At 50.6% G+C, this 138902-nt stretch overlaps 6 protein-coding genes and 1 pseudogene across 16 annotated transcripts; 2 read left to right on the top strand and 5 right to left on the bottom strand.

Moving 5' to 3' along the window:
* Positions 1–2184: 2184 nt before the first annotated feature.
* LOC123816824 lies at positions 2185–14720 on the bottom strand (annotated as a pseudogene).
* Positions 14721–30506: 15786 nt separating this feature from the next.
* SLC13A2 (solute carrier family 13 member 2) lies at positions 30507–51495 on the top strand. Its single transcript, XM_045836855.1, has 12 exons — positions 30507–30670; positions 42743–42871; positions 43629–43765; positions 43874–44079; positions 44644–44824; positions 44909–45031; positions 47338–47556; positions 47786–47874; positions 48128–48249; positions 49411–49572; positions 50162–50299; positions 50807–51495. Exons 1-12 carry the CDS (start codon positions 30569–30571, stop codon positions 50975–50977), a joined length of 1779 nt encoding a protein of 592 aa, XP_045692811.1. The 5' UTR covers positions 30507–30568; the 3' UTR covers positions 50978–51495.
* Positions 51496–59334: 7839 nt separating this feature from the next.
* On the top strand, positions 59335–87240 carry FOXN1 (forkhead box N1). Of its 7 annotated transcripts, none has more exons than XM_045837023.1 (9): positions 59335–59497; positions 73111–73247; positions 73653–74108; positions 76474–76584; positions 78355–78485; positions 79801–79897; positions 83326–83533; positions 83714–84205; positions 85755–87240. In XM_045837023.1, the coding sequence occupies exons 2-9, from the start codon at positions 73125–73127 to the stop codon at positions 86072–86074; spliced, it is 1938 nt and encodes a 645-aa protein (XP_045692979.1). In that variant the 5' UTR covers positions 59335–59497; positions 73111–73124; the 3' UTR covers positions 86075–87240. The 7 variants fall into 7 exon arrangements, with proteins under 7 accessions (XP_045692979.1, XP_045692980.1, XP_045692981.1 ...); XM_045837024.1 differs by having other exon boundaries at positions 73096–73247; XM_045837025.1 differs by lacking the exon at positions 59335–59497 and adding an exon at positions 59605–59656 and having other exon boundaries at positions 73096–73247.
* Positions 87241–92510: 5270 nt separating this feature from the next.
* UNC119 (unc-119 lipid binding chaperone) lies at positions 92511–98228 on the bottom strand. Of its 3 annotated transcripts, none has more exons than XM_045837472.1 (5): positions 97947–98228; positions 94399–94512; positions 93795–93897; positions 93461–93633; positions 92511–93197 (listed from the first exon to the last, which is right to left on the bottom strand). In XM_045837472.1, exons 1-5 carry the CDS (start codon positions 98170–98172, stop codon positions 93085–93087), a joined length of 729 nt encoding a protein of 242 aa, XP_045693428.1. In that variant the 5' UTR covers positions 98173–98228; the 3' UTR covers positions 92511–93084. The 3 variants fall into 3 exon arrangements, with proteins under 3 accessions (XP_045693428.1, XP_045693430.1, XP_045693429.1); XM_045837474.1 differs by having other exon boundaries at positions 94399–94463; positions 97947–98077; XM_045837473.1 differs by lacking the exon at positions 97947–98228 and adding an exon at positions 95867–96550.
* Positions 98229–99207: 979 nt separating this feature from the next.
* On the bottom strand, positions 99208–111085 carry PIGS (phosphatidylinositol glycan anchor biosynthesis class S). Its single transcript, XM_045837453.1, has 12 exons — positions 111017–111085; positions 110610–110749; positions 110413–110524; positions 106597–106686; positions 106231–106322; positions 104855–105062; positions 104431–104573; positions 103617–103731; positions 102362–102507; positions 101540–101640; positions 100555–100765; positions 99208–100200 (listed from the first exon to the last, which is right to left on the bottom strand). The coding sequence occupies exons 1-12, from the start codon at positions 111057–111059 to the stop codon at positions 99925–99927; spliced, it is 1677 nt and encodes a 558-aa protein (XP_045693409.1). The 5' UTR covers positions 111060–111085; the 3' UTR covers positions 99208–99924.
* Positions 111086–113103: 2018 nt separating this feature from the next.
* ALDOC (aldolase, fructose-bisphosphate C) lies at positions 113104–117186 on the bottom strand. The gene is made up of 9 exons (XM_045836466.1): positions 117049–117186; positions 115410–115531; positions 115112–115323; positions 114928–114982; positions 114674–114834; positions 114477–114560; positions 114054–114228; positions 113731–113930; positions 113104–113611 (listed from the first exon to the last, which is right to left on the bottom strand). Exons 2-9 carry the CDS (start codon positions 115519–115521, stop codon positions 113516–113518), a joined length of 1095 nt encoding a protein of 364 aa, XP_045692422.1. The 5' UTR covers positions 115522–115531; positions 117049–117186; the 3' UTR covers positions 113104–113515.
* A 697-nt stretch (positions 117187–117883) lies between these two features.
* SPAG5 (sperm associated antigen 5) lies at positions 117884–137166 on the bottom strand. Of its 3 annotated transcripts, none has more exons than XM_045836671.1 (24): positions 137026–137166; positions 136703–136831; positions 131133–132232; positions 130854–131037; positions 126402–126476; positions 126057–126149; positions 125832–125966; positions 125496–125615; positions 125281–125373; positions 125065–125178; positions 124601–124694; positions 124301–124448; positions 124124–124226; positions 123808–123941; positions 123470–123608; positions 120267–120378; positions 120017–120103; positions 119633–119753; positions 119428–119539; positions 118951–119031; positions 118632–118787; positions 118477–118551; positions 118266–118346; positions 117884–118047 (listed from the first exon to the last, which is right to left on the bottom strand). In XM_045836671.1, the coding sequence occupies exons 1-24, from the start codon at positions 137062–137064 to the stop codon at positions 117976–117978; spliced, it is 3597 nt and encodes a 1198-aa protein (XP_045692627.1). In that variant the 5' UTR covers positions 137065–137166; the 3' UTR covers positions 117884–117975. The 3 variants fall into 3 exon arrangements, with proteins under 3 accessions (XP_045692627.1, XP_045692629.1, XP_045692628.1); XM_045836673.1 differs by having other exon boundaries at positions 136917–137056; XM_045836672.1 differs by having other exon boundaries at positions 136956–137049.
* Positions 137167–138902: the final 1736 nt, after the last annotated feature.

Below are 138902 nucleotides of genomic sequence, written 5' to 3'. Positions count from 1 at the left end.
TGTTGTAATGTTTCCCCCAAAGCTGAATAAGACTACATTGTAGAAAAATACCCACAGGCATTTATCTAACAAGTGGTGCTTTCATAGCACGTGTAAGCTCTAGGACTCCACGCTAGGATGTGTAAATCATTGCTCAGCTTTTCTATATTTAACTGCCACATCATGTAAGAAATAAGATAGTGCTTGTAATGGGAAAATGCATCCGTTGAAAAGAGTGGTCCAAAGTAAGGCTGGGGAGATGCACGGAACACCGATATCCAAGGCAAAGATGCCATTCGGTCATTTCTTCACCCCGGTGGGAGGCGCTGAATCGGCACACAGGAGCATTGCTTCACAGGCAGCAGGGGCACGGCAGTGGGCCACAGTCCTCGCCAGAAATTGGCTCGCAGTCGTCATAAACGCCCTGCAGTCTCCGCACACCCCGCCCACGCACGCCCCTTCTTTCCCTTCCTCCTGCAGTTATTTCTGATGAGCCCTGCAGCCTGCAGAGCCCTTGCTGCCTGGGTAGAGGTGCCTGTTGACTGGCACGTGCAGTCTGGTCCCTCTGGGAAGATCTATCAGATTTTGGAAGTTCGATTCTCTGCTGGGAGTTAACACATTGGTATTTGGCACTTTGAGGCTGTTCTTTACGGGTGTGATTACCATGTGTCAGCCTCTGACCAGCGGGCAGTCTGGCTGTCCTGATGGGAGGCTTTCCGCAGCCCAAGGCTCTGTTGCCATGGCCATGATGGCTCTTTGGGAAGACCAGCCGCCACTCTCACCACCAATTGTGTTGCCTGGCAAATGAGGTCCTCTGTGACCTCTTGTTTTCCGCTCCTCTCCCTTCCTCTACCACCCCAATAACCCTCCCGTCGATCCCTTCCTTGACCCCACTGCCACTCCACCAGCCAGCCCCCTTCCCCTCTCGGACTAACCTAACTAACCTAGCTTCTCTTACATGTTCCAGCCTTGCTCTGCTACCAAATCTTTCCCCACAGTGATCTTTTTAACCTGCAAATCTCATTTTGCCACTTTCCTACTTAAAAACCTCCAGTGGTTTCCTTGGCATGACACCTGAGGCTCTTTCTCGCCGGGTACCAGATCCCTCCCACTCGGTCCCCACTCCCTGCAAGACTGTACGGCCACTCCCCATGCAGCACGGGCACCTCCTCCTGCCCTTGCCTAGAAGGTCCCGACCCCACGCCCACGCAACCTACCGATCTGCTAGAGTAACTCTTCCCTACACATCCTCTAGACTCACCTTAGACAGCCCCACCCCCACTGCCCACCTGGAGCACGCACTGCCGCAGAGCCCTGTGTTTCGCCCATCAGGGCACTGGGCTGTTAGTTCTCTGAAGGAGAATATATGTCTGGCCTTGTCCAGCAGTGCCTTTCATGCCAGGAATAATTGTCAGGTGACTGAGAAAGCAGTATTTTAAGATAGCAAGCCTTCTCTGCTCCAAGCTGAACAACTCTGTTTATTCAAGTTCCTCTTCTTTGGTGGGATTTCCAGATTCCTCCCCCAAGTGGCCTTCCTGAGCATTCTGTAGGACACCACGCGAGTGTAACCTGGCTTGTCCAAAAGGGGCATAGGCCCCATCAATGAAGCCAAAATTGGGGTAGAAAGGGCACTCTCATTGCCTTGCTGGCTCCTGCTGTGTTTTCCTGAAAGCCCCAAGGTCTCCCCTCCCATTCTGATCCTGCCTGGGTCCATTTCCACCATCTGGCCCATGTACAGGTGGTTTTGGCCCAATTTCTAAGTCCATACAGGTATCCCTTACATGTAATATCACCCTGTGAGATTCAGCCCATCTGTGTGACTTAGCATTCTCTATTTGCAAGGAAAAGAAGCAAATTCTAGCTGTCTGTTTTAAGTAGAATCTTTTTTATTCAGAAAAAAAAAAGTTTTCCAACCACCCACCGGAAGGGTACTGGGTAGGGGGAGGTGTCTGTCCATTCAGCCCTGACCCCCACGAAGCCCACGTGGTTTTGGCAGCAATAAGAGGTGCGTGGTGATGGCCCCCAAATAAAAATGGCGTGTGTGTGTGTGTGTGTGTGTGTGAAGGAGCGGGGCACAAAGCAGTGGGGAGTGGTGCAGTGAAGAGCAAGACGAGGTCAGTGCTGGGGATGCCACAGTGGGAGGTAGGTCCACAGTACTTCTTTTTGACCACATGCCCTGGATGCCTTCGTCGCCCATCAGCAGGACTACATCTTGGTCGTCATGGGGACAGTGACGTTGCAGGTGGGGGCTCCCCCGGTGCTCTCGGTACGAAGATCCACCGTAAGTTCCCCATCCTGCAGCAGTGAGTCCCAGACCGCAGATCATTGCTGGCCCCCAAGTATCAGCCTACTCACAAAAGAACTTGACCATTCTCTGCCAGCCAGAATAGCCTCAGTTGGCGTGACGTTGACAAAGGTTTTCCTGGAATGGCAGCCCAGAGGAGGGCGGGTCCTTATAGGACCCACGGGCAAGTCTTGACAGGTCCTGTCTGGCATGAGGTTGCTGAGGTAGGCGTTGCCCCGGGGCCATGGCGCTGCTGCCGGGGCTGCGGACTGACCGGCGGGGGTGGTGGAGAGCTTAGAACACATGCAAGACTCTGGATTGTGGCTCTGCTGGCCGTGCAGCAGCCCTTGCTCCGCCACTTCCTCTGGCTGTCTTTTTAACTAGAATGTGTTTGTAGACTCTGGAAGGGTAACTCTTGGAACACAAAGAAGTGCTGAACAGACAGGTCACAATTAGGACAAGAAGCAAAACTGCTCTGGAATCCAGGAAGCAGGAACCATCAGACACTTTACAGGACATTGCTGCCAGGAGAAATCAGCAGTAATCCTATTCTATCACTCCCAAGATTCTGTTTTCCAGGAGACAGAGGCTGGCTGGCCTGGCTGGGTTGCATGCCCACCCCTTGGCAAGGAGGGAGGCACCGTGATTCTTCCGAGGCCACACCCAGTGGGGCAGACAGAGCTAGATGTTGTTATCAGATGGTGAGTTGATTGCCAGTCAGGGGAAAACACTGACCTCCATTCTGTCGCCCTTTTGTTATAACTTGGGCAAATTCTAGAGATAAAGGAAGCCAGGAGGGGGAGACTCAGGGCAGTGCAGCATGCAGAGGGGAAACTCGGGGCAGGCTCCAGCAGTCCAGCCAAGGCTCTCTGCTGGGCAACACAGGCTGTGGCAGGCGGTCCTGAAGGCAGCCGGACAGCCAGTAGGCACTATGGCAGCGGTCTCTTCAGAGTTGAACCCACCAAAGGGCAGGCTAGGATTTAAGGAGCGTCCATAAGCTCAGTGCTCGCCACCCCGCAACTAACCCCAGGGACCAGGCTTCAGCAGAGACAATTCCAATCTCCCACGCCCTGGAAGGGTTTTCTGCTTTCTGGTAACTAGGAACCTCAGCTGCCTCCTTCTTTCTTCTTTCCTTGGGTCCTGTTCTTACTGGAATTTCTGTCTACCAGGGGTGTCCAACCCATGGCCTATGGGCCTGCATGTGGGCCTACATGTGGCCCAGGTTGGCTACAAATGCGGCCCAACACAAAGTTGTAAACTTACTTAAAACATTATAAGATTTTTTGTGTGATTACATGTCACAATGTATTTAATGTGTGGCCAGAGACAACTCTTCTTCCAGTGTGGCCCAGAGACACCAAAAGGTTGGACACCCCTGCAAATCTAGACACAGCCAGAGCTGCTCTTGCTTGCCTCCTGGTGGCTACGCCTGGTATGACAGTGCTTTCGGATCAGAAAAAGTCCCCAACCTGCAGGTAATGACCTAGTTCTGCATCCTGAAGTGAGCCCAGCAGACTAAGCAGGTATACTTCCCAAACAAAGAAGTGTTGACAGAAGTATTTTTCAATGAGTTTATTTAGGTAACGTAATGACAAGTCCTATAAAAGTATGAACCAACAACTATATCCTGAAAGCTATGTTCCAAGCCGTCTACATTGAAAAGAGTAGAGGGGTGTGACACAAGGACTCTGCTAGAACCCTGCAAACGGAAGACCACAGTGGCAGTGGCCCCCGAGAGAATGGCCCTCTTGGTTCTTGTGGGACTTTACACTGGGCAGAAAGTCATACACTGTTGGAATGTCAGCCTGTCGACACATTGAGTACCCTTCTACCAGGAACTTCCGTTATCAGCACACACACCCCATTTCCTGGTTCCCTTGGTCACGCAAGGCTTCTCACCCTCTTCAGACAGGACTGTTAGCCTTTCTCCTCCAGACCGCGTCAGCCCTCGGCCCACCACCTGCCCTTTTCAGCCCCATGTACTAGGCATTCCCAGAAGACAGGCTATTCTCATTCTCAAAAATAAGAAGAGAAGGGGGAGTGGGTAGAGAAGGGGAGAGTAATAGGGGAAAATGGGGACAACTGTAAATGAACAACAATACTTTTTTAAGAAAAGGAGAAGGAGGAGGGGAAGTTACTGTATTAAACACTTAACAATATTAGCTCAGACCTGTGGATGCCCCCATCTTACAGGGGCAGGCCCAGACGCCCCACAGCGAGCCAGCGGTAGGAGCACCATCAACACTGAGTTGGGCTTAGGGGCTGTGGGAGGCTCCCGAAGGAACGGCTGCACCCGCTGAACTAGTCTTGTGCAGGAAATCCTACCAGGAGAGTCATCCCTCTCAGACTTCAAGGCTTTCTTTGTTGGGAATCTCATTAAAAATGGTCATTGAGGAGAATTGATATTTTAACTACGGACCTAAAGACAACATGCTCCTTTGAGATAGCCACCATTGAAGTGGATGTCTTTTTGGAGTGGGTGCCTTGGCAACCAAAGCTTAATTTTGGATGATGTCACTGTGAGTCCTCTTCGTAGGTGGCCGATTTCCTTTCCAAGGTGTCCCAGGAGGCCGTGCTGGGATTGGGGTCTGTTTCAGCTGGTATGATGTGCACAGGATCTTTGGGAAACCCCTAGGCCCCAGAGTGCAACGCTGGAGTCCTGGCATGTTGGTATGTGTGGCACCTCTACGCCCAGGAGGCGTCCATGGAGTTTTCCATTTACCGAGGAGCTGGTGTGCCTACCTCTTCCACGTTCTTAGTAGACGCTGGCACCAGATGTTCAGAGCATTTATACTTGTCCATTGATTTTTTAGTATCATCACCCTGGGATCTGGACCCATAACAGCCCATCAGTCAGGGGATGAAGAGAGACAGCAGTGGGTGGAGTGGTGACAGAGATCATAGGCCTCTGTCGCACTTGCCCTCTGGTGGTGCCACTGGTTTCTGGTTGCCAGACGATTTCACTCGTGCAGACCAGGACACGTAGTCTGGGCACAGCCCATTTACTCAGTGGTCACAGCAGAGGTCTCCCGTCCTCCTCACCCCCTGGAACCTTTTCCTTGTGCCTTTAGCCCAGAGCCACTCCTTGGGCCTTGCCAGCCAATCCACCCTCCTTAGCTCTCCTTAGCTTTGAGGAGTGACCCTTACCCTCATGAATAGTCAATTAAGGCCTTTATCATTAGTAAGCTATTCTCATTAGGCCATAGGGCCTTGATTACACTACTCTGGGGAGGTGGTTGGGTTATTTTGAAAACCATGACTTTTTGGGTTGGATATCACAGGCAACACAGGACAGAGGCAATATACAAAAATGAAACAGATCTCCCCACCCCCAGCAAGCGGTGCCCCTTTCCCTGATGGTGTCATTCACGTGAGTTAGGCAGTTAGTAAACAAGTTGCAAGCAAAGGGCATTCCCGTCGGTTCATTGCAAGGGCAATCATGCAATCCTGCAGCTACGCCAGTTGCTCTGTGCTGGCCTCAGCCTACTAATGACTGAGGTTACTGGCCGGACCAGCCCCTGTAGTTCTTACTATGATTGCAAGATGTACCTCAGCAATAACCATCAGGAAACTTCTTTGAAAAAAATAAAGGTTTATTACTTACTGGACCTGGAAATTATATGGCACATCTTGGGGCACCCAGCAAGGTCACAGGTACTGAGAGAGTGGACAGGCCTGGGACCTGCTTTTGTTGTGGTCAAGGGTGAGGGTCTGGAGGTTTGGCAGGCTCACTCCTTATTGATGAGTTTATAAGTAAAAGCAGGAATTTAAAGTGAGAGTAGAGAAAAAAGAAAAAAACAAGTGGCCCAGAAGGTCAGTTGTTGAAATCAATGCGATCTCTAGAAGAAAGGAGCCACAGTGGCAGTTGGGAAGCGGCGGGCATCAGGGGCACCTGGCTCTCTATCTGCTAGACATAACCTTTCCTGAAGTGATGCCTCAGCAACCAAAGGCTAAGTCAGGTACTTGCATTCCAGCAACAACTGTCAGGGCTTCTGCTGCACTATTAAGATATGTTATTTTGATAAAATAAAAACTATGGAAATGCCATTCAGTCCCTAAATAAAAAGGCAGGGAAAAAATAAAAACAAAACATAAAAAAACACAAGAAAATGTAATTAGAAAATAATATGATAGGAATATTTCCAAGTATATAATAATCACAGTAAATATATACGGACTAAAATAATCAGTTAAAAGATAGAGTATGAGATAGATTTTTTAAAAACTAAAACTAAAGTCCAGTTATGTGCAATTTACAAAAGATAAGCCTATAACATAAAACACCTCAATGTTGAAATTAAATGATGGAAAAATATATATGTAACAGACAAACATCAATGAAAATAAAGCTGGTATGGTTATAAAATTATCAAATAAAATAAGCTTTAGCCCACAAAAGGCTTTCTGTGGATAAAGGGAATTACTATGTAATGACAAAAGGTTCCAACACCAGGAAGATCCAACTATGATCTCATATGTACCTAACGTAGCCTCACAATACGTAGGGCAAAAGTTAACAGAGCTACCAGGACAAGTGCACAAATTAGTATAGCCAACAAAGATAAAACTCCATCATTATAGTGTATTTTAGCAATATCTCTCAGTTAAGTTACAGATCAAGGAAACAAAAAAATTAACAGATATGGAAAATGCAAGAAATGCAATTAACAAGTTTGATCTAATAAACATTATATTTAGAACACTATACCCAAAATTCTAGAATAAATACTTTTCTCAGATACACCTGAGTAATATCTGAGAATTGACCATGTACAAGGAAACAAAGTTTTTTCAACAAATGTTTTTAAAAGCGACAACATACAGAGTATGTTCTCTGACTATAATGCAATTAGGTCAGAAATTAGTAACAAGAAAACTTTTAAAACATTCTATCTAGAGACTCCATGGAAGGGGTCAGCAAACATTTTCTGTAGAGAGCCAGTTATAAAGTACAGCATTGTTAAAAATTAAATTATATTTTAAATTAAATAAATTATACCAAAAACAAAAATAACAAACACTTAAAACTCAACACTTCTTATTAATGTTATGATATTTTACTATAATGAATGGCCTTGAGGTTATATCTGTTGTATCTGTATGAGGGAACTACTATATAATAGTGCACTATTGATCCTCTTCTCAATTGTGTGTTCAGTGGTGCCACATTGATAGTTTGAAATCAGACATCATAGGAATATTTACACAATGGAAATTGATAAATACCACAAATCAGAACATACTTTTTCAGACATTCAGTGGTTAAATATTTACCATCATACTACTGGATGCAGTATTTTTTATTATTTTTAAAATATATTTTATTGACTATGCTATTACAGTTGTCCCATTTTCCCCATTATTCCCCTCCACCCTCCACACCACCTCCCACCCACATTTTCTCCCTTTAGTTCATGTCCATGGGTCATACATATAAGTTCTTTGGTTTCTACATTTCCTATACTATTCTTGCCCTCCCCCTGTATATTTTCTGCCTACCATTTATGCTACTTATTCTCTGCACCTTTTCCTCCTCTCTCCCCCTCCATCTCTCCCACTGATAACCCTCCATGTGATCTCCATTTCTGTGATTCTGTTCCTGTTCTAGTTGTTTGCTTAGTTTGTTTTTGTTTTTGTTTTAGGTTCAGTTGTTAATAGCTGTGAGTTTGTTGTCTGGATGCAGTATTTTGATATGCACAACTTACTTTGAAATCCATCAAATAAGTAAAATAGATTGATGGATGGATAGAGGGATGGATAGGCAGATAAAATGCCAAAAACATATTCAGTTAATCCAATAGAAGTCAAGAGAGAAATTGAAAAACCAGTAGAAAACAAATAGCAAGATGGTAAATTTAAACTCAATCATATCAATAGTTACATTAAATATAAATGGACTAAGCACTCCACTTAAAAGGGAAGAGATTGTCTGGCTGGGCAAAAAGGCTAACCAAACTATTTGCTATCTACAAGAGAGATACTTCAAATAGAAAGAAAGTAAAAGGATGGCAAAGGATATACCATATTAACCATAAACATAAAGAAGTTGATATGACTATAATAATATCAGATAAAGTAGACTTCAAGACAGGAGTATTACCAGAAATAAAGGGGATTTTTCACAATAACAAAATGATCGATCCATCAGGAAGACACAACAATGTTAAATATATTTGCACCTAATAACAAATTCAAAACATATAAGGAAAATAATATATACCAAGAACTAAAGGTAGAGATAAACAAATCTACAACCATAGTTGAAGACTCTCCTCTCTCGGTAATTGTTTAGAACAAGCAATGATAAATCAGAAAGCATATAGGGGCCTCTGGCCAAGATGTGGTCTAGGTAAATGTGATCCTCACATCTTCCCACAACTAAACTACAGAACAACCATAATTCAGAACTGCCTGAAATCTAGCTGAATGGAAGTCCTATAACTAAGGATATAAAAATGAAGCTACAATGAAACTGGTAGGAAGGACAGAGATGCAGAAGGGGCTAGTCCCACACCCACGTGTGGCAGATAAAAATCAGGAGGAATATCTTAGCTCCAGAGCCCCACACCAGGCCCCCCAGCCCAGGATTCCAGTGCCAGGAAGAGAAGTTCCCACACTGCCGGCTGTAAAACAAGCAGGGATTGTGGCTGAGTAAGACAGAAAGCTGTTGGAGTCCCAGGAAGTTCCTTTTTAGTTTAATCCTCACCCAAAGATATGTTTATTGAATTAGAGAGAGAGGAAGAAAGAGAGAGAGAAACATTGATGTGAGAGAGAAACATTGATTGGTTGCCTCCCAAACACACCCCAACTGCAGATTGAACCATCAGCCTAGGTATATGCCCTAGCCAGGGATGAACCTTCAACCTTTTGGTGTACAGGACAATACTCCAACCAACCAAGCCACCTGTCCAGGGGTCAGGTACTTCCTCTTACAGGGCCCATGCATGAATTTACTCAGATTCACTCACTCTGAGATGCAGCACTGGGTCAGCAGCTCAAAAGTCACCAGGGACATTTGTGGAGGTACTAAACGGTCTGAAATTCAGAGTGAGAGCTGGAGGGGCAACTTTTTCCCAGACGGAAGTGCTGGCAAAGGCCATTACTACTTTTCTGAGCCCTTCCCCCAAAGAGCCAGCAGGTGGCCACATATCTGATCTCCATCAACCTGGCTATTACTGTTTGCCTTGCCCTGGTGATTCCCTGAGACCCTGCCCCACCCAAATTTCAGGCCCACCCAAGCTATATCCATTGGCTTTTTTTATATGAATGGCCTATCTTTGGCTCATGCTTTAGACTTTCCTAAAATCTCTCAAACAAGCAGCATCTGGCCTCAGTGTGTCCTGTACCTCTCCCTAAGTGGCTCCAGGCCTGGCACTAGTGGCAGCCAGCCTTGGTTCACAGCTTGGCCTTTCCCAGACAACTCCATGCCCAGCACGGTAACAGCCATCTGCTGATAACTTTGTAGCTCATGCTGGGTGGCTCCGGGCAAAACACAGGTGATGGCTGATCTTGACCTCCACCTCCAGCAAGGCCCCAGAGTCATCACACCTGTTAGATAGCTTCAGACCATGTCAAACCAACACCCAACCACCTTCACAAGTATAACACATTCGAGGGGCAGACTCAGAGGGCACCAGAACCCCATTGAAGTAAGTCCTGTTCCATGAGATTGGCCCTTCCACAGCTGATCATCCACAATGGTTGCAGCCAGTTGGCTTGGGGGTAAATCCCTCACACTGATGTATCAACAGCAATAGAGGCTCAACTACAACAGAAATGTGTACACAGCCCACATGGGGAGGTGGGACACCTGGAGAGCACAACTAGGGTGAGTAGTAAGGCTGTGCCACTGGACTCTACTGGACAGCTACTACATTAGACCACTCTAGTGAGCCCCCCGGAGATGTAGCAGCTGTATCTAACAAACATAGGAAGGTTGCCAAAACTAGGAGCCCCCCAGAGATGTAGCAGCTGTATCTAACAAACACAGGAAGGTTGCCAAAACTAGGAGACAAAGAGAGATGTCCTAAATGAAAGAACAGAACAAAACTCCAGAAAAAATACTAAACAGAATGAGACAAGCATCTACTAGATGCATAGTTCAAGACACTGGTTATAATAAAGATGCTCAATGAACTTAGAGGTAGAGTAGCTGAACTTAGAGCAGCAATTTGGTGTGTCACAAGAATTTTTAAAAAGTGAATAATTAATGGATTATTTAATCAAGGCCACTGATCTCTTTTCCCTCAAGCTGTCAACTTAAAAAAAAAAAAACTCAACAGCCAACACAACAATAGCCATACAGTGTGAATGAATCAAAATTATATCTATTTTTGTCAGATCAGCAAAAAATACATATTTTTGCTGTGTCACAGAGTGTTATTAGTTTATGTGTGCCATGAGGTGAAAAAGGTTGAAAATCACTGACTTGGAGAGAACTTCAACAGCATAAGAAAGGACATGGAAAACATAAAAAAGAACCAGTCAGAAATAAAATATACAGCCCTGGATGGAGTGGCTCAGTGGATTGAATGCTGGCCTGTGAACCAAAGAGTCACTGGTTTGATTCCCAGTCAGGACACATACCTGGGTTGCAGGCCAGATCCCCAGTAGGGGGAGCACAAGAAGTAACCACACATTGATATTTCTCTCGCTCTATACCTCCATCACTTCCCCTCTCTAAAAATAAATAAATAAAGTCTTTTTTTAAGAAAGAAAATATATACTAACCAAAATGAGGAATAATCTAAAGGGAATCAACAGTAGAGTAGATGAAGCCAAGAATTAAAACAGTGATTTGGAATATAAAGAAACAAAAACACCCAATCAGAACAGGAAAAAAATAAATTAAAAAATGAGTACAGTTTAAGGAACCTCTGGGACAACTTCAAATGGTCCAACATTCACATCATGGGAATGCCAGAAGGAGAAGAGAAAGAGCAAGAAATTGAAAACCTATTTGGAAAAAAAATGACAAAAATTTTTTTAACTTGGTGAAGGAAATAGACATCAAGTCCAGAAAGTACAGAATCCCGAACACCAAGACACAATATAACTAAAATGGAAAAGTTTAAAGACAGAAAGTGAATCTTAAAAGTAGCAAGAGAAAAGCAGTTAGTTACCTACAAGGGAGCTCCCATAAGACTGTCAGATGATTTCTCAACAGAAACTTTGCAGGCCAGAAGGGATTGTCATGAAATAATCCAAGTGTTGAAAAGCAAGGACCTACAACCATGATTACTCTACCCAGCAAAGCTATCATTTAGAATTGAAGAACATATAAAGAGCTTCCCAGACAAGAAAGAGTTAAAGGAGTTCATCACTACCAAACCGGTATTACACAAAATGCTACAAAGTCTTCTTTAAGAAGAAGACAAAAAAAAAAAGATTAAAACTAAGAACAATAAAATGGCAATAAATACATATCAACAATTGAATCTAAAAAACGAACAAGCAGAAGAGAAACAGACTCATAGATACAGAGAATATTTATTATATACATATATCTTTCTCCCCAGCTGGTCACTGTGTCAATTTTACTTATACAATATTCAGTCTTAGAGAATTTTAAGTATTTGCTATTAAGTACAGATTAAGTCCAGAGTTTGTTTATTTTATTATTTCAAAAAGAACCTGGAGGGCTTATAAGAATATGTCACAGGCTAAAAATGGAGAATAGGACCCTGCCAAGATGAACTAAAGGTGGAATACAGAGATGTGACCCCAAGAAAGCTTTGTAGTCACTAAGGCCTACAGCTGGGGCAGCACACATGGTCCGGAGAGAATTCACACCTTTGTTCAGGGAGTCCTGGCTGGGGCTGGCACGGTGGTGGTGGCAAGTGCCCCACCCCAGGGACTTCTCTCACGTGTTAGGTGGGGAGGCTGCCCTGGCCTCTCTACCACGCCCCACCCACCCCAGAGCTGCCCTAAGCAGGAATCTTCTGATGGGCATTGCCTCTGGGAAGTGACTCAGAGATATACGAGTTGACAGAATGTCCCAGGAATCTTATCTTATGGCGGGATTCTCCCTCCCTCCCTGCAGCGGGCCCTAGAGCACAGGAGAGCACAGCACCTGGGTGGAAGTGATCCCTGGGTCCTGCCCAGCCCAGCACGGGCAGCTTGCAGACACCCATCCCACCATAAGCTAACTTTGCATATTAAATTGAGTTGCCCTGATAATTTCCATTTAGGGAAAACATTTAATTAAGTTCTTCATTTTTATTTTGTAACTTGATTTTTTATTTTGGTGTCACTATAAGTTTATTTTCAGGTCTCAAGCATTTTCATAGTCTGTCAAGAAGTGCTTAGGTCCTAGGCACTCTGGATGACCTCCCCAACCCAGCAGGGTTTACCTTACCAGAGACTCATTTCCAGTCTCCAGCTGCTACCAGGACCTGGAACTCCTCTTAGGAGGCAATGCACTACATGGGCTCCAGTACACTAATTTTAGGGAGGAAACTTGAGAAGAGAAAGGAAATTTCTGGTTCTTTGTGCTTCCCATCCCAAGTAGATCTGGGGTTGCAGGTAAACTCTTAACAACCCAAGAGGCACTTTGGGGGGATGCAAGGCAAGGCCTAGGGAATCCAGATTTAAATAGGGTAATTCTTTACTGGAAGGGCTGAGTTAGGCACCGTTAAATACCCCATAACCCACTAAATATGAGTCATAGCTCTTAGCATGCTTTTTAATTGAGTATTTATTTTTGTCATTGTTCAACAGTCTGTCTCACTCACCTACTGCAAACTCCTTGAGGACAGGGCTGGGTTTGTCCCACTTCCCAGCACAGTGCCTGATCCCACTGCAAGATCTCAGCAGCTACTGTGGAGCAAATGGAAGTTGAATGTTCACATTCTCTCACATGAAATTCTACTAGACTCTCACTTAGTGATAAAGCTCAGGGCCTAACTACACCCAGGGACACAGCTGTCATCAGAATCGGGTCCATTTACTCACTGCAGCAGGAGCACACACACCAGGGAGAACAGTGTGACATCCTAGTAAGAGACAGGAGGGCCTTGTTGCAGGATTTGAGTTTGTGCGGGGCAATTCTGGAGAGTACTTAGGGAAGCAAAACTTTGTCCAGAGCTGAATGCTGTCAATAAGCAAAAGAAATCTGATGATTAGGCCTCTTAATTTTTGTGTCAGAGGCGAGAGGAACACAGCAAGGCTAGAGCTGTCATTGGTAATGAAGCAGTAGTCACTCCTGTCAGCTGAAGCTGAGAGAGAAAGATGTTTGGTCATTTTTTAATTGCATAGTGTCCCTATTTATTTATATATGTATTTTTAGCATAAACACATTTATTAACCTAAGGTTGATTCCATTTAACCAACACTCAGAAATAGTTGCATGTAAAATGTTTGTGATAAAGACAGTGGAACACAGTAATGAAACAAAAAAGCATGAAGAGATTTGTTCATTGAACTGAACTTGTTTATCCTCACAGCTAATTCCTGTTCAGAAGGATGATGGACTTTTTTCTCTACTTTTTTATAGACCCGAGTACAGGTGACCTTGTTTACAGCACAGCTCACCACTCATTTCCCGTCTTCCAATTTTCTTGTTAATTGTGCCTTTCTTCCCATCCCCTTCCTGATGTTGAATCAGTGCGCTGTTCATAAATTTGCAAATAGTCTGAGTTTTTCTGCCATCAGCTGTGGCTTCTTCAGACTTGTCTCCCCAGTTACATGAAAACTGTGTCATTTTCAATGTGCTCTCAGTTGTATGGTGATGATTTTGCCGTCAGAAGTGAGGACACTGTCTGGTGTGGCCACGGCACCCATTTTCCACACAGCCATTCCTCCTCCTCCTTCTTTCGTTCCTTTGACTTCCACTAAGCTCCATCTTCCTACCAGCCGCTGGGCGCGGGCAGCAGGCAGTGGGCAGTGAGGGGAGTGTGGCTGTCTTTACTCTTGTCTTGTTCTATCACGGTCACAGAGTGAACTTATCTGATGCTGATCTTCTGTGAAATTGTTTATGTTCAGCAGGGAAAACAGCGGGTTGGTGGCCAGGCCAGTAGGGTGATCAGCCATCCCAGTTTGCCTGGGACTGAGGACTTACTTACCCAGGATGCAGCACTTTCAGTGTTACAACTGAGACAATCCTGGGCAAACTAGACAATTGATTACCTTATTGGCCAGCTACCAGCTGCCAGGGTGTTTCCGTCTTTCTCACCAGGCATGATGGTATTTCATAGAATACTCGTCAAATCCTACCCCGTCACTGGAAAGTACATACGTAGACACGTGCATTTTACTATGCATGTGCATGCATCCACCACATAACACTAGCATTTATAAATGTGTTCACACGAACATGTTACAAATACAAATGCACTATACTCACTATACATACACATATATGTATGCTTATATATAAATCCCAAATCCCTATACATATAAATACAGGTCTCCAAACACTCACGCAAATGCGCGTACATCCAAACACAAGCACATACATCTAGGCCATTGGAGAGATGGGGAAGCAGAGAGGAGCCTAGTGAGTAGGGCTGGGCGGATGAAGCTGGCATTGGAAAGGGAAGTTCAGGCAGGTTCTGGAGGAAGGACTTTGAATAGCAAATAACAAGAGTGTCATGATGTCACGGAAAGAGCCCTGGATTTGAAATCAGATGATCCTGAGATTAAATCACAGCTCTGCCATTTACTAGCTGTGTGACCTTGGCAACTGATTGAACTTCTCTCTGCTTTAGTACTCTTATTTGCAAAATGGGATGCTGTAAAGATGTAAATAAGTTCCAGGATATTCTAGGTGCTTGATAACAAATCAAAACTGTTGTTGTTTTTTTATGAGCTACATGGGGATCAAAGGTATATGGATGGAGCCTTGACCTCCACAAAGTGATGTTTTGGGAAAATAACCTTCAAATGGACAATTATCATCATCACCCCATTTGAGACCAGGAAATCAAGGTCCAAAAGAGGTAAAGTATTAGCCTGAGGACTGGGTGCGGATGATGCTGCATCGCAGGAAGTGTCCAGCAGGAGACTTGACCACACCTGGGCTGAGGGTGTGGGACCCAGCTGCTGTCAGAGGTGGCCCCGCTTGACAGGGGCTCTGCCTGCTCTCGACTATTCTGAGCTGTCCCACAGCATTCCTGAGGACTCTGAGGCCCGAGTGCACGCTATGCAAACTAGGGTCATATCTTTCCAGGAGGTGGTTGTTCTGGCCCCTTGCCTTCATCTGTGCCCCGCAATGTCTCCGATGAACACTGGTCCTTACCCTTTCTTCTGGGTCTGCGTGGCAGCTCTCCTAGCATCCTTTCAGTCCTGCCAAGAAGGGACAGCAGGCTTGGTGGAAAGGGTGTGAGCTGACAGTCGAAAGATCTGGGTTCAAGTTCTGTCTTGGCCGCTTACTAGTTATGAGGCCCTAGGCCAGTCATTTCCTTTTTCTGAGGCCTGAGTTTGCCTCTCTGTTCAATTATGATAATAGCCACCTCAAGCAGAATTAAGTGTAAGAATGAATATGAAAGGGCCTAGCTAGGGCTTGACCCAAAGTGGAGACTCATTAATGTTGGCAGAACACTTAGAGTAAAATTAACAGAGAAAGAGACCTGCATTTTAGTACAGGAAGTGCTAAATGTGTGTGACCTTTGGAAAGTCTTTCAACTTCTCTGAGTCTCAGTTTCCTCAGCACGAAATGATAAAACTGACCTGGATAGTCTCCAGCCTCCTATCCAGTTCTGTTGTTCCAGAACCATGTGATCTGAACTGTCAGGATAGCTTCTTCTGATCCCTTAAGGAAACACATCTGTCCAGAGTGTGAAGAATGTCACAGTTGGGGACAGACACAGAGCAAGAACCTTGATACCTACTCTAGAGACCTGTATACTGTTTCGTTAAATCCTCACCCAAAGACATGCTTATTGATTTCAGAGAGAGGGACAGGGATGGAGAGAGACATTGATGTGAGAGAGAAATGTCAATCAGTTGCCTCTTGCATGTGCCCCAACCAGGGTCTGAATCCGCAACTTAAGCATGAGCCCTAACTGGGAATCGAACCTGTGACCCTTTGGTTTACAGGACAAAGCTCCAACCCACTGAACCTCAACGGCCAGGCTGAGACCTATATACTTTGCAAATTAAATAGTAAGGGGTTCTTCTTTGACAGCCTGTTGTAGGAGGGAGAAGAACACTGGGTCACACATTGAACTACCAGCCTAGATGGGCAAATCAGATCCCCACTCTGCTCCTTGGGCTCTCACAGTCCAGTGAGAACTTGTCAGGGATGATTGTTACCCTCAAAGGCACAATTTGTGCTAAATACACCAGGGTAACCAGTATGTTCTAAAAGTATCCTGGGTACAATGTGGCCCTAATGTCAGGCAAGAGTGGCCCGTGTGATCTGGTCCTGTGAGATGGGGAGAGTTTTCACCGAGTGGAGATGGAGGTGGGCAGCCCGCACAAGTGGAGGTCAGAGAGCTGAGTAGGAACCAGAAGCTGATGAGGGAAGAGAGAAGGAGGAAACCAACTTTTGCCCCAGAATCTCCTATGCGCCCTACATCCTCTGACACAACCCTCACACCAACGCTTCCTAGTAGGTTTTTCTCATGCTCATTTTGGAGATGAGGCACCTGAGACTCAGATAGACCAAGATCTGGTGGCACAGCCGGTGAAGGGCAGAGCTCAGGATGGAAGTTGGGACCAGAACCCCAGCCCCTCCTCCCTCCTTAGCCTCTTGGAAACCGCTTCTAGGCTTTGAGGAGTGGAGGATTCTTTGGCAGGAGGTCAAAGACCCGTCAGTCCCAGGAAGGACTGAGAGGGTGTCCCTCTTCTCCTGGGCAGCCTTCCAGTTGCTCTCTTGGTCAGAGAGTTCCATAATCCAAACACTGTGATCTCAGTTAGTCTTATCACCACTCCCATGCCCAACACAATCTGATTAGATTAGATCCTGCTGTCATCAGTGAAAGGTCTTTCACAAAAGGCTCTGCTCTCTATAAACACAGGCCTTCTTGCTTCCTTCCCAGGCAGCCAGCCTTTAAGGTCAGCACACATGACAGGAGGGGAACTTTGTCACCATCACCATGGGGAGAGGCTTGGGCAGGCAGAGTCCTGCTTAGATTTGTCAACAACTAATAATCTCTTGGGCAAATAAACTGAAGCTTAACCCCCAGAAAGCACATTGGTTTCTTGATCCCGAGACTAAAGGAATCCTGGAGAGGAGCTGTATCCACCCAGCTCTAGACATCAAGAAATAACGATGGCTACCATTTCTTGGGTGTCCACCCAGGATGGGTCCTTTACACTGTTTCTAGTTCTTCCAACATATATATAAAGTAGGTCCAAGTCCTCTCTTCCAGCTACATTTTCAGTTTCCCTTTTGCTTTACAGAGATAGAACTGAAGCTCAGAGAGGTTGTTTTGTCCAAGGACACATAGGTACTAAGCTTACAAACTCAGGATTCACACCCGGGTTTGTTTTTGATTCCGTTCAAAAACAAAACTTGCAGCAGAGTCGTAGTTACTGTGGTTCATTTTCAATAAGCCTAAGTTTGTTACATTGGTTCCCCAATAAAAATAAATAAATTTTAAGAAACAACAAAATTCAAATGAGCACTTTTGAAGATCTAATTTGTTAAGTGATTCATGAATTGGGCAGCACCCCATCTAGCAACTAGAAGGGAGCTCCAAGATTTCCACCAGGAGAAGATGGGTCAACAGGATAAAAGGATTATTTTTAGACCAGAACGGAGGGAAGACGATGGTAAGGGTTTTTATCACACCAAATGAGCCTAATTAGTTTAATAGCTCTCTTACATTTAGATTGTGTCCTGTTTTCCCACTTCTATTTTGCCTCTACTTAGAACAAAATTCTTTTCTTTTCCTTTAAAAAATTGTATTTCCATTTCTTTTTTTTTTAAAGATTTTATTTATTTATTTATTTTTAGAGAGGGAAAGGAGGGGGATAGAGAGAGAGAGATAGAAACATCAATGTGCGGTTGCTGGGGGTTATGGCCTGCAACCCAGGCATGTATCCTGGCTGGGAATCGAACCTGTGACACTTTGGTTCACAGCCCACGCTCTATCCACTGCGCTATGCCAGCCAGGTGTATTTCCATTTCTTAAACCTTCTTTTACTGAAAACACATCTTTACATTCAAAGTTTTTATCTTATTATTCTAGTAGTTTTTATTCCATATATTGTCATTTTTAATCCTTAAAAATCTTAATTTCTGAATTCTGGCCAAAATAAAGCATTGGTAAATACAGCTCACCTCTTTGCACAACCACAGCAAAAATTACAACTAAATTACAAAACAACTACCATCCAGAACTGTCAGAAATCGAGCTGTATGGAAGTCCTACAACCAAGGAACTAAAGAAGATACATTCAGACGGGTAGGAGGGGTGGAGATGCGGAGATGCAGAACAGGCGGTCAGGAGGGATATCTCGGGAGCAAGGAATCCCAGCCCCACACCAGGCCCCCCCATCCCAGAGTTCCAGTGCCAGGAAGATAATTCCCTGTATGTACTGGCTGTAAAAACCAGTGGCATTTGGGACAGTGGAAAAAACTGCAGGATTCTCAGGCATCTCCTCTTAAAGGGTCCATAATGAACTTAGAACTTACGAAGACTCATTCCCTCTGGGCTCTACCACCAGGGCAGCAGTTTGAAGGGTGCGAGTGGCATGCAGGGAGAAACTGAAGTGCCTGGCATCAGACAAGTGCCAGGCGGCAGCTCCCTCCTGGACAAAACTCCAGAGGCCAGGCAGTAGCAGTCCCCTTTCTGAGCCCTCCCCCACACAGAGCCACAGAGTGGGTGATACCATAGCAGAGGCTCCATCAGTCTTGTTTGCAAGGGTTGACCCGCCTGGAGATTACCTAAGGCTCTGCCCCATCCAACTCACAGGCATGCTTTTCCACAATAGGCCACATTACTAAGACAGTGAGTCAAAGCAGTTCTACCTGATACATAAAAACAAATACAGGGAGGGTGCCAAAATGAGAAGACAAAGAAATATAGCCCGAATGAAGGAATGGACCAAAACTCCAGAAAAAGAACTAAATAAAAAGGAGATAATAATCTATTAGGTGCAGAGTTTAAAACATCGGTTATGAGGATGCTAAAGGGGCTCATTTGGGTACTGCAACAGCATAAAAAAGACCCAGGCAGAAATGAAGGTTACACTAGGTGAAATAAAGAAAAATTTACATGCAATCAACAGTGGAATGAGTGAAGCTAAGAATCAAATCAATGAGTTGAAACACAAGGAAGAAAAAAATTCCATCAGAATAGCAAGAAGAAAACAAAAGAAAGTGAAAAAAAAAAGAAGAAGAAACAGGGATGGGATAAGGAACCTCTGGGACAACTTCACACATACCAACATTCAAATCAGAGGGGTGCCAGAAGGAGAAGAGAAAGAGCAAGAAATTGAAAACTTATTTGAAAAAATAATGAAAGAAAACTTCCCTAATTTGATGAAGGAAATAGCCATACAAGTCCAGGACACACAGAGAGTCCCAAACAAGAGGGATGCAAAGAGGCCCACTCCAAGACACATCATAATTAAAATGCCAAAGGTTAAAGATAAAGAGAATTTTACAAGCAGCAAAGGAAAAGGAGACATTTACCTGTAAAGGAGTTCCCATAAGACTGTCAGCTGATTTCTCAGAAACTTTGCAGGCTAGAAGGGACTGGCAAGAAGTATTCAAAGTAATGAAAAGTAAGAACCTACAACCTAGATTACTCTGTCCAGCAAAACTATCATGGAAGGGCAGATAAAGTGCTTCCCAGACAAGGTAAAGCTAAAGGAGTTCATCATCACCAAACCATTATTATGTGAAATGTTAAAGGGACTTATTTAAGAAAGAGAAGATTAAAATTATGAACATTAAAATGGCAATAAATTTACAACTGTCAACAATTGAATCTAAAAAAAAACTGAGCAAAGAAGCAGAACAAAAACAGAACCATAGATATGGAGTTCATTAGGATGGTTATCAGTTGAGAGGGGGAAAGGGAAGAATGGGAGGAAAAGTGCAGGGATTAAGAAGTACAAGTTGGGCCCTGGCTGGTGTGGTTCAGTGGACTGAGCACCAGCCTGCAAACCGAAAAGTAACTGGTTGGATTCCCAGTCAGGGCACATGCCTGGGTTGCAGACCAGGTCCCCAGGTGGGAGTGTGCAAGAGGCAACCGATTCTTGTGTCTCTTGCACATCAATGTTTCTCTCTCTCTCTTTCTCCCTCCCTTCTCCTCTCTCTAAAAATAAGTAATAAAATCTTTAAAAATTTTTTTTAAAAAGAAGTACAAATTGGTAGGTACAGAATAGGCAGGGGGATGTTAAGAACAGTATAGGAGCCCTGGCTGGTGTGGCTCAGTGGATTGAGTGCCAGCCTGCAAATGAAAGGGTCGCCGGTTCAATTCCCAATCAGGGCACATGCCTGGATTGCAGGTCAGGTCCCCGGTAGGGGGCACACAAGAGGTGAGCACACATTGATGTTTCTCTCCCTCTCTTCCTCCCCCTTCCCCACTCTCTAAAAATAAATAAACAAAATCTTTTTAAAAAGAAAGAACAGTATAGGAAATGGAGTAGCCAAAGAACTTATGTGCATGATCCATGGACATGAACTAAGGGGGGAATTGCCGGAAGGAATGGAGGGCACTGGGTGGAGTAGGGCAAAGGGGGGAAAATTGGAACAACTGTAATAGCATAATCGATAAAATGTATTTTTAAATATCTTAATTTCTAATAAAAACTAAGAGGTAAACAATTATTAACTATCTTTTATATTAGCATTCTGTGGCTTTGCAAACTTATAAATACTTTTTATAATTTATAGGAATGCGTTTTTTCATGGAGAATTTCTCAGTGTGACATAAAACATGTTCACTAGACCCAATTTTATCTTTAATTTTTCTGCACTAGGAAACCAAAAGTAGGTAAAAGTTCAATAATTCACATTCCAATTTTTTTTCTTTCTTGTTTGGAAACGATCTAGACATTTAATAGATTCATTAAAAAGCTTTTGGGGTTCTTACCTAGGTTTAGGAAATTCTTTAACTTTGTTTTTCACCATACAGACTTTAGTTTTTGACCAAAAGGTGAAGAACACCTGAAGGGGTTCATCTGCACCCTTGAGTAGTTTTATTTTAAATAGCAGCTGTCTAATAAATAGTCTCTTGAGAGAGGAAAAGTGGTTCAGGCAGAGAATTAGTGAAATGTGGGCACTCAGGTGAAAAAGGAAAGGGTAAGGAGTGTAGGAGTCACATCCGCCTATTATTTTTTGTCTGAGGTACCTTTTGTATATTTAACTTCCATTAGCATTTTAATGTCTTGTAATAAACTTATTTTGATATACTAAGCTTTTGTAAACTTCTGCATGCCAATTAAAATAAGCATGTCATTCTGTTTGCTCAGTTTAGGAAGCCTTACTTTCAAGTGCAGTTTTTAAATGATTTGTGTAACAAGAACACTCCTCACCTCACAGAAAGATTTTGCCTTGTTTGCAGATATCCGCAGCTTCCAGGACTATTGTTTTTAAACATACAACAAGCAGCCGTGCTAGAAGGTGGCACACTCAGTTCTTCAGATGTAAAGAATCCTGTTTCTTAATATTCACCTCAGACCTCCTGCTGGACCCAGTGCAGCTCAGATTAGACCCAGTCCAACCTTGAACCCAGTCTGGTTCTGAAATTGGACCCAGTTCCGTTCTTAAGTTGGACTGGTCTAACTCTGGCCAGTAACCACCATCAATTCCCATGGAATCTTGGATTGGGAAAAGGGTTGAACCAGAAAACCCCTATGAATGAGGAGTCTGGACTGATTTCAAAATAAATGGAGAACTGCAACTGCCACCAACAGTTCTTAACGTGGAATCTGGGGGCTGATTCCAAACAACTGGGGAATTGCAGACGAAACCGCCAGCGGGTCCCATTATGGAATCCAGGGACAGAGCTACGGGCTGGGGTTTTCCACCGGGAAATTGTCGTCTTTCCACGGGAAAGGGACTAGGATGGAGGTAGGTCTGCCCCTGGCACGGTCTGGACTCAGTAAACCATTTGTTCCTAAGTATCCTTGGTCAGGGTAGATACGATCTTGTTATTTGTAAGCTGGCTGTAATTGCTCAACCGTATTTAACTACCTGTCTCCATTTCCCCATTCCACTTGCCAAGGAATTGCCCTAGCTTCTTACTAACCTGCCTCAGTCTCAAAGGCTAGGGCCTTGCTCCAGGCAGAACCATCTGCCAGCTCGAGCTTACCTACCCTGTAAATGCAAGTCAATCAAACCGGGAGCCTGGACACAAGATAGAACAGAGCTCACACCTAGAGGGACTTGGCAGCAGCCCTCAGACAAAGCAGGAAACACAGTGAACTCAAAATGAGGTTTGCGGATGCCATGCCTGTGTTTCTTGTAGTCGCCAAATGCCATCAGAGGTCCCCTTTGGTCTTGACACTGCCACCAATTCTGTTAAAGAACAAAATTCAATGAAGTAAATTTAAACATTAATTGGCTTTATTAAGTAATTCATGAATTGGGCAGCATCCCACCCAGAAAACAGAAGGGTGCTCCAAGCCTGTGTACCACATGGAAGGTTTTTATAAGAAGAAGGACGGGGCAAGGGAGTATTACCAAAAGAAGAGAAAGGATTACTGTTAGACCAGAACATCCTTTGGAGAGAAGGCAACGGTAAGGGTTTTTATCACGTCGCTTTCTCCTTCCTCCTGGGTGGGAGTGCACATTGAGGGGGAAGACGTGTTGGAGAGGGTCCATGTGACAGATTACTTGGCGGTGTTGACCAGAAAATTCCAGACCAGTTGATTAAAATTACATTTCTGGGAGAGGTTAAAACAGCAATTAAGCCAGATAGTAAATCTAGGTTTGGTGTTAGGAACTTCAGCACAAGTGATGCCATTTTGGGCCGGCTTTCTCTTTAACAGTTCTAATACTCTGCCGTGCCCCCCTATAACTGTTTGGATGGATGGATGGATGGATGGATGGATGGATGGAAAATGAATGGATGGGATCAGGTTCAGTGACTCAAAGGTTGGAAGCTAGCATTAATCTCACCATCTCTTTCCATTTCTTTGGCCTTCCCACAATATTGATACAGATAAAATCAGGTTAAAATAAATGTCAAAGGAAAATTCAAATGAGAAAACAGAAAGGCCTCGAAAGAGCTTTCTGAATATATGTATCGAAGGATACAATCAACAGAGTGAAATGGCAACGTATGGAATGAGAGGGAAATATTGGTAAGTTATGTCTCATAAGGGGCTAATACCCAGAATCTGTGAAGAAAACCAGTTACTCAACAAAAGCAGCAGCAGCAACAACAAACAAATAACTTGATTTTAAAATGGTCAGAGGACTTCAACAGACATTTCTCCAAAGAAGATGGACAAATGGTCAAGAAGCATATGAAACGTTGCCCAACTAATCATTAGAGAAATGCACATTAAAACTGTTACAGAAAGGGGACCTGGCCCCAAGGGGGTCTGCCCAGGGGCGGCCAATAGTGTGTGGGTTCGTGACTACACGCAGGAAAGGTTTCACAACATGAGTCCAGGCGATTTTTAAAGGATGTTTATCAAAGCTGGGAGCCATGAAACAAGGAAAGGCCAAGGACGGCGGCAACAGGAGAGGGACTCTGTGGGGAAATGAACCCGGGCTGGGCTGCTCTGGCTCACTAAGAAGTCAGAGAAAAGGGACCTTGGGGACAGGATCGGGGGTTAGCCCGGGGCTAGCCACCACTGCCCACTGCTCCCTGGTTGCAAGCCTCATGGGGTCCCTTAGGGTTTCAGAGATGTGTGCCTGTGGGGGAAGAAGAGGAAGGGAAAGGCGCAGGGGTGCTCCTAGGAGGAAGAGTGTGTGTGTGAGGACCTTTGATTGGAAAGGTGTTAGAGGCTGGGGATTTAAGGGAGGTCTTGGGGAAGATCTCGATAGAATATTCATCAGCTTTTTGCTGATGTACCAAAATGAGATTCCTTTAACTTCATCTGTCCTTGGGTATAGGTGGCAAATGGCACTAATTGGATTTCTGCTCTCTGTCTCCCTGAGTAGGGTGATTGAAGCTATTTACTCTCTAAATGGTAGACCCGCAAGTGCAAACCATTTAGTCTTGCGTGTCTTTGGTTTAGGGAGGATAGGATTTACTAGATGGCTGCAAACTGCTTATTTAACCATCTGCCTCCGTTTCCCTATACCGCCTGTCCCAGGTCACTAGCCTGTCTCAACACCGCAATGAGCCCTGACTGCTGTGGCTCAGTTGGTTGGACATCATCCTGCAAGGCGAAGGGTCGCCAGCTGGGTCACATGCCTGTGTTGTGGGTTTAGTCCCCAGGCAGGACGCGTTCCAGAGGCGGCCAATCAATGTTTCTCTCTCACATCGATGTTTCTCTCCCTTTCTCCCTCCCTTCCCCACTCTCTAAAAACAAATAAATAAACTCTTCCAGGAAAAAAATACCCCACAAGGGTGACCACTATAAAAAACACACACAAAAATACAAAATAATAAGAGTTGGTGAGAATGTGAGGCCACTGGGACTCCTGTGCAGTGTTTGTGGGGGTGTAAGATGGTGTAGCCACCATGGAAAGCAGTGTGGAGTTTACACAGAAAAACTAAAAAAATTACCATCTGCTCCACCAATCCTACTTCCGGACATCTATGGAAAAGAATTGAAAGTAGGGCCTCGGAGAGGTATTGCACACCCAGGTTCATAACAGCATCATTCCCAATAGACAAAAGGTGGAAGCAAACCAAGCGTTCATCAACAAATGAATGGACAGGCAATATGTGGTATACACATACTGTGGAATATTATTCAGCCTTAGAAAGGAAGGTAATTCTGACACATACTATAACATGGATGAACCTTGAGGATACTTGCTAAGTGAAGTAAGCTGGTCACAAGGAGACAAATACTATACAACCCCACTGAGAAGAGGTGTCTAAAGCAGTCAGACATACGGAGTCGGAAAGTGGAATCATGGTCGCTAAGAGCTGGAGGGAGGGGGGAGATGGAGAGTTATTGTTTAACATATACAGAATTTCAGTTCTGCAAGATGAAAAAGTTCTAGAGATTGGCTGCAAAAGAACGAGATTATATTTAACTTTACTGGAATGTACACTTAAAATGGTAAAGATGGTAACTTTTATATTATGTGCATCTTATCGCAATTAAAAAAAAGAAGCTGGGCGTGGAGACTTGGAAGAAGGAAGGTGGGCCTGCTGCTGCTTGGCAGTGCGGGTAGGAGGGTTGGGGCTGGCCGCATCTAATTGAGCCTCAAGTCCCTTTCAGCAGGAAAGCGCTCCCTGGATCCCTGCGCAGCCTCGCGCAGCCAGAGCACACGTGTTACTGGGGAGACCCCGGTCAGGGCGTTCCCCATCCTCGGTTCTTCTCTCACAAGAGGTGAAGTCAGGCAATGAGATGGCAAGTTGATTTATGAAATACACTTGAGCACGAAGCTGCAAGCTGGCTGGCAGCTAGTCTGAGTGCCCTGTCTACTGGGGCTTTAGGGACTTTGTACTTGTAGCCAGTCTCTTGGTTCCCCCTCCCCCTCTCTTCTCCGGACCTTGCGATTAACGTGCAGTTTCAAAGGCTTCCTTTCCCAGGTAGTGGAAACAACACGCAGAATTCCAAAGGTTTCCCCCACCCCGCCTGCACTTATCATAGTTTCTCTTGTGATCTTCTGAACACCTAGCAATCTTTTTTTTTTTTAGATTTTATTTATTTATTCTTGGTGAAAGGGGAAGGGAGGGAGAAAGAGAGGGAGAGAAACATTGATCAGTTGCCTCTTGTATGCACTCTGACCTGGAATCAAACCTGCAACCCAGGCATGTGACCTGACTGGGAATTGAACCAGTGACCTTTCGCTTAGCAGGATGACGCTCAGCCAACTGAGCCACACCAGTCAGGATAGGAAAACCTATTTACTTTTTTGCCTTTGTGCCTGACTGATGACCCTCATCTAACCTATCTGAAGAACGAGGGACCAGCTCCAGAACATGCTGGAAGGAGGGCGTGGCTCTCCAACATGAACTTTATAAATCTTCATATAGGCATCCCATCCACCCACCCATCCATCCATCTGTTCTTTTAACACATATTCATGGGGTATCCACTCCAGAGGCTGAAGACGTGCACACAGACAATGATGCACACAGACCCTGTCCCTGTGGAGTTTAGTCTGGTGGGAGATAGAGACAGGTTATCAGGAGAAAAAAATGCAGTGTGACGTGTGCTGTGATTGGGGTCATATAGGGCACTGAGCAGGGGACCTGAGTTAGTCTGTGATGAGAGTCACGCAGAAAGTTCAGTCTTAGGATGACTTGAAAGATCAACAAGATTTAACTGGTCAAAAGGAGAGAGGCAGACAGGGAATGTATGTCAAGAAAAGCAAGAGCATGGGTACCTCCAAGGGACCTTAGACAACGCAGGGCCAGGTGCGGATCTGCAAACTGTTGAGTCAAGGCAGGAACAGTGAGCGCTGAGGCAAAAGAGGGAGGCAAGGATGGGATCTGGAAAGGTCGCTTAAGCACCTCCTGAGCACCTTTCAAGGTGCCGAGTGGCTATAAAATGTGTCAGACGGAATGAGGGGGCCCAGGTGGAGAGGCAGTGTGAGACGTGGGACAGTGAGGAGCCCGGAGTCAGGCTCTGCCTCCAGCACTCTCAGAACTCTGAGCAAGATGACTCAGAGCTTCCCACTCCGTGCGTGCGAGTCCTGTCCACTGCTCCCCACTGTCTCTGGGCAAGCTAGCCACTCCAGAGGGGCACTTTCGGTGCTGGGGAGTACATCACCTTTCACTGAGGAGTGGGGTGAAGCTGTCCTTGTCAACAGCTCCAGGGCACCTCCTCAGCCCTCCATCTTTGGCCCTCTCTCTGTGCCTGAGAGTATTCTTGTCCTCTTCTTCAGCCAGGATTTGATAGCCATCCCTACCCTGTCTTCTCTCCTCTAGGCTGGACAGCCTCAGGTTTCAGTCTCACAGATCACTCCTGGTGCTCCCTGCCAAGTACAGCCATCCTTGTCTTTTCAAGACCACTTGGGCCCTGGCCCTGTGGGCCCCAGGCCCAGCCTGCTCAACCCCGGTTGCCTCAGGGGTCTCTGCCTAGGCCTGCTCCATGTGTCCAGCTCTGAACTTTCTAAGAACTACCTTCAGGCCTCAGCCCCAGCTCTATCTCCAGTTTATCTGCCACCTGCTTCAGAAGATAAGCAGGTTCTTGTGAGCTGGGGACCACCTCTGCTCTCCCTAGGACTCCCTCAGCTGTTCTCGGGTAGCCCTCTCCTGGAGGATCAACGATCAAAGTGCAGGATAGGTGTTTTCTGAAAGGACTCCTCCCTGAGATAGTGCAGGCACCTGTCACAGGAGGGACCCCAAGAAAAATGAAAGGACAACCCCAGCACCTGCCACAGTTGTCCACTGTCCTTTACGAGCTGTGACTAAAAGGACAGTTACTTTCAGGGCTAATTGAAAAATAAGAAGGTGGGTCCGACTGGGAAACGGAGTAAAGTCTGGCAGAGACTGCCTGGCAAGGGAACAGCCCTGTGCTGCGAGTGACGGCGGGAGACTTCCCACCGGCCTCGGGACACTGCTTCTGATATGCATTCACCACCGATGGGGCCTGGCTGCTGGGATGCGATAGTGCCCCAACGCTGGTCCTCAAAAGAAGGTCAGCAAGGGTCCCAAGAGGATATGGGCTTGTAAATGCAAAGCCAGGATGGGGGTTGGTGTTTCAGGAAAAGAACAGCCATCTAATTTGGAAACACTGAGTTTTGCCATCACGGGGGGCCAGGGCATGGAAGGCGAGGCAAAGAATATAGACAGTCTTGGCTGTGAATCTGGGGTTTCTGTGTTGCCCACAAGCTGTGTGACCCTGAGCAAGTAACTTCACTGCTCTGAGCCTGCATCACAGTGCTGGTGTAGAGTGGCTCACCAGGGATGCCGATTACACATGTAGTGGATGTTGTTCCTCCAGGGGAGGCCCCGCCAAGTTTCCCCTGTCGCTTCTGCAGAGCCTGGGGCCAAGGGAGAGGCCTCCTCCAAGGTGAAACAGAGCTGGGGTATTGTCCTGGCTATGTGAAGCCCTTTGTTTATCCCTGTGCTCCCTGACTCTTCCTCTCCTGGCCCTGAGCAGGTGGCAAGTTGGCTTTGTGGGAGTGGAGTAAGCCACAGTCTGTGCAGAGGCGTGGCTGTGGCCAGTCTGTCCTGTCTTGCGGTAGCCTTCCACCCAGCTTGGTGCCAGGAGTCCTGCCACCAGGATCTAGCCACAGTTCTCTGCACACCCTGCAGAAGGCACTGTGTGTCTCCTTCACACAGCCCTCAGGGGCTCCCAGAGGATCTCACAGGCATGACAGCCCCGGTCATGCACGCCATTGTACACCCTGGAAATGTGGTTGTGGGCTCTCGGTCCTGCCCTGCATGGACCCGTGTTTCAACCACACAGAAGCTTCTGTTCTCTAAAGTTCACCCCGCTTCCACGTTTCCCCCCGGGCTGTGTCTACTTCCTGAAACATTCTCTCTGGTGGTGCTCTGTCTGCTTATCTTGGCACGTGCAGATAATCACACTCTAATAATCAACAGAAATATGGATTGAGTTTCTATTGGGTGCAGTATGGGGTGGGGAGGGGTGAGGGCACCAAGAGACAGAGGCTCTGGCTAGACAGACGGCGGGCAATTCCTTCCAGCCCACAACCGGCACCTCCAACACTTACACGCGTGTGCACACACACGCCATCCATTCTCCAGGCCTCGTTTCACTCTTCCACCTACTTGTGATCCTTCCTCCATTGCCTTGTGGCCAGATAAGGCTCAGTTTTCAAGTTTTAACTTAGACTGTCCGGAGCCCTGGCTCCGCATTCCTAGTACTCTCCTCTCACCTGGAGCTCCCGTGCTGGTTTGGACCTCCCCAGGGCATGCACAAAGCACACAGTCACATGCTGCTTAGTGATGTTCGCAGCCACGACAGACCACACACACAACAGTGATCCCGCAGATTACAATGGAGCTGAAAAATTCCCGTCTCCCAGCAATGCCGTAGCCATTCAGAGCACCGTCAGCGCACAAGCGCTACAATTGCCTACAGTAGTCGGTGCAGGAAGGTCCTGTCCAGGTTTGCAGCCTCGGCGTTACCAGTGGTCCATAGAACCTGGGCGTGTTAGGCTGGGCCACCCTGTTTTGTGTAAGTGCGCTGCACGATGTTCGCACAACGACAACATCGCCTAACAGTGCATTTCTCAGAACATGTCCCTAATGTTAAAGGTCACCCGACTGTGTTTAAATTCTGGGTCCTGTCTCTGTGTTCTGGGGCCTCAGTTTCCCCACTTATAAAATGGAATAGCAATAGCTAACTCATGGTATGGGTTGCACCAAGTAAATGCAATAGCACACTAAACAGCTTGTACCAAATGCTGAACAAATGTTAACTATTGTCAGCAGTATTTTAGCACTGAATGGGGCTCAATACATAATCAGTGCCAAATACTTGTTTGGTGGATGGATGGATGGATGGATGGATAATGAGTAAAAGGAGAGATTATTTCCAAAATATGAGACAACCTTTGCTGGTCCCCCATGGCAGTTCAGGAAAAAACCTAAAAATAAACCCTTAAATTTTATTGCATACCTACCACATATCAAAACTCAATTTACCATAAATTGTCTAATTTGAGCCTCACGATAGGAAGGTATTGCAGCAGAATGAGGAAGCGGCTGTTCTGAGAGGTTAAGTCCGTGGATGGACATCACGACTTTAGTAAGAGACAGTCGGGACTGGTAGCTTTGCAGTTTTCTAAGTTCCGGGAAGGGAGAGGAGGGCTCCGGGCCTTGGCTTCCCACAGTCTTAGACTGGAAACTACGAGCAGGCAAGGCTGCCCCACCCAGGGCCCTGTATAAACAGTTCAGGGAACCTGGTTGGGGGCATGACAGGAGGGAGTGAAGGCTGGGCTAGGGAGGTAGCTCAGGGAGTTGCCCTCTGGAGCCCAGCTGTGGGGATTCCCAGGTGCCCTTCCTTCTCCCGCTCCTCCAGCCAAAGCCCTTATACAGCCTTCATGGACAGAAGGAGTTAATTCTGTGTTTAACTTCTTGAAAGAGCCTGAAGCTTTTACTCCTTGATCTCACCCTCCTCCCTTTCTCTGCAAAGTCTTCCTGATCTTTATACTTCCTGCAAGTCCCTCCTCCTCCTTACTCTCACCCCCGGACTCCAAAAACACTAATTGCCAGGGTGGGTCAATGGTTAACGCTCCACCAGCTTTATATAAGCCTGCCCTGGCCACCTACCTGCTTTAGTCAGCCCTTAGTCCCCTGGAGTCCAGAAGAGACCATAGCTCCAGCTGCCCCCTTCTGGGTCCGCACCATGGCCACCTACTGTCAGCCCCTTTGGGCCTATCGCCTCTACCTGATTGTGGTGATCCTGCCCATTCTCCTGCTGCCTCTGCCCATCCTCATCCCCGATAAGGTAAGGACTTGGGGTTCTGGGCACAGAGAAGCTCTAGCGGGGCAGGAGACGGACTGTTTGGGCCAGGGTTGGGGGTCCTTAAGGCCAGCTTAACTTACTCATCTCTCCCAGCCTGGAAGTGAGGCTACAGTCTGCTGGCCTTCCCGAGGGATGAGGGTTAACAGAGCAAGGGGGGCATTTGCTTGTCGCCCAGGACTAAGAGCCCAGTGTGAGCTGTTCAGGTGCACTTGCAACCTACTGCTTTGGGAGTTAGGAAGCCAGTCACAGCAAAACAGGTGCAGGTGGAAGCAGACGGGGTTGTCTGCCTCCTCTGTGCCCAGCTGCCCCGGACTCGGCTCAGTGGCTGGTGAGCAGGGCTAGCCGCAGGAGGGGACAGAAGGGAATAGGGTGAACCTGGCCTCAGGCAGTCTGTGCCATTAAGAGTGTAAACAAATAGTGTCAACAATAAAAATAAAGAAAAAAATAAACGCGCTCAAAAGAAAAAAAGAGAGAGAGTATAAAGAGAAAGAGAAGGTACTCACCTGTGACCCTACAAGCTGTCTGCTGAGGAGGAGGTGGGACCTTGTCCGTGGGCATCGCAGACACCTGGATGGAGGGGGCGGGGCCACTGTCTCCGGCCCCCTGACCCCAGGTATTATACACTTTGGGGGTCCTCTTGAAAGTAAAAGAACACAAAATTACAAATCTAAAATTAGTGCAGGGCTTGGGGAAAGGTCTGTTCTGGACAAGGGCCTGGAAGCTCAAGCTTCACAGTAAATCTCCCTCGGGCAGGCCACAGGCTGAGAAAGCGGCGGAGCTGGGGGTGTGGTCCAGCTCCAAAGCCGGTGTTGTCTTCTGTCTGCACACTACCTCCACAAGGCTGGCAGAATCGTGACCGTGGCCCTGGCCCCACCCCACAGCCCCAGAACTGCCCACTGAGCCATTTCCTCCTTTTGTCACAGATAGGGAAATTGAGGCAAGCTTTTCATTCATGCTGTCCCAAGGGGGAGGGAGGCTGGAGGTGAAGGGGCACGGCCGCTCGGCCCCTGACATTTGCTAGGTGACAAGGCTTGGCAGACTTTTGAGATGGCCTTGGTCTCAGGCCAAAGCCAGCGGCAGGCTGGGCCAAGTGTGTTAGCCCCAAGAGAAGAGACCAGCAGGGACTGGGATTTTCATTTTACCCCCAGGAAGCACAGCCCAGAAAGAATCAGCAACTTGCCCAAGGTCACACAGGAAAACCTGGGTCAGTACTGGACGCCAGGCCTCCTGGTGGGGGTGCAGCACGTCAGGAGCCTCCGTCTTCCCTGTGCTGCACCCAGCTTCTGCCCACAGACACACCTCCCCTGCCCTGACTCAGATGGCCTGTCCCCAGCCCTACCTACGGAGGTCAGCCCCTCTGTCGGGCCCTCCGCTGGGACACTGGCTCCCAGCCCCTCTCCAGGGCTTTGACCCTGTAATTACCTTCTCTCTCTCCTACATCCAGTTCCCCTTCTCTGCCTGATCTCTCCCATAGCACACACACGTGTTGTAATATCTCCCGTCTTAAAACACAAGCAAACCCTCCTCTTGACCCCACATCCCCGCCACGTATGCCCCCATTCTCTCCCCTCTCACCGGAGGCCTCCCAGACCATCTGCACTGCACACGCCTCTCCTGAGACCACCCCAGTCTCCAGGACCCTACCCAGCCAGGGCCTCTTCTCTGAGTCCCATCAGCTTCCCAGTCACCAAACCTCTGGTCCACGCTCATGCACCTCAGACCCTCAGCAGCATCTGTCAGAGCTCATCACCCCTTCTTTGCAATCCTACCTCTTTTCGGCTTCGGTGACACCTTCTCCTGGTTTTCCTCCCCTCTCAACTTTTTCCTGGCTTCTCCTCCCTATTCATTTATTCTCCCCCTGGTGATCTTTTGCTGTCTCCTGCTTTAGAAAAAAAAAAACATCTCTCCCTGGTGGCTCAGTTGGCCGGAGCGTCCTCCCATATGTCAGAAAGGTTGCAGGTTCAATCCCCAGTTGGCGTGCATACCTAAGTTGCCATTTTGATCCCCAGTCTGGGCACATGTGGAAGGCAACTAATGATGTTTCTCTCTCACACCTCTCTCTCTCTCTCTCTCTCTCTCTCTCTCTCTCTCTCTCTCTCTCTGAAAAATCAATAGACATATCCTAGAGTGAGGATTAAAAGTAAATAAATAAGTGTCTCTGTGCTGATGAGTCCCCAAGCTGTAAGCCCAGCCCTAACCTCTAAACTTGCATTATCCAGCTAACACGAGACTCTTCCACCTGAGTGTCCTCTTTAGGCAGCACACACTTGTGCACGTCCAAAACACAGCCCTCGTTGCCCATCTTCTCCAGCTGGCTCCTCCCGCAGTCTTACTCGTCCACATGTGTCAGCCCTCTGCGTGGGAGCTATTCCTGACTCCTCTCTTTCTGTCATTTCCACATGCACCAGCAGGTCCTGTTGCCTCGACATCCCCAAAATACTCTGAATGGGATCACTTTCCACTGCCTCCGCTCTCGTCTGGGCCTCCATCATTTCTCGCTTATCCCCCATCCCTCCCCAGACCATCCTTCACCCCGCCACCTGGTCTTTTCAAAACGTAAGATCATGTCGCTACCCTGCTCAAAACCCCACACTGGCGTCCCACCAAACTTCAGGTAAAATCCAAACCTCTGAGGGCGGCCACGAGTCCACAGGGCTCCGCCCCCACAGACCCCTTGTCTCCACGCCCAGTGTCCTGTCTCCTGTCCACTCTGCTCCACTGTCCCCACCTTTCTCTCTGCTCCTCAAATTGCTCCTCTCCCTGCCTGGAATGTTCTTCTCCCAGATGCTTCCTTCTCCTCACTCCTTAGGTGTCAGCTTAAATTCACCTTAGAAAGGCCACCAGTCACTCTTTATTACAAAACCCCGTGATTTTATTTAGAGGGCTTTACTGTCTGAAATAATGTATCTGCTTATTTTCTATTTATTTGATGACTTTCTATGTTAGTATGCAGGCTCCATGAGGACAGGGACTTTGTCTTTTTCCACGCAGAATCCACAGTGCCTGGCACATAGTGGATGCTCAGCAAACACCTGTGGAAGGGAGGGAGGGAGGGGAGGGAAGGAAGGAGGGAGGGAAAAAGGACAGGAGGGAAGGAGGGAGGAAGGAATGTGGGCAAATAGAGCCTTGTTCTGAACTCCTGCTGAGTCCCTGCTGTCTGTGGTGAGTTCCTGAGCTGGCTTCCACGCCCCTGGTCCCTGGGAAGGAGACCATTAGTTCCAGGGTAGGCTCCAACCTGTGTCCATATGATAATGTTGACATTCATTTACTGAGTTTTTTCTATTTTTTAATTGATTTTAAAGAGAGAGAGGATGGGAGAGGTAAAGAGGGTGCAGAGAGAGAGAGGGAGGGAGGGAGACAGAGAGAGAAACATCAATTTCTCGTTCCACTTATTTATTTACTCACTGGTTCTAGTATGTGCCCTGACCAGGGATCAAACCCGTGACCTTGGGATATCAGTACAACTCTCTAACCAACTGAGCTTCCTGGCCAGGGCTTGAATTTTTTGATATGCTAGTCATGGTGCCAAGCACTTCAAAGCACTAAACCACTTTACAGACATGTAAATTTAGGCCCATAGTAGTAATTTGCCTGAAGTCCCAGCTAATAAAAGACAAAAGTCTGGACTGGAACCTCATGTGGGGGTCTCGGTCTGAGGCTGTCCCGGGGTGCAGGGTGGTGGCCCCGCTGAGAGTCAGGTCTTGAGCTACCCACCCCCGCGTTCACCCAGCTGTCAGCCAACCCTCCCACTGCCCATCAGCCTGGGATGTTGTTGAGCGCCTGCTCTATGCTGCAGGTTACCGAAACGGAGTGCAGACATCTTGCCCTCGAGTCATTCTCAGTGTAGAGGAACATGTGTGTACACAGACATACAGCCACAGGCCTGTGGGAGCTCAGGGGAGGGGAAAATTCTTCCCAGTGAGTCAAGGGAGAATCCGGGGCACGTGGCATTTGAGTTGAGCCTCGAAGGCTGAGTGAGATTCCAACAGTCAGAGGCATCCGCAGAGGGAAGGCCAGGTGAAGGGGCTGCAGGAGCAGAGGTGCAGGGGCTGGAGGAAGAGCTACAGAATCCTTAAAATGCCTGTCATCTTCTGGCGGTCCCAGCAGGTGGGGGAGAGTGGACCTGAGGCCTTCTCACTGCTCCCTGAGCCCTACAACCATACAGTGAAGAGATACCATCCGTCTGCCAGAAACCTCACATCCATTCACTCTCATTCACCCATCCATTCACTCACTTCTTAAGGGACATACAGTGTGTGATAGGCACTGTTTGGGAGCGTTGGTGGGGATGTGGTGGGAAAGCGGAAAGATACACAAAAAGCGTTACTGTCCATGCTATGAAAACCAAACAGCAAGCAGCGTCTGTGGCTTAGGGAGGGGCTGCTCTGGGTGAAGTGGTCAAGGAAGGCCTCCTGGGTGCTGATATTTGCCCGAGGACCAGCATGGCAAGTAAGAGCCAACCAAGCACAGCTCGGCAAAGAGAAGTTCAAGCAGAACACGCAATGCAAAGGCCTGAGGCCAGGGCTGAGCTCAGAAGGCGGAGGAATGAACACGGCTACAGTGGCACGGGGGCCGAAGTGAGGAGACCACGGCGTAAGTTTAGTTTAGCGAGCAGGCAGGAAGAGGTCAGCCAATGTCAGCCGTGTAAGCCCAGGGGGAGGAGTGAGGGTTTTGCGCTGAGGGCCCGTGTCGGGGTAAATACTTGCTCAGGTGTCAGTCAGCTAGTAAGTTAGAATCAAAACCACACATTTCTCCCAAGACCCAAGGGGACCTAAAAACAGTCTCTCAGTGGCACAATGTCTGCCAGGACAGAGCTTAGCCAAAATCTATATTGTATTTACAGTGAGAACAGAAGGTGGAATTCCTTAATCTGGATCACCTGTACTCCTAAGAAACGAACGTGTGCGTGCGCACACACTCAGAAATCTGTGTGACTAGAATACCCTTACTGCAAGCTGTCGCCGCACCCCAGAGATGGACTCAGGACTCAAGATGATTCACTGTGGGCGTGAAGACTGTCCATATGAGGAATTTGGACCTCAGTTCGGGGACCCACCTCTACCTTTAGGGATTTTCTGGCTCTTGGCTGAGAAGGCAGAGTCCAGGGAACAAAACAGGGATTTGGGAGCGAGAGAGATGTGGGTCAAAATCCACTCTGTGGCGTGTGCAGCTACGTGACCTTATCAAGCCTCTCACGCTTCAGGGGCTGTGGTCCAGATGGAATCAGATAACCTAAACATGTGCAGTATCCGGCACTCAGGGCTCAATAGGCAAGGACTCCTTCTGCCCTCGGCCTCTTGTCTGAAGTCCTTGCCCCTGGCAAATACGACTAGCCTCAGGCACTGTGGAGATGCCTGACTTCCATTCCACAGATGACTTTTGTTCAAATGAGCCATTGTAGGCCCCAGGGATTCCACCTATAAAACAGGAAGGCGAAGGGTATCTGGTCATCCCCACCAGAATGGTGAGGCGTGGTCCCTAAGTGTGACCCCGAGCAGCACTGGGACTAAGTGGAGGCAAACCTTCTGGCCTCTTGGGCACATGGGAGTAGGATTAGGAGAAGGAGCCAACCTCCAGGGCCAGGGGAATCCCTGGACTAGGGAAAGAAGGTTTCCCAACTTGAACTTTGTCCCAGGATTACCAAATTCTGTCCATGTTTCTTAGCACCTGCCAGGTGAAGGTCAGAAAGGGAAACCATAGTAGAATCTTCAAGAGCACAGTTTCCTGGATACAATCCAGCAGTGATGCCCAGGGCTGTTATGGGGCTCAAACGCACAGAGGAACGTGGGAATGCTTCACTCGTCGTCACAGCTGTTTTGCTCTTTAGTGGACACAGGCAGGCCTGGCTCCAGTTCAGACTGTGAGGTCAGGATTCTCTCTTCCACTATTGTTTTCTCTGACACTCAGAAACCCATTGTTTTCCTTTGGCCTCTTAGAGCAGAAGATGATGCAACAAATTCATAAACATTAAGGTGCAGAAATAAAACAAATAACACAAATGAGATCAGGCAAAGAATAGGAAGGGAGTCAGCCACCATGACTTGTTTTAGGCAGAGTCTCAAAGGCAGGCAGGCAGGCAGGCAGGCAGGGGCTGGAGACACTTCAGAGTGGAAAAGGGAAGGCTTCAGGTGCTCCCTGATGAGAGTCTGTTGGCAGGGGGACGCTGGAGGCATTGGGATGGGAGGTTGCTAACTAGAAGCAGAACATCCAGTGTAATTTGTTGAGGGAGCATATTTGACTTCCACTGGTTGGCGCTGAGCTGAAAGTGGGGATAGAGAGTAGGGGGTACCATGAGGGAAGCTGGTGGTCCTTGGGCCAGTCCTGACTGTTTGCGGCCAACCGTCAGAGAGGCTGCCCAGGCTGGTTGCTGCAGAATTAGTATTTTAATCCATGGACTGGCCATTGTTCCCTTTGTATATTCAGTCTCTCAAAGGTAGTGAGCATTTGCCATGAGCCTAATAGTACTAGAAAGGCTACCACACACCCCTACCCACCCTGTGCCTCCTTCCCCGAGTCTCTTCAGCCTGGCTTCTCCCCTCGTGGTCACTGCCATGCAGACACCCAGGACAGGCCCCTGGGAGTTTCCTTACCCCCATTCCTCCTACTCAGCTCATCAGCCACCACCCAGACCCTCTGTCTTCCAACTCCTGCCGTCTCTGGAGTCTGTCTTCTTTCCCCATCTCCACTGCCATGACCTGCTCTGAGCCTCTGCCACCTCCCCGCTGGACACCCAGCCCCTCCTCCTGGGGCCCCGCAACCTCTCGTCCTGTGTCTTCGGATCCAGCTGCCACTCGACAGCAGGTGTAACTCCTTATTTCCATCCTTATGTGATTTATTTTTTTAGGTGACACATGAATGTTATATAAACTTCAAAGCACAAAAAAGTGACATGGAGAGGTCCCCCCCCTCCTGCACTCTGCCCCAGTGCCCTGCCTAAGGGCAGTCTCAGTGACCAGCATGGTGTCTGTCCTCCAGAGCAGGGACTCCGCACCCTTGGGGATCTGTGGGGACAATTCAGGAGGGCGATGGACTTGGATGGAAAAAAATACATTTTATTGCAAATAACCTCTAGTGAAAATTTACCATTTCCTTCTGTTATGAATGTAGATTACAAATCACAATGGTATAACGATAGCTTTGACTTTGCCACCAATAAAAATCACAAATATTTTTATAACACGTTAGAGCTGTTGCTGGTACCTTGAAATATATTGTTTATGTTCCTTGTGACTTTGAAATTACAGTAGCTGGTAGCCGGTGAAAGTCTATTAATTAAGAGTTACATATATCACTTTCTTACCCATTTTTTCATATTTTAATCACTGTATTTCAATACAATTGGTTTCCTTTGTAATCCTATGTATTTTATTTAATGCATTTAAAAAATATATTTTCTAAGGGGTTGGAAGTCTTCATCAGGCTGCCAAGAGTATCCTGGTGCCAAAAAAGGATTGGAACCCCTGAATCAAACATTTAAAATATATATGTATATACAAGGTCTGTCCAGAAAAAGCCGAGCCATTGTTAATGTAATGAGAATGATTTGCGCAACATCGATGTAACCCGGCAGCCAAGGAGAATGGACTGGAATGTACAGGTGTGAACAATGACGACTTCACTGTACTAGTCAGTGGGGGCTGTAGATGCCATTGAATGAGTACGTGTGCCATTCTGTTGTTACATTCGAAATGACTGGGCTGGACTTTTATCAAACAGACCTGGTGTGTCTGTGTGTGTGTGTGTACTTGCAAATGTATTTTTAAAAATCACATATGATAGCATCAGTGTAATCTTTCAATAGAAACACCAACCTAACCATACCATTCTCTCTGCTTAAAACCCTTCAAGGGCCTCCCATCTCCATCCCTGTCTCTGGATAAAGTCCTAGATCCTTCTCGGGGCACACAGGGCTCTTTCCGAGCATCACACCCCTCCGAGAACGCACCTGAATTGTTTATGCCTCATTCTGTTCCTGCTGTGCTTATTCCCTCACCCAACACCTCTTCCCTCCTGCTGCACCCCATTCATCCTCCCTCATGCCCCCGCAGCGTGTCCTCTCTGCAAGCCTCCCTCAGCCCAGAAGGAGGGAGGCTCAGGGAAGGGGCCCCTTCTCCTTTGTGACCCCACTCTCTGTCTTTCCTTTGCAGTAGTGCTTGGCAGTCTGCCAACCAATGCCTGGCCTCACTCCTCGGACCCAGAAGTGCTTACTGCCAGCAGCATCCCTAGTTGCCAGGGGCTGAGGGACCAGTGGGAACAGCCCTCTATGTGCCAGCCCATCCCCACCCCTGGGTTAACCTTCAATGACCAGGGGAAATAAGTTGTGCCCCCCTCCAAGACTGTGGGCATATTTGCTGCTTCCCAACAGCCACAGGCTGCTCTGTACCCGTAACGGGTAAAGGCCGCAGTGCCCGCAGATCCCACACCTTGCCCACACCCAGGGTCCAGAGTCTTCCCTGAATTTCCTGGCACCTACATCTTCATTCCTACCTCTTGCATTCACCCTAGTTCTCCAGTGGCCCAGGACAACATTTCTGTCCCAACACTAGTGCTGCCACCTGCTGGCTGCCACCTGCAGTCCTTTATAGTTTTCAGCTACTTGTTCACATCCCTTATCCTTATTAACAACCCGGTAAAGTGGGTGTTTCTCTTATCTCATTTGTTGATAAAGAAACCTCATCAGGGAGATAAATACCTGTACAGCTGAAAATGCTCAGTGTTGCTTATCCAGAAAAACAGGCTGAGAGAGCCCAGGCTGGTGTGGCTCTGCGGATTGAATGCCCATTGCAGGAATCTCGGAGACAGATGCTGCGGCTTGGACCAGGCTAGTGGCCCCGAGCTGGGAGAAGTAAATGGGAGCATCTGAGGCAAAGGACTGGCAGGACTGGAGACCCGGAGCGGGAGCGTATTTGTTGAATGAGTGTCTGATGAACAGGTTTGATGACCAAGTTCCCACTTCTATGGATGCAGGTATTGATTGACATCAGACACATGTGAGGCCAAGGGAAAAGATTCCCCAGGGATCTCTCTTTGGGATGCCCAAGGGGCTGGCACCTGACTCAGAACACAAACAGCTCCCCAACCTCAAACCCAGGCCCTCTAAGGTTCAACCAATAAATGTCAGCAAGGCAATGCCAGCCTCCCTGAGTCTCAGTTTCCGCACCTCCCAATTCGAGTACTGAGACCCGCTGTGGCACAGAGATGAGATGCGGGGAATGAGCTGAGAGGGAACCTCTGCCTGACCCCGGAACTCTCCGTGCCAGCTCACCTCTGCGTTGCCCAGGGGCTTCTAGAGAGTTCCCTTCTCCCTCCCAGGTAGGGGCGGGCCTGGAAGTTTAGGAAATTCCCAGAGTGATTCAGGGAGGCCACAGCGGTTGGTGCCGGGTGAGCGTTTCCTTCCCTCCTCCCGGGAGCTCTGACCCACCTCTGAGCCGCAGCCACCTTCGGCTGTCTGGGGAAGGCTGTGGCCCTTCTCGGAACACTGCTTTGAAAGGCACAAGATAAAATGCATAGGATACCAAAGGAAACTGATTATTTTGAAATTCAGCTATAAAAACATGAAACAATGAATTGCTATTCAGACACAGGTGCTTCTTCAGGAATGCATTGAATAAGATCTGGTGTCGGTGTAGTGACCACCGTGATTTCCAAATGGTGATAAATGGAAACACTACTTCGAGATACATCCTTAGATAACTGTAGCAACTGACCTGTGTAGGCATCTAACAGCTAACAGCCGCAGTCAATCCCGCGAGGAAATCACCCACAGTACCATTAATAGTTTTGTTGTCTATGTTCATAACCTTAGGTAGATGTTAGCAAAAAAGTAAGAGTTTCCCCACTGGACTTCACAGATTTTTGGAATTCCATGCCCAGTTAAGAACCCCATGAACCAGGAAGAACAGGTCAGCAAGTTTTACCACAGCTGCACAGACTCCCAGGAAGGTGGGACAGGGACACGGGGCCTGAGCCACCAGGGCCAGGGAAGGCTCCTGGATGGAACTGTGAAACCAGTTTCGGGCTTTGACCCAGAGACAGGTAGACAGACACAGAGGGGCACAGAGAAGTTGTAATGCTGGTGAAGGAGCCTCAGACTGAACACGCCAGAGCTCGCAGGGGCCGGTTGAACGACTAACAGCCCCCTTTGGAGTGTGGAAATGGGGTCTGGGAAGTGAAAGGACTTGCGTAGAGTTGGGTAACAGGAAGTGCCAGGGCCCACGGTGGACAGTTCTCTTTGGATTCCGTGCCCTCTACACCCCAGTAGCTGCAGTGAGCCTAAAGCTGGGGGCCACCCCTCAAATGCAAGGGATCGAGCTCAGGGTAGAAGGTATGATCGAGAAGGCATGATCAAAGCTCAAAACCTGTGGCCTGTTTTCTCCACTTGCTTGTGTGACTTTGAGACATTTACTCAATGTATCTGCACACTGGTTTCGTGCCTGTGAAATGAGAACAACCGTCATCACCTCAGAGAGCAGCTACATGCGACTGAAACACCTCTGAAGCGCAGCACGGAGAGCACGCTGCTTGGCACGAGGCAGGCCTGGGGCCCTTCTGTGTGGTGATCAGCAGAGTTTTCTTCTTGGTTCAGCACAGTGACGGTCTCCCCGGCCCCCCTTCTTGGGGAGCCGCCAGGGTCCACAGGGGCCGGCCTGCCCTTAGCCCCAGGGGAGGATGAGTAACTGGTGGTTCAGTCTTTGCAGGTGAAAAAGTGGTTGAGGAAACAGCAGCCTCAGCAGAATCAGCCTCCTGCTGCGGGAGGAGTAGGGGTGGCTCTCTGGTCAAGGGTCAAGGTGGCCCCACCCCTGGAGCCCAGGAGTTCAAGTTTGGGGTGAGGAGAGGTGGTAGAGTTTGTTGGAAAGAGAGCCAGCCAGGGATCGGCCAGACCTGGCTCTCCGGCAGGGCTGTGCGCAGCACCGCCCCAGGACCTCCAGTCAGCACTACAGGGTGGGGAGAAACCTCCCGGGGCTGTGCAGTCAGACACCTTTCCCGGGTCCCTTGCTGCCTCCGCCGCTCCCTAGTTCTGTGGCCTCGAGCAAGCCACTTACCCTCTCAAGCTCATCTCCAAGGGGACCACCATGCCCACCTTAATGGCTGTTTGAGTTTCTGTAACAACGAAAAAACAAGCTCCTAAGAATTGCTCCAGAAACAGCAGCTTCTTCTTCCCCCAGGCCACCCCCGGGGACCCACCCCAAGCTTCAGGGTACTAAGGGGTTGCGATACTGAAGGGTGAGCCCAGCCTGTAGCAAGGGTGGGAGGGAAACAAAGAGGGCAGGGCAGCTGAGACAGGTAAGAGACGAGGGGCCCCCCAGGCCCACTGTCCCAGCGTGCAGTGCCTTCTTTTGGCAAAGAATTGGCAGGTGCTCCTGAGGAGGTGAGGATATAGGCACCAGTCTCCACCCCACCCAGGCTTCCTTTTGGCTGATAACCCTGGCACGGTTTTCCCGCCATTCCCAGCGGGGATTCCCAAAGGCTTTTCCGCCATTCCCAAAACGGAGTGATCCCTTCATGCAGGAAAGCTTTGCCCTGAAGCCTGCTGAGTCTTGAGCTCTGAGGATCCAGATGCCACAAAACTGACTGTCCTCACGGAGCTTACCTCATAGCAGAGGGACCAAACGCTAATTAAATCATTACACAAATAAATACATTCTACGGGCTCTCAGAAAGCCAGGGAAGCCAGAGTACCAGCCAGGGGCCACGTTGCCCAGGCACCAGCCTGGCAGCCCCCATCTCATCGAGGGCCCCTCCCCTCAGCCCTCTGCAGTCTCCTTGGGCTGGGTGGGGCCTAACAGCCAACTCCAGACTCTCTAGCCCCTTCTGTGGGGCTGGATCATAACATCTGGGCTCCCCAAAGTCAAAGACAAAGTGGGGGGTGCCTTGCTTTGTTTTTCATTTCCATTTTGAAATGGAACCAGGGACTCAAAGATCAGTGACTGTGGGATTCATAGGCTCTCTCCACACTGTCATCAATGGCCTGTTTTCTCTGGGGAAAGGAAGTGACAACTCTGGGATACAGGCCTGTCCCCTCCAAAAGCTCTGTTGCTCTCCTCCTGCCCTCAGAAAGTCTACTGTGGCTACTCCATCATCCTCATGGCACTCTTCTGGAGCACGGAGGCTCTGCCGCTGGCTGTCACTGCCCTCTTGCCCATCGTCCTGTTCCCCATGATGGGCATAATGGATGCTTCCGAGGTGAGCCACCCTCCCCCACCACCTGCCCACATGTGGAAAGGCTCTGGGGAAGGAGGGGTCTACTCCCACATGCTGGGAATCCAGGAAGACCCTCAGAAGCAGGCCACACAGAAGAGGGGTCCCTGCCCCTGCTTGGCAGGTCAGAGAGCACTGAGGGAGGAGTCAGCTAGAACACAAAGGGGGAGGACATGCTAGAAGCACCGAGTGCAAGGCTGGTGTCGCCAGCTGATTCAAAGTGGGAGTGATTAGAGTTGAGCCAGGGAGTTGGAAAGGCCCGGTCACAGGAAATCCCACCAAAGAGCTTGATTCCTCCAGGTCAGTGGCTCTTAAACTTGAGTGTTCTTAAACAGGACAGCCGGTTAAAACACAGATTGCTTGGCCCACCCCAGAGTTTCTGATTCAGCAGATCTGGGCCAGGTCCTAAGCATTTCATGTTTAGTCAGTTGGAAGAACCACGGCTCCAGTTTCTAGAAACAGCACTAAATTATCATCTCCCAGTCCATGGCTGTAAACAGGAGTGGGATCAGGCTGGATTCCCTCCCAGTCACTCCTGAGGAGAGGAAGGATGAGTTTGGCAGGAAGAGAGGAACCTGGTTAATGCTGAATAACGGGCAATCCAAAGATCGTTTCCATTTGGTTCCAAGAGCCCAGAGACCGACCTGAGTCTGTGGGAATGTCGGGGCTGTACCCCGTAAGCCCAGGGGCCCAGTAGGAGGCCCCAGGGTCTTCCTGCCTCTCAGCTGTCCCTGCCTACCAGGTCTGCCTCGTGTACCTTAAGGACACCAATATCCTATTCATCGGCGGGCTGATGGTGGCCATTGCGGTCGAGCATTGGAACCTGCACAAACGCATCGCCCTCCGAGTGCTCCTCATCGTCGGGGTGCGGCCCGCTCTGTGAGTTCCCACAAACCAGGACAGGAGAACCCAGGGCCGGTGGCATTCAGGGTATCCAATGCCTGAAGGGACACTTGAACACCAGTGAATCTGACTGTCCGTCCCTAGGCTGATGCTGGGCTTCATGCTGGTCACAGCCTTCCTGTCCATGTGGATCAGCAACACAGCCACCACGGCCATGATGGTGCCCATCGCACACGCCGTCCTGGAACAGCTGCACAAGAGCCCCGCGGGCCAGGACCTCGAGGAGGGCAAGGACAACCCCACCTTTGAACTTCAGGAAGCAGGTTTCCAGAAGGAAGCGACCAAACTTGGTGAGAAAGATGAGGCCAGACCTTGCCCCAGCCCTTCAGCTCTCGGGGAGGGTCTGAGGAGACATCCATTCCCAAGGGTGGTCATCTTGGACCCTTTAGGGAAAGAGGGAGGCGAGAAGAGCTGTGGCCAACTTGTTCTGGTTTCCCCGGGATTTTCCTGGTTTTAAACCGTAGAGTCCCATGTGCTGGGAACCCCCTCAGTCCTGGCAAAACCAAGATGCTGGGTCACCCGGCAAGCAGAGCTGGAGTCTGGGTGGATCATCAGGGCTCCAGGCTCTGTTCCTCCTGTGTGCTTTGGATGATCCTGTGCCCTTTTCTAGGCCTTGGTTTCCCTCTCTCAAGAGAGATTGGGCCAGATGGTGTCTGGGGCCATCCTAACCTGAGGCCCCAGGGAGTGCTGGGCCCTGCAGACCTGGAGGCAGCCTCTGCCCCCAGCAGCCCAGGTCTGGGCTGCTCGCTGACAAGGTGCCTTGCCTACACCCGAGCGGCCACGGAGCCTCAGCCACAATCCCCGGAGCTGACCCCCACACGCACTGCCCAACCTGAGCTCTCTCTTGGTCCCAGATAATGGGCAGGTCCACCCTGTCCCACCTGGTCCTTTGAAGTCAAAGTCTCAGAGGGACCAGGAACAGCTCCGCTTTTCCCAGGGCATGAGCCTGTGCGTGTGCTACTCGGCCAGCATCGGGGGCATCGCCACACTGACTGGCACCACACCCAACCTGGTGCTGCAAGGCCAGGTCAACGAGTGAGTGACTGAGGCACTCCCGCTGGGGGAGGTGGGGCCTGGTGGTCACCAGCAATGTCAATAGCAGCCTGCGTCCTCCTTCAGGCTCTTCCCGCAGAATGACAATGTGGTGAATTTTGCCTCCTGGTTCGCCTTTGCCTTCCCCACCATGATCATCTTGCTGCTGCTTGCCTGGCTGTGGCTTCAGGTCCTCTTCCTGGGGTTCAAGTAAGTGGTGGAATGGGTGAGAGAGGCCCAGGTCCCTGCCCCCACCCCCCGGGAGCTTTCAGTTGGGTGCCCAGATAGCCATGGTGGAAAAGGGTAAAATCACCATCCCAGTGAGAAGGCCTCTCCTTCCCCAGGCCCCTCGGTGCACTTGGCCACCCCTCAGTCCCCCACCCTGTTTGAGGTAATAACTGGGCCAAGAGTATTATTATCCCAGTTAGCAGTTGAGCAAACTGGGGCTTAAGGAACAGTACACAGCCAGATTTGTGTACTAGTGCTGTGATTGAAAACCGGGTCTGCTGCCCAGGCCAGGCCCTGTTCCACAGCACTCCACAGTCCTTTGGCGGGTGCTTAAGGAAAACGCACTGAGCGTGGTCAGTTGCAAAAGCCTTTGCTGTGCTTCTGCTGGATGTCTGGCCCTGTGCTGGGCACCTAGGACACTGAAAGACATTGGGCACTGTCCCTGTCCTTGGAGCTCCCCCTCTGATGGGTGAAAGCATGGTGGGGCCATGACACCGGGAAGCCCAGGTGCTGCAGGAGCACAGCCCATGAGTGTGGGGGCTCCAGAGCCCCTGGAGGAGAGGATGCGGGAACTGAATCTTGTGAAACTAGAAATCAGCCAGGTAGACAATAGGGTAAAGGCGTTCGAGGCAGTGGGAACACCGTGTACCAAGGCACAGAGGCAAGAAAGAACATGACATGTTAGGGATAACTCTAGTTCTGTGTGGCTGAAACATAAAGAGCAAAAAGGAGGTCCTGGCTGGTGTGGCTCAGTGGGTTGAGCACCAGCCTGTGAACTCAAGGGTCGCCAGTTCAATTCCCGGTCAGGACACATGCCTTGGTTACGGGCCAGGCCCCCAGCTGGGGGCGTGCAAGAGGCAACTAATCAATGTTTCTCATGCACATTGATGTTTTTCTCTTTCTCCCTTCCTCCTCCTCTCTCTAAAAAAATAAATAAAATCTTTTTTTAAAAAAAGGACAAAAAGGAGTATCAGGAAAGAAAGCTAAGGAATACGCACGGGAAGGATTTCAGATGATTTCCTGTGCATGTAAAGAGTTAGAACCTTGCCCTGGATGGTGTGGTTCCGTGGATTAAGTGCTGGCCTGCAAACCAAAAGGTCATAGGTTTGATTCCCAGTCAGGGCACATGCCTGGGTTGCGGGCCAGGTCCCCAGCTGGGGATGTGCGAGAGGCAACTGATCGATGTATCTCTCACACATAGATGTTTCTCTCCCTCTCTTTCTCCCTCCCTTCCCCTCTGCCTAAAAATAAATAAATAAAATCTTTTTAAAAAAACTATAGTATAACTATACATAAGGAAAAAAAGAGTTGGAACCTTGTCCTTGAGGCCGAGTAGTAAATAGATTTTATTCCAACTAATAACCCTCAATTACTTGTAGTCACTGGAGTTCTGAGCTGAAAATCACGTGAGCCCTCGCTGGCTCTCCATAGGAATAGAGTCTGGGACTGATCAGTCACATCTGCTGAGAGACAGGATATGAGAGTGGATATGAGTTGTGTTGTGCTATGAGTTATTTGCCCTTCCTGCCCGAGCAGTGGGGAGCCACGGAAAGTTTTTAAGCATTGTTGCTGCACTTCAGAAAAATCGCTTGGGCAGGTAAGAGGAGGATGGATTGAGCTTGGGGACTCATACAAGGCAAGATGGTAGTCAGCGGGCCCAGCACAGCGCCAGGCACTGTGGGGGATTCAAAGATGAGTGAAGCATGTGTTCTGCCCTTGAGGAACTCACCATGCAGCACGGAAGTTGTGCTTTGCCCAAGTGAAAAGTTAAAGGTCAACATGAGTTAAGTAAGTGGCATACAGAAATGGGCTAAAGCCTTTTTTTTTTTGGCCTCTGGGGACGATCTGGGTGGGGCTCGGGCTGGCAGAGGATGCCCAGAACCTGGCAGGAGAGGGACGGGAGGATTTCCTGAAAGGCTGTTGGAGGTGGGGAGCAGGGAGTCAGAGCCAGACAGAGGCATGGGGTCGGGGCCTCCAGGTCCTCCTCACTCTGGGCGGGGGAGGGCTTGGCTCAAGAGAACCTTGGAAGGGACGGGGTGCAGTGGGGCAGATGGAGCAAGGCCAAACATGGGGAAACCTGGCCCCCAGCCCCAACCTTTTCTGTGCCTCATGACCCCCTCCCCAAGTCTTCTGCTCCTCTCCCAGAAAACTGAGCGGATCCAGGGCCTTGGTGTAGCAATTCTGAGGGTCTCTGCAGGCCTCAGCCTCTACAGCACACGCACTCAGAGCCCCGTGCTCCCATGCCTGCTGCGAGACCCTCATGGGCTGCCCCGCCCCTCTGCCCGCAGCTTCCGGAAGAACTTTGGCTTTGGGGGACAGGTGCAGGAGCAAGAGAAGGCGGCCTTCCAAGTCATCAGGAAAGAGCACAAGCAGTTGGGCCCTATGACCTTTGCAGAAATTACTGTCACATTCCTCTTTGTCCTCCTGGTGCTGCTCTGGTTTACTCGGGAGCCAGGCTTTTTCCTCGGCTGGGGCAACCTGGCTTTTCCCGATGACAAAGGGAAAAGGTAAGCATTCTGTGGGGAGGGGAATACTTTAGGGGCTCACCTAGCTGAAGGAGGAGGGAGGGGAACAGGGCCCCCAGAGAAGAGCAGGAGGTAACACTGGAGGGAGGGTAGGGGACACTTGCCAGGAGTTGACACATCTGTGAGAGGGGCCCCTCTCTACCACCTCCTCCACCTTGCATCCCTGAGCACCCCTGAGCTACTAAGCCTGCCCTCCCTGCCCCACCCATAGCATCGTGTCCGATGGGACAGTGGCCATCTTCATCAGCATAATTATGTTCATCGTGCCCTCCGAGATCCCAGGGCTGACTCAGGATCCAGGTAAGCCCCTGGACTGGGGCAGGGAAGGGCCTCCGGGCAGCCCCTGCCTTCTGGCATGAAATGCATTTAGACCGTATTTGGCAGGAGTAGACAAAGCCCTGAGAGGCTGGTGTGACTTGCCAAGGACACAAGGACTCAGGGACCCTCCCACACACATCGAGCTCTGATAGGGACCCATACAGGAGACCCCAGGGGGAAGGGGAGGAAGGTCTGTTGACTGTTGGTGACCCGTCCTCCTGTGCCCGCGGAGCAGAAAAACCAGGGAAGCTGAAGGCCCCTCCTGCCCTTCTCAACTGGAAGACAGTGAATGAGAAAATGCCCTGGAATATCATGATCCTGCTGGGAGGCGGCTTTGCCCTAGCCAGGGGCAGTGAGGTGAGGACCCCGACCCCTCTGCAGCCTGTTTGAGGGAGACCCTGTGTCAGGGAAAGAGGGGCCATGCTTCTGTCCCTGACAGGGGAGACTTGATCCCCACTCTGGAGCCCCCTGGTGGCAGAGTCTTTGCAGCTGCCTGCTAGAGAGAGGCTAGAGTGTCCTCTGAGAGAAGGGGAAGAAACACCAGCCACAGGGATCTTTCCTGGGTTGGGTTCTCAAAGCCAAGGGGAGGCAGATTTCTCTGGTGGGTGGACACTGTTCTCGGTAACCACTCACCCACCGCACTGCACTCTCTCATCCCTTCCAGACAGAGAGTGCAATGACTAGCACCTGGGAGTAGCAGGCTTTGGGTTGAAAAGGGTCAGCCTGCTGTAGCCACCAGGGGGCGTTGTGATCACACCCAGCCAGGTTCTGGGACTAGGGCATCAATCATTCCCAGGGCCTCCACCCAAGAGGGGAATCCTGGAACCTGCACCCCTGGGCCCCAGTGTTCCCGCTAAGCCCATTCACTCACTGCACACACAGGAGGCAGTTCCCCAGGGTCAGGTTTTGGTGCCAGGGAGTCCTAGGTCTGAAGTTAGTTCATCCATCAAGCATTCACCAATTGTGCCAAGCCCTGTGCTGGGCGCTGGGTAGCCAGCCACACTGGGGCTCACAGTCTGGCATTACAGATATGGACAGTGCAAGACCTCAGGGCTCTTCTGACCCCATGGACTTCCCCTGCCTCCCCTCCCCCCTCTCCCCACCCCACCCCCATCAGTCTCTCTGCTCATCTCCACCAGGACCCTGCCCTGCCCTCCCTCCTCTGAGACTGCCATGAGAGCCGCTGGGCTTGAGGGGGCAGACCGAGGCTAAGGTTGGCCAGGGACCTCCTGAGAGAGGTCGGGAGGAGTCTCTACTCCTGCCAAGTCCCACATTTCCCAAAAACGTCCTTTGACCCCCTTTCTGAGCTTCTCATCTGCTCCTTCTCCCCACACTCTGTTCTTCAAGAGCAGGAGAAATGGCCCCTTGGTTCTAGCTGGGTCTTCCCTCCCAAGCTGCTCTTGATTTTGAAAAATCTTGAGAGGTGTGGACAGGAAGAGGACCCTCCCTGAGCCTCAGCAGGGGCTCTAGGAGCCCAGGCAGCCCAGCCTCTCACACACCACCCTCTTCTGCCCGCAGGAATCGGGCCTGTCAGCGTGGCTGGGGCAGAAACTGACCCCACTGCAGGATTTGCCTGCTCCCGCCATCACCTTCATCCTCTGCCTCCTGGTGGCCACCTTCACCGAGTGCACCAGCAACGTGGCCACCACCACTCTCTTCATGCCCATCCTGGCCTCCATGGTGAGCGAGCCCTGCAGGCACACCTCCTGCCCACCGCCACCCAGGGTCCACTGTATGGGTCACAGTGACTTGTCTGCACCTCCTTTTATTTTGAGGAGAGGACCTCTGAGCTACTACCCTTCCCTGGGCTCTCCAGCTACTTGGGCCCAAAGCTCTCTGGCCCCTGACTCACCCCATCCCTGGTGACGTCACCCCTTGAGTATCCTGATGAGGCCAGTGGCCTCACCCACCTCCCCAGCCCAGCCCCTGTTCTGGTCATTCCTGAGGTGATGGGGTGACATTGCTCCCAAGAGCGTCCCCAGCCCCTTCCTCCCAGGCGCGTTCCTGCAGCCTTTGATGATACCCCGAGCCCCTTTGAGATCCATTTTATGGGCCCCTCCCCTCACCACGTCCTGCAGGGCAGGGCTGCACAGTCATTCTCTCCAGAGAGGTCAAGAGGCCCTTCCCAGGTCACCCAGTGCCTTCTGGCACAAGGGGTGGGTTCATGGCCAGAGTGTGTGTTTGGGGTGAGAAGCAGGAGAATTGGGGGGCCACACCTCTCCCTCTGGGGTGAGGACGGCCAACAACTCTGCCCCGATGTCCCCCCCAGGCCCAGGCCATCTGCCTCCACCCTCTCTATGTCATGCTCCCGTGCACCCTGGCCGCCTCCCTGGCCTTCATGCTGCCTGTGGCCACCCCGCCCAATGCCATCGTCTTCTCTTTCGGAGGCCTCAAAGTGTCTGATATGGTGAGTGGCAGGGGCCCCAAATGTCTCAGCACTCCTCCCTGCTCTGTCTTCCCATCTTGGTTGACTACAAAGTAGTATAAAGCCCCTGATATTGTCAGGGTTCAGAGTGGATGCTGTCTGGGCTAGGAAACAGCAGGGAGGTTGGGACATGACCCCCAGTTAGAGCACCTTTAGGCCCTGCCAGGCCCAGGCCATGTGGGTGGCAGAGACAGGGGTGAGGAATTTAGGGAAGGTTCAAAGGTGCCAAGCAGCCACACCCAGGGAGATGAACGCAGAGGGAACAAGGCCCAGGACCCTGGAAGCTCATGAGGAGCTTCTCCTTCCCCTGTTAGCACTGGAGTAAGGCAAGAGGCAAAGGCATTGCTTAGTGCTGCAGGTTAGACACAAGGGAGGACTTCCCAAGGATGATCTTGCTGGTGAGAGCTCCTGGACACCTACAGATACCGAAGGGGTGGGTGCTGGCACAGCTCAGCACTGGCTCACTCACACGGACTCTCTGCAAACCAGGCCCGAGCGGGATTCCTGCTCAACATCCTCGGCGTGCTGGTCATCATGCTGGCCATCAACAGCTGGAGCTACCCCATCTTCAGCCTGCACACCTTCCCCTCCTGGGCCCACCTCAACACCACCTCCCAGTGCTTGTCTGGCCAGGCAAACGCCACCATGCCTGGCCCCTAGACCAGGGTATAGTCTGGCCGAGACCAGGAAGACCCGACCAGTCCCTACTCCTGAGTCGGGTGGAGACACCCAGGCTCCAAGCCAAACAGGGAGAGGAAGGGACATGTGCACACAGCCTGGTGTGTGCCTGTTGGGGGCTGTGTGTGCACTCAGTCCTGTGTGTCTGAAGACAATGTGTATATAGTATGTACATGTCTGTATGAGGATGTCTGAGAGGGGGTTTGTGTGTGTGTGTATGATCCTAAGGATACGTGCTTAGCAGCACATGCGTGTAAGTTCACAGATGGTACGACATGCCCTCTCTGGCACCCCAGGTCTTGATTTCCCCAGCTTGGTGCGTGACCCCTTTGTACTATATTTATTGAAGCTCAAGATTGGGGTGGCCTGGGTAGCAGGGCCTACCAGCGGTTGCCATGGCAATAGCCTCTGGGACCTGCCCAGCATACTGTGTTTTCCCAGCCTTTCTGGTTTGGGGAAAGGGTGCGAATATTAGTCACATTAAAGCTTTTTTTAGTCGAGTCTGGAATGGTTTTTCACAGTGCTTTCCAGGGCCGGTCCACCCCCCGATTCAGGCCCTAGGTTGGGGATTATGGCGGGAAGGGGCCTGGCCTGTGTCCTGTATGGTGGCCCCCTTGGCACCCCTCCCACCCTAGGGAGAAGGTAATGGCCAGGAACCCTTGCCAAGGCCAATCGGAGTGGGCGCAGCCACCCAGGAAAGCAGCACTGACATCACCCGGCCTGGCTAATTGGGAGCTGCCAGTCCCTGCGTGTCTTTGGGAAAACCGGCCTCCAGGTTCCCAGAGCACTCCCTGGGCATTTACATAAAACCCGCTGCCCCTGCCAATTCCTCACCGACCCTTCATCCAGCCAGAAAAACCAGTCGCGCCAGGCCAGGGGAGGCGGGCTGACCCATGCTAAGTGCCCACAGAGACAGACCCTCACCCACAATGGCTGCCTGCAGCAAGAGGGATGCAGGTGAGACTCGCAGGAGCAGGTTCAAAATGGGCACAGCCTTCAGAGTCCAGAACCCGACAACACTCTGGATCGTTCTGCCTCCCCACCTCACCTCCACGCCTCCCCTGCCTCCCTGCCTTCATGAACTCCGAGTTTTTTCTATCTGGCAAGGTGAGATGTGGGAATGGAGAAGGGTGGTACCACACCCATCACCCTGGGAGACCGACATCCCTTCCTGGCTGGAAGTTTATCTTTGCATCAGTCCTAAGTCTCTCTCATTGCGGACAGTGGTATCTGGATGGAAGTTTCCAAAAGTCTCCTCCACTTCCTTCCTGTTGCAGTGGGAGAAAAAAAAAAGATATTTGCCATCACTCTCATGCCCAATAAATTAGGGCCAAGTTGTAAAGAGAGAGAACCAGAAAGAATTTAATTCTGGATTTTCTCTGGTCTGGGCCTTCGCTCAGCACTCCCGGAGCTGGTGTTCGAGGGTGGTGGGCAGGTGCAGAGGGGAGGGACCTGCTGCAGGAGGGAGAACGTGGCTGTCCCCAGGGGACAGGGGATCCTGACAGGACATGCCAGACAGCCAGCGGAGTGAGGAGTGTCAGGAGAATGGCTCCACCCCCACCCCAGCCCCCCAGGCTGGCATTCCTCATTTATGAAGCACATCATAAATCACGGCTCCCACCCAGACTCACACTGAGACCCCGACAAGGCCCCAGGCAATAGCTCCCCTGCTCCCCGCACCCCCGCCACCAACACCTTTGGGAATGGGCCAGATGCAGAATGGTGGGACTCCTTCAGAGGCTTACCCACAATGCAATGGGTTTCTAAGGAGCAGCCCCAGCCTCATCTGCAAGGAGAATTCTGTGCTACCACTTTCCTCTAGACGCTGGTTGGGTCCCCTAGTCCAGCCCTGGCTGGGGAAGAGGTGAATGTGCTTCTGGGGGAGGAGGGCACATGCCCCACCCACCACTATCAGCTCCCCTTCATACCCACCCCCTAACTTCCCCCTCAGTACGGCTCAGAGAGGGCCAGAGGTGGACTGAGATCACACAGCAGTCCCAAAGGATCAAGACTGGGCTGGCCCAGCCTTCTCCAGGGAGGAAGTAGGTGAAAGGTGGCCCGGGGGTTGGGGGTCAGCTGTGGTGGGTGCCCTGGCAGATCTTGGGGTCCAGGCCTCCCCCAGGCGCTCAGAAACCCTTCTCAGCAGGTGGGAGGGCAGACAGGAGGCAGGCAGCACCTGTCAGCATAATCACCGTCATTAGCTGGGCAATAAAGCAGCACGGACCAGGCCAGCCTTTGAAAGAAGGGCCTGTCCGCCCAGGTCAGGTGTGCGCAGACTCGGCCCTTCTGCACACCAACTCGGGGCTGTGGCGGGTGGACGGGGCCCTGCGGGGACAAGGGTCTGCACTCTCTCGGCCTGTGCATCCATGCCCTTCACCCACAGCTTCCACAAAACATTCCAGCTGCTTTGGTTGTCTCCGACCAGCTGAATGCGTGCAGTGAGGGACTCAAGAATGGCCCCGGAAGTGAGCTCCTCATTGCTGGAGGAGATCCACGAGGCCAGAAGCAACTTGAGGACAGTCTGCCTGGTGCAGCTGTGTCCTCAGTTGCTAGCACAGGGCTCGGAACAGTGACTATTGTATAAATGAATGAATGTATCAGAGGCAGAGGGGGCTTCTTGCTCCTGGAAGAAAGTTGGACATGCTGCCCTCAGAGCCCCTTTCCAGGCTGCCGTGTGACCGGGAGGCATCTTGGTCTCTCTGGGTCATTGTCACCTGAGGCTCAGCATAGGTCCAGATTTCTGAGCCAGCTCCTACTGTCTTCCCCTGCCCCTGTCCCCTGGGGTCACGGGAACGGCCCTGTTTGCCTCACCCTTTTGCCTGTTTGCCTGTTTGCCTAGCCCCAGCCCCAGAGACCACTGTGGCAGCCAGAGTGCCTGGGAAAAAGATATCAAGCCAAGTTTTTTGAGGAGAAACGTGCAGGGTAGAAAGGGGGCCCTTGTTATGAGATGGAGAAGGTGGAAGCGGGGCTCCTGACCCCATTCTCTGGGTTCGCCTTGACTTGGGCTTAGGTGAAGGGCAGCTCTAGGGGTTAGTGTGCTCAACCCCAGAGTAGGGCCCCTGGGGGCTCAGGCCATGACTTCCCCGTCTCCCCAAAGCCTCAGAGGAGAGGCTGCTTCCTGAAGAGGGAGGGGTGAACCGTGCAGGGGGGAGGGTGGTACAGCCAGGGTACCGGGTGAGGGGTGAGGGATGGGTTAAGAATGGTATGGGTGAGGTTCTGGCAGGGACCCAGCCTGAGGAGGGTGTCCCCTGCGGCCTCCACCCCAGTCCGGGCCCCATGAGTCGTGATTATCAGCACCATGAGGTTTACCGGGGCAGGGTTCTGAGAGCCCTCAACCTTAGGGAAGGGAGAGGGGAGAGAAGGGCACGTGGAAGTCACCGGAAGGGACCAGAACAGGCTGATAGGAAAGATTGTGACAGGAAGGAGTTACTCTTAAGGGTGGGAGACGCACACAAATGCACACGCAGAGATACGGATTCTCGGGTGCACATAGAACAACTCTCAGACCCGAGCACAGAGACGGACGCCTGCATACACACAGTTACACACGCAAACACTCGTGTGTGCAGTTCCTCACAGGCACACACAGCTCTTCTACACCCAGAGTCATTCACAGACACACACACACACACACACACACACACACACACACACACACACACGGAGACACAGATTCTGCCACGCACACGCCCAGCATCACGTTACAGCTCCACAACTTAACTGCACACCCTTGGTGGCACCTGTGAGCCTGAGAACAGAAATGTAAAAACTCACACACTCACTCTCACGCACAGTGAACACGCACTCAAACGGGGAACGCACACACTGAACGGCTCCTCCCCGCCTGCATGACCGCACCTCTCTGTAGCAGGAGGGATTAAGACAAGACAGGAGAAGCCTGCCCTCCCCACCCACAGGACTCTAGCTATGTCCCTCCCTACTGGACCCCCCCACCAAGCTCAGGGCTTGGAAACTCCCTGGATTTCCCAAAGGGTCAGCCAACCAGAACAGGCTCAGACCTCCGGACCCAGCGCCCCTGCCACACACCCTCCACAGCTCCAGCCTGCACTCCTCCATCACCCACAGCCCCAGTGCTGCCTGGTCCCCCCTCAGAAGCCTGTCCTGATTAGTCCCAGACCTCTCCAACCCTTCCTCAACAGGGGGTCCTCCAGCCTCAGGGCCTCGTGGCAGCTCTGCTTGGACCCAGATCCTCCACAGATGCTCCTAAGTGTCTTCCACACCAGTAGAGTGAGACGGAAGACCTGGGAAGTAGCAGGCCCAGTCTTGGAAACCCTCTCTGGGAAGACAAGTCCAGCTCACATTCAGCAGAACTGGACAGAAGATGGCCAGCCCTAATGTGGGCACAGGGAGGGGGCCCTCAACCAGCACACTGGGGCTGCCAAGGGTGGGAGCAAGCTCTTCCTTCTCCCTGGAGTCACCAGAGTCTTGCCTCAGACCGCAGCCTGGCGGACATTGGCCCCAGGGGTTTTCATCCCTCGGCGGGGCCACCACCAGCTCAGAGCAGCCCAGCCCTGGGCAGAGCTCAGCCGCAGACAGTGAACCAGTCCTGACCTTCAGGCTTCAGAAAGACAGAGCCTCCCCCGACCCAGGATGTGTAACTAGCTCCAGCTCCAGCTCCAGCCCGTCCAGGCCAGAGCCCAGCTCAGCTACAGCTACAGGCCCTGAAATCAGGGTGCTGGAGTGTGGAGTGTGGGGGCCCAAACCTCCAGCAAGAAGTCCTTTCCAAGGGGACCAGAGCCGACACTACGGCAGCTGAAGTTGAAGCTAGACACCAGGACAGACTTTCTGGGCCTAGGAGAGAATTCTGAGGGGCTGGTGTGATGAGAGAAGGAAAGGATGGTTCTGCCTGGGGCAGAGAAAGAGAGGAAGGACCCCCACAACCCCTTGCATTCTGAGGTTCTCTGGAATTCCTGAAGCTCCTGCTTCAGCGCCCAGACCGCATGCACTGAGGAAACGGAGCTTCCCAGAGGAAAGAGGGAGCCGGCGTCCGCACCCGCTCCCGGGGCAGAGGTGGATCCTGTCTCGTCTCGTCTCGGGAGAGAGAGAGGTCCATGTCACCCCTCAGAAGCAGAGTCTCACTGTGGAAAGGCAAAAGCCACCCTCTTTCCTATCAGCCCATCACAGCCTTCCTGCGACCCTTGGGCCCTGAATTAATTTGCAATTCCTTGATTGTTAATGAAGTTGAAAAACTTTTCATTTGTTTATTGGCCATTTGCATTTTATCTGTGAATACTTATTCATACCCTTTGCCCCATTAGTCTGTGAGGTTGTTCTTACTTATTTAGTATATATATATTACTTTTTATATATTACGGATATCAACCCTTTGTTACATGTGTGGTGACACTTCCTTCCAGGCTGTTTTTTCGTCTCTTAACCTTTTTATGGTGTATTTCGCTCTAATGAAATATCTAATTGTTACTTGGTTAAGTTACATATTCCTCCACAGCTTCTGGATTTTATGTCATACTTTAAAAATGCCTTTTCCACTTCCTAATTATAAAAATGTTTCCTATATTTTCTATTTATTTCTATGGTTTTCATTTTATATTGATCTTGAGTCCATCTGGATTTTTTTTAATGGATAGTGTGGAGTAAGGCTTCATTTTTTTCAGATGGAAAGCCCATTATCCCAAGTCCACTTAATGAATGCTTTACTTGCCCGCCACTTTAAACCACCTTATGATCACACACCCAAGTCTCACAAACACCCAAGGCTATTCTGAACCCTGCTATCTTCCACTAATTTATTTGTTAATTTGCACCAAAATCCCACTGTTTTAATTGCAGAAGGCTTTTTGAACACCTTTCAGTCTGGCAGAGTGCATTCCCCCTGTTAGTCTTCTTTTTCAAAAAGTCCTAAGCTCTTCTCAGGTATGAACTCCCCCCACCCCAAACTTCGGAATTGACTCGTGGAGCTGGGGCAGTGGGATCAGACTGTTGATCTGAATGACATTCAGTTTATGGATTAGGTAGGTCAGAGTTGACATCTTTACAATATCATACTGAGCTTTTCAATTCAAGAACATGACACACTCCTACATTGTTTCTGGTCTTAATTTACATCTGTCAGCAAAGTGCTATTGTTTTTCTCATGTAGATTTTGTGCATTTCTTATTAAGTTTATTCCCCGGGGATTCTATAATGTTATTGCTACTGTGAATTGAATCTTTTGTCTCCTTATATTTTTCAATTAGTTGTTTCAGTTGCATAGAAATGGTTTTGACTTTTCTGTACTTTACTTATATTCTGCTGCCTTACTAATTTCTCTCATTAGTTCTAATAGTTTTTCAGTTGATTCGCTTACATTTCCTAAGTAAGCAATCACGCCATTGGTAATTCTTCAAGATTTTGCCTCTTTCCTTCTTATGCTTATGTCCCTTATTACTTTTGCTTGTCTTATTGCACTCACCAGGGCCTTCGCAGCCATGTTGTCTGATAGCACCTGTGCAGAGCTTCAGTTACGACTTCCATGGTTCTCTGTGCCCAGATTATCCGTACGAAATTACCTGTGAGTCTAGAAATAACAATTAGCCCCATACACATCAGATAGGAGCATGTAGCCAGCACACTAGTAGATCCTGACAGCTGCCCTTTCACTGTGAAATTTCACCAATTATTAGGTTAAGGGAGCACCGTTTTGATTGCTAGTGTGGGACCCAGGGAAAGGTGGATTGAGTCAGGGCCCTTGCTCCAGCCCCAGAACACAGTTCCCATACCCAGGTGGCAAACCAGTACAGCCTCGTGTTTCAACCGGCACCACCGGGCGTGGCGAGGAGAAAGGGAGCTCACATTTGCTGAGTGTCTGCTATATACCAGGGATTGTCCAGGAACTTTAAACATCATCTTATTTAACCTCACAACAACTCTGTGGGTAGATAACACTATTCCTTGTTAACAGACGAGGAAACCGAGGCTCGGCGTAGTAAGTATGGAAGATGACACAGCTAACCTCCCCTCACAGATGGGTCATTGTTATCTGCCTCCGCACCCCCTTTTCTGAGATGAATATTCCCTGCCTGGACAAGGAAGTCTCCAAATGCTTTAGTGTGCCCCACACTGGTGCCAGGGGACCACCACCATCCCTAGCCGAGGCTGACATTACTCTCTCCTGGGATGAGACAGAGCAAGTGGGGAAGAGCTGACCTGTCTCACCCTCAGGCCAGAAGCCAAGTCCCAGGTCTTGCTGGGCAGCAGATCTACTACCACTAGGTCCCTGCAGCCTTCAGCTCCAGGGAGGTGTAAAGTGGGCTTAGAGGACAAGAGGGGATAGGGAGGAGGGAAGAAATGGCCAGGGACAGGAGACGGGGGTGGGATACAGAAGATGAAAACGGAAGCAGTGGGAACAAGGTAGGGGCAGGGGCCGGGCAGAAGCAGGGAAGGCCCGAGGCTCAGTCCAGGCAGGAGCGGCGGGGCAACTCCCCGGGCTCACCAGGCACTCTATCCCAAGGTGGACTTGGGGGGCCGGCCCGGCGCCCCCACCACACAGGTTTGTGTTTCCGCTCTCTGGACCATAGAGAGTGGCCGTGAGATCGGGACACAGAACCCTGGGGACACAGAACCCTGGGGACACAGATACACATGCAGGGAAGGAGGGCCGAGCCAGAGCAGAGACAGGGGCACAGACACGGGTGACACACAGGAGGACACGGGCACAGGCTGGATACAGGGACCCAGAGCCACACACAGACCCAGGGAAGACCTAGACGCACAGGCACACCAGCCCAGGAGAGGAATGCACAGACAGGAGAGACCCGCACGCCCGCAGACACAGGCACACATGGGTGTGCACACCCCCACACACAAGGAGACACCCTGAAGGTGTCAGAGGGATCACGGCAAGACACAGAGACAGCCAGACCCTGTGGACAGGCCATTCTCAGCAATCCGTGCTTGTGCCTGGCCCTTGAAGGGTCACAACTACCACCCGTCCCACTGGGCCTCAGGGACCCCTGGACCACCACCCGGAGCTGCTCCCCAGAACTCTCTTGCCAGCCCCATGAACACGCATGTGGTGGCCCAGCTCTCCTGACACGAGTGCATGTCCCAACAGGCCTGTGCCCCACCTAGGGGGGCTGACATCCCCATTCTTGGGTGCAGGTGGGGGCCACAGGACAACCCCCTCCTTGATAGGCCACAGGCTGTGCCTGCTGGCAGACACAGGGGACCTGGGCTGGCTCAGGAGGAGGGAGGGGCTGGGGGGCCAGGGCGCGGCTGGGGCGGGCACAAGAGCCCGTACCTGTCAAACAAGAGCCAAGGAGCAAACTAGCTTCTTAGTCACCTTGCTCTTCTCCCCGTTTTGGCAGCAGCCCCTCAGGGCAAGGGGAAGCTGATATCATAATTATTGGCTCACCCAGCAGCTGCCTCCCCTCACCTGATGTCAGCACAGACCCAGGACGGCCGAGCTGACGGACTGACAGACGGACTGAGCTCTTGGCCCCCCAGACTCGGGCCCCCACGCCGACCTGCTTCATTGAGCAAGTAAGAGGAGACCCGGCCCAAGTCAGCCGTGGAGGCCAGCAGGGCCGGGCCAGGGCATGGGGTGGGAGGGGTTGCTTTTTTAACGGGCTGGGAAGTGACTAAGAGCACTGGGGTCCTCCCCATCTTCTCACTGCAGCTCAAGGGCGACTCAGGAAGTGGGTGAGTGCCTGGAGGCCAGAGAGGACCCTCTCCTCCATGCTCAACCTGTTTCAGGTTGTCTAACTTTAATCCTTCTTGCTGTAGCGAGGCTTTTCATTCTGGTGTCTGTTGGATTTTGTGTGTGCCTCTGGGTGTTGAGAGGGAGTACTTAGCCACTCTGTGCTCGAAGAAAATGAGGACTCAGAAGCACTAGGACTGGAAAACTTGAGCTGAAAGACAGGGAGGCAGATTCCCAACATAGTGGTTTTTCCAGGTAGAGAGGGGAGAGCTCAGCTCTGGAGGCTGGCGGTGCCAAAGGAGTGTTTTAACCAATGAATCACTCAACACCTCAGGGCAGCCCGGGCTAGGGTCTAGATGCCTGGGGTCTTGGCGGAAGTTCTGACTTGTAGGAAGGAGGTGGTGCACCTAGTGGAGAAGCAGACAGGTGGCAAACAGGTGCTGTGGCCAGTACCTGTTGCTGAGCTCAAGGCAGAATCCCCCAGAAACTTAGGACCATCTCTGTCCCTCAGGAACCCTGAAGCCAAGAGGCCTAGTGAGCAGACCCAGACCATACAGGGGGCTCTCGGACCCTTGAAGCCTAGACTTGGGGTCTGGGGAGTGAAAGCCCTTAGGGAACTGGCTGGAGCAGCAGGAAGCCCCCTCTGGCTTCCAAGGCTCCTCCCAACCCCCTCCCTGATCAGGTAAGGTCTGGCATTCCCCGTGGAGTCCCCCAGGCCCTCCCTAAATGTCCAAAGAGCACGTTAAATTAAGAATAGACTCTACCAAGTGGGTGTGATTGCCTCTTCTCTCTGCACCTACAGGTGTGGGGGATACGCTCATATGTGCTTTGTGGCCAGAGACAGCTGGTCGGAGGGAAAGGACCCGGGTGGAGAGGGCACATTCTCTTGAGAAATCATCTCACCCACCCTCCTGCCTCTAGGTGGGTCATTTTCCACACTGCACGAGGCAGCCCCCTCATCGCCTTCCTAATCCCGAGAAGGAAACTCGATCCGTTCCCTCAAGGCCATGAAGTCCTTCCTGGAATCTCAGGTCTCCAGTACTGCAGGGCCCAGCTCTGCCTGCCTTCATAGCCTTCTCTGTTCCCCACCGAGAAAAGCCAGCTCCTCTGGGCTGACTGGGGAAGGGAGACAGGGAGGGGACCGTCACTCTCCAGTCTAGTCCCTATCATGCCTGGCTCAGCCCTTTCGCCACCTCGGCCATTCCCTGACCCCCAGGATGCGGGCAGTAGAAGGGCACACCCCGCCCCACGGTTGGAAGGCAGCACCTCCTGTCCTGGCTCCTGTCTCGCAGTGGGCCAGGCTGGGCCTGAGCTGTGCTCGGGATCCTCAGAGGCAGGGGTGCCACGGGGAGAGGCACATGTCCTCCCGGCTCCCGCCCAGCCCCGCCCGTCCTGCCTCTGCCGAGCTCAGCTCCGGGCTCCAGGGCCTGCCGAGGCACGCTGCCCCCCCAGGCCCGGCGCCTCACTCACCTCCCAGGGCCGGGAACCTGTTCTCCCAGGAATGCCAGGGAGTTCTCAGAGGGTTTTATTTCCCAGGGGCTCAGAGAGTCCCAGAATCCTGTTGATTCTGCTCCTGGGAAGGCAAGAGAAAAATTAGGGGGGGTTGGGATCCCTCCCTGTTCCCCATCTTTGTCTCATTCACACACTGACCCCACATGGCCCCCAACCAACAGCTTTCATCATTCATGTGAGAAGGGAGAAAGCCTGATGCAGTTAAAGACAAAGGGAAAGCCCACTAGTAATACACGCCTTCTGGGGAGCTGCGTGTATCCTCTCCTTTAGCCCCCACGGAGAGTCCCTCTGCCCTCTAAGAAGGCAATGCAGCACCACTTCCCGTGGGTTGTCCATCCTTGGAAGCCAGGAGGTCCCTCTTGATGTCTAACCCCCCTCCTTCCAGCTTGAGTTCCATGGATCAGAAGAACCCCCACTGCCTGCACAGGGCTCAACCACATAGCCAGAGACAGTTACCAAGTCACAGTGAAATTTCCTGGGAGTCTGTGTACAAGAAGGGACAGAAAAAAGGCCCATGCCCAATGACCCTCTATTAGTTTCTCCGTCTCCACACTCTAATGAGGAGGGGGCTCTGGGGAGCCACTCTGCCTGCCTCCCCTTTTTCCCCCATAATAGAGGGAGTCAGGGGACAGAGGTCCTGCAGGCATGCCCTCCTCTCTTTCCTTCGGGGTCACAGCCCACCGTCCCTGGGGAAGCCTGCAGGTGGGCGTCCAACAATCTGAGACTGGCTTCTGCAGCAGGAGAGGTTGGCATCAGTCTTCAGAAAGGTGTTTCAGCATCTTAAAGTGAGTTTGGCTGGACTGTGTGACCACAGGAGGTGGTTTCCTGAGCAGAGAAGCAACCATTGATCTGGGTGGGTGTGGTGGGGCTGGCACCGTGCCCAGGGGCAGGGGAACGACAAGGGGACCTCCAGGAGAGTGCATCTCAGAAGCATCAGGCAAAGGCCCCTGAATAATTTTAGTCTTTCCAATTGATCCATTCTTCCCTTCGTCCCACCCCTTGTCCCTTCCTCCATCTCTCTGCCCATCCCCAGACTCAACCCCATCTGAGTCTCCCTTCGCTACCCGACCCTATCCCCGTTCCCATCTCCTACCCCAGCCCCACCCTCTTCCTATCCAACTCCTCCTGCCCAGTTTCACCTCCATCTCTACAACCCCATCCCTCGCTTCTCTTTCCACCTTACCTCCTCAGCCCTGCCTCCATCTTCATCCCTAACACCATACTCCAGTCCCACACCATCCCCACCTGCTCAGGATGGATCTTTCCATACATCAGAGATCCCCCTTGGGGTCCAACGCCCTTCACCAGTGCCCCCACCAGGTCCTGGTCTGTCCTCCACATTCTTCCAGTGCTCAGGACAAGCCCAGAAGAGCCAGGCCACTAGACAAAATGGATGGGATGGGATCATCCCCGGAGAAGCCCTCAGCTTCCTGATCCTGTCTGGACCTCATAGGTCGGATGCTGGACAAACAATTAGGATGAATTTGGGTACAACCAGACAAGTTGAGGTCTGATGTCCAGATGGATCTCTCTACCCTGCAGGTGGGTGGCAGGTAGCAGGGGAAATGGAGAGACAAGCTCAAGAGGGCCCCAAAGGCGGCAGTGGCAACCTTTCTCAGGAGACTAGGAGTGCAATTGATCTAATTTGCATGAGCAGTCCCAAGGCAGGGAAGGGAGATGGACAGAAGCTGAAGCAAGGAGGCCTGCCGGGTTGTTTGAGAATGACTGCCACCGCGAGCATCCCCGGGTCTCTACCCCGCCTCTGGCTCTTGCTTAGTCAGCTCAGATTAATGGGGCTGGGGAGAGAATTAGCTGAATCGTGATCTCTCAGGGAACCCGATGAGAGAACCAGCTGTGAGTCACAGAGAAAAGGGAACCCATGCGCTCACAACTTCTCTGGAATCTGCAGGGTGTAGGCACCCCTCAAGACCCCCATGGATGTCACAGAGAGCCCACTGGGAGGCCTGAACGAACCCTCCACCTCAGGCTCCTAAGAGGATGTGTGGTCTGTCGGCTTCCAGCCCCGCTCCCCTACCCGGAAACTCCTGCTTCTGATGAACTGCAGCTGTCCTGGGCACCAACACACACACACACACACACACACACACACAAACACACACACACAGACTGGGGCGTGTCTATGAAACCGGATCACCGAGAGACAGTTGGAGATCCCACCTGCACTAGTAAATTCCACAACCACGTCCTAGACTGTACCCGCTCATCAGCCTTGGAAGGCATAGGATATGCACATGGACACACACGCACACTCCCCACTGTGATCAGAAAGCCCGATTACCAGACTCTGTACTTAGCACAGAAGTGTTCACTGCCAGAGGTGTTCCCAGCCCCTCGCTGGGGAGGAGGGGGGCTCACATTGGGCCTTGCAGAGCATGTGGCTTTGGAGAGGGGGCTCAGCCTGTTTGGGGTTTTCTATGAGCATGTCCAATCTGCCAGAGGTGGAAAGGGATTTGGAGTAGAAGTTCTCTGGGATGACAATGCCAAGTCCAAGAGGCTCTGAGGGCAGCTAAGAGAGAGAGGTGGGGTCTGGAGCCCAGGAGCTAGACGGGCTCAGGGAAATACCCCCGGAACCTGCCACTTTACCTCCTTCTCCTCACGTGGGCACGAAAATGATCAAGGGCTCAGGGCCGGCTTCACCCAGCCCAGGTGCCTGGAGGAAGGGCCCGTGTGCAGGTGCCGAATAGCAGAGAACAGTCCCTTCTGCTGGTGGGTCCTCAGTTTCCCCATCTGTCAGGTAGAGAGGGGCTTGGGTGGGAGGCCCTTCCAGCACTCTTCTCACTCCAGTGCTTGTAAGTCCAGGCAGTTAACGTACTGCCTGCCTCGTTTGTGTGCTAACTCGGCTCAGAGGGTGTGTGGGGAGGGCCCGGTCGGTACTTGTTTGTTTTGTGCTAGATCTCTATTATTAGTGGTGATGGCAGAATTAATATCCTTAAAAATAGAAGAGTAATAATGAGCAGTCCTTCTGATAATGATATGTATCGAGTGTCAGAGGTCTGTGGCCCAGGGAATGGCAGGGTCCTGTGCCATCCCATGCCCCCACCAAGGCAGCCGAGAGGGGCCCAGGGGCTGGATGTGAGCATTCTTGGCCACACCCATGGGGAGCACCCTGGGAAGGGCAAACGGTTGAAGGGGAAAAGATCTGGGCCTCCATTCCTCTCCTGCGGTCCCGTGGGCCTGGGACCCCAAGGGAGGAGGCAGGAGCACCAGACAAGATGGTGTTGCTTTATCTTCCTCAGAGCATTTTTGACATTCTGGTTTTTACTGAGTGCCCAGGTCAGCCAGGTGAGGTATGTAGGGTGAAGGTGAGGATCCCATGATGTAAAGGAGGAAACGAGGTGCATTCCTGTGGCTGTCCCACACTGATGGCAGAGCTGGGAGAGGATGTTTCCAGAGGTCTTGGTCAGAAGGACTCCCTGTGAGGGCCACCGGGGTGCAGGGGAGGCTTCTGAGATGATACATGCCAAGCTAGGGTATGAGGTGAAACAAGGTTCTGTCAGCCCTATTGGTCTCACAGTTCAAATCCTCAGCTGCCAATCACCACCACAGCCAATCAGTTCTGCAGCCAGTTGCCAGAGCAGCCGACAGGAAGTTGAGGGTGGGACCACCAGGCTTAGCCCTGAGTGACTTCTTATGGAGGAGAGACTTCTAGACCACAGGACAGCCCAGCTACTGGGTACTCAGAGTCAAGGGACTTCCTCCCATTCCCCATCCACCACCCCGCTTCAGCAGGTGTGGCTCAAGCAGGGTGATGGAATTCTTGTTTTCAAGAAGGATGAAGACAACATTGCATAATATGTGAAAAATCCCCTTGTTCATTCAGTCACTCCCCATCTCACCATCCATTCTTTGGTCCTTTTCAAAGTTGGGCAGATTAAGGGTTAGAAAAAACTTTTCTCTCCAGAAATCAGTGTGTGAGGCCTCAGACCTGCGTTATGCACACTGCGCCCTGGGAGGTTTGAGCAGGAAGAAGTCCCCACTCCCCAGGAGCGGGGTTCTTCAGTCAGGCCCCCATGGTTCTAGGACACTTCAGCCACCTGCATGTCCCTTGCCAGGCCTGTATTCGCCATCAGATTCAGTCATGACTTTAAAAATCCCTGGGGAAGGTGGGAGGGTTGGGGGCATCTTCTCCTTAAGTTGCCCATCTAAGTGCTTCGTGTTCTTGGAATTGAGAAGTTTACTTCCCCCTCCCCTGCTTGCCTTGGAAGGCGAGTGCACCTTGCTTCTGGGAGCAAGATCTGAACGTGGGCTCACAGCCACAGAGCTGGACTCCAGAGTAGGCAGGAGGGGGGAGAAGGCAGACCTCGGATGACACCCAGGAGCAACAGATCCCTGGGGCTGGAGGTGTTTAGGTGGGAGATCTCTGAGAAGAAGCGTCTAAGAAGTAGGGGGAACCTAGTAGAGCCAATCTCTCGGACAAGGTGGCCGTAACAGAGGAGAGAAGGGGTCCTGGTAAGGTGTCTCAGAATAGGGTGGATGGGAGCATTGAGGGTTGACATTTCCTTGTTTCCTTGAAACCAAGTATCCCTTCCTTCCCATCTACCAAGTAAGCATCCACAAGCGGGTCAAGGACTCCCATCGATCTGGCATTTGTTCACCCTTCTGTCTGTCCCTCTGTCCATGTGTCCACCCTTCCATCTAGTCATTCATCCATCCATCAGTCTGTCCATCCATTGATCTGCCAATTCCATTTATCCATCCTCCCGATTCGTTCACTCACCAATCCATCCATCCATCTAACACCCATCTACCATCGTCCAGCCACCCAGAGAGGTCAGGCCCCAGCTGGTCTCCCCAGTGGTGCTGGGTAGAGCCTGTGGTCCTGTGGCATTTATGGGGCATGTGACCTGCCTGCCTGGCCTGGGGAAGCAGCCCCGCCCCAGCCCTCAGGCAGGGGGCTGGTCCAGGCATGTGGGAGTATTTATACCTCCATGGAGGCTCCTGGGGTGTTGCTGGCCTGATGACTCCCTGAAGCCGTGATGGTGGCCATGGCCCAGAGCCCACTGTGAGTGCTGGGATTCGGCCCCATGGGTCCCGAGGCTGGGTGGCAGGGGCTGGGGACTGGCTGGAGAGGCGGAAATCTGCCCGGACAGGGTCAGGGATGGTGGAAAGGAAGGGGTGCTGGGCAAAGAAGAGTGGGAGGGCAGGAAACTGTTGGAGCCAGGCATCTGCAGCAAGACGGGGACCCACCCTGCAGGAGGGATGAGGCCCTTGCCATTTACTAACCTCTGGAGGGTCCCATAGTGAATGGCAGGAAGGATGAGGCAAAAGGACTAAGATTAGAAGGGAGAGTAAGGTTAGATATCGGGAAGAACTTCCAAGTCAACCCCAGGCACAGAAGGTGGCACCGGTGATTTTTCAGGAGGGGTGTACTGAGGACACTCCAGGACTGGCCTGCTTCCAGAGGCAGGGGGATGCCTGGCATGGCTCTGGAAAGGCCCTGGTCTGGGGGATGGGAGTGACTCGGCTGCAGGTGTCAGTGGCTCAGATTTAAGCGAAGCATCACATAGAGGACAAAGCTATTCATCTTTTGCCCTTCTCTTCTTCACCCTTGTCTGTCTGTCTGTCTGTCTGTCTGTCTGTAACTGCTTCTCAAAGCACTGTCATCAGATCTCAAGGCAGGGGCAGCTGACCCATTTCCTAAAACCCAGGCAGGGTCAAGAGCCATAAGGGCCAGAATTTTGGCCTCAGAAACCCCAATCTTGGTGAGAGGAGAGGAGCTAGAAACACTCTCCTTCTTGGTACCCTCAGATTCCCAGTATCCTGGGGTGCCCAAGCCTCAGGAGAGGGCCTTCAGGCCCTTCCCTGCCCCCCCCCAAGGTAATTACCAAACTGCTCCAGGGGACCCCTCCCAGCAGCCAGGCAGGCAGAGCGGAGCCCCGGGTGGGGCCACAGGCAGCACTGCACACGGGCCCCACCCCTCGTAAAACATGCTGCCGCAGCCAGCAACAGAAACCATTAAGGCGGAACTGCACTGTCTCCACCTCACTCATAAAGGGCAGGTAGGAGGCACCCCAGGTAGGATGCCTAGGTGGGAAGGAGTGTGGAGAGCCCCATGAGGGCTCTCAGTGTCCCCTGTGACTCAACTGCTCACAGGGGATACAGGAGCAGACCCTTCCAAGGGCACCTCCCCCCTTGCCCCCCCACCTGCCACTCCGGCTTCCAGGTGTGAGCAAGAAAGCTGAGGTGTTCCTGAGGCGAGGCCATGTGGCGTAGTGGTTAAGCACACTGGCTTTGATGCTTGTGTCTGATCCTGGGGAGCATAATTTACTAGCTGAGTGAACTTGGGCAAGTCTCGGTAACCTCTCTGTACCTCAGAGTTCTCATCTATAAAATGAGGATGCTAATACAGCACCTGCCTTCTGGGGTATAATAACCTGCCCAGCTGATCCTGGTCCCCTTGAGGATTTCCTCAGGGAGGCCCCTCCTGAAGGCAGAGCTGGGTGAGGGCCCAGCTGACAGCTCTGGGGACGGCAGACGCCTCCACCGGACCAGCGTCAGCATCTTTACATGCAACTAATTCCAGTGCCTCATTGTACTCATATGCGACCTGAGTACAGAAAGGGAAAGTAGCTTGTCCAAGGTCACACAGCCAGCAAACCAGGTGTCCCCGGGCCCCCACCCCTAAATGGTTCTTTTGGCCTGGGTCCTGACATGCTGGGGAAATGGTCTTCAAGAGGCAGGAAGACATGCCAGGTGGAGGGGGCACAGGTCCGGCTGTCTGTGAGACAGGCACAGAGCAGGGGTTCCAGAAGGATCGCTGTTGACCCTGATGCCATGCTTCGGGGGCATTTCTCGCCTATCATGCTCCTTACTCAGGTTAGAGGGCCATTTCTTTCTTCCCCCTGGCTCCAGCGAAGATCAAGTCTGCTTCTCCCAGCACGTCCCCTGCCTTCCCACTCCCCAGGGCCCATGGAAGAAGTTCAGAGAGCAGAGGGTGGACAGAACACCCAGACACTGAAATGGCACGCAGCTAAAGTTTTTGCCAGGGTTGTACCCATGAAGTGTGTGTTTGGGGATGTGGTTGGGGCTCTTGAGGCCTGAGAACCACATCAGTAGATGTGGTTTTCCGTTTTAGCTTTGTGGCCCTGGGCCTGCCACTTCTCGCTGGGCCTCAGTTCTCTTCCCTGAAAAATGGGGGTAATGACCTTACTTGGTGTGCTGATAAAGGTTCACCAACCAGCTCTCAAAAAAAGGGGCTCCAATTTATCATTTGTAGTATTTACTAATACCTGTAGGAAACAACCCCCACCAAGGCCAGTTTGGACTGATTTCACTGAACGGGGATCTGGAAAGAGATGGACACAGTTGGCTCTCGCAAGCCCAGAGCTGCTGCCTCCAACACACCACTGCCTGCTCCCCTGTGGGGCAAAGGGCAGGTGAAGTGAGATGAGAGATACAAAGTGCTTTGCACACCACAGAGGGCTTTACAGATGTGCAGTTGCAATGACAATCATCCTTGCAGTCAAAGGGACCCCAGGGCACACAGAGAGCCCTGGCCTAGCTCCACCCCAGAAAGCGGGAGGAGGTTGTGGGTTGTGGGTGCCCACACTCATTGTCGTGCAGGGGAGCTCCCGGGATCTGAGCAAGGAGGAGAGCTGACTGGACCTCCTGCTTTCATCTGCTGGTATTTGCAAACCCACATGGGCCTGGATGCAGATGCCATCCCCGGGACACAGGGGCCATCAGAGGACCTCCTGAGGGACCCAAAGCAACGGTCACTCCCTCCTTACTCTAATCCCCGTGAGTTTCTCAAAGATTTATTTGTTTACTTTTTAAAAAAGATTTTATTTATTTATTTTTTAGAGAGGGAAGGGAGGGAGATGGAGAGAGAGAGAGAAACATCAATGTGCGGTTGCTGGGGGTCATGGCCTGCAACCCAGGCATGTATCCTGACTGGGAATCGAACCTGTGACACTTTGGTTCACAGCCCGCACTCAATCCACTGAGCTACGCCAGGCAGGGTAGAGTATTTGTTTACTTTTAGAGAGGGGGGAAGGGTGGGAGAAAAAGAGGGAAATAAACATCAATGTGCAAGAGATACATCGAACAGTTGCCTCTCTTATGTCCCCAGCTGGGGACCTGGCCCACAACCCAGGCATGTGTCCTGACTGGGAATTGAACCAGCGACCTTTCAATTGGCAGGCCAGTGCTCAATCCACTGAGCCACACCAGCCAGGGCCCCCCGCCCCCATGAGTTTCTACAGCCATTCCACTGCAGGGAAATGGCTGAAATGATCTCTGAGATCAGAGAATGAAGAGGAGAGAAGTTTAGTCATTGCAAAAGGGGTAGGAGGATGTCAGAGAGATGGAGGTCAGGGGGCAGGAAGAGGTATTTCCTCTACTCTTCCTACCCCCACACCTAGAGCTCGTGCTTTAAATTAACTCTGCCCTACTGTTAATTATTAATAATAGCTATCATTTATTGAACACATACTACACATTAAGCTATTTACAAGCAATATTTCATCTAATCCTCCAGAGAGGTACATATTATTAGCCCTATTTTACAAATGAGGAAACTGAGGCCTAGGCAAGGAAGTCAAGAAACTTGTCCCCCAAAGTCCCACAGTTACTGGGGTTCAAGTCCAGTCCTGACTCTAGAGTTTCTGAACTAGATCGTCCAACTTCAGGAGCTCCACCGGCCACTCTGGGTTGGGGTCAGGAGCTAAGGCAGCCTCATCCCTCTCCCCACAGCGAGCCCCTCCCTATGAGGGACAGCACTCCCTGTATCCACCAATCAGAGCCCCTCAGCTCACCCCTGAGGCAGGAGGGTGCTTTGGAATGCAGTTGGTGGAGGACCCCCTCTTTCTGGGACTACGTGATCTTAGGCCAGTCACTTAACCTCTTCTCTCAGCCTTCTTTCCTCATTTGCAAAATAGAGCTCTGGCTGAGGCCACCAAGGGGGTGCTGTGGTCCCCGAATCAGGAGTCATTATTATAACACCTTCCCAGAGGAAACCCTGCACAGAGGGACTTCTGCATCCTCAATGCAAAGCAAGAGAGGGACCTCTCAACTCTGCATGGCCTCCCTGCTCTAACCCTGCCCCAGGGGCTTGGAGGAGGTGGGGTGGGGGTTTGGCCAAGCCAGGGTATGAAAGTCAAGACTGCGAACTGCAGCTTTCAGTTCAGGCGTCTGACATGCAGGAACTCAGCTGGGGCTACAGGCAATGTCCTAGGACAGAGGGACTGACACAGGGATGGGGGTTAGACAGATGCTACAGGGGTTCTTCCAGGAAGGCCGGACCCCCGGCAGGAGGTGCAGCCCAACCTGGGCTCAGAGAGGCCTCCTCAGGTTCATGTCTCAGAGGAGCGGAGCTGGGGCCTGAGCCCCCAAAGGCCGGGTTGAGCGAAGGCCAGGCAGACAGGGCAGAACTAGCAAAGGGCAGCTGCCACCTCGGCACGGGGCCATTAGCCAGTCCTCCCAGGCCCGTGAGGCCTGAAGCAGCGAGGCCATCAGGGAACTGGAGTCTGGGGTCAGAGACCACAGCCACGTTGGGCCAATGAAGCCAGGTGTGCCACGTGTGTCCTTAAGCATTTTCTACGTGCAGGGCACCTTATACACACACTCTCTCTTAATCTTCTTGACAACCTTTGGGGTGGGTGCCTAGTCCCCATTGGACAGAGGCGCAAAGAAAGATACAGAGAATTGCACAGTTCGTCCAGAGTCGCCAAGCCAGGAGGTGACACAGCTGGGATTCAGACTCAAGTCAGCTGAAATCCTAATCCCTCACTCTTAACCACACTTGATTCGGCCTCTGGAGAGGGGCCGACCACCGCCCCCTCTCCAGGCTACAAAGCCTGACACCTGTGGGAGGAAGAGTCTTCCCACCCCCAACCTCGCCTCTGGAAACTCTGGGCCATGGCCAGGTGTGACAGGCGGGCCCCAGCTGTCCAGGAGCTGTCCAGGGAGCGGGGCCAGACCAGGCGGTCATGCGGAGCCAGAGATGGGCTGCCCTGCACCTTGGGCCCCATGCCTGCTCCATCTCGGTGTCCAGTTACGGCCAGCTCGGCGCTTCCCCGGTCACGCCACATTTAGCATTGCCGAGTGAGCGGGCGCCTGGACATGGAGAAGGGGCGGTGGAGACTCTTGAAGGGGCGGGAGAGCCTCCCACCAGGCCCCCCGCCCCTGGACCCTAGCTGTCAGCCCCCTCCACCACTGATCCCCTGAGGGACTTTGGGCAAATGCCTTGTTGCTATTAACCCCCTGTCAAACAAAGGAGATACGTAGTTTACTGGGCAAAGATGTGCTAACCCCAGGCTGGGCACCACGGGGTCACCAAGGTCATCCCTCCTTCCCAGAGCTCCTAGGAGAGCACGGCTGGGGAAATTCGCAGTTATCCTTCTCTGCCTGAGTGGGTCTTAGATAGGAGGCATAAGTGTGAACCTCACACTTTTCTTGTTGCCTGCCCCTCCTCAGCTTATCCCACCCGCACTGTGACTCTCACCAAATGAAGAAATTGTAAGACCAGTGCAGCCTGCAGAGTCAGACAGATTTGGGTTCGAATCCTGACTCTATCAAAGACCAGCTCTATAATCTGGGCAAGTCACATAACACCCCCTGGGCCTCAGTTTCCTCACCTGAAAAGTGGGATTAATAATGTACTTCCCTCTCAGATGTTCTAATAAAACAATGAGAAAAATCCTCCAAATCATTTACACAGTGGCCAGCCTAGATCGGGCATTCAGTAAACAGTAGCCTTTGTCAGAGATCATGTAGGTAAAGAGGAGTGAATTTGAGAGAAACTGCCCTTTGCACGTGGTGGAAAAGGAAGAGATCTGAGTATGATAATGATACTAAGAGCCATATAATAAGGATATTAATAATGACAGCTGGTGTTTACTGAGCACTGCCTGTGTGCTAGGCACGGGGCTACTCTGTGTGCACGATTTTCTCTGGTACAGCATGCCCCTGGGGCGGGGTGGGGGGGGGCGCGGGGCGCCTAGCTCTCTCCCCAGTGTGGGGATGATGCTGCTGAGGCTCAGGGAGCTTCACTGGCGCAGCCGGCAAGAAAAGGCCGAGGACAGCTTTGAGCTGAGTCCTCAACCACACAGCTGTGCTGGGGATAGTGTACTGCACCATTCTAGAAGGTCTGAACAGAAAGAGCCCTCAGATATCATGTAGTCTAGCCCCTCATTTTTCAGATGATGAAACTGCAGCTCAGAAAGGGCAGTTGCCTGCACAAAGTTTGGAGGGCATAGGAGAAAACAGCGCACGCCAGGCACACCGCAGTGTGCCAGTGGCGGCTCCCCCTGTGCCATACCGGGTTCCCAAGGCCACCAGCAGTCAGGTCCCCTCAAGTCCCCAGTTCTACACTGGTCATGCCAGCCGGGCCAAGGTGCCCCAGGGTGGCACCACAGGCCTGGCCTCTGCTGAGGGCTGGTCACCTGCAGTATGAGGGTCACTCTCACCCCAGGCCTGGGCCTGGCCCACTTCCTTCCTTCTTCAGCTCCCCTTCCTCTCAGGACCACCCACTTGCTCAACCACTGCGCAGGGACTGCTTGCCTCAGTTGCCTAGCCCAGTCCTTCGTTGCAGAGACTGGAGACAGAGCACAAGGAGCCAGAGGCAGGGTCTTGCTGGGAACTGCCAGTTCACTGCTCTGCAGCTACAGAGTCTAGGGCAACAAGCCCTCCCTCCCCAGCAAGCATGGGGGGTCCTAACGGGTTCATCGTGTTCTCTCCCCACCAGTCTTCTCTCTCTGTGCATCTTTCTTGTTCTGTCTCTCAGGTTGTTTATCTGCTTACCTCTGCTTCTGATATTTCTCTCTGTCTGTCTGTCTGTCTGTCTGTCTGTCTTTCTCATCAAGATGGCTGGCTGGAGTCAGGGTGCCAGCCCAGGGATGGGGCGGGAGTGGAGGTGGTGGACTCGGGATTGGTCACCCCTGGATGCTGGTTCTCATTCTCATCGCAGCCGGCTTTCTTCGAGGCCAGGACTGGGTGATGGTGTCGCTGCTTCCGCCACAGTCTGACGTCACACTGCCGGGCCCCACCAGACTGGAGGGTGAGCCCCAAGGGGACCTCATGCAGGCCCCGGGCCTCCCAGGCTCTCCTGCCCCACAGAGCGTAAGTACCTGGCACTGAGGCCTGGGCCAAGGCCAGGGCCCACGGGCTGCACGGGAAACAGGTGAACAGTCATCCCCACCCTCCAGGGGCCTCCCTGGGGTCTGTCCTGTCCCTTTCGCCAGCAAACAAGTGCCCAGTGACTCAGAGATCCAGAAGTATTCAGATATGCTTACACCTTCAGTCTGGGGCTTTCCCAGGGCAAGGACATATGTCCACTACTGGGCATACCTCAATTTAAGAGCAGTCTACACTCATCAGATTGGGGTTTCCAAGGGCAGGCTAGGTCTCCTTCGTCATTTGGGGGCTCCCCAGAGCTCAGCCCCAGCCCCTTTACCCTAGCACAGAGTAGCATCCTTGTCCAGCCTCCACCCACAGGTCTCTCTTCCTTCTCTGTCCACCCCAAAGCATGCCGGCTTCAGCTGCTCGTCATTTGTGCCCGACGGCCCTCCGGAGAGGGCGCCCTCACTGCCCCCCCACAGCCCCAGCATCGCATCACCGGGCCCCGAGCAAGTCCAGTGCCCAGCCGGCCCAGGCCCAGGCCCTTTCCGGCTCTCCCCCTCAGACAAGTACCCCAGCTTCAGCTTTGAAGAGAGTCCAGCCAGCAGCCCCGGGCGCTTCCTCAAGGGGAGCCACGTGCCTTTCCACCCATACAAGCGGCATTTCCAGGAGGACATCTTCCCTGAGGCCCAGACTGCCCTGGGCCTCGATGGACACTCCTTCAAGACCCCGGGGGTGCTGGAAGCCTACGAAGAGATCCCTGTGGATGTGGGGGAGGCCGAGGCCTTCCTGCCTAGCTTCTCGGCAGAGGCTTGGTGCAATGGGCTCCCCTACTCCAGCCAGGAGCACAGCACCCAGGTCCTGGTAAGTACCACTGGTCGGTGGGCATCCCTCACCATGCTTTGGGCCAGCTCCTAGCAGCCCAGTTGAGTCCTCTGAGATCAAACTCCCCTCCTTCCCTTTCCAGACTTTTCTGCCCAGGTTCAGTATGTATCAGGGAAGGAGCAAGCTCGGAGACTTGAGGTCTATTGGCTTCATTCTGGGCCCCCAGGTCAGCTAGGGAGGGGATGCTGGCCTGGTCCGGCAAGGAGCGGACAAGACGGGGTAGGCAGGTCAGGCTAAGGAAGCTGGCAACTTCCCAGTGGCTCCTGAGTCAGGATTCCAGTGTGTAACTTGTGTTTATTTAAATGTCAAGAATCCCCAGCCAGCCCTATACGCCCATATGCAAATGTGAGAAAACACATTCCAGAGGCCAAGAGAAAGGATGTAGGGAGGAGCCACAGAACACAAGATTCCCCTCTGAGCATCCGCAGGCAGAGTTGAGAGAGGGCTCAGGTCTTCTCAAAGGACCTTCCTGTACCCATCCTTTGCCCAAGTGAGGCCTGGGTATATTCATAAAAATATCTTGCCACTTTGGGAGGTCAGCATGTCCTTCTACCACCACATCCACAAGCTGTGTGACCTTTGGCAAGTCACTTAAGCTCTCTGAGCCTCACTCAAAAAGCATGTGTAACAGTGTCTACTTCATAGGCTTGTTGCTTTGGCAAGAGGAAAGCTGAAAGGAGCTTTGCTCCCTGCTCCCCAGCTTTGGAGGTCCCCGAGGTGGAAGGCCCTGAGTGGGCCCAGCCCGAACTATGCCTGCTAGAGGCCCACCAGCCCTCCTCACCTCTTGCTTTCAGTAGGCTCCCATGCACCGCCCCTAGCCACGCCCAACAGAGGCCTCTTTCCAGGCTTGGAAGATAGAGACAGGGGTTGGGCACCTACCAGGTGTGACCAAGGCAGGACCTTGTTCCGGTTCTGGTTCTGATGGCTCCTCCTCAGGCTATTGAACATGACGGCAGTTCACAGTGAGGGCGCCATCCTATCAGATGCCTCCCCCCAGTGTCCACTCAGTGCCAGCCCCTGGTCACTCTGCCAGGTGATAGCTTTCAAGCACCCTGTTGAATTCTCATGACAAACCTCTGAACAGTTTCCACTGTCTCCATTTTGCTGATGGGTACACTGAGGCTCCATAGAGGCCAAGTGGCTTAGCCCTTAGCCTGTAAGAGGTGAGGCTGAGACTTGAGCCCAAGCCCTTACCCGCTGCACAGTGGAGAAAAGCTCGGGCCCAGAGCTCCACAGCTAGCTGCTCAACTCTCCAGCTGACCTGAGCACCTCACTTCTCCTTCATGGGCTCAGCCCCATCATCTGCCAAATGAGGGGGTTAGACACGGTGCTCTTGGCCCTTCCAGGCCTGAGATTCTATGATTATGTCTATCTGTGCATCAGCAACCCCAGGGCACACCCAGGAAGAGCTCACAGCTGATTTGACCCTCTGGGCCCAGATGCTGGTTCCCAAGTACCTTTATAACCCCAGGAAGAGTGGTCCACCTCCTCCAGGCTTTGTTCACCTTCCAGCCCAGCTGCGCCCACCTCTCCTGGCCCTACTCAGGATAGAACTCTGTGCTAGGCCCTGAGGGCTACTCTGTGTGGGGCTCACAACTCATGGGAAGCAGGAGTCTGACCACCACCACTGGCAGGAGCTACAGGCTCCCTGAGCCAGTTCGAGAGAGTGCCTTGGCTCGTGTAGACCAGCGATGATGGGGCAGACTCCCTGGAGCAAGGAGCAAAGGTTGGCGGCGGGGAACAGCAGAGAGAAGACTCACCAGCCCCCTCCAGGGAGCCTGCTAGAGCTTCCTTGGCCTTTGCAAAAGAGGAAGTGGCAGGGCCTGGGGGACCCTACTGGACCAACCCGTCTGGCCAGCTCCCGTGCTCCCCTTACCACAGCTCTGCAGTGGGAATTCTGGAACTGTGGCCTTTTCTGTGGTGTTCTTTGTGGACCTATTCTGAGAGGCTGGGGGCTCTGAACCAGCAAGAAGTTTCCGGGCTCAGTTTGGTGAGTTGGGCCAGGCAATGCACCCATGTGCCATTCCAGGGAGATCCCTGGCCTTACCCCAGCCTCCGTGAAACTACTGACGAGCCTCCCGAACTTCTCCAGATGGCCCAGCCTCGGTCTCACACCTGCAGTGAGGTGTGAAGGAGGGAGCACTGTTGGTTCCAGCCCCAGCTCCACCACTGACTTGCTGAATACCCTCGGGAAAATTCCTGCCCTTCTCTGTTCTCTGTTCACCAGGAGCAAGCTTTGAGGGAGGCAGAATAAGGGTTGTTTCTTTGGAAAGTTTAAGATGCAAAAGAAGAAGGAAGAAAAACAAGGCCTAGCCCAGTCATCTCTGCTTTTTTCTTCCATCAGGGGTCAGAAGTCAAGGTCAAGCCCCCAGCTCTGGAGAGTGTTCCTGGCCTGTACTGTTTCCAGCCCCCCTTGCAGCACATGTACTGCCCCTCCCAACCTCCCTTCCACCAGGTGGGTCTGGGGCAAGCGGGCACACTTCCCCAGTGTCTCGGGATGTTATGAGGGTGTGTATGCACCTGGGTGGGCAGGTGAGGGCAGCAGGGCCCCAACCCTTAGGCTGGGCCAATTGGGGTAGGGGACAGCAGTTGATGGGAAAGAAAGCAATTGCCCTTCTGTAGGGTTAGGCGGGGCTTTTCTGAGACCCAAGCAGGACCTGAAAGGTCTCAGAAAAGAGAATGGGGCTGAGATGGGGGCAGGGCCCAGGCGTGAGCCAAAAGGGAGGGTGGAGAGAACCAGACAAAGCCAAGGCAGAGAGGAAAGGAGTGTGTGGGGTGACACAACGGCTGGACAGGGCTGAACACCATGGGCTGCCATCTGGGCCAGCCACTGTCTTGCTTTGTGTCCTCACACTTCCTTTTAACCTGGACAGGGTGGTACCAGGCGTAGGGTTAGGGGAGCTTCCCACCTGGAGGATCCCAGTCCCCATCGTCTTTGGCCCTTTCCTCCCTCCCCATCTCACTGCCCAGCCTCAGCTCCTCCTAGATATACCAAATAATTAGCCCACACTGGCACGGGATGGAGGTTTTTAAAAAGAGAAAGAAAGAAACGAGTCCCAGAGCAGCTAAGCAACTCCCAGGAGTTACTGGGCAAGACAGAGCAAGTGGCTGCCCAGCGCCCAGCTCCATCCACCTGCAGCCTGGCACTGAGACAGGCCCTGCCTGTGGAGCAGGTTCTACTCCCAGCCTTTGGCATTGGCCCTGATCGTGGCCCAGCCAGGGAGGCAGGCACGTGGCAGGGGGAGGTAGCCAGACGGCTTGCTCTGTGGGAATAAAGAAAGAGATGGAGGGAAGCAGAGGGGACACATGAGGGGCCATCCCATGAGGGGCCCAGCTGGAACAGCCAGAGCCATCCTGAGGCTTATGGTCGACCCAGAGTAGGGGACGTGTCCGAGGCAGCCTGGCCCATCAGGGGCTGAGCCACAGCAGGGCAAAGGGGCTACCAGAGCCCTGTCCTCGTGCAAATGTCCTTGCCATGCCCAGCCCTGCTTTGATGCCCTCTGTGTTCCGCACCCCATCCTCCAACAAGATGGCCGCACCCAGGGCTTTATGTAGTCTGCAGAGAGGGTGACTCAGGCGCTAAGTGCCTCTTGGGTGACCTGGAAAAAGCACATCAGCTTGGAGCAGATGGGGGAGTCAGAGTCCCCCTCCTCCCTCGCCCCCATAAAACACCATCCCTGGCACCACAGCCACTCCCTTTGCTGTAAAACCACCTCCCACCCCCACCTGCCCACCACCATGACCGGCCCGTTCAAAGAGCCACTGAAACTCATAAAAGGTGGCAGTGCCTAGCAAACGCCCAGACTGGACATCCCACTTCCGGCCCGGATGCTCCAGGGAGCAAGGGAGGCCTGGAGCGCCTGTGCGGAAGGCTGCGGAAGCCAGGACTACCCTTTGCACTTCTGGCCCAGCCAGGCTGCTCTCCCAACACCACGGCAACCAGGGTTCCTAGGGGGCCTGAGAGGAAAGAGCTGCAGGAAAAGAGCTTTGAGACCTCTGAGAGCCTGGATCCTAGAATGTGGATCTCCTCACAGGCACTCAGATGTGCACACCCCTGGCCGGCCCCCTCAGATAGCTCTGCCACTGGAACCCAGGACCATGAGGGGTGGAGCCTAGGACTGGGGAGAGAAGATCCTTGCCTCAGCTCCCTCTCTGGGGGAAGGGGGCCCCTCCTTGGGAAGGCTGGTTTCCATGGCAACCACTCTGCCCCCTTTGACCTCTGCAGTACTCACCAGGTGGCAGCAGCTACCCTGTTCCCTACCTGGGCTCCCCCCACTATCCGTACCAGCGGATTGCACCCCAGGCCAGCACCGATGGGCACCAGCCTCTCTTCCCCAAACCTATCTACTCCTACAGGTATGTCTCCCAGCACTACTGCGTGGAACAAAGAGGGGCGAGAGGACCCCTGGGTAAACTGAGGCATGCTATAATGGTAATGGGGGTTATAGCCAGCGGGCCTCCAGAGCATGTTGGAGAAGAGATTTTTTTTGTGGGGACAGGGGACAGATTAGATCACCTCGGACCTGTCTCCTCACCCTGGGAGCCACGCCTGGCTCAGCTTAGCAGATCTGGTACCCTGTGGTGAACCTGCTGAGTCCTAGCCTCTTGGGCCCCAGGGCCTGAGACTGAGAGTTTAGGAGGGATGCCTGTCCCATTTCCCTACTCTCCCTCCCCAGATACAGAGAGAAGCCCCACCCCAAATCTCTACTGAAAATAAGTGAGAAATGACTGCAGATGTGACTCAATTATCCAGCAGCTGCCAGATCGGGTGCACCTTCTGTGGGGCCGGGGTTGTAAGCGCCAGGCTGGCAGCGCCCAGCCTGTCTGGGAGACCTTCCATGTGAACCTTCTTTCATCCCGCCAACAGTGTCACTTGATTTCCTGTGTGCCAGGCCCCACATGGGGCCGGGTCATTAGCCAGCATCAGCTTGGGGGAAGGAGAAGGAATTCGGACATCAGCCGGGAACACAGAGCAGGGGTCTGTGGGGAGCACGAGGATGCACAGAAAGGAGCACACAGGCCTCAGAGTCCGGCAGAGCCATGTGCAAGTCCAGGCCCTGGGATTTACTAGCTGTGAAACCTCGGGCAAATTATTCCATCTCTCTGAGCCTCTGTTTATTTATTTTTTAAAAAAAAGCAATATTCAGGCCTTTAGAAGGATTAAGTGTGGGAATATACCTGGCACATTGTAGAACCTCAAGAAACCTTAATTCCCTCCCTTACCATGTAACATGTATACAGTTGGCTGAGGGATGGCTGGTAATGACAGCTTCCATTTAATGAGCGCTTCTATGTGCTAGGCATCATCCTTAATCCTCACAACTCTGAGGTAGCTATTACATTCTTCCTGTCAAAGCTGAGGAAACCGAGGCTCAGAGAGGTTTAGGCACTCGCCCAAGGTCACACAGCTAGTGAGCGCCTAAGCCAGGACTGCAACCCAGGTCTCTCAGACTCCACAGAGCCCTCATGTACCTGTAATTCCTGACTTCAGTGGACACTTTTTTGTCCCTTCTCCTTTCGACCTCAGATAGCCTCTCACCCATTAATTCTGCAGCGGGCTATTGCTCCTCAACTACTCCAGCCAGGGCAGGGCAGGGCAGGGCAGGGGGGTTGAGGGGAGTCTCCGGGCCTAGTCAGAGGTTAAAACTCTCAGGGTTTTCTCTGCCTCCAGCATCCTCATCTTCATGGCACTTAAGAACAGTAAAACTGGGAGCCTTCCTGTCAGCGAGATCTACAACTTCATGACAGAGCACTTTCCTTACTTCAAGGTGAGCCTGAGATCCACTCGCACTCCCCCCACGCCCAGGTTTTGGACGAATCAGGCCTCTCTGGAGCCAGAGGATCCAGTCAGGAGGTGGGAGAAGAGTTGGAATGAAAGCCAGGACAGGGTTTGCTTCCTTCCCCCGCCCCCACATGCTTCCCCTTGTCTCCACCTCAGAAGGACAGAGGTCCGCGTGAGGAAGAGAGAGAGCTCCAGCCGTTCGCCCAAGGTTGCACAGCAGGCTGGAGTCAGACCCTGTGATGGCGGGAGGTGGACATGTCAGTCCTGTGAGGCTTCAAGGAGCATCCACCTGCCCCAAGTGGGGAGAGAGAACTGGGGAGGAAATGAGAGACTGTCCCCACCCCTGCCCCCAGGATGCCGTAGGGCTGGAGGAATTTGGGTAGGAGCTGGCCAGCCAAGGCGACGTGGATGCTGGGACCTCAGAACCCAGTGCCTTCCAGGGAGAGATTAGGATCTGCCTCTGTGGGCGGCAGGCTCAGCTGCAGTTCTGCCAGAAAGCGGGGTGTGGGCTTCATGGTCCCTGAGTATCCCAGGGAACTGGCTGGCTCACCCAACCTTCCCATGTACAGGGTCGGGTTCCCATTATCCACAGAAGGGGCTTCCAGGAGCTCTACCAGACCCCCTCTCTAGCAGCAGGGCAGATGCCCTTCTCTCCAGATGGGCAAACCCATCAGAGAGATTGATCCGTCTGGGCAAGGCCACTCCACAGGTGGGACCCGTTCGCTGGCTCCTGCTGTTTGGCTTTCCCTTCTAACCCCAGACCCTCTAGCTCAGACCACTCCTCCTGGGATGGGGGCTGAGGCCCAGGTAACCCACAACGCAGCTCAGCTCAGCTCAGCTCCACCTGCCAGTGAGTGGTTCCCAGTCCCACATCTTTGCGGTTGTCCTGCCTGGGGATAATTTGAGGCTGACATTCAAACAAGTTTATACTTGCTGAGCTGCCATCAGAGGACAAGTGGGCAAGATGGCCAGAATGGTCTGGCCAGGAATGGGGAAGTAGGGTCATCTGCCAGAGGTTCTAGAAGGAAGAGGAGGAGGGAGGAGAGGGGTCCCTGGGATCCGAGAAGCATGAAAGCCAGTCCCCAGGGCTGCCCCTGTACGCCAGCAGGTCAGGAACCAAACTCTCCCAAACCCCTAAAGCCTCTGGAGGGTCCTCTAGGCCCTTAAGGGGCCAGGCCCAAAAGAGGGAAGCGCAGGCCCTGCCCCTCAGCTCTCAGCCTTTCCTTCCTGCTGACTCCCAACCTGGCCCGCAGCCCCTCCCTGCATCTCATCTGCCTGGCTTAATTATTTTTCTTGGGAGCTGTGTAATCCCTGTTTTATAGGGCTGGAGAGCAAAGAGGTCTGGCAGCTTTTTTTTTTTTTGTTCTGGTTGTTGTTCTTAGCAGTTGCGTCACTCCCTCACTCCTGAGTTTACGTTTGACTTCAGAGAGAAAGCATCTTTGAGGATGGCTTCACCCAGATGGGGAAGCCAGCCCTGTGGGGTGACCTAGGCAGGGCCCTTAACTATGGGACACAGTCAAAGTCTGGGCTCTGTCACTGCCTCCTTGTGTGATCTAGGGCTAGGTCCTTTCTTCTTCAGACCTCAGTTTCCCAATCTGTACAATGGTCCGGTTGAACCAGTTAGCACGTAGCTTCCTTCCCTCTCTGATGCTTCCCCTCTGACCCACCTCAGGAATGAGTTCAAAGGTCCCCTGGCCCCTCTCTCTCTCACTCCCCATTTGAAGATCCTTCTTCTGGGCAAAGACAGAGTAGACCCTGGGGTGGGCAGCACTCACGCCCGAGGTAGCTGAGGTGGACGTCCTACAGCCCCATGAGTCAGGGCTGTAGGACTGGGGACATGTCCAGCCACTGGCCATAATTGCTAGTGCTGACCATCCTTCTTCCAAACAGGAAGTGGCTGGGGTGGGAGCTGCCCTGGCATCCAAATTCAGATTTACAGGGCTATAAAGAGCCCGGTGCCCATTAACTCTGCCCATCGGGTGATACAGCCTTGACTCCTAGTAGGGACCATCATGGGAGTTGAAGGTGGCTGGCTGGCATCCCCGGCTGGCTGCTCTGGTGGCTCAAGAATTCTTCCTTGTGACCCTGGGAGCCTTGAGGGTCATCTCAACCAGCCCCCTGCCCCAGGCCAGCTGCCCTTAAGAAAGATCTGGTAGCTCTTACCAGCATCTTGCCATGGCTTGGGCATCAGGGCCCAGTTCTGCTGGGCGTGATTCAGCCTGGCTGCTCCCTGGGGCAAGTGAGCTGGGGAGGCGGGAGTGGCCGCCCCTCATTAAGCAGAAACTGTGAGCTGAAAGGGAGAGAGGCCAAGGGACAAGGGTGAAGGGGTCCCCACCCCAAAGCAGGAACTCTCTCCACAGCCACCCTGCTGGGCCCAGGACTGTCGCAGAGCCTGAAACAGAGCTGGAGGTGGAAGGACTGGGGGTGCCTGCTGGCACCCCCACCGCCGCCTCTCACCCAACTGAGTCAGCCTAATGGTTTTTACAACCCTCCCTGGGCACAATTACCGCACTGGTGGCATGACCAGGCCTCCTAATGGGTGTTTATTTTGTGAGCACGAGCACCCCCAGCCTGAGGGCTGGCCTCCCCACCAGGGCACACCCCTGGGGCACAATCGTGTGAATGAACACTCCCACCCCCATACGCATACACTTGTGGATACCCACACACCCCAGAGAGACTTTCTCACACACACGCATCTTCAGGGACACATATCGTCTCACTCAGGAATTTATAGACTCATACCCTGGAGACAAGCTCACACCAGGGAGAAGCACTTAGGGGCATGTGCCTGCTCATACACAGCCTCCCTCTCTCTCACACTCACTCGCTCACACACTACACACACACCCAAACTCAGACAAACACACCAGTTTATGCACAACAGTGCACAAAGCCAAACACCAACCTCGCCCACCTTTCTTTTCTGCCACATTCATCCCAGTGGGGGTGAGGCCAACCCAAGAGAACATTCCATAGCTTTGCCCTCAGTCCCTCTCCAAAGTTGGCACCAGAGACCTCAGAGCAGTAAGTTCTTTTTCCACAAAGAGCTCCAGGCACAGGCTCCAAGACCCATGGGGAGTGGTCCGATTCCAGGTGCAGGAGAAGCCGAGGCCTCTGTAGCGCCCACCAGCCCTTCCCTCATGAGCCGCCTTGGCCACCTTCACGGTTGGCCAGGGTTGGGGTAGGACGAAGGCAGATTTTAGGTGAAAATAACTTGCGATCAAGGTTCCTGCCAACCCCTCCCCCACCACTGAAGGGCCCGAGCCGGTCTGGGTGCCGAGGCAGACGAGCCCCAGCGTGGGGTGGGTGGCAGTTCTGTGCACCGAGTGCAGTTTTTCTGGAGCCCGGACCCACAGCCAGCTCTGGCTGCCTGATCCTGGCCTGATTTCTTGTCTCCCTCTGCCCCGGCAGACGGCGCCCGATGGCTGGAAGAATTCTGTCCGCCATAACCTCTCTCTCAACAAGTGCTTCGAGAAGGTGGAGAACAAATCAGGGAGTTCCTCTCGCAAGGGCTGCCTGTGGGCCCTCAACCCAGCCAAGATCGACAAGATGCAGGAGGAGCTGCAGAAGTGGAAGAGGAAAGACCCCATTGCTGTGCGCAAGAGCATGGCCAAGCCAGGTGAGGCTGACAGGCTGTGTGAGGCAAGGCCCAGGGTTCCCACGAGCCAAGAAGAGAGAGAGGAAAACTGAAAGAGGAGGACTGATGAGTAAGGAAAGGGCCTGAGTGCAGTTCTAAGGCTGGGGAGGGTTTGTGGGGGAGCAAAGTCTCATGGTGTCCCTTTCTCTTGGGCTTTTTCAGAAGAGCTGGACAGCCTCATTGGAGACAAGAGGGAGAAGCTGGGTACCCCGCTGCTGGGCTGCCCACCACCTGGGCTGGCGGGCTCAGGCCCTGTCCAGCCTCTGGCACCTCCCGTTGGGCTCTCCCAGCCACTACACTCAATCCACCCAGCTCCGGGTCCCATTCCTGGCAAGAACCCCCTGCAGGACCTACTTGGGGGGCATGCGCCCTCCTGCTATGGGCAGACATACTCACACCTCTCACCAGGCCTGGCCCCTCCCGGACCGCCCCAGCCATTGTTCCCTCAGCCAGATGGGCACCTAGAGCTGCGGGCCCAGCCAGGCACCCCTCAGGACTCGCCTCTGCCTGCCCACACCCCACCCAGTCACAGCACCAAGCTGCTGGCTGAGCCTTCCCCAGCCAGGACCATCCATGACACCCTGCTGCCAGACGGAGACCTTGGCACTGACCTGGATGCCATCAATCCCTCTCTCACCGACTTTGACTTCCAGGGTGAGCTGGGGGTGGGAACGGGGAGGTGGGACAAAACTGGAGATGTACACCTGGCGGTGTGGCCCATCCCCTCCAAGTCTCCAGGCTGCAGCCTGCTGGTTACCAGGATTCCATTCGACTGAAGCACAGAAGGCCAGAGCAGGCAGAGGGTGTCAAGGCAAAGAGGGGTGCCCTCACCCTCCTCCTTGTGCCCCTGAACACGTCCCCACTGACCCCATCACCAACCACGCTCAGGTCTGGATAAGCTGGAAGGGCCGTACTTGGTTGTGAGCAACCGATAGTCCTAACATTCCCAGAAGCCATTGTGTCTTCTGAGTTAATCTTTTAACACAGAAAAAGGAAAGAGATCTTCCCCCTCTAGGACCTGTCTGATTCTGAGGAAGAGTGTGAGGCTTCAGAACCAGGCAGGCCCCGGAGACATTTGCGGGTAGGAGTCCGGGGAGAAGTTCTATCCATTCTGCTCCACCTTGTCTGCTCCGTCTCTGTGTGTGGCCAGGCCCACCCGTTTCCCCCGAACTCCAGTGTCCCCCGGGCCCTCGTTTTGGCCACAGGAACTTTGGAGGACAGCTGAACCAGGCCTTCAGTGCCCTGCGCACACAGAGATGAAAACATCCGCAAGCAGGCGGAGGCAGCTGACCCTCGAAAGTTCCCAGTCTGACTGGGAGCTAGATCCTCAGCCCTCCCAGAAATGGGAAGTGGGGCTCAACAGCCTCACGTGGGTTACCATGAACATTTACTTGCCCCCCACTATCACGCAGCATGCTGGTCTCTTTACATGCGCCCCCTCACAGGGGTTTGTAGGGTAGGAGGAACTACTAAACACATTTCACAGAAGCACAGAGGTTAAGTAACTTGCTCAGGGTCACTTAGCTAGAAAGAGGAAGACTTAGGATTGGAACCCAAGCAGCAAATTTCAGTATTTCGTCCAGCCTCCTTCCACCAGACCTTGCAACCCCGACACCCAGGGCCATCGCCAGGTCCCGGCCGCCATCATACAGGTCACACGATGTAAAGAGGGCGTCGGGCAGCCACTCTGTTTTCTACTTGGAGTAAAGTGTGCTTGCTGGCTCTGCTGCTGGTCCTTACCCTGCAGTAGAGGAGGTCCAGGGAGCCAAGTGCAGCCACCTCATCGGGCCCAGAAGTGCATTGTGGGAAGATCTGTGGCCTGGGCTGCAGACCTACCTTCGCCGGGAGCCTGGGCAGCAGCCAGGGAGAAGAGTTCCTGGGGCCCCCACCCCCGGCTGACTCTGGAGTGCACAGTAGCTGCACCAACCCTTTCAATCAGCAGCTTTCAAATCCCTACCACTCCCCCCGCCACCAACCCAGAAAGAGCCACAGAGGCCGTCTGGGCTATGGCTTTTAGGCCATATACGGGAGGAGGAATCAGAGGTTAGACAACTGCCTGGGGTCACACTGCTAGTGCCAGGGTCTGTTTCCCAGCAGATGTCACCCAAATCCTGCTCTGTCTTGTGTGCAACAGTCATGGGGTGGAGGGCAGACAGGGCCCCTTGGGTGACTCCCAGTGACACCTGTTCTCTCCCCCAACTAGGAAACCTGTGGGAACAGCTGAAGGATGACAGCTTGGCCCTCGACCCCTTGGTACTGGTGACCTCATCCCCGACATCATCTGCAATGCCACCACCTCCACCACCGCCGCACTGCTTCCCCCCTGGGCCCTGTCTGGGAGAGACAGGCAGTGGGGCAGGTGACTTGGCATCGCCAGGCAGCGGAGGCCCAGGAGCACTGGGTGACCTGCACCTCACCACCCTCTACTCAGCCTTCATGGAGCTGGAGCCCACGCCCCCCACGGCCCCTGCCGGCCCCTCCGTGTACCTCAGCCCCAGCTCCAAGCCCATGGCCCTAGCGTGAGCCATGCCCAGCAGCAGCTCCAGCCTTTTCCTGGCCTGGAAGTCCCAGCTGACTGCCCACATCGGGCTCACCTTAAAGGTCAAAGAAGGAAAACTCCCAGTCCCCTACGCCTCTCAGCCAATTGTTTGTTAGCTGGCACCTGGGGGTGAAGACGACACCACCCACGATGCTGCCCCTCACACATTTCTGCTGCCTGGTGAGCCAGCTCCTCAGGCAGAGCCCCTGGAGAGCAGTGTCTGGGCATGAAGAACACACTCTCCTCCACACGCAAGGCTCCACGCAGGTGTGTGCATGCGTGTGCACACAGTTTTCTGACATACACCCACATACCTATGTCCAGAGGAATCAGAACTACACCACAGAGGCTGACTTCATTTCTGGGGCAGCTGAGAGCTGAGGGCTTCCGTTACCAAAAGCTCAGAGCCCCCATGCCAGGTCCAAGACCCCTCTGAACGCTATTTTGACCTCCACATTCCCTTCAGGCCTGGCCCCCTGCAGGCCGATCCTCCCCAGAAGTCCCTGTATTTATTCTCCCATCTTGATCCCAGCAGCCCATAGAGGAGGCAGTATGGGGCCTCTCCTCAAGTTGCCTGGAGACTCCCCAGGGGACCGCTGTGCAGCAGCACTGTCCCTGCCAGGCTCTGCCCATCCTCAGCCCACACTCTGTCTAGCCCCAGGGTGACACACAGGAGGGACCACGTCCGCCCCAGGACCAAACTGAGCCCAATTCCAACACAAAGTGTTTGGAAAAGCCCTTGCCCTTGGAAACTTGAAAGTGTCCTCTTCTCCCAGCCCTGGGTGTAGGAAGGGTCCCTCCACGTCACTACAGTCTCACTCCATCTCTATAAGAAGTTCAAGTAGTTTAGGTCCCAGCTTATTCATTACTTCCAACTGTCTTCCCTGGGCATTCAGGGAAGGGAAGCCTGGCACAGGCCGGTGGGGGAGCACCCATGTCCCCTCTCTGACTGCTTGGCAGACCCAGGATGCCCTTAGAGCTAGGGGTTGCAGCCCAGTGATCTGCCATGCCCCCACCGGAAAGCCCAACGCCCACCAAGTGGAGGCCTCAGCCTACCCTGGGCCTGGGGGCCGCCGGAGCCCCTCAGATGAGGCATAGCAGATCTTTCAGTGGCCTGCCATTGTCCCCTGTCTTGGAACAATAAAGCAAGTGTCTTTTGGTCTCAGCTACCGAGCCTTCCTTTCTAGACCTCTCCTCTCTGCAGGGAAGGTCGGGACACACTGACTGTAGATGTCCTGGGCCTGTGGCTTCATTCCACCCTCGCCCAGGACCGTGAAGCATCTGGGAGGACTTCCTGACCAGCCCACAGATGAGGGGGCAGGTGGGAAGACTCTCTTCCCAGGAGAGCTTCCACAGGGATGCGAAGGAGCAGCCGCCCTGCCCAGAGGAAGAGAGGGGATGCCCTCCTCTGACACTTCTTCCAACTGCGATTCACCCCTCCCTCCTAGCAACCCTCATCTCCTCGCACAAGATGGGGTCGCTTCTGTGTCCAAGCTGTGCCTTCCTGTTCCTGCTCCTGCTCCTTCCCTGGCTGGGGCTCTGGGTTCCACAGGTGACATGGGTGGGGCACAGCCTGGGGCTCTGCACTGCTGGCCCTGGAAAATGGCGTCTGGAGGATCAGGGGCTACTCCGTCCCACTTCAGACTCACCTCCCGGGTGCCACCTCCAGGCAGGCGGCTACCACCAAAGGGCAGCCTGAGAGACAGCCCCACACTCTGCCTGAACTGCGATGAGGAAGAAGCAGGAGCCAAAAGCAACACATGGGTCCCAAGTCTCACAGCAGCTACTGGTGGGTCCTCTAGTTAGAAAGTTCTTCCAGGCCTGGGGCCAGCCAACTTCAGCCACCGCCCCGCACAACAGTTCTGCAGGTCTCATAACAGAACCCCACCCTGCATCAGTACCCTTCCCACCAGAGGCTCTAAGGCTGGGTCTAGGCCCAGAGGGGTGGGGTGGGGCGAGGAGTAGGGGAAGGCATGGCCAGCTGGTGCACCCAAGAGGAAGACCCACCTGCCCCACTCTAGCCCTGCCTATATAGGAAGAGGGTAAAGGGTCAATGTCAAGCCTCCAGGTGATGTTGCACCCCAGTCCTGACCAACCCTGGGCCTGTGTCTTGATGCCCAAGCCCCCAAGAACAAGGCAAGTGTTCATGGCAGAACTTTACTAGGTTCCACTTCCTTGCCTCAGACTCAGACCCTGGGGGCTCAGACAAACCTATTGCATTTCCAGCCTTGTTGGGGAGAAGAGGACAACTCCAGGGGGTCCTCGGTCAGACCTCCGTCCCAGGGCCCACTCATCACACCTGCGAGTGCACTGGCCCCCTCACAGCTGAGTCAGGTAGCAAGCAGATGGGACTTTGAGTCTCTTTTCAGTTGTTGGTTGTTTGTAACCAGGCTGGCCCTTAGACTTTTAAAACTGGACAACTGGGCCTCTCTGAACTAAGCCCCACACTCCCGCTCATATGCTGCCCCCTGCTGGCCACCTCACGCGAGTGTTCAAGCACCATTTTAGGGTGAGCTACAGTCTCAATGGACATAGGGTCTGGGAGTCCGTTGGGGGAATTACCCCTTTTGTTTAGGGGCTCTAAACCGGAGAGTTTTAAAACTGGTTAGAATTCATGGGTCCAATGAACTTGGATAAAGATATTATACCTTCATAGCCCTGGCTGTGTAGTTCAGTTGCCCTGGCTGTGTAGTTCAGTTGGTTAGAGTGTCATCTCAATACTCCAAGGTTGTGGTTTTGATTCCCAGTCAGGGCACATATGAGCCAATGAGAGGGATGGGGAGAAAATACAGACAACTGTAACTGAACAACAATACAATAATTTAAATTTAAAAAATCAACCGATGAATGCATGAATGGGTAGAACAATGAATCAGTGTTTCTCTCTCTCTCTCTCAAATTAATAAATATTTTAAAAATCTAAAAAAATAAAATAAAAAAACACCACATCTTCATTTTTATTCATCTCTACCTCAAATTTAGAATTTCCCTTGATTATGAACATCAGCAACAAACCACGATAGCTTTAGCAGACTCTGACTTCGCCATTAGGAAGAGAAATCACAGATGTTTTCATATCACATTATAGTGATTGCAGAATAGATATGGATAGAGGTGTCTATATACAGTTTTTAATACCTAAAAATATAGGGTTACCATACGTTTTGTGCACATAAACACCTTACTGTCCATGTGCTCCAGCAGACAATAACAAGGGGTCCAGGACACATAAGAGAGTCAGGTACCTCTGCACTAGTTGCCAGACGGTGAAGTGGGGGGTGGCTCTTAGACAACTAGGGAGGAGGGCCCGGGGGGCTTGAGACAGTGGCTCTTCCCCAGCTGGAAGGGAAGCATCCCAGTCTTTTACTGCGGGCTCTGCAGCCCCAAGTGCAGCCTGCAGCCAGCCCAGGTGGGCATGAATGGGCTGTCCCCCTCTAGTGTCTGGGCTTTGCTGCTCAACCCAATGGTAGGGTCTTCATGACACTCCTGAAGAGTCAAAGTAAAAATATCTGGCTGACTTCAAAGTGACAGAATCCAAGCGCAGTCCAGAACAAACTTCAAAGTCAATAGCTCGAGCTAATCACAGCCAGGACTAGCCCCACCCCATGTGTCTTCCTCCTTCAACCGTCCAGGAATGCCCTGGGTCCCTAGGGAAAGTGCCAGGAACCAGATGCAGCAAGGGGCCCCACTAGCAGCCAGACCAATGCCAGAGACATAGAGACTTAAAAGGAGACAGGGGCCCAGGGACACAGGCCTCTCTGGGTGAGTGCCAACCTGGTAACCTGGTACCTGCCACAGGGGTGAGGACCTGGGAACACAGACGGCCCTCCCTGCCAGAAGGTGGACATGCAGCAGGCCCGACCCAGGCCCTCGGCCCAGCTTGGCTTAGAAGGCACAGTGGGGACTGTTATCAGGTGGCAGGAGAGGGTCCTCTTCCTGACACCAGTGCACAAGGCCAAGAGGCCTTCTTGTTCACCGTAACTTCTCGTGTAACCCCACAAACACCACCTCCGACCCCAAATACTGCTATACTTATATAGCCTCATCTGCCAACCAATCCCCAGCCCCACCCCATGCCCCTTCCTCACCTTTGTGGCAATTTCTGACCACCTGCTTCTTGGCGAAATTCTTTCTTCCCTTTGCTTCATCATAACCGGCTGCTCTAAAACAGGCTCCTGTGCCCAGCTTTACGGCAGCTACCCCATCCCCATTACTACTCCTCACCCCCCACCCCGCTCTCAAACGTTCCCAGCCTTCCCTTGGGTTACAGGCTCTCATTCAGGGACCCTCAATTGGGGATGTGGACTGTTGGCACTGAGTGCCCCATTAATTAGAGGACATTTGGCACTTCTGCCCCCTGCTCACCAAACCACAGTAGTGCCACTTGGGGACCCCATAACCTCAGCCACCCCACACTGTGAGCAATGAACTGTGACCCCTGACCTCCAGGCATCACTGTCTCCAGCCCTTATCCCCTTCTGGGTCTCAGTGCCCAAATTTCCTGTTTCCTGATCACCTCCGCCAGGACATGCGGACCACACCACAGCAGGTTCCAACCTGAACTCATCACCTCTCACCAGCCCCCACCATGATCCAACCTGGGTTCCCAGGCCCGGGAATGACAGCCCTATCCATCCAAACCCTCGAGTCAAAACCAGGGATTCGACCTCGGCTCCTCTTGTGTCCAAGTCCCTCACCCCATCTACCGCCAGTCCTGGAGACTTCGCCTCTTGAAAATCTCAGCCTCACGTCTTCCTCCCCATCTCCGTGCATAGGGGCCTGACTCAGTTCGCCTCCATCTCTCACGCGATCCGGGCCCCTCCGCGCACCCTCTGCCTCTGCAGGGCAGGGCGCAGACTCAGGGTCAGGCTGCCTGGATCTGAATCCTGACACCGCCACTGAACTGCAACACTGGCAAGGCAAACTAATCTCTCTGCGCCTGCATTTTCTGCAAAATTAGCATAATAATAGCGCCTTCCTCAGAAATTATTGTGAACATTCTGTTAACACATACGAAGTGCCCAGCTGTGGGCTCGGCACTCAATGTTATTTTTAGTCTCACTCTTTCCAATCCAGCCTTCACTCAGCAGCCAGAGATAATCTGACCACGTCCTCCTCCTCCATGGCCCCCACCTTCCCCAGGAGAAGCCCCAACATCTGAGCAAGGCTCCACAGAGCTGCCTTCCTTTCACACTACAAATACACTCTCCTGGACACACCTCATAAATCTTGCCTCCAAACCTTTGCTTTACGCTGCTCCCTGTGCCTAAATGCGCTCTCCCCTCTCTTCCCATCAAAGTCGTCCTGAGTTCACATGCTATTCCAACTCCGCCTCCTCCAAGGTTCCTCCCCAGAACCCTCCAAGCAGGTGGCTCTTGCTCCCCTATATGCCCGGCCCATTGCATTCTAGGGGCAGGTCTTTTTTCCGTGCCTCACTCACTCTAGAATTCCGAGTGCAGCCCAGGCCCTGGCCCCCAGCAAGTGCTCCACAGGAACTGGCCAAATGGCGGTGCATCTAGGCCCCTTAAAGGTTAGATTTAACTCCTCAGCCCAGAGATGACCGACACCAGACATATCCAACTTAGCACCTGAAACAGTAGGGTATGAATCCTGAGATAAGCTCTCCACCTACCCGAGTTTCTGAACTTCATGAAGGAAAGGAAGACCTCTTCTGGGGCTGGGGTGGGGCTGGGGGCTGTGTGAAATGCAGGGTGGCCAGGCCAGGGGGCTGCCCAAGGCGGCTGAGGGCTCCAGGCCTTAGCCACAGCCCTGTCCACCTCTCTCAGAGGGCTGGAGGCACAACCTAGTGGTCCTAGTGGTCCTAGTGGCCTTGGGGGTCGGAGAAGGTAGGGTAAAGAACAAGACCACATCCCTATGCCTTCCCTGCCACCCTAGATTGGGGGCCCTTGTCCCAGCAGCCTCTGCTGTCAGGGCTGGCTGACTTCGACCTATAGCTTCCCCTCTCCTCTGAATCTCCTCACCCTTCTTTTTTTTTTTTTTTAAGATTTGTTTAATTATTTTTAAAGAGAGGGGAAAGAAGGGAGAGAGGGAAACATCGATGTGTGGTTGCCTCTCACATGCCAACTGGGGACTGGCCAGCAACTCAGGCATGTGCCCTGAGAATCGAACTGATGACCCTTTGCTTCACAGGCTGGCACTCCATCCACTGAGCCACACCAGCCAGAGCTTGATTTTTTTTTAATTCTTACTGTTGCCATTTAGTCCCCTTATACCCCCTCCCCCCAGCAATCACCACACTGAATCTCCTTCTTTATCAGAGAACCGTGTCCAGCTGTAACACATACTAAATGCTGACTCGAGGTGCCGAGAGGATTAGGGCACAAGAGGACTTGAGGACTACATTATTGCCTGACCCCCACCCTTGCCTCCCCAACAGGCATATGCTGGCCCACAACCACAGAACAGAAAAGGAGGAAGAGTTTATTGAAAACTATATACAGTCAGTCCAGCCCCTACCACAGGTGGCAGTCTGAGCCGATCCCTCCCACACCCCAGGCAGTGTCTTGGCCCCTGATGGTGGAGGCTAGGACTGGGGCCAGGGCCCAGGCTCCCTTGGGAAGCTTGGCAGCCAGACCCCATCATGGATCTTCATCTGTGAATTAACAAATCTAAATGGCCTACAAGGAATGGGCCCCTGCCCTGACCCAGTCACAGCCTGGCTAGATGCACACTATTCTGCAACAGCCAAGAGGCCCAGCTAGGCTGTCCAGAAGTCCTGTCTACTCCCACAGGAGGCCTTCCTGGACGTGGAGGCAAAGAGCCCCCCTACCACCCTACCCCACCCCAGGTGCCGGAACCCATGAGCTTTATGGGCTTAGGCTGAGGACATCAGACACCCCCACTCCCAACACAGACTCAGGGTCCAGGGCTCCTGGGACACTCCCCAGGCAGAAGACTTGGGGTTGAGAGGTGAGTGTGGGGCAGTTGCGGCCGAGGGCCCGGGGCCGTCCTGGGGCAGGAGCAGCCGCAGGGGTCAGGGCGTCCCACTGTAGGAATAGTCTGCTTTGTTGTGCATCACCAGCCGGTCGTCCACGAAGTAGAAGCTGTCAGACTGCGTCTCATAGGGGTGGCGGATCATCTCATTGACTGCAAGAAAGGCCCAGCCAGGTGGGGCAGAGTTCAGGAGCCAGCTCCAGGCCACCGCAGGGCCTGCAGGACTGTGGGACGGGGACCAGCAGAACAACCTCAAAGAATTCCCTGGGCCTCTCTGAGCTTGAGTTTCCCTATAGGCGACGTGGGAATGGTGGCCAGACACAAGAGACCCAAGGTGGGAAGAAAGGGGGTCAGACCCAACCTCCCCCCAGCTTGGTCTCCCTGAGTCCGCTGCCCACGGGGCCTTGCCCACTCACTCAGCTCCTCAGACAGAGGCGGGAAGTCGTAGATGTGCTCGCAGGTGTTCTTGCTGCTGGGGATGCAGAAGCCAAAGTGGAAGTCAAAGCTTTTGAGCAGCTGGTTTCGGAAGTAGTGCCTCTCAATCATGCGGAAGTTGTTGACAGGCTTGTCTCCCACCGTGAACTCCACCCTGAGGGAGAGAAGGAGTGGGGCTGAGCTCGGCCTGGGAGTCAACCAGCCACATTCAGCAGACTGCCCCTGAGAGAGGCTGAGGGAGAACTCAGGAAGGGCTCACTCCCACCCCACCCTCACCTCCGGCCCTTGACCCCCCACCCCGGCCCAGTGACTCACGTGGCTCCCACCTGCCTCAGGCGGAGGAAGGCAGGCGTGAACTGGTAGCGAACAAAGCGCCCAGCATTGGGGTCCAGGTCCCGCTGGTTGATGGGCAACCGCTCTGCAATGCACCCCAGCTGGGGCTCAGTGGGCTTCAGACTGGGGCCCAGGCCCACCCAGGCTTTCACCCCAGGGCCCCCATCTCTCAGAACTTTTATAAACTCCCAGGAGATTCTGATGCACGCGGAGGGTTCAGACCTTTGGCTGAACGGTTCCACCTGCAGGTTCTAGGCCAGCAATCAAAATTTTCAACTGAGGTTCCCAGGAACCACAAGGAGACACAAGGCCTGAGGCCCAAGGACTGTAGTTCCCAGGAAGGTCTTCAGAGGGCAAGCTGGCAGGGACCGAAGGGACAGAGCTGTCCCAAAATGTCCAATCCCAGAAGCGGATGGGACGGAAAACAAGAGGCGTGCCCAGTGGTAGGTGCCCTGCTGAGAACTCCTGGGAATAATGAGGTCCACGCCCAGCTCTGGTCCGACCCCTCTGCGTCCTGAATGGTCCCTGGGAGCCCACCTCACGGCTCGCATCCACTCCCTCTGTCCATGGCCCACCCGCCACTCACCTGAGGCTGGGGGCTTCTTGATTTCAAAGAGGACAGTGCCTGAATCCATGTCCCGAATCTTGAACCTGATGAAGTCGATCTTATATATATTCTCCTCCGGGGAGCATAAGTAGTCTAGGGGAGACAGGTGGCTGCTGCCAGCTCAGCTTGTGTGGGACTCTGGACTAGCTACTACTTTCTCAGATCCCTAAGGTCACTGCCTTCCAGATAAAGAGGAATGAGCCCCTGCCCTTGAGGAACCCCACCATGTCGGGGGAGGCAGCTCCTTGACCAGGATCTAATGGGGACCAACAGCTCCACCTAGTGGCCTCTGGGGGCAGGGAGGGGCAGGGCAGAGAAGAGTGGAGGACAAGTCACCTCCCCCACATTTTCCCTCCTACCCTGTAGCTGAGAGGGCCCTATTCCAGACTCTGCTTTGCCAGGGCTGGCTTGGTGACTCTGAGTGAAGTGGGTCTCCATTCTCATGGCAAGCCCCCAGCATGATAGGGCAGACACAGCCCTGCCTTTAGGAACTTCACTCTGAAAGGACACAGCCTGCCCTCAGGAGACAGTGGTTCTCTGGGGGACACCCTCACCTCCGCCACATGGCTGCCCCTGGTGCTACATCTCTGTGTGTCAGCCAAAGACCCTCTCTGGCCTGGGTACTGATGGAGTGTTGGGGCAGAGAAACAACCCCTTCCCTGTTCTTCCTCAACCCTGCCCCCCACCCCTGTCACCTCCTAGCCCCATAAGCAGCTTATACAAGCCTGGCTCCCTTAAGCAGCTTAGCCAAAGCTCTGCTGACTCAAATCCAGAACCTGGAGTATTGGGGGAAGGGAGCCATCTTTGCTCCCCTCCCCTGTTGCTCTCCAAACGGGAGGAAGTCTTAGTAAACAGAGGGAACCCCTTCAAAGGTCATTTAGCCAGCCTTGGCTCTGAGCCTCTCCCAGAGAGAAGGGGGGGTGGGGCAGGAAGAGGGTGTGGCAGGTGCAGCAGAGGGCGTGCATGGGGGTAAAGGGGAGTCCTCAGCAGGCAGAAGAGGAACCAGGCACAGGGGCGGGCCCGCCTGAGGCAGCTCAGGAATACCAGGGCCTGATCCAATGCCTGCAGCAACTGCAAGTGCTCCGGAGGCCCTGGCAACAAATAGGAAGGGGCAGCGAGGGACTCGGGTGCTATCAGCCTGTACAGCACTACATCCTCCCCATAGAGGCCCGGAAATCACCACCCCCCACCCCAGGCCCCTGGGCCACCTCCTATTCCTCTGGGGCAGGAAGAGGAAGTAAATGTAAAGTCGTTCTCTCTTCCCCAAGCCTGGGGCAGCACCATGCACGAAGCCCTCCTGGTAGCCACCTAGCACCCTGGTGTCGAGCAGAAACTACACCAGGCTTGGGAAGGGGCCTGAGCCCTGGCCTGTCCACCTTAGCCCATGGTAAGGAGAAGGCAGAAGGAGGAAATAGAAGTGGGCAGTCCCATCTCACCCCGTACACACCTTATTTTCACAGAAAGTAAGCACTAGTCCAAAGATCCAGAAAGAAGGTGCGGGGCGCAGGGAGAGGAGGTGGCAAAACTGGGAGCAGGATCCCAGCTCCATGTAAAACATCCCCTTCCTCTAGTCTCCAACTTTTGGAGCCTCTCCTCTCATTTGGGAACTTCCTGCAGTCTGATCTCAGCCTCTCCTACTGCAACTCAACCTATCAACCCCTCGGACCTTAGTTGAAGTGAGGGACCGGGGATGCCAATGGCTCAGGACACCACAGCCACTCCCTCCTTTCTGCCTGGTCAGGCTGGAGAAGGGGCAGAGTGGCCAAGGGCTCAGAACACAACTGCTCCCTTCCCCTCAGCCACAAATAGCTTCCTAAGCTGGACTCAGGGACCAGTAATCCAGGTGGAGCAAACCTTCAACCTATGGGATTAGGGTCAGAAGAGACCAGGAGGTGCCAGGATGGCAAGCCCTGGCACCCTGTCCTCAACTTCTATAGAGGAGAGAGCTCCCTCTATAAGCTCCTTCCTCCACTCACCCCCCCACAGATGCCTCAGCTTAAGGGCTATGAATTTCCTCCAAGTTAGGAGACAAATGGTGGTATGTGGGCTGAACACCTCTCCGCCCCAGTAGGTGCAAAATAACCTCTAAAGTTGCCTAGGACCTGGACAGGTCAGCCTCTCTTCCAGACATCCTATAAGGAAGCTCTGCCCCAGAGCTAGCCTGAATCCCAAATGCTGCTTTTGCCAATTATAGCCCAACTGGCACCAACATCAGACTGGTCCAGGCCCCTCTCAGTACCAGTGCCTACGTGAGCAAGACAATTCAGCACTCTGGAGGCCCAGCCAAGAATGGTTGCTGCCTGGCTCAGAGAGGAAGGAGAAGCTGGTCCCCTAGGGACCCAGATGTACAGGCCCAGACCTGCTATCACGATCCCTTCCACGGCTGTCTGGCAGCCCTGGGCCCTGCTGCTCCTACAGCTCCAGAGCTTAGGCCCATTCCAGCACCTGCACCTCCACAAAGAGACCCCGAGTTGCTCACAGAGGGAGCCAGGGCAGGGTCACTGATGAATGAGGCCAAAGTGAAAGGCAGTCAACTACCTTTCCAAATGTCTTCTTCTGTTCTTTGAGGTTCAGCTACCACTTCTGCCATGAGGCTTCCTAGCCCTCGTTCCCTGCCTATGGTGACCTCTGCTGCTCTGAATGCCCAGTTGTCTGCTTCCAGGCAGCAGCCAGTAGTCCTATGGGGCCTTCAGTACTACTCACAAAAGAGCCCTGTTACCAAGCAAGCACAGCAAGCCAGGCACTGTGCAAAATCAGAGAATTTTTCACAATGGCCCTACAATGTGCCATTATCCCCATTTTACAGATGAACATGCTCAGAGAAGTGAGGTTACTTGCCCAAGGTCACACAGTAAGTTATAGCACAGCTGGGACAACCCAGGCAGCCCAGCTCAGAAACTCAACCACCGTGAAGACCTCCAGGCCTCCAAGAAAGGGACTGGGCCCGGTCCAGGCTAAGGGGGGTGGTAACCTACTCCCTTTGGAGGTCCCGGGCCCAACCCACTGAAGCTTCCTGCTCAGGTCCTTTCCTGGGGAGGGAGATGGCCCCACTTCCTAGGGGATCCAGAGTGAGGGCATTAACAGTCAGGGAGACCTGAGGGTCCTCATGTCACCTGAGCAACTCAGCCTCTATCTCTCGCCTGCAGGCTGGGGACGGAGGACAGACTGCACTCAGCCTCCCTCCTCACTACTGCAGAGGAAAGACTCAAAGGGCTCTAAAAACCTCATGGGGAAGGGGTCACAGTTGCAGCTGCTACCCCACCTCCACCACGGGAAAGAGGGCTGGACTCCTCAAAAAGGAAGGAGTGGGGTGGAAATAAATCTCTAAAGGGAGAGGAGAGAGCACACGAGATCAGGGAAAGGGGGGACATGGAGATCTCAGGCTTGGCGGCAGAAGGGTACGGGACTCAGGCGAGGGGTACCCGGTGGGGGAGGCGAGGCAAGGGGAGGGCGGGAAAGGGGGCGGGGGGCCGGGGTTTGCGAGGGCCCCCTCCCTCCCTCAGGCGCGCTCCCTCGCCGGTGCTCACCGCCCGTGATCCGCTGAAGCCCCAGCACATCCTCCGGCCCGATGGGCTGCCTCCTCTGCAGCGGCCCCGGCCTGGGCCCTGGGCCTACCTCCGGTTCCGACTCGGACCCGGATTCGGATTCCGCCTGAGGCTTTAACTCTGGCTTTAGCTCCACGCTCAGGCCTGAGGCCCCTGGAGCGGACTCCGCCCCCGTCCCGGGCCCGCTGCAGCCCTGCTTCACCTTCATGGCCTCGTGGGGCCGCCGCTCGCCTGCTGCCGCTGTGGCTGCCTGCGCTGGCTGGAGCCAAGCAAGGGGAGTCTGCAGCCCCACCCCCGCCAGAGCCTCAGGTACCGCCCCGCCCCGCCCCTGGGCCCGCCCACCTAGCTGAAAGGATGGGGACACCCGTACCCCGCTACTCACCCAGGGCAAGGTGGGGGCTCGCCCTAGGCTTCACTAATTTTATCAAGGGGTCCTGGCTACCTTTCCTGTGCTCCGCCCTCTGCCCTGCTCTCTGCCCCTAAAGCGAGTTCCCATCTCAGGATCTTTGCCTGGGATACTCCCCTTCCCCCCACCCCCCCTGAGTGGCCTCTTGTCCTTCTGGTCTCAGCTCAAATGTCATCTGCTCAAAGGCTCTCCCTCGCACCCAATTCAAACTACTAACGGCAGCCAGTATCCGACCAGCCTGGTTTTTCTTTCTAGTGCATTATCTGAAATGTTTCATTTGTTCAGACTCTTCCCCCTAAAAGAACAGTTCTGGGAAAGCAGGGATACCGTCTTTGTTCTCTATAACTCACCACTTGGCACAGTACCAATGCTCGATATATTTTTTTAATTGATTTTGAGAGAGGAAGGGAGAAAGGAACATCAATTTGTTGTTCCACTTATTTATGCATTCATGGGTTGATTCTTGTTTGTGCCCTGCCCAGGGATGAACCTGCAACTTTGGCATATGGGGGACAATGCTCTAACCAACTGAGCTACCTGGCCAGGGCAATATATTATTTTTTTGAATTCATTAAAGAGTTAGTTTCTGAAGTCTTACACTAGCACAATTCTCTCCCAGACCCCCAGCTAAAAAGCAGAAGTAGATGTTAACAGCCTTGCTGGGCAAACCAAGACACGCCAAGGGACAACTGCCTAGTTGTCTAAGCCACCACAGGGCCCCCAGAACAGGGAGGCAGGAGGTCACATGGCCAGTCAGAAGCATGGTGGCCTATGAGCCCAGGACAGATACTAGGTGACCATTACTTACATGTGAGTGAACCAAAGCTCTGCTCAAACTTCATGTCATTCCAATTCAGTCTATTTATTGAGAGCCTAGAATATGCCAGACACTTTCAAATGCATATCACATTTACTCCTCACACCCACCTTGTAAGGGAGGTATCACTAGTGTCATACTTTTTAACAAATGAAAAACTGAGGCTCAGGGAGATTAAGTAGCTTATTCAGAGGCCCCCAGATGTTAAGTGCAGAAGCCAGGGTTTGAATTCAGGCATGTTTGATCCCAGGTCTCTACAAAAGAGTGAAGGGAACCTCCGCCACACACAGCACGAGGCTGTAACTCAACAGATAAAACTAGCCAGGAGGAGGAGGTGACCTGTGCCTGGCCCTTCTACGAGAGCGGTGCTGGGCTCTCTCTGAGGGGCAGAGAGAAGCACGGAGGGGAAGGGGCTAGAGAACAACCCGGGCTTTCCCCTGACGCTCCCTCTCAGTGCAAAAGGGCTGAGGGACAGGGCGGAAGCACAAGCTGCCTCTGCCCCAGAGGTAAAGGGCCTTCAAGCTCAGGCCAGAGAAGGAGACCAAGATGACACATCTTTTGAGGATGGGGGTGGAACGTCTGAGCCAGAAGAACGGAGTGTTACACTTGGTGGCTGGAGAGGCAACGGGGGAGGCTGGAGACAGTTCCTTCTCGGCAGGCCCCGTTTATGTGCCTCTCCATCTAGCATCTCCCGCCCCGGCCAGAAAGGAAGGCTTCCTGCCAAGACGCCGCCCTGCTCAGTCTGTCCTCACGGGCTTTCTCCAGGACTCGTGGATCTCCAGGAAGATCTTGCCCAGAGACAGGACGATGGGCACAGCCATCGGCAGGAAGAGCGGGATGTAGATGGCAAACTTCTGGTCATCAGGGAAATAGAGGAGGTGGAGGAGCGAGGGATCAAAAAAGGCACGCTCCGAGGATGTCACAGCTTCCCGGCTGGCGACGAAGGCAGAGGCCAGGTGCCCAGAGGTCAACTCCAACGCTGCCTCATAGACTGCGTCTACAGCCCTGTACACCTAGGAAGGGGGCAGGGGTCACCAGTGAGTCCTAGGCACTGATGAAGAGGGTAGGGGTGACAGGTTTTACTGTTTCTTCCATCTACCAGACAGGTTACCTGGAGTTTGCCCAGGTTATAGGGAAGCTAGTATAAAAGCGCTATGGTGTACTTCCTTAGTGCCTGCTTAAAATCTCACTTCCTCCCATCTGCACTCCCACTGGGGGCTGGCCCCGCCCTCTAGAGGAAGCCCAGGGCACTCAAGGCTGGCAGGCCCACACACATCCTGGACCCCCGCTGGCTCTACTTTCCCCACACCCTGACCCTCAGTGGCCACTGCAATCCTGGGCCACTGAATCCACCCCCGCCCGCTTACCTCGGATGCCACATTGTCCTTAATGACAATGTTGCTGATCTTGCCCAGAAGCTGGGCCAGGGAAGTGAGAGTGGTGGTGGCTGTGGCGAGGTTCTCCACGGACCGAGCCCACAGCAGCCGATCTACCTCCCAAGTCATGAGCCCTTCGCTCTTAGGCCCTGAAAACAGGCATTTTGGAGGCAACTTGGGCTGGGAAATCCCAAAGAGCAGCCTGTAGGAACAGCAAAGAATGTCAAAGGGGCTGACTAGAAAGTGGGAGAGGATGGCTAAGATTCCTACAGCGATGGATTTTCAACCTTACCCAGGCCCACAGGAGCTGCAGGGAAGGGCCTCGGGGTCTTCTTGGGAGGTAAGTGGCAACACTAAGCAATCCAGTACCCCAAGCCCTGGTTTACCTGTGCTTTAGCTTTTCCCTGTTTCTATATTGGACTTCCAAGATCTTATTTGACGAAAGGTTCCATGACTAAAATATTTCTGGTAACACCAACTTAAGTTTAATCCTCATCACCCCATCTACCCTGTCTTTGGACACATGGGGCCACCCAGCCTTAGTGAAGGGATGATCCAGGACCATCTCTGACCAGATGCGGGTGCTGTGCCTCTCCATTCCCGCACCCATGGCAGCACTGCTAATCAATCAGAATCCTCTTTCCTAACGAGCCCAAAGAATCCTCAACACAGGGCATCACGCAGCCACTACCAATAGATCAGTTGGCATAAGAATCAATGGCCATTTTTCTTAAGCATCCCTAATCACAACCCAGGGACCTGACAATTCATGAGTCTATTTTTTTCTTAAAAGTTTTTGTCGGCAACTAATTTTTCTTAGGAGAAAAACCAAGTGATCCTTGGAAACATTTCTTGGTTTCCTAGGGCTCTAGGCACAGCTGAGGTAACCCTGCCAGGTGAGATTTTATTCGAATCAGCCCAGGAGGCTGTGGCCAGTCAGGGGCCATGTGCCCACATGGACCCCCTAGGACCTCACCGCAGCTGAGCCAGGAACACCTCCATCACTCGCTCCATGTCCACCTCAACTCGCACGGGTAGCTCCGAAGCATTGTAGGCTTTCGGGTCCACGTTGTACACCTGCACAGGGGATGAGGTTGCTTCATGTCATACCAGGAATGGCACAGCTGTGCCCTAGATGGTCTGGTGACTGTGAGAGAAAAGGCAGGCACAGTCTGTGCTCTTCAGAAATTATAAACCTGATGGTTTGACTATTTTTTGAATACCTATTAGGAGCTTTCCATAAATTATCTTCATTACCCCCTCAAAAATCCTACAAAAGAGGTAATTTTTATTCCATTTTAGAGAAACTCCCAGTCTGACAGAAGATACAAAATTCCCAATGAAGAGTCCTCAGTAAGTACAAACTACTACATACAAAAAGGTCATATTTTAGCCCTAGCTGGTGTAGCTCAGTGGATTGAGAGCCAGCCTGCAAACCAAAGGGTCATCAGTTCAATTCCCAGTCAGGGCACATGCCTGGGTTGCAGGCTAGGTCCCCAGTAGGGGGCATGTGAGAGGCAACCACACATCCATGTTTCTCTCCCTCCTTTCCCCTCTGTCTAAAAATAAATAAATAAATAAATAAATAAGCCATATTTCAGAAAATATTGACATCATAAAAAGCAGTGGGGGCGGCAGAGGAGGAGCACGAGCTCACAGTACCCCCACCTCCTCGGTGCCTGCCCTCCCACCGGCTGGGCCATGGAGGACACCAGAGGAACAACAGCAGAACCATCTCAGGGAACATCTGTGTACCCCCGAAACTTGGGCTCTTGGGTCTGCACAGTGTGAACATTACCATAATGCCACCCCAGCGGGGACTGTGGAAGGCGTTGGTGGCCACCGGAGCCCCATCCTTGTCCTGAATGTACAAGGGAGAGTGGGCAAGCTCAGGCACATAGAGCAGAAAGTTGAGCACAGGGTAAAGGGAGGCGGCACTGGATCCTGGGTACAGAGAGAAGGGAAGTCAGAACAGTAAACGAGTTAGATCCAGATCTCGGTGCTAGGTCAGCCTCTAACACGTGGTCACTGACTCTGGGCTTCGTTTTTCCCCAATGAAAACCACTGGGATATTCTCCAGTCCTGGGTTTCTGTGGCAAAGAGCCTCTCAACATTCTCCCAAGATGTACCACGTACATGAAGTGCAGTCCTTAGCCCCAAAATGCCCCTGGAATCTCCCCTCCCCCAATAGGCCTCCCTTAAATGTCTAAGTCAACCCTCGGGAGCACTGCCACATTCACCCATATTATTGTAACTCGTTTTATGCACAAGTATAAATGTGACCTCATGTCAGTTCCCTGCTTAGCATCCTTCCGTGGCTAGCCATTCACACCAAGTTAAAGTTCAAGCGCCTCAGAGCGGTCCTTTATGGCCTGTCTGCCTCACCAACATCATCTTGGTCACCCCCTCGCAATTCAGCCACAGTACACTTCGCTGAGCTTCCTGCAGGTCTATGTGCTCTTACTCTTCATCTACGCTCACAGTCCCCTTGCCTGAAATCTGTCTCTGCACTCAGCGCTGCTACAAAGCAGTCCCTCATACTTTGCTGAAAAGACCGAGGGTGGAATTTGCCAAGACCTCCCATTCTGCCCCCGGGCCTAGCTCTGGTGTCTTAAATTCCACAACTAGTGATACACTCATTTTCGTTTTCCTGTATGTATTGCAGTTCTTGGCGACATCTACTTTTCCTGGGTACACCCCCAAAATGAAAAACTGGCATCCTAGTTTCAAGGTTCCTCATTCTGCCTTCATGTACTTTTGCTGTTATCTTTCCTACATGTGTGGACCTATCTTTTCTGGGTGGTTTGCAGGGAGGGAGACATACACTGTCTGTTCATTTACAGAAAGTCCTGGAAACATGTTTAATAAATGCTTTTGGATATGGTGATGTGGGGAGGGAGTGTCCCGATCACACTGCCTAAATGCCCAGCACTCCCTCGACGTCCTCAGACCAACCCAACCTGGGGACCATCGCTGTACACGACCCACCTCCGAGCGCAGGCGGAGCCCTCTGCCCGCCCCCCCCCCCGCACCCCCCGACCTCAGGAGCTCACCCAGGCGGGACTCCACTGGGTTGATGACATGGGGGAGGTTGTGTGCGGCCAAGTAGTAGCTAGAGGAAGCCGGGTCGAAGCGGGGGTTTACCCCCAGCGCCGCATAGTAAAGGATCTAGAGAGCAAAGAGGGAGGACGTTATTTTGTTTAGTGATGTATAGTCCACTTTGTCCCAAAAAAAGATTTGAGGCGGCTTAACAAGGTAAAATTATGACAGGACGAAATGTAATAGACCAAATCAGGGCTGAGAGAAGACAGGTGCAGGAAAAAATAACAAAGCCAAGGGTAAGGTTAGAACGCTGAATATGTTCTTTGAAAACCGCAGTTCACCAGCCTTTCTCACAGCCTAAACAAAGAGGAAAGCAAAGAATAATAGAATTCAGATCAAACAGAATTCAGATCAAATCAAGTCGGTCATTCAGAAGTACTTCCTCCTACTACCAAGACCTGACTAAAATTTCCCCATTTCCCCTCACTGTATTATACAGAAAGCTACATTCTTCTCTTCTTTACTGTTACTACATTAGCGTAGTTCAGGAAGATTTTCTGTTGTTGTTAGGACAGCACGACTGGTAAATACGGCTCTGGAGGGAGCCATAAGGAAGTCAGTTTTTAAAGAAGCATGGATGAAACTCCCTGAGCTGCTCACAAGGAAGGGAAGTAGACACCAGAGCCACATACAAAGGAAATGTCTAGCCAGTCAACAAGCCCAAAGAGCTAGAGCAGACTACACTTATGAATACTAAATATGGATGGATTTTGAAAAGGACAGTGCAGCCAAGAAAAGGACTCTTCTGCCTGCCCCCAGCCTCACCTGAGAGTCCACAGAGAAGTTGCCGGCAGCACTGAGGGCGTTCAGAAAGGGCTGCACGTATCGCCGGACAGCTCCCTCGATGTCCCAGTGCACGTCATGGGACTTGGGGTCTGGGTTGAGTAAACTGAAGGTGATCTCATAGCCTACGGAAACAGGAGTCAGGAATCCAGAGGCTTCGGTGGATGAGGGGCAGCCTGTACCCCTGGCTGAGCTGAACCTGCGTCTCCTCTAGAATGGCGCTGATTGCCATCACAGAACCAGCGGGAGGATAAAACTGGGATGAGGAACACTGGGCGCTTTAAGAAAAAGTTGAAACTACAGAAGAAAGAAGTAAAGAGTTGGCATGCAGATTCCCCTCCTGCCCTAATGCCTCCACATAGTTCATTTCCCTCTCCCTTCCCGTAGTAAAGCCCGGTCACTCTACCCAAGCTGGACTTGAGAGGCCGCCTCTTATCAGAGCTCCACTTGTCCTCCGGAAGGTGGTCAGCCAGGGCCGCAGCAAGCACATCCTCATTCAAAGACATGGCCTGGGCTATTTGGACTATGCGGCGCCCAATGATGTTAAAAGCCTGCCGGTGTATTATTCCCCTCATGAATGCTGTCCTGTTAGGCCCAATGTAGCTCATCATGTCCTGCGAGGGGCAAGCAAGGAACAGAATGCCCACAGCTCAGAGAAGAACGCAAAAGAGCACTCTGGCTCCTGCCTCTGAGCATCTGGCCTTGTGCCGCTGACCAACAGGCATGCACCTCTCTTTAGATTCATAGCAAACTGTTATCTCAGTATTTCTGGGCTATGGGTATACATGAGCATCTTCCTTCATTTCAGTCCCCTCCTCCTTCCCAGGAGACACAGTTCCAGGAAGTGTCAAATCTTCACAGGCTGGAACTAAGAGATGGCATGCTGAACAAGAAAAGCAGAATGAACAAACGACCGGACAGTCTGATCTAAGGAAATGGCACACGGCAAAGCCTCAAGTACAAGAATTCTCAAGGCAGCATTATTTGTAATAAAAAACTGGAGACAATGCAAATGCCCATCAACAATAGAATGGATAAACTGTGATGAACTACAATGAAACATTAGGCAGACTTAAAAATGAATGCATTAGATTCAGGTGCACATATTATCACGGATGATTCTCTCAAGTATAAATGTTGAGCAAACTGAAAGTTGCAGAAGAATATGTGCTGTATTACACCATTTGTATAAAGGTCAAAATACGTAAAATTAAAGGTATTGTTTATAGAGATACAAGAAATGATAAAACTTGAAAAAAAAGTAAGAAAATTACTATAAGATATAAAATACCTTGGGCTCAAATGAGTGGGCTGTGACCATGGAGACACATGGGGCTCCAACCACACTGCTTTAATATTATAAGCTGAGGCTGGGTACTTAGATATTCATTAAAATTCTTCCCTCTTTTTACAGGAATTAAATATTTCATTATACATTCATAAAGAAAGTGGTACAGTATAGCTTCCACCAAGCCAATGGCTCATGAGAAGTTCAGTGTATTGCCCATGTTACCATCACAGCCCACTGAAACCTGCTTCTTTCTTTTATTCCTACTGATTTATTTTCCACTTTAAATGGTCATCAGAACTGTAACCGTATATAAGTCTTGGATTTAGGAAACCAAAGTTAATGAAAAAATTCATATTTGCATTCTTTAAAAAATATATTTGGAGAGTTTCCCACAGCAAATGGAAGAAATGGGCAGCGATACTGTCAGGAGTGGCCATGGAGAGGAGGAGCCGACGGGGCAGGCAAGGCCGCAGCCTCTCCGCTCACCCTACCTGGGGGAGAAGCGAGGCGCGTTCTGAGATCACGTACACGTTCAGGGAGCCCACTACTTGCTCCTGCGACTTGGCTAACATGGTTTCTGCCTCTGGGGACAAGAGCGGGTGGTATACCAGGAGCAAAAACGCCATCCCTCTCCCTCTGGCCCCCCCAGAGTGCCTAAGCCACCCCTCCACCTCCACCGACAGCCAGCTGACACTGCGGGCAGGCATGGCCCTCCGTGGCCCAAGCTGCTACGCATGTCATACACAGCTTTCCCAGAGAGATTCTAGAGTTAAAACAAGGTATGAAAACTACACCTTGAGGGATCAAAAGGGAACACAGGCCTTCATGTTAAATGGTGTGATCTCCCCTTCTGGTACCTTGCACACTGCCCAATGACAGGGCCTCTTCCTCATGGTCCAAAGCCATCCGATAATCCTTCTGGAAACGGCACTTAATTTTCATTTTGTCTGAAGAGAAATGGAAAGAACATGATGGGAAGAGCAAGTGTCAGACCAATTCTAATGATTTCTGCATGGATGGCATCAAACACACAACATTCCACCTCTTCCATCTGCCTGTGTACACTCCACCTTCATCCTGAGGTACTCTCCCACAGGGAGATCTATTACCATACTCGTTACATGAATAGGTGAAAGGAGAAAAACCGTATGACCACTTTAATAAGTGCCCCAAAGTACTTAAGTTCAATGAACATTCTTGATAAAAACAAATGACACATTTAATGGAAAACACTAAATACAGTTCCACTAAAATTAGTAATAAAGCAAGATGCCTGCTAGTTCCTCTATTATTCAGCACTATTCTTTCTGAAGTTCCTGACCAATGTAATAAGAAAGAGAAATAGCCCTGACTGGTGTGGCTCAGTGGATTGAGTTCCAGCCTGAGAAATAAAGGGTTGCCTGTTCGATTCCCGGTCAGGGCACACGCCTGGGTTGCGGGCCAAATCTCCAGTATGGGGTGCATGAGAGACAACCACACATTGACATTTCTCTCCCTCTCTTTCTCCCTCCCTTCTCCTCTCTAAAAATAAATATTTTTTTTAAAAAAGAGAAATAAAATATGAATATTTGAAAGAAAGACAAAATGACCACTTTGGGGCTTTTTTTCTTCTTTTTAAAGATTTTATTTATTTATTTTTAGACAGAAAGGAAGGGAGGGAGAAAGAGAGACATCAATGTGTGGTTGCCTCTCACACACCCCCACTGGGGCCCTGGCCCACAACCCCAGGCATGAGTCCTGACTGGAAATCAAACTGGTGACCCTTTGGTTCACAGGCCAGTATTCAATCCACTGAGCCACACCAGCTAGGAAAATGGCCACTTTCTTAAGTAGTATAATTATTTTCCAAGAGAATCCACTGAAAAACTATTAGAACTAGTAACAATTTGGTGAGATGACTAGATATAAGAATACCCAAGAATCAGTAACTTTCTGATAAATGCCAGCAACATCTAAATAGTAAAGCAAGTATTTTTAAAAATTCCAACTGTGATATCTATAAAAAACATAAAGATACCCAGGAATGAATATACAAAATTATAAGAAAAAACCCTGAGACTTTACTGAAGGACTTAAAAGACCTGATAAAATGGAAAACATACAAGGCTCTTAGATGAAAAGATTAAATATCCTATGTCAATTCTCCCCAAGTTAATCTATACCTGTAAGACAATCTCAAAGTGTTTCTCCCCCCCCAGACTTGACAAATAGAACCTAAAATTTATTGAAAAAGTTCGTTATAGAATTCCAGGTCACATATGCAGAAGAAATGATAGGATTTAAAAAACATCATTTTGTCCCTGGCTGGTGTGGCTCAGTTGGTTGGGCACCATCCTGCAAATCCAAAGGTTGCCAGTTCAATTCCCAGTCAGGGCACAAGCCTGAGTTGCAGGTTCCATCCCCAGGTGGGACGCATGCAGGAGGCAACCAATTGATGTTTCTCTTTCACATCAGTGTTTCCCTTCCTCTTTCTCCCTCTCTCCCCCTCTCTCTAAAAACAAATAACATCTTTAAAAAAAAAAACTTTCAATGGCTTCCCTTCTCATCCAGAATAAAAGCTGTATGTCTTACCCCCTTTTGCCACTCTAGTTTTATTTTATTTCCTCTTAACACTGTCCCTCATTCACCTCACTCTAGCCACAACGGGATTCTTACTGCTCTGCAAAGAAAGGCACTGCCCCTGCTCCTACCTCAGAACCTTATACTTGCTATACTCCCTGCCAAAATGCTCCTCTCCCAGATACCTACACAATTTACTCCTTCATCTCTTTTTTCTTTTCAGTCCCTACTCAAATAGCCTGTTTTCAAATGATGCCTCCCCTGGCCACCCTATCTAAAATAGCCATGACCTCCCCACCCCCCTCAAAAACAAACCCCTCCCTATCTCATTACCCAACTCTATTTTAGTCCTATCACCATTTAACATACATTTCACTTATCTTTTTAATTGTCTGTCTCCTCTTTTTTGTCTATATTGTTCACTGCTATATCTCTAGCAACCACAGAAGTACCTGGCATAGGTACTCAATAAATAGCTGCTGAGTAAATGAACAACCCTATTTCTATCCCTATTTAACAGATGAGAAAACCAAGGTTTAGAGAGGTTAACCTCACCCAAATTCACACAAATAAGTGGAGAACCAAGGATTTAGTCCCACTCTCTTAGATCAAAATTCCATACTCCTTGCCATTCCACTATTATTGAAGACTGTGTCATAATTATTAAAAAGTCTACAAGAAATTGACAATAATCAAGGTGCAATCTAACATGTGAGGTATAATCCAATTTTTGTTTTGAGAAAGAAAAAATATGTGTGTGTACATTAGGTTGAACCACATGAGCTACGATTTTTTTTTAAATGGGTGACTGAGGTTAAAGAGCTAGAAAGTAAATGGCGCACAGGCACTTCCTGGTCCAGACCCAGCCTCCAACTCCCCTCACTCCCAACCTTTCACTCCACACTGGAAAGGTAAAGCTGCTCAGAGACTGTTCCCCGCCAACACGCTAATTTACCCCTGCATGCTTTTATGCAGGACGCAGCCAGTGTAGTTTGCTGGTGAAAAGCTTGAACACTGGAATCAGTCAGGCCTGGATTTAAACCTAATCCTGCCTCTTACTAGCTAGCTGTGTGATCTTGTACAAATTAAAATTTCTAAGTCTGGTTGAGTTTTGTTGTTGTTGTTTTTTCATTTACAAAGTGGGGATCATAATGTAAGAAGGAATGAAACGAGACAGCACATGTAAAGTGCTTCACCTAATTTTTGGCATATAGTGAACAACTAATAATAGCTATCATTACTATTGGTTCACACCATTCCCTCTCACCTCCCCATTTAAACTGAATTCCTACACATCCTTTAAAAATCCAACTTAAAAATTACATTCCTCAAAACCTTCTCTGCCTTTCTATCCTCCCAGAGAGCTAAAGGCTTTCTCAACTGCAATCTTTTTCTTATACACTTCTGTGATTTCTTTTTTCTTTTTAAATAAAGATTTTATTTATTTATTTTTTAGAGAAGAGAAGAAACGGAGACAGAGAGGGAGAGAAACATCTAGGTGTGGTTTCCTCTGGTGAGGTCCCAGCAGGGGACCTGGCCTGCAACCCAGGCATGTGCCCTGACTAGGAATCAAACCTGTGACCCTTTGGTTATCAGGCCAGCTCTCTATCCACTGAGCCACACCAGCCAGAGCCCATTTCTTTATCTAAGTGTCTTTCTCCCCTACCTGAATACGAATTTCTTGAAACCATTATTAGTTTCTCAGTCATCCCCAAATTCCTGGTACCTAAGAAAAGTGCCTAACACTCAGTGAAGTGTTGATTTTTTTTAATGTTTAATGTTAAACTGAATAAGGCCCCTATACAAGTTCAACTTGATTTCAAATCCTGTATTCTTTCTACTGCATCCCACTTCCTCCCGCCCTCTAATGAGCATCAACTCATTCTGATCAGGTAGCATAATGTTTTATGAATAAAACTGCCTCCTTAATGCTGAATACTGAATTTAACGTTGTTTTTCTTCTAACCAAACACACTATTCATTCACAAAGGCCTTTTCATAAGTTTTTAACTACGTTTATGGGACACCTACCTTCCTACCCAACGCATATCTGAACCGAGCTCTGACCGAAAAGGCAGCCCTGATCCCCGCCATCCCACCCCCCAGGAACTCACATTTCAGAGGGATCTCTCTCTCATACACAACGGTGAAGGGCAGCTTCACTGCATCGTCCAAAGCCAATGAATCTCGGGTAAACACAACAGTGACGGGCACCCGGAGCCGGAGCTGCGGGAAGGCGCATCAAGGCCATCAGATGAGTCTGTACCTTGTGGACAGTTTGTTCCCTAGCCCTTCCCCATCGAGGTCTCACCCGCAGGGAATTCAGCATACTGATCTCGGAGTAAGGCAACGTGGCCCGGTAGGTCTCCGTGGTCTTCCACCAGAGCGGCAGCCCCAGCACGATGGCTACTGCCGCGAAGAAGAGAGCGGCGCGCTTGCCTCGGACCACCTCTGGAGGTACGCAGGTACAGAGTGAGGCGCCGAAAGTGGGCGCAACTGCTGGCCCCACCCACGGCGCGGAGGAGCCCCTTAACCCGTACGGAGACTCTCCGCCCGCGCTCCTAGGAATCCCCGTGCGACAGGCTTGGGCCTAAAGAGATCCTGTTTGCAACCACCCCCGACCCCTAGTCCGCAGGACCTCTGACACACCACAATCCCCACTCCCTCATTCTTCCCTTGCACCCCGCGAATCTCACGTCCCAAACCGAATGCCACCACCTAGGTCTGAAGCTGCAGCTCCTGCAGCTCCGGCCGCCGCCATGCTTGATTCCGTCTACTCTAGCCGTGGGGCGGAGCTTCGAAAGCCTCCCCCAATCCGAAACGGCGAGGGGGCGGGACAACAGCCGCGATCGCTGCCAATCGCGAGCGTCGCTCCGCAAACTGCAGTAGTTAAGTACTGATCTGGGTGACCGCTGGAAGCTCTGTGTCAGTTTTTCAACGGAAAAAATGGAGCTATTTAATAAACAGATCATTCATGTAAAGAACCTGACACATGGAAAACACTCCAATGTCAGCTATCACAATCATTGCTTATCATCCTTATCATCGAGTCTCTTCCAGGTACCCTATCCTCAAGCCTCAGACATGGAGGTGGCGAGCTAGTAGTACCTTTTTAGCTATTTGGCTCATTCGGTATTTTTTTTTTAATCCTCACCTGAGGATATGTTTATTGATGTTTAGAGAAAGAAGAAGAGGAAGAGAGATAAACATCTGTTGGTTGCCTTCTATCCGTGCCCCCACCGGGATGGAACTTGCAATCTAGGTGTGTGTCCTGACCTGAGACCAAACCCGCAAACTTCTGGTGTACCTGACACTGCTCCAACCAACTGAGCCACCTGGCCAGGTTTAATTTTTATTCACTTACTGATTTGAGAGAGATCAATTTGTTTTTCTCCTTATCTATGTATTCATTGGTTGATTTTGTTTGCTTGTTTTTAAAGAGAGGGGAAGGGAGGTAGTAAGAGAGAGAAGCATTGATGTGCAAGAGAAACATTGATCTGCTGCCTCTCACATCCCCCCAACTTGAAATGACCTGCAACCCAGGCATGTGCCCTGACCAAGAATCCAAATGGCAATTCTTTTGTTTGCAGGAGGATGCCCAACCACTGAGCCACACCAGTCAGGGCCATTGGTTGATTCTTGTGTGTTCCCTGACCCCCACCCACAACCTTGGTTTATCAGGATGACGCTCTAACCAACTGAACTACCCCACCAGGGCACTCATTCAGTACTTTTAAATTTTTGTTAATTAATTTCCAACTTGTAAATATCTGAATACTTCGTTTATAAGCACAAAATCTGTTCTGATCACTTGGGTTCAAATCCTGGCTTCAGCCCTTCACCTGAGTGGTCTTGAGAAGTTAATTAACCCCTCTGTGCCTATTTCCACATATTAAAATAGTGATAGTATGTACTTTATATAGAGTTGTAGGTTGTAGTAAATGAGTTAACACATAAAATGATTAGAATAGGGCCCGGCAGAAGCACATAGAAAGCAGTCTAAGTACTAGCTATTTTTGCTAATATAAAGTCAGCTCACACTGGGCCTACATTCCCATATTGCAATAATTAGCTGGTGTAGCATTAGTTGTGCACTTTACACACAGCAAGGCCTCTGCAGTTCACACAGGACACGCCTAGCAGGTTTTCTTATCTTTTTTATCTGCTCAGATAGACCCAGATGCTCACCCTAACCCCCAAACCCCAGCCAAGTGGTCAAAGTTCATCATGAGAACTCACCAGAACTGCTCTTGCCCAGATCCTTAAACTGATGCCCCCTGTGGCCCCATCCACCCCAAGTGGAAATGGGCAATAGATATGGGGCTCAGTCTGGCATTCCCAAGCCTTGGGGTTTCCCCATCTTGGGCAGGAATCCAGGTGCTCCTCCTGCAGTGGCTCCCTCTAGCAGAATGTGTCAAGCCCTGGCAGAACTCAACACAGCTGAGAGACGAGATTCCCAACCCCTCCTACCCCAGTTTTGCGCCTTGCAGGAAAGCTGCCTTCAGGAATTGCTCAGGTCTTGCACCACACTGTCCTGCTACAACTGCAGCTTAGAGCCTGTAACTGAAAGCAGTTACTAAAAGACCTGCAGCCCTTCACACTGCCACACTCCAGCCTTGGGCAGCAACAGGAAAGAGCCTGAGATGGGAATAGTGACTGGTGTGACTCTCCCCCATGAATTTAAAAGCCCGGTGAAACTCAAAACCCATCCTCTCCACCTCCACAGTCACAGGACCTGGAGACAGATCAGCAGAGATCAGAAACAGGGAAGTAGGGACTTGATGTGTAAAACAGACAAAGTAGCATGTTTTGCTATCATTTATTTGTGATGTGCTATGTACCCAAAATTTAAGTCGGGTCTAGTTCCTACCCTCTGATCCCAAGAGAAAGGGCAGGCAAGGAGAGCCCAAGGACAAGCTACCCCATCAGGGGGGAATTGCGGGGGCTGGCAAAGGCAGGGGGAAACCCGGGCATCCTGCTCTGACTTCTAGCAAGTTCTCCTGACCTCAGCCATGAGGGGCTCCCTACCCTCCCATCTAATGGTCCCAGGTGCAGCAATGGGAGAGGGGAGGAGAAGAGAAAAAGGAAGATGACTCAGTGCTGGATGGAGGCATCTTTGCTCTGCAAGGCCATCGCCTTGTGGCCCAGGCTGGAAGTAACTACAGGCAAAACTGGGTGCAGGTGGCTAGGCCAACAGCTGTGGAATCCAGTGACTACTCAGTAGGCATGATTGGCAATATAGAGGGACTGTGCTGCTGCTCCACCATCTTCTCCACTGCCTTCATACTTGCCCTGGGCTGCAAGCCCATTCACCTGCAAAAGTGAGGGGAGGGAAGGTGTAAGCAGGCTAAGCCAGCCCAGAGTTGCCAAAGGCTGCAGTCCCTGGGTGCTAACCCCTGCCTAGCTACACACCACCACCCCTAGCTCCCAACCTCAGCTCGCTTGATGAACTCCTCAGTGGCAGCCTCAGCATTGTCTCGTTGTCCTCGCCAGGCATTGAGTGCAGAGGCCTGCAGGGCACGCCCATAGGAGAAGGTGAGGGCCCAGGGCCTCGGAAGGGGGCAGCGGTTGATAGCATTGAGGTTCAGTGATGCCTCCTCTTCACTCTGACCCCCAGACAGGAAGGTCACTCCTAGAGAGGAGAAAAACTGATTAGTCACTCCCTGTTTTTCCAGGATAAGGGACCCTTGAAGGCCACAGGAAGAACCTAAGGATGAACTTAAGGATAAGAGCAGGTTCGGAAGCAGGGTGGTACCTGGGACAGCTGGGGGCACAGTGCGACGCAGGGCAGTGACAGTTGCCATGGCAACCTCCTCTGGGCTATACTTAATGGGACAGGCATGGCCAGGGGTCACCATGTTGGGCTTCAGCAGGGTCCCTTCCAGGTACACGTGATGGTCATTCAGAGCCTTGTACACAGCAGCCAGGACCTGAGGATCAGAGGAGGTTCACTAAGGTCTGGGTCCTTGCCATGTACTGCTCTGTGCTCCCTGTCTAGGAGTGGCTGCGTGGGCATGACTGTGCGTGTCAGTACAGGCTCACACTCACAGGTCTGTTCTAGGACCAAGTGAAAAAGTGCTTGGGGAAAGTGCCTGCATCTGAACCAGAGACTGTGGCGAACAAGCCTCTTGTCAGGCTGTCCCTGTGTTATGTGTCTGTGCCCAGATTGTGGACTCACCTTCTCTGTAACATACTGGCAACGTTTGAGGTCATGGTCTCCATCAGGAAGGATTTCAGGTTCCACAATAGGCACAATGCCATTCTGCAGGTAAGAGAAGAGTAGCTTGGCAGGGGCAGCAGGCGGGATGGAAGAAAGTTCTCTCTCCACCAGGCACAGGGCCCCCATCTGAACCCCACACATGCGCGCACACACACCTGCTGGCAGATGCTGGCATAGCGGGCCAGCACGTTGGCATTCTCCAGAATGGCAAGTGCTGAGGGCGTGCGCTCACTGATTTTCAGGACACAGCGCCACTTGGCAAAGTCGGCACCATCCTTCTTGTACTGCGCACAGCGTTCTGAGAGCCCATCCAGCCCTGCAGGCATAGTGCCAGTCTCATCACTCTGCCCTCTTTGCCAGCATCAACCACCCACCAACCCTGGGGTTCTAAAGCCCACCCATCCTGTACCTTGAGTGGTAGTTTCTCCATCAGTCCCAGCTAGAGGCACTACACCTTTGTCAACCTGAAAGGGAAACAGGCAAAAGGGTGAACCCAGACAGGATTCTCCTTACCACCCCTCACACACACACACACACACACACACACACACCTATTTCCACACTCAACCCCCATCCAGGGCCAGTGGATGCACCTTGATGCCAACGACAATGCCTTTATCCTGGATGGTACGGACGAAGGGGACACCGTTATCATCTTTCTGGTAGAGTGTCTCATGAAAGAAGATGACCCCTCCAATGCACTTCTTCACACGGTCATCAGCGCTGAACAGGACCTGGCGATACAAACGGCGGTTCTCCTCTGTGTTCTCCACCCCGATTTGGCTCAGACGCTTGGCCATGCTGCCTGGGGGCAAACAAGGATGGGTGACAAGGTCATCCCCAGGGCTTCCTGGCCACCTCTACCCTACCCAAACACAGGCCCCCACCTACCTACAGACTCATCTGCAGCCAGGATGCCTTTGCCTGGGGCCACAATCTGGAGGGCAATGTCAGACAACTCCTTTTTCTGCTCAGCAGAAAGGGCTGGGTATGAATGAGGCATGGTGACAGCTCTGTGGAATGGAGACAAGATATGAAAGCTGCACCCCACACACTATCTCCTCTGCTTCCTCTCTTGGCCATATGGTCCAAGTGGCCCTCCCCCTGGCCCCCACAAGCATGGGGCTGAGAACAGGGCAACAGTCCTTGGCATGGGTCCTGGGCATCAAAGTGGCACCAATTTCTTTGACAGCTAGCAGGCTTAGCGCCCCAATTCCCACATCTCCTTTTGTCCATGATGGGCACCCTTCCCAGTCCTGGAGAAAGATGCATCATGGGGGTGGGGAGGTAAACAGCCCTGAAGCTACAGGTCTTCTTAGAAAATACTGCCCAAATGAAGATGCCAATCCTCCTTTCATTGAATTTGGCCCCTTCTTCAGGTAGGCATAAGCCCTGACCTTCAACTGCCTTTTTCTCATCTTCAAAAGAGCCTCTAGGGAAAGAGCATTACTTCTAACCCTTCAGAATAAGGCAACACTTCAGAATGAGGACCCATCACCCTTCTTCTCTTGGCTTGTGAAAGAAAAAGTTGGGAACAGGGGGGTAGGTAGGGAGTAGGGGTGGCAGGCTTCTATAACCTCTGCTTTCCATACCCCAATGCCTCTGCAGTCAGGAGATGGGAGCAGAGGATCAAGATGGAAAAGAATGAGCCCTGGCTGCTGTGGCTCAGTGGGTTGAGCGCCAGCCTGGGAACCAAAAGGTTACTGGTTTAATTCCCAGTCCAGGCACATGCCTGGGTTGCAGGCCAGGTCCCAACTTAAGCAACCAATTGATGTTTCTCTCACACATCAGTGTTTCTCTCCCTCCCTTCCCCTCTCTCCATGAAAAAAAAAGGAAAAAAGGAAAGAGTAGAGAGGCTGAGAAAGGGAGAGAAAGATGCAGGAGGAGAAGGCAGGGTGGTAGTGAGGCTAGCCAGTCAGGGTAAGGACCTACAGAAAAGGCAAAAGAACTGTAGAGGGAACTTAGCCAAGGAGAGGGGGCAGATGAGATTAAAATGGTCTTGGTGGCCCTGGCCAGGTGGCCCCAGCCAGGTGGCCCAGTTACTTGAAGTGTTGTCCCGTGCACCAAAAGGTTGTGGGTTTCATTCCTGTTGAGGGCACATACGGAGGTTGTGGGTTTGATCCCCAGTGGGGGCGCATTTGGGAGGCAACCAATCGATGTTTCTTTCTCACATCGATGTTTTCCCTTCTCCCTTCCTCTCTTTCTAAAATCAAGAAACATATCCTCAGTGAGGGTTTTTTTAATGTTTATTTTTTAAAAAATGATTTGGTGGAAGAGGGTAACCCCAAGAAAAAACCCAGTAGGCAGAGGAAGATTTGGAATTGGAAAAACTGAGGTCCCAGCCTAAGAGCTGAGAGGAAGGGGTGCTGTGGGAGGGCTGAACCGTGGGTGGACAGAAAGGAGAGAGGATGTAAGGGAAGAGCTGAGATGGCACATCCAAGGGCCCCAGGGGGCAGGGCAAGGATGGCAGGGGGAAGTCAGGAAGAGGAAGCAGGGATGCTGAGCAGCTCCCGCCTCGCCCGGGTCTCACCTGTGCGCAGTGAGTTAGCGGCGGCAGCACGTGAACAGACCGGTTTCAAGCCTGCAAGAGCTGTGGCTTCAGCCCTGCTGTGGCTCCTGTAAATGAGGCTGAGGATGCCGCAGAGCTACGTGACTCCCAAGGGGGCGGGGCTGTCACCTCCCCCAGGCCACGCCCCTCTCCAGGACTGGTGTCCTGGCAAAGGCTACGCCCACAGAGGCGGAGCAAAGAGGTGGAGTGACTACTCGGCCAGGACCTTGGAGGCTGTTGTAGACTGTCCCCCTCCCACCTCATGGAGCGCTGCCACCAGGGCCCCAGAGGCAGGAAATGGCCTTGCCCTCATTTCTGGCACTATTGCCTTTACCATGTGCTGGGACACTGTGCTGGATGTTGGGAATTAAGCTTGGGCTGGTGAAGGAGAGTCACCAAAACAGTGACAACAGGTGGGGCAGGCAGCACAGAGGCACAAACAGTGTCAGAGTCCAGGACAGGGAGTAAGAAACTGACTTCCTCTGCCATCACGTCACCCCCATTATTCGCCAGGGCCTACCCTTGAGGGGGATGGAGAAAGTAAGAGAATGAAGCCTTGTCTGTCCCCCACACCCACCCCTCAGGCCGTAAGCCAGGGAACAAGCAGTTCAGCGCCCAGCATATTTGGGGAAGGGAGAAAAGGGAGGGCAGCCAACTTTGGCCCTGGAGGCAGCGGAAGGGGTGAGTGGCATATGCCCAGGCTGCAGGGTGGGCCAAGCTGCTTCTCCCCTGACGTTATCGATCCCCTCTCACCCAAGAAACAAGATTCAGTGAGCCTGAAGATATACATTAAATATACTTTATTTAAATAGCATTAAACCTGGCTGGCTCTATGCCAATTGGTCCTGGTGTTGGGGCAAGGAAATATTGCAGGTAAAGAGGGGTAAAACAAATCCAGCTTTTAGTTTCTCAGCTCAGAAATTCCAGCAGTCCCTGTAGCTCCTTGCAACCCCTCACAACCTCTGGGATGGACAGCAGAGTCTGGGAAGAGAAGCAGAAAAGGCAGCTCAGAGTCACAGCCCCAGGAAGTACCCACGGAATTAGAGGGGAGAAACCGGAAGCCACAGCCACAAAGAAGCCTGCAACAGTGAGCCAGACCCAGCTGCCAGCAGTCTGTGAACCAGAGCTATGTTCATCAGTATTTCCTGGGTCCAGGCCTTTATACCAGGTGCCTTAGTTCAAGTCCCTCCCTCCTTTACCTCATAAATGTGCTGAACAATGTCATCTAATTTCTTTAACTCCTTGTCAGAGCGCCGAAGATTCTCTTCCAGGATGTTTCTCTACAAGGCAAATAAGTTGCATAAGTCATATGGTTAAAAGAACAGTATAGCTTATGGGGAAAGTAAACTACAGTAGGGCACTTGCTAGTGGTAGTGAGAACTGGCCCACCAATGGCATGGGAATTCTTACGTGGCTCTGGAACTTGACCATGAGTTTTGCCTTCTCATTTTTCATCTCCAGGAACATCACCCTTAGTTTGTCTACCTGCAGATATGTTTGGATCAGTAGGGGCACAGCCTACAGCTCCCACCAGCTGCCCAGCTCTCATGTTATCTCTTAGTCACCTCCTGGGAGAGCCACACTTTCTCCTGGATCCAGTTAGTGGCCATGGGCTGACAGTTGGGGTCCAGCTGGCCTGCCAGAGTCTCTTGGAGCACCTTGGTCTCTGTCTCTGCACGCCGAAGTGAGCGAATAAGCTGAGTCACCTCCTCTCTAAGACTCTGGGGATGAGAGTGGAGAGGTATTCAGTAGCCCCCAAAGGTCCTCTCCATCATACTTATCCCATGCTGTGGACAAGGTAGACCAGCAGATCCAATTCCCATATATGAGACCCTGGCTACAGTGACACATAAGGCAGAGGGCCAGGCATCATGATGAACATACAATGAGCTCGCCACTCCTGTCAATCTGCTCTAGAATCTTCTCGTTCTGCTGCTGTATCACTTCCTGGAGCTCCTTTTCATTCTGTGAGGGAAACAGAGGTAAGAAGGCACTAAGAGAGCCAGCTTCTCTGTAGCCTTTGCTAGGAGATAGGATTTAGCACCTGACCCATGCTCAGCCCAGGTTGCTACCAACCGATAACACTCTTCTTCCTCTAGGGCTAAGTCAGGCTAGGAATATCCCAGTGTTGAAAGAGCTCTGCTAAGAGTTCCTGACTTCTAGGTCGGCCTGGGAGATGTGTCAGCCCCTAGCTGATTCCCAAACATGCAAAATATCTGACCCCACAAAGGGCAAAACTAGGGCAGTGGTCGGAAAATCCCTACACCCAGATTCCTGGAGAGATGGAGAGACAATGGTTCCCAGTGGGCCAGTACTGCTGCCCCAGTTCTTCATCGCCCCACTTCTAGGCCCCTCCTTCACCTTGTAGCGCAAGCACAAGGCCTGGTTCAGCTTCTCTATGTCTGCCTCCTTTGCCTTCTGGGCTTCCTGATGCTTTTCTTCCTGGGCTTGCAGCCTAGCCTGCAGATCACAACTAGGGGAGAAAAGAGTTCAGCATTATTCCTGTCTCTCAGGAGCTGGGCCCTTGATATAAGGGGCTCTCTCACCAAGACTGCACTCAACTCACATCTTTTGCTGCAGAGCCCTGACAGCTTCTTCTTTAGACTCTTGCAGCAGGGAACACAGGCTCTGAAGCTCCAGAGTCATAGTACTCATTTCTTCCAGGCTCTTCTCCATGCCTGGGATCTCTGAAAGAGAAAGTCCTGATAGAGGCAGAGCCCTCTAGCTTTGGAAGGAAGGAGTGTGTAGTCATTATTTCCACAACTCTTATCCATGTTCCCTACCCATAGGATTTGAGTGTCCTGAACACTGCAGGTCCCAAAAGACAGAAATAAAATGAGCCCAAGTAGAATTGAGGTTTTTAGAGCAAAGCACTTTTCACTGCTTTAGTTAACTTTATCATCACTACAAGATCTAGAAATGAGGCAGGATCCCTAGAGCCCATCCTAACCTGTAGGCTGAAGGGAAACCATTGATGCAACTCGGGTGAAAGCACTCTTGTCACTTCCAAGCAAGGATACAGGAGCTGATTCTGACTCTAAAACAAAAACAAACCATGGCAGAGGACCCCTCTGGGGACCCAGTCAAGGTCTGCCATAATGGAAGCCTAGGAGAGATAGGTCTGGCAGTGGGCATCTTTAACAGCTGAAGATATCAGCAGGGTAACAATTTTCCAACCCCTAAACTCCAGGGCCTTTAACCTTTGTCTGCTGTTACTGTCAAGATGTTTCCCAAGAAGGTGCTGTCAGAGGGTGGAGGGTGTTCCTGGGCAGAGACACAGGCTGTGTTTTTTAGGAGGATCTCTGGCTCAGCCTAAAAGCAAATGAGAACAAATCATCAGCTGCTTTTCAGGCTTAGTGATCTCCCTGAATGTTGTTCTATTACCTCTTTTCTCTATCGTTAACTTCTCCCTTATCTCCTTTTCCTGAACTTAATTTTCTCTCACTAAAGCAACAACAATTTTTTTAAAAACCTCTTCTTACCTTAAATCCCCTTTTACCTACAGCTTTTTTTCTTTCCCTTCAATTACAAAGAAAGACCTACATTTCTTGTCTAAAATTCTTGCCATCTGTTGACTCCCCAGCCCACTATACTCAGGCTTCTGCAACACTAATCCACCAAAATTCTGTTATTTGGGTCAATGCCATTCTTACTTTCAAATGCAATGGACATTTTTCAGCTCTTATTTTAACTGACCTATCTGATAATCAATGACCATGTTCTTTAGAAACTTTTCTTATCTTCTGGGACTTGACTCTCTCTCCTTCATAGGTAGGCCTTATACCTTTCTGGTTATTTCTTCTCTCTAATTGTTGGGGTCCTTTGGGTTAAGCCTTGGCCCTCTTTACCCTCTAATCCACAGGTGGCAAACACAAGGCCCGCGGGCCGAATCCAGCCCTCCATCTTGTTTTATCCAGCCTGGCACCTTGTTTCTACCTGGCAGCACCGAGCTCTCGCATAACTGTTAAGGAGTAGTTACATTTATACAGTCCTAAAATCACATTCGGCCCTTGGAAGACAACTGTGAGCCTGATGTGGTCCCTAGTGAAAATGAATTTGACACCCCTGCTCTAATCCTTTCCCTAGGTGGCCTCACCTCAGGAGCGCCATAAAAACATCCACTTCTACATGGATAACCCTTCACTCTGTCTTAACTGGAATTTTTTCCCCAATCTCCAGACCTAGAGGCTCAACTGCCTGTGAAAAATCTACCAGAATGTACCATTTCGCCTGAAATTTAGTATTCATAAAGCTGAGCTCACCATTCTCCCTGTCCCACTCCACCAAAAATCTGTTCTTCCTGCATTTATGATCCAAGAGCAGGGGGCTGCTAATTACTGTCAGCAGCTCAAATCTGATCTGTTACCTGTTTTTGTAAATAAAGTTTTATTAGGCCACAGCCACATCCATTCATTTACATACTATCTGTGGCTGCTCTTGAGCTTCAAAGGCAAAGTTGAGTAGTTAAGACAGAGGCCACATAGCTCACAAAGCTGAAAATATTTATAACATTTCACATTATAGGAAGTTTGCCAACCCCAATTCTAGGAGTGTGACCATCTTTCCAGCAATCTAGAGATCATCATTCATTCTTCCACCTTAGTCCTACATCAACTTAGTCACACGGTTCTATTACTTCTGCTTCCTAAATGTGTATTAGATTCATCCAAACCACTACCTCCTCTCTGCCCTGTCTATAATTGCCATTAGTTCTGGCCTTCAAAATCCGGCCTCCTACCTCCTTCTCCAGTCTTGTCTGCTTGTCATCCTCACCCCAAAAATACTTGCACTCTAATTATAAAGAGCTATTTCCCAGTCCCCAAACTTGCCACATTTCATAGGAGCAAGGCCTTGCCTTGTTCACCTAAAGTCCCAGCACCTCACCCAGGCCATGTTACAAGGTAGACACTACAAAAAGTAGGCACAGTGCCTCTATGACTTTCATACACTGTTCCCTCTGCCTTGTGGGCCTTGCTGTGTACTCACTCCTGACAAACTTCTAAGCTTTAAGACTGCCCAAGTGTCACCTGCTTTGAGAAGACATCCTAACTCTCAGAGTCACAACTGATGCTCCTTTCTCTGTGCTTCTGCAGTGGTCATCAATGCAGACTTCTATCATGATCACAAATCAGGATGACAAGTTTACACATTCCTGTCTTCCATGCAAGACTATGGATTCTTTTGCATTTCTTGTGCTCAGCACATACTAGGGAAGAGGGTCAGATCATAAGCACTTTCATAGTTCAGGATCCTGGTGGTATAAGCTAATTAACTCTGTATTCTGAAAGATATCAACTATTTATTATTTAGGGTGCACTGCAAGAAAGCCAAAGAAGCAAACTAAATTTCTGCTTCCTTTTAAACACAGTCAGTCTAGTTGCAGAGATCAGACATCCAAGAAAAATTCAGAGAAATTCAAGAGATTGCTGAGTCTATGTAATCTGGGAACATTTCAAAGAAGGTGAACTACAGAGTATTTTAATAGGAAAGGAAAAGGTGTTAATGGAGATGGGACATTTGTGTAATGCATAGGCAGCTTAGTCTAGCTGCAATAAAGGGTTCATAATAGGGAGGTAGGAGACAATGAAAGAAAAGTTTGAACCCTGGATATGTAGCTCAGTTGGTTAGAGCAGGGGTCCTCAACCTCTGGGCCATGGACCAGTACCGGTCCGGACCTGTTAGGAACTGGGTCACACAGCAGGAGATGAGCTTGACTGTAATGTGCTTGAATTGTCCTGAAACCATTCCCCCCATCCTGGTCTGTGGAAAAACTGTCTTCCACAAAACCAGTCCCTGGTGCCAAACAGCTTGGGGACTGCTGGGTTAGAGCATCATCCCAATATTCCAATGTTGTAGGTTCATGCCCGGTGAGGGCACACACAAGGGAATGCATAAATAAGTGGAACAACAAATCAATGTTTCTCTTTGTCTCTCTCTTTCTTCCTCTCTCTAAAAAAAAAAAACAATTAAATTTTTTTTAACAAGGTAAGAAATGTTTGAGTGACAGGTCAAAGAGGTCCTGTAGAAAGTCACTGAAAGCCACAGAGATGGAACAAGAATAGCATTTTAGGAAAACCATTCTACTCAATAAAGATATAATTGTAAAAATCTAAGTAAACTAGGAATAGAGAACATCCTCAACTTGATAAAGAATATTTACAAAAACCCTACAGCTAACATCATACTTAATGGTGCAAAACTCGAAGCTTTCCCTCTAAGATCAGGTACAAAGCAAGGATGTCCCCTCTCGCCACTCCTTTTCAACATCGCAGTGAAAGCTCTAACTAATGCAATAAGACAAGAAAAGGAAATAAGATATATACAGATTGGGAAGAAAAGAATGGAACCATCTTTGTTCGAAGATACAATTGGAAGGAAAGAGAAGGAACACCCAGATCCTTACCTTCTCTTTTAGTTTTGTCTGTAGGAAGAGGGTCAGGCTCTGTAGTTGCTTAGTCAGCACCCTTAGCTCTTGAGCATACTGGCGTCTGTTCTCCAGTTCTTTCTCCTCGTTCTCTGCTATGGTGCTAGCCAGTTTAGCCCTAAAATAAGGAAGGAACAGAGAGATTATGTTACCTTCTCTGAACTCCTCTCCCAAATCCCACATAGAGCTGCATTCAAAGAGGGAAATAAGGCTCTTGGACCCCATCACAATTCCATTCCTGGAATCTTGAGCATCTAACAGAGTTCCTGGGAAAGATAAGCACTTAGAGGGAAAGCACAGAAAGGCAGAGATCTTACTTCAAGTTCTCTACAGTGTCCTTGAGATCCTCACACTGCAGGCTGCGCTCCCGGAGCACTTCCAGTGTGGTTTTCAACTGACACTCAACCTGGCCCAGCTCCAAGTGAGCTACCTGATTCTCTTGGTCTGCAAACTGGGGAGACAGGAGAAGGAAGAAAGGAAAGGAATGGGAAAGGGGTGAGGGTTGGGGGATGATTCTAAGTGGGAAATGTTAGAGATCTGGTAACAGAGACTTTTCCTAGTCCAGTCTCAAACCTCAACTCAATACCCTCAGGTAAGAGTCTCACTCCTGCCAGCTCCCCTGCCCAACTTTACCTCCAGGGTCTCCTTCAGGTCCTGCACCTCCTTGGCCAGGACAGCATGTTGTTTCTGCAGCTCTGCTTGCATGTGTTTCAGTGCCATCTCTTCCTTTTTCCATCTGCCAGAGACATTAGATCCCATTGGTCCTGTATCTTGTGAACCTACTGACACAATAACCTGACAGGAACTCACTGAGTAGCCTGCTCTTCATTGCTCTGGGTAAGCTGACAGAGCAACTCATCCTTCGTGGCCAGGTCCTGGGCACAGTGGGCATGCTGACTCTGTAGTTCTTTTAGCTGACTCTGCATGCTGGCCAGAATCTGCAGCTGAGCCCGGAGATCTAAACCAAAAGTATCCTAATGACACCATGTGGCCACCAGGCCAGAACCTCTACACTTGTGCTCTAAACAAGTGCTGTAGAGCACTTTCTTGTTCTATTGCGACACCCCAAACCTTAGCAGTGCACAAATGCTTGCATGCATGCACACTCACCTGTTGCTAGGCGACTGTTTTCCAGCTCCAGTTGTTCTATTTGGCCTTTGCAGTCCTCTAACTGGGTAGAGGCTTGTTCCAGCTCCCTGGAAACCTAGGAAGAAAAGAGTTTTCCTCACACAGTTCCCCCTGAATCAAGAGTCCCAGAACTTGGTCCAGCTTTTCTTTCTGGACAGAACAGCAAACTACCTTGATCCTGGGCAGCAATGCTGCAGCAAATAAGGCTGATCCTCAGGAAAAAGTGGAAATAGGAGAAAAGTTGCTGAAGAAGATGCTGAAGGGCAAAGGAAACAACTGGGCCCAAAGCCATCTTATAGGGAAGGGACCTGGATGGTCTCCAAACCCACAAGGTAGAAAGAAGACAGGTCTAGGGTAAGAGGCTAATGATACCACTCATCTGAAAGGCCTTCTGTAGAGAAGGGGGAGGAAACCAGGCCTAAGCAGTTGCCACTCCTGGTTTATACCTGCTGCTTTTCCTCAATTGCTGCATCACGTTCCTGTAGGGTCTGCCGGCTCTTGGCTGTGAGTTTCTCTGTGAGTTGTTGAGACCGGCTCAGCAAAGCTGTCCATGTTATGTACTACCAGGAGAAGCAAGGGGGTCAGTCAAGCACTCATAAGGCAAGGTTCCTAATGGGGCTGGCTGTGAATAAAGGAGTGGTATAATGGCCCCAAATACTCACGTCCAGTTGCATGGATGTCCAATCCTGTTGCAAGATTGAAGTAAGACTCACTGCCTGCTGAGCCAACTCTTCTTGCTCAGTATGAAGACCTACCTACACAAGAAGAAGTGCCTATGGAAGGGGCCCCCTTCCTCTGGATGCAACAGAGTGGGGGTAGATGACCATCTTCCCATGTATCAGCATGGATCTCAATAAAGAAAATCTCCTCAAATTACCAGTTGGGTCTGGGTTTCCTTCAAGAGTCCTCTGAATTCCCCCATGGATGCCAGGTCCTGTTCCAGCTGGCTGATGCGCTGACTGGCATGTGCACAGAAAGCCTCTAGCACTGTTTCTGCCTGTTCAGGGAAGAAGTTTCGAGGGCACGCCCGGTGGACAGAGGAGGGAAACAGCACAAAAATCCATACTATCTGCTACAATGTTAGTTTAATTCATTGTTCCCCAGGGCAGGCAATTCTGAGACCACCCATCTCTGTATCAAGTGAATTTGAGTTCCTGCAGGAACCCTGAGGAAGAAACCACTCACATCCAGGAACAAAAGCCTGACATCTTACCGCATCCTTGGCTCTGAGAGCCATTTCCTCTCTGTGCTTTGCCTCCTCCCTTTCTGTTTTAAGGCTCTGGAGCCTTGCCCTCAATTTCTTCAACATATCACAACAGCAGGAGACCAGGGTTTCTGTGCGCTGAGACTACAAAATAAAAATCAGATGTGTGTCTGGTTCCTTCTTTTGGCTTTCAGTTCCACCAGAGGCCTCTGCCTTAATCTACATGCTGCTTACCTCCTGACTCACAGTAGTTCTATCTTCCTCTAAGTGCAACACAGATAGGTGAAGCAAGGACACCAGCTCTTTAGAGACCAGCACCCATGATTGCTGTAGAGGGAGAGATGGTTAGGCTACATCAAATAAAGTCACTAAGCAGGAAATAAAATAAGCAGGGACACTGGTAAGGAAAGCCGCTGCCCCCAATTTTGAGCTCCAATAAGATGTTCTTAACAAAGGTTTGGAGACTTCCCTCCCTTCACTACCAACCACTGAGTACCACCATCGACTAACCACCCAGGATTCTCCATTCTTAATTTTCGCAGAAGACCCAGTGGTGGAATAAGGTCAATCAACACTTACAATAACATTCCTGGTCTGCTGCAGAGTCTGTCCAATCTCTCGGGTCTTTTGAAGATGCTGAGGTTTCTTACTTACCTAGCCAGAGAAACAGCACTGTTCCTTTTGCCCAGGCAGCAAGCACCACAAGTACCTCATTTCCCACCCACCCACCAAGATACAAGAGCCTTCCCTATTAAAAACAGGAGCAACCTGTGGCTGGCATGGCTCAGTGGATTGAGCACTGGCCTGAGAACCAAAGGGTCACCAATTTGATTCCCAGTCAGGGCACATGCCTGGGTTGCAGGCCAGGTTGGGCCCCTAGTGAGGGTCATGTAAGAGGCAACCACACATTGATGTTTCTCTCCCTCTTTCTCCTTCCCTTCCCCCCTCTCTAAAAATAAATAAATAAAATATTTTTTTAAAAAGCAGGAGTAAGATCATAGCTTGATGAAGCCAAGTCAGAAAAAATTCCAGATCAGTAAAAATTTCCTTTTTTAAATATCCTTTTTTTCTACTTATAAGGATAGTGTTTATTGTAACATTTTGGAAATACAGAAGTAATTAAAATGGAAAAAGAAATAATTACCAATTTTATCACCTAGAGCAGTGATTTTTAACCAACAGTATCACACCTATTTCAAGAGATTTCAATTTACCTCCACACTGAGATTTTGCTATCAGGACTTGCTGTAACTGGTGAGTATATTATACTTCTCAGCTGCCCAGGGTGGGGGGATGGAGGGAGGTGTACACTATTGATTGCAAAGAAATTACCATATTCAGTCAATTTTAAGATGATTATATTTTTACATTTTTAACACCACCATAATTGGGATGCATCTTAATATTGTGTCAGATTTGATGAAAGATAGTAATGCTTAAGAAAAACCACAATTGAGATTATATATATATTTATATTTGGGTTCCTGCTTTTATTACTTAATTTCATTATACTAGTGTTATTTTTTTTTTCTTTTTCTTTTTTAGAAAGAGAGGGAGAGAGAAACATCAATGTGCAGTTGCTGGGGGCCGTGGCCTGCAACCCAGGCATGTGTCCTGACTGGGAATTGAACCTGCGATGCTTTAGTTGGCAGCCCGTGCTCAATCCACTGAGCTACGCCAGCCAGGGCTCATTATACTAATGTTATTTAACCCTGAATTTATATTTGCTCTTATTTTAATAGCCTGAAACTGGGATATCTGCTTTAGGGGGAACCTATCAAAGTGGAGCACCATCCATTTTTAACTTCTGCTGATAATTTACCTCACCTCAAAGCCTCTCAGAGGTTATCTGAACTCCGACTTCCTTTCTTTAAAAACATTGAACGTATGTTAAATTTATTTTCCCATGTTAAGAATTCTTCATACTTTTAAATAACTGTAAAATATCCCATCCTATAAATATACCATTATTTTTTATTATTTTTTATATATTTTTTTAAGATTTTATTTTTAGAGAGAGGGGAAGGAAGAAAGAGGGGGAGAGAAACATCAGTGTGTGCAATTGGTTGCCTCTCACACGCCCCCAACTGGGGACACCACCCATGACCCAGGCATGTGCCCTGACTGGGAATCCAACCTGCGACCTTTTGGTTCACAGGCTGTTGCTCAGTCCACTGAGCCACACTAGCCAGGGGTCATTATTTTTGTTTCAAAGTTACCATCTTTATGCCAATTTTTTTCCCCTTAGGATATATCCCTAGAAGTGAAGTTACTGGGTCAAAAAGCTTGAACTAAGCCCTGGCTGGAGTAGCTCAATAGATTGAGCACGGGCTGTGAACCAAAGGGTTGCCAGTTCAATTCCCAATCAGGGCACATGCCTGGGTTGCCAGCCAGGTCCCCAGTGGGGACCACTTGAGAGACAACCATACATTATTATTTCTCTCCCTCTCTCCTTCCCTTCCCCTCTCTCTAAAAATAAACAAAATCTTTTTAAAAAAAAGAAAAAAAGAAAGTTGCAGAACATGATTAAAAAAAAAAAAAAGCTTGAACTACTTTAAGAGTCTTACTCAAATGTCCTTCAAAAAAGGTTGAACCCAAAAGGTTGTGGGTTCAATTCCCAGTCAGGCCACATGCCTAGGTTGAAGGTTTGGTCCCCAGTCGAGGCATGTGCAAGAGGCAACCAGTTGATGTTTCTCTCCCTCCCTGCCGCTCTCTCTGAAATCGATAAGCATGTCCTTGGATAAGATTAAAAAGAAAAGTTGAACCACCTTATATTCTACTGTCAGCAGGACAATGCTTACCATCATTATCTATTTTATCTTGCTATTTTATTAGAAGAAAATAGCATTATTGTTTCAATTTTCATTTCTCTGATCATCAGTAATGGTAAACTTCCCAAATATTTATTAGTCATTTTTATTTCCTTATTCTCTGTTATGTTGGGGCAGACAAAAATCTTAGTGTGCTATGTAGAGTAGACACATATGATCTCAAAGGCAGCAGAGCTACGGAAAGACTGAAGTTCTGAGAGAAAAGCAGGGAGCCTTCAGTACTGCTGAAAGGCAGCCATCATCTGTGAAAAAAAACTGACTGCTGGAGCAGCAGTGCTGAGTCACAATGTCACAACAGTCATGACGTTACAGCAGTCTGGATTTAAGGGGGCAGATCTCTTGGAGTTCATCACTCCCTTATCCAGCAAAGCAGTGATCACTCCCTCCTATCTCGTGCAGTAAGGCACGGAGTACCCCATGAGCCCTGCAAGGCGCACACGCTGTGCAGAGCTGGGCAGTCAGGCAGGTGATGAGATTAGTGTGAAGGAGGAAGCCAAGCGGCAAGGACTTGGCACTGTGAGGGGAATGGCTGAAGGTGCTGTCATTTCTCCGCTTTGATTCTGCTTCAGTGGCCTCCAAAGGGATTTGGCAAGCTTCCGGGGAAGAGGTACAAGGCCGACTAGAGGATAGGTAATGAGGTCAAGGACAAGAGAAAAGGATACAAAAATAAGGAAACAGGAGAGAAATTGAGCAGCTAAAGGAACGATAAGCCTATGGTTTACAGGATTTGGGCAAAAGATAAAGTCATTATTTGAGGATATTTTCAACACAAAGTCAGTCTTTGGGCATTTGGAGAACATCTCTTCTTAGCAGCAGCCACCTATTAACCTCACCAGCCATGATACTGAGGCTCTCAACTCCTTCCCCTGACACCATCCCTTTCCCTCCTCAGCCTGTGTCGTCACAGCTAGATCCTCTACAATTCTTTCCTTCTCATATCTCTCATATCTGCTGTAATAATTTTGAAAGACTGAGTGCCCTCAAGTTTAAATTGTTATAAGCTGTAATTTCTATCATATTAAAATATTGACAGTTTGAAATAGAACTGTTAAATCACTCAAATATAATCCACTGATATAAATACATACATCATAATGACTGACTACCTACCTTATACCTTTAAAAATACATGAACAACTTCTTTAACAGTCAGAAATTCTCTATCATTTTTTCTTCTTGAACCTGTATTTCTAACGCTCACAGAATTTTATCCTAATGTATTTTTATACTTTAAAGTCTGTTATTAACCAATATATCTACAACAAAAGTTCATCTAAATTTAAATTAAAAATTTTTTTAATTCCTCTGACCACAAACTTTTACATGAAAAAATTTCTTTTGGATAGAGAAATATTTTTAATAATTGTATACTAATTACTGTAATGTTATAATTTTAATAAAATCACAAACATACCTTATAAAATTTGATTGGTAATCACCTATTAATGAAATGGATGGAGCTTCCTTCCCCCTATTAGTTCATGTGCCTGTGGGTTACTATAATTCCTACAATCAGACATGGTTCAGCAACAATTCTATACCTACTTTCAATCCTTCTAGATGTGAGCACTGAGAAATCTTCACATAAATAATGGGAATAAAAAAGAGTGAAAGAAGGCAAGAAGGGTACAACATCCAATTCTAAGAGCTCCTTCAGAGATATACACCAAAAATCTCACAGTGAACTCTCATCGAAAATGTTTAATGATCCACTAAAATAATTAAAAGTTTTCCTTCAATTTTGTTTAAAGTGTGCAAAAATTATAGGTTATATGATTATTATAGTCATTCGCTTTCTTAGCATGTACACAAATATTTTCTATTATTTGATTGCTATCCCTTGACAACCTAAGATTTAGGATAGGCAGTAAATACGGGTGTCTTTCATGAAGTGGATCAAGGGCAACTGAGAATAGGGAAGTAGAAAAGCAATAGCAAAGTACATTTGGAAGGTGAAGATCTAGAAACCAATTCCTTTAGGACTTTCCTTGCTTACATTTCCTTGGAAAGTCTTGATGTACCCAAGGGGTATAGTGAGTACCCACAGCTTTAAGGAATTCTCCAGATTCACAGCTTTTACATATTCTAAGGATGAACCTGTGGCTAAGGAGTCTCCTTCACCCTCTGGCAGTTTATCAGCTTAATTTCTGAGGAAGAGGGCCCACTGGAATCTTCCACACTTTGGGAGTAACTTTCTTACCCCATTGAGAGAGGTGTCAGTTGTGTCAGTCTGTGTGCTACCGTCCTGAACTTCTGAGTGACGGGTAGTTATTTGGTTCCTCCAATTCCGCAGCTGGCGGGAGAGACCCTCCAGAATGACAAGAGAGTTCATCAGGGTATCTTCTAGGTCATGTCGAGATAAGGCAGTCAGATCTGGATGATGTCTACAGCAGAAACAGAACATGAGAAAGTAGGGGGAGGGATGGGAGTGGCAGGTCCAGGTTAAGCTCAGGAGACACAAGGATATAGGGACACTTACCCTGACAGGAGATGCTCCCCCTCAGAAGTACTATCCTTGGTGCCCACCGGGCCTATCTGGGATGTGTTTGTACTCTTTTCCTGTGGTGGTGCTGGGGGAGTAAACCAAGTCCCCACCGAGCAAGTAGGGAAAGGAGTAGTGCCAGCTGCAGCATCCCGAAGCACAGAGGGAAAGGATAAGCTCTGGCGGAGATTTTCCAACATGACTGAGGTATTTAAACCTTTTTCCAGCCAGGCCAGTGGGGACATCCAAAGTTCTGTATCAGGGATGAGAATCCTACCAGCATCTTCTACTGCTGGGCCCGGAGCTGCCTGGGACTCCATTTCTCCTGGATTTGGGGTCAGGCATGTGGATGGAATATCTTCCATATTGGAGACAAGTGCTTTATCTCCCAACTCAGCCTCCTCAGGGAATGTGGAAAAGCTAATTTCTCTTTCCTCAATAACTCTGTGCTCTACTATTTCAATTTCCTCCCCTGAGTCCACATGACTGACAGGGAGATCTGCTGCTAAGGAAGTTGAAGAGGGAAGACAGAGCATGGAGGAAGGCAAGAAGGCATTACTTTCAGAAGACACTAAGTCCTCAGGCACAGCCTCAGTTCTACTGTGTGTTAGGCTTTCCTTGGAGCACTGTAGCTGTTGCTCAGAACAAGGATTTGATGGACACTCCAAGAGATGGGATGGAGGATCGTGAAATGCAAGTATCTCAAGCACAGCAGGAACAACTTCTGAAAAGGTATCTTCCATGCAGGGTTCCAACTCCTCTCTCAGCAGATCGCCTGGCCTCAAAGGCTCACCTAGAGAGAAACTATTTGTCTCTGCCATGGTATTCAAATGGGCCTCAAGTGTAATGTCTTGTTGCTGCCCTCCTGGAGAGGATACACAGACTGTGGTTTTAACCACATTGTTGTCCAGTGGGTCTACTGCTTCCTCAGATGTTTTGGGAGTAGAGTTGTTTTGGGGAATCAGATTTGGAGGCTGCTCATCTGATTCACGTTGACAAGTTTCTAGCCACTTTGAGGGATGGATGAACTGTTCTGATGGGGAGTCTGTCATCTTAGCATTTTCAAAATCCATTGAAGATGAGTTATTGTTGCCCTCCTACCAAAGGAAACAAAAGTAGTTGATTAAGGCAGTCAATTACAGTTCCTGACAAAATGATGGGTACTGGATACTGTCTAAACTCAAGAAAAGAAGAGTTCTCATTTTCTCTGCTTAGATAAGACTTTGGCTAAGCCTTGCTGCTCACTACAGAGACCCAATAGCAGGGAAAGAAAAGCTAGAAGCCATTTTGGGTCCTTCCAAGTGAACCCACCTACAATATAAACAAAGCTGAGATAACTTATCTATACCACAGGGAGAGGGTAGCTTGAAAGTGAGCCCACTCTTCTTCAATTCTAACTCCAGCTCACTTCAAGGGGGAACAGCAGGAGGGGTCTCTAGGCTCAAGCTATGTTAGAATCTAGAGTTGGTACAAGATTTTCTTCCTTCCAGAACAGATGAGAAATTGGGAACCAGCATTAGAGAGTACTTGGCCCACAGAGATTCATGGATCCTAAGGGGAAAGGGAAACGTCAGCCTGTGCCAATAACCTACTCTCCCTGGACCCCAAGAGCTGAAGGTATGCTGAACACATGGGTTGACCATTTAACCCTTGGACTTGAAGGGCTCTAGCCTGTAGGAGAGGAGAATAAAGGGCAGAGAGACTTCCACCGGGTGCCCTAATAAAAGACTGACAAGCTCCCTTCTGCTGGTTCATGGGAAGAAGGATCACCGTACCTTCTACCACTTGCAGGGTTGCTGGTCCTGAGACTCAATAACAAAAAAAAGGAAAATATGAATGTACTTAAGTCAATGCAGTAGTAAGAGAAAGAACAAATCCTAACAGAGTTAGAAAAAGTAGACACCAACAAAATACTGCTGATGGAAGAAGCAGATGACAATTTTAACCAAAAAAATAAATGAGTGTGTAAAAAAGATCAAGTACAACACACAGACACACAAAGACTTTCTGGTAATAATAAATACTACTGTTAAACAAAAAAAATGTAGTGAAAAGAACTGTAAGAGGATGGTCTGAGTTGAGACTTGAATTACTGGCCTGGACAATCAAATGGAAGAAATACTTTAAAGCAAAGATGAAAGTACCCCCCAAAATGTAAATATTAGGGAAGAGCTGAGAGAATTGGAATATAAATCCAATAAACCTAACATGTGGCTCTGGTTTGAGTGGCTCAGTGGATTCAGTGCCGGCCTGCGAACTAAAAGGTCACTGGTTAGACTCCCAGTCAGGGCACATACCTGCCTGGGTTTCGGACCACATCCCCAGTTGGGGTTGTGTGAGAAGCAACTGATAGATGTATCTATCGCACATCAATGTTTCTCTCCCTCTCTCTCTCTCCCTTGCCCTCTCTCCAAAAATAAATCAATAAAATCTAAAAAGAAAAGAAAACAAAAACAACCACCCAGACTACAATCTGAAATTACTATTAAAAACAAAACAAAACAAAACCTAACATTTGAACAAAACAAGTTCCAGGAGGAAAGAGAACACATACATATGAGACACTGATTAACAAATACAGGGTGGGGCTAAAGTAGATTTACAGTGGTTCTATGGAAAATAATAACATAATTAATAAATAATAACACAAGAATAAACTGTGTTTTGTGTACTCACAACAGTAAACCTACTTTTGCCCCACCCTGTATTAGGAGAAAATTTCTCTAAGGTAAAGACCTGAGTTTGCATACTGAAATGGCCCACCATTTCTAAACAGGATTAACAAGAAAAAATACAAAAAAAGATAAAACTTCTGAGCTACAAGGAAGACAAAACTATTTTAGAAGTTTCAGACAGAAAGACAAATTATTAAAAAAAGAAAAAGAAAAAAAGAATCAGACTTATAGGAAAAGTCTAAAAAGGGCTTCTGATAGTCTGCAAATGTCCTATTTACTGACCTAAGTATTGGTTACAATGATGGGTGCTTTATACAAGTGCATTAAGCTGTATGTTTAATGTACTTTCACATATTTTAACTTTTAAAAGTTTTTCTTTAAAGATTCATTCATCATTTATAAATGTCCTGGTATGCATTCTTTATAGCAAAGTGTTACTACATCACATCTTATTTCTTTTAGCAAATCAATATATTTTCTGTACTTAATTATAAAAAGCTTTTGAAATTTACTTGCAAATATACTTTTTCCACTTGGCACTATGATTTGTTAGCTGAATATATAATATCACCTTATCCTAAGGCTGTCCACATACTTAATTTCCTTAAATATTCATTTTAAGTAAAGCACTCGTTATATAGGAATTTGTATTTTGGGGGTCTATCTACAAAGAAAAATTAGGAAATACCATATCATAAGATGTTCCTAGAAGTCTTAATTGTATTTTTTAAAACTGTTAACATTAGACTTGTGTGAATGGAAGTAATTAAGGTATATCATTACTGTAGTTTAAAAGTTGTACATGATAAGACATACTTTGTTTTTACTATATGCTTTTACTGAATGATCTATTCCCCATCCTAAGGCAAGCATGAATAAAATTAGGTTAACTGTAAAAAAAGCTTTTTTTTCTTTCAAAGTACTAAAGGAAAAGTAGAAAATAAATGAGATAGCAAGGAGCTACCAGGCAAAGCAAAAAAAGAGCACATGCTGCAATAACATCAGAAAATATAGAATGTAAATTTATAGCCCTGGCTGGTGTAGCTCAGTGGACTGAGCGCTGGCCTGTGAACCAAAGGGTCACCGGTTTGATTCTCAGTCAGGGCAAACGCCTGGGTTACAGGCCAGGTCCCCAGTGGGGGCCATGTGAGGGGCAACCACACATTGGTGTTTCTCTCCATGTCTTTCTCCTTCCCTTCCCCTCTCTCTAAAAAATAAACAATTAAAATCTTTAAAAGAAAAAAAATGTAAGGTTATAGCACTATTATGTTAGCAGATATAACTGTATATGATATAGAAACATAAATCAGTCAATACTACATAGCCCAGAAGCTAAATATACAAACTAAAGACATTTATTTTATTTTTTAGAGAAAGGAGAAGGGAAGGAGAAAGAGAGGGAGAGAAACACTAATGTGTGGTTGCTTCTCACATGTCCCCCATTGGGGACCTGGCCTGCAACCCAGGCATGTGCCCTGACTGGGAATTGAACCAGCCACTCTTTGGTTCGCAGCCTGCTCTCAATCCACTGAGCTACACCAGCCAGGCCAAACTAAAGACTTTTAGATGCAAAAGTATACCTTAAAGTTCTTGCTGCATTTATCAAGTTCCTATTTATCCCATTAAAAAATATCTTAAGTAGAAAATATTTGCATATCATAAAACTGATAAGGGATTAATATCCAGAATATATAAAGAACTCCTAAAAACTGAACAACAAAAAACCCAAACAAATCAACTTGAAAATGGGCAAAGGACTAGCCCTGGCTGGGTAGCTCAATTGGTTAGATGCCATCCTGATACACCAAGGTTGCAGGTTCAATTCCCAGTCAGGGCACATACAAGAATTAACCAATGGTGTGGCTCAGTGGGTTGAGCGCCGCCCTGCAGACGGATGAAAAGGTTGCTGGTTTGATTTCAGGTGGGGATACATGCCTGGGTTGCAGGCCAGGTCCCTAGTTGTGGGTGTGAGAGAGGGAACCGATCAATGTTTCTCTCTCACATTGATATTTCTCTCCCTCTCTTTTGCCCTCCCTTCCCCCTCTCTAAAAATAAATAAATAAAATCTTTTTAAAAATAAAAATAATTTATAAAAAAAGACTGCTACCCTCATACATCTGTTACTTAGGCCGTCATCTGTTTTTACATATTCTTTCTTCCCCTAACCTATTTTATTTATATTCCATCACCTTCCAAAAATAATCTAGACTGAATGAAAAAAAAATAGATTGACAGATCATTTGATCGGGTTTATGAAATACAAAATGATCAAAAAAGAAAAAGCAAATCTTCTATTTCAAAGAGTACAGTAGCTATATCTGATCAGATTTGATCCCAAGCTTTCTGAAGCCACAGAAAGAGGGAAAACATGGCAAACTACATAGTTTTCATTATCAGAAAGAGAAAGGAATAGAATGGATGGATACAGTGTTGGGGAAAAGTAGGTTTACGGTTGTGAGCATGAGAAACAGAGATTATTCTTGTATTATTTATTGATTGTATTATTTTCCATAGAATGACTGTAAACCTACCTTTGCTCCACCCTGTACTCCCTCACTCTGGCAGCTGTCTGACCTCTACATAAGTGAGCCCATGTTAGAGGGAGACTACAGAGCAAAGTAACATTATAGAATTTTTCTCTAGTTTCGTAAAGATTGAACAGGGAAGGAGGTAATAAAATCCTACAGCTAAATAGAGGTATAGGTTCTCAGTGGATTTCCTTTAACCACCCTAGGGCACCTCTCTGTTGGCCTGAATAGCTGTAAATGGATGTCACTAAGGTAGAAAACCTCATTATCGCTATTAATTACGTTCTAGCTGTGGCCCTCAGTTCCTCTGAGCTCTCGTCCTCGGCAAACAGCCCAGCGGAGAAACTGTCCAGGTGAAGCTCACCTGCAGCCCCAGTTTGTACAGTGATGGTGGGGTCAGCGAGTAGCATGTCTGGGGCCTTTTTCCAGAGCCAGTGAGGGCACCGGGCTGCAGGTTAAGTTCTTGGAGAGGAGTTCTCATAGCTGGTTTTCCCTGAGAAAGAAAGGAGAGTGTGAGGCAGCCTAGACTCTCAGCCCGCCCCTCCTCCTAAGAAGCTTAGGACGCAAGAGGCTCCTACCCTAGTTGCGCGGAAGCGCCAAGACCAACAAAAAGGTACCTTCCACACGCCTCCGCCCCCGCCCCAAGCTCGACTCAGTTGTCTTTCTCTCTGTGGCTCTCCCGCTCACCGGTTGGGGAGAAGGCGACAATTTTTTGGCCCGCCACATCTTCAACACAGAACGCAGAACGATCACCTCGCAGACCTAAGAGGTGACGGCTACTTCTCCCGCCGCCTACGTTTAAAACTGCGCCACCCTTCCGGATTGGCTGCGGAACTGCAGTGCGTCAGGCTGGTGCGTACGCTCTAGGATTTAGACCAGTGGGCAGTGGGCGGGGCCAGCGCGGGCCAGGCCTCTCCCGGCCGTAGGTCGCGCGTTTGCCCTCCGAGGATCCCTCACCGCCGAAACGGCCTAAGGCGGGTAGGTGACCACAACTCAGGGAAGTCCATCTCTTCTGCTTCCTGTGGGCCACTCTCGCATCCTGTCGGAAAAGTCGTCTCCGTATCCTGGACTTAGGAAGTTTCGCCTCAGGTTTCCCACAGTTACCTCGCACCTCAGCCTCGACTAGAAAGAGACGTCCAGGGAGTCTGTAAGGGAAAGATGAGTGGAGCGGTTTTTGCTTAGGCTTGGTCTGTCCACGCATACTTGTAGGTTCTGCGTCAGTAATGGCCCGAGACCTAGTTCTCAACCCCATTTTATCCCCATTTTACAGACGAAGGAATTGAGTCATAGATCATGAAATTTGCCCAATGTCCCGCAGGTAGTAAATGACTGTCGAGATTGCAACCCACACTACCAACTACATTTTCCTGTCACTTAAATCCCCTATGTATCGGAAATCTAGCTTAGCTGTTGAACGTGGAAACAATAAAGGTAAGTATTCGGAGATAAAAGTTTATAATTAAGTATGTTCCTTTGAACACTTACAGCACCTTATTTATACCATTGAATACTTCAAGTGTGGCTAGCCCAAACTAAGATGTGTTATAGGTATAACATACCAACTGTAGTTAGAGGACTTTATATTTTTAAAAAAGAGTGTAAAATATCTTATTTTTTAAAATATTGGCCCTGGCTGCTGTAGCTCAATGGATTGACTGCCGGCCTGCGAACCCGGGGTTGGATTTCCCAGTCAGGGCACATGCCTGGGTTGTGGGCCAGGTCCCCAGTAGGGGGTGTGTGTGAGAGGAAACCACACACTGACGTTTCTCTCCCTCTCTCCCTCCCTCCCTCCCTCCCTTCCCTTCTGTCAAAAAATAAATAAAATCTTTAAAAATATATACTGATTACATGTTGAAATATTTTAGGTATTTAGGTTAAGTAAAATACATTAAAAGTAATTTCACCTGTTTCTTTTTACCTTTTTAATGTAGTTACTAGCAAATTTGAAATTACTTATGAGTGTTACATTTCTGTTGGATAACACTGCCCTGGAAACAATGGTCCCAGACTGCAGGCACTAGAAATAGCAGTTGCTTCAATGGAAAAGTGGGAGAAAGACAAAGTAAGAACACAAATTTGGGATTGCCCAAGACTCAGCAGAAGGAGTCCCAATGTATATGTACTTCTGGTCAAAACATTTCAACAAATAAAGGTAGGAAGTGACAGAAAAAACCACAATGGAAAACTTAAGTGCTAGTAGAAAAGCTTGTATATTATAGAAATGTGTGAATTAGAATGCTTAGTCCTTGTAGCAGTTCGTATGTCAGATGCCAGGTGAGTAGCCAAAGGATATGGTGCTTCCAGCAGCAAATTAGAAGGGATATAGAAAGGTAGTTATGAGAGGGAGGACACAGTTGTAAATAGGTGACATAAACATAATTAGTTTGTTGGTGTTGTATGATAAATTTTAATTTGGTGTTTTTTAATTATAAAAATAACAGATGCTTGTTACAGCAGTGAAACGATACAATGCAAAGATGTATTAAAGTCAAAGCTTCCCCGCCTGCTGTAAACAAAATTTGTACACCTTTATGAAAACACATACACACACACGTGTTTTGTGT

The sequence above is a fragment of the Phyllostomus hastatus genome, unplaced genomic scaffold (genome assembly GCF_019186645.2).
Source record: "Phyllostomus hastatus isolate PE091 unplaced genomic scaffold, TTU_PhHast_1.1 phas_contig_210, whole genome shotgun sequence".
Lineage (NCBI taxonomy): Eukaryota > Metazoa > Chordata > Mammalia > Chiroptera > Phyllostomidae > Phyllostomus > Phyllostomus hastatus.
This window is presented reverse-complemented; position numbering and strand designations above follow the sequence as displayed.

Coding starts and splice junctions, on each gene's coding strand:
- SLC13A2 (XM_045836855.1), top strand. CDS start 30,569: ATGGCCACCTACTGTCAGCCCCTTTGGGCCTATCGCCTCTACCTGATT. Junction 30,671..42,742: donor CCATCCTCATCCCCGATAAG/GTAAGGACTTGG, acceptor TCCTGCCCTCAG/AAAGTCTACTGTGGCTACTC. Junction 47,557..47,785: donor CCCGATGACAAAGGGAAAAG/GTAAGCATTCTG, acceptor CCCCACCCATAG/CATCGTGTCCGATGGGACAG.
- FOXN1 (XM_045837022.1), top strand. CDS start 68,828: ATGGGCCTGGATGCAGATGCCATCCCCGGGACACAGGGGCCATCAGAG. Junction 68,928..73,110: donor CCCTCCTTACTCTAATCCCC/GTGAGTTTCTCA, acceptor GCTTTCTTCGAG/GCCAGGACTGGGTGATGGTG. Junction 76,585..78,354: donor CCCAACCTCCCTTCCACCAG/GTGGGTCTGGGG, acceptor TGACCTCTGCAG/TACTCACCAGGTGGCAGCAG.
- UNC119 (XM_045837472.1), bottom strand. CDS start 98,172: ATGAAGGTGAAGCAGGGCTGCAGCGGGCCCGGGACGGGGGCGGAGTCC. Junction 93,634..93,794: donor CTGAGGCAGGTGGGAGCCAC/GTGAGTCACTGG, acceptor TCTCTCCCTCAG/GGTGGAGTTCACGGTGGGAG. Junction 93,198..93,460: donor GCCTCTGTCTGAGGAGCTGA/GTGAGTGGGCAA, acceptor CCTTTCTTGCAG/TCAATGAGATGATCCGCCAC.
- PIGS (XM_045837453.1), bottom strand. CDS start 111,059: ATGGCGGCGGCCGGAGCTGCAGGAGCTGCAGCTTCAGACCTAG. Junction 105,063..106,230: donor GCGCCTCGCTTCTCCCCCAG/GTAGGGTGAGCG, acceptor TGCCCCTCGCAG/GACATGATGAGCTACATTGG. Junction 101,641..102,361: donor CCCGCTGGGGTGGCATTATG/GTAATGTTCACA, acceptor TCCCCTGTGCAG/GTGTACAACGTGGACCCGAA.
- ALDOC (XM_045836466.1), bottom strand. CDS start 115,521: ATGCCTCATTCATACCCAGCCCTTTCTGCTGAGCAGAAAAAGGAGTTG. Junction 114,561..114,673: donor ATGCCAGCATCTGCCAGCAG/GTGTGTGTGCGC, acceptor TCTTACCTGCAG/AATGGCATTGTGCCTATTGT. Junction 114,229..114,476: donor GCCAGTATGTTACAGAGAAG/GTGAGTCCACAA, acceptor TCTGATCCTCAG/GTCCTGGCTGCTGTGTACAA.
- SPAG5 (XM_045836671.1), bottom strand. CDS start 137,064: ATGTGGCGGGCCAAAAAATTGTCGCCTTCTCCCCAACCG. Junction 124,449..124,600: donor AAACAGTCGCCTAGCAACAG/GTGAGTGTGCAT, acceptor CTTTTGGTTTAG/ATCTCCGGGCTCAGCTGCAG. Junction 123,942..124,123: donor ACCTGAAGGAGACCCTGGAG/GTAAAGTTGGGC, acceptor CTGTCTCCCCAG/TTTGCAGACCAAGAGAATCA.